At 41.7% G+C, this 144,179-nt stretch overlaps 4 protein-coding genes across 10 annotated transcripts; 2 read left to right on the top strand and 2 right to left on the bottom strand.

The window, feature by feature from the left end:
• Nucleotides 1-27,575: 27,575 nt before the first annotated feature.
• kcnj5 (potassium inwardly rectifying channel subfamily J member 5) lies at nt 27,576-48,617 on the bottom strand. Its single transcript, XM_079560492.1, has 4 exons — nt 48,278-48,617; nt 37,134-37,216; nt 33,542-34,415; nt 27,576-29,140 (listed from the first exon to the last, which is right to left on the bottom strand). The coding sequence occupies exons 2-4, from the start codon at nt 37,194-37,196 to the stop codon at nt 28,776-28,778; spliced, it is 1,302 nt and encodes a 433-aa protein (XP_079416618.1). The 5' UTR covers nt 37,197-37,216; nt 48,278-48,617; the 3' UTR covers nt 27,576-28,775.
• A 7,169-nt stretch (nt 48,618-55,786) lies between these two features.
• On the top strand, nt 55,787-58,189 carry LOC306975258 (ATP-sensitive inward rectifier potassium channel 1-like; the record flags this gene model as incomplete). The annotated part of the gene is made up of 2 exons (XM_079572753.1): nt 55,787-55,885; nt 57,060-58,189. Exon 2 carries the CDS (start codon nt 57,068-57,070, stop codon nt 58,187-58,189), a length of 1,122 nt encoding a protein of 373 aa, XP_079428879.1. The 5' UTR covers nt 55,787-55,885; nt 57,060-57,067.
• A 3,109-nt stretch (nt 58,190-61,298) lies between these two features.
• fli1 (Fli-1 proto-oncogene, ETS transcription factor) lies at nt 61,299-88,380 on the bottom strand. 5 transcript variants are annotated; one of them, XM_079553806.1, is made up of 10 exons: nt 88,222-88,380; nt 86,993-87,070; nt 79,758-79,969; nt 78,829-78,980; nt 77,471-77,674; nt 70,277-70,345; nt 63,450-63,509; nt 63,164-63,223; nt 62,446-62,493; nt 61,299-61,889 (listed from the first exon to the last, which is right to left on the bottom strand). In XM_079553806.1, exons 2-10 carry the CDS (start codon nt 87,029-87,031, stop codon nt 61,360-61,362), a joined length of 1,374 nt encoding a protein of 457 aa, XP_079409932.1. In that variant the 5' UTR covers nt 87,032-87,070; nt 88,222-88,380; the 3' UTR covers nt 61,299-61,359. The 5 variants fall into 5 exon arrangements, with proteins under 5 accessions (XP_079409932.1, XP_079409931.1, XP_079409933.1 ...); XM_079553805.1 differs by having other exon boundaries at nt 63,164-63,226; nt 88,222-88,378; XM_079553807.1 differs by lacking the exons at nt 86,993-87,070; nt 88,222-88,380 and adding an exon at nt 83,952-84,086 and having other exon boundaries at nt 63,164-63,226.
• A 12,774-nt stretch (nt 88,381-101,154) lies between these two features.
• Nucleotides 101,155-132,564, top strand: ets1 (v-ets avian erythroblastosis virus E26 oncogene homolog 1). Of its 3 annotated transcripts, none has more exons than XM_079577996.1 (10): nt 101,155-101,269; nt 102,762-102,860; nt 104,831-104,978; nt 121,044-121,163; nt 121,432-121,632; nt 121,893-121,970; nt 122,903-123,097; nt 125,582-125,842; nt 131,249-131,367; nt 132,328-132,564. In XM_079577996.1, the coding sequence occupies exons 2-10, from the start codon at nt 102,789-102,791 to the stop codon at nt 132,541-132,543; spliced, it is 1,410 nt and encodes a 469-aa protein (XP_079434122.1). In that variant the 5' UTR covers nt 101,155-101,269; nt 102,762-102,788; the 3' UTR covers nt 132,544-132,564. The 3 variants fall into 3 exon arrangements, with proteins under 3 accessions (XP_079434122.1, XP_079434121.1, XP_079434123.1); XM_079577995.1 differs by having other exon boundaries at nt 122,855-123,097; XM_079577997.1 differs by lacking the exons at nt 101,155-101,269; nt 102,762-102,860; nt 104,831-104,978 and adding an exon at nt 113,314-113,713 and having other exon boundaries at nt 122,855-123,097.
• Nucleotides 132,565-144,179: the final 11,615 nt, after the last annotated feature.

Here is a 144,179-nt window from a genome sequence, read left to right as displayed (position 1 = left end):
CAGGTCAGCTCTTTTTTTGAGGGGGATATGTGTTATACTGTAAGCACACGTTTGAACCCCCAGCCAGAGTGCGAAGTGAGGCACAAGGGCTAAAGAAGAGCATAATAAACAGTTTACCCTATAAACCAAATGCAACGTTTCATCTTTCATCATGAGTCATACTTAGAAACCAATGGGAAAAACTTATGATAATATATGATCTATCATACACAAACCAAAAACAAGTCATAAATATAAGGTTATATCTATAAAACACAATTAACTGAACTGGAAAAGTCCCCTCTGAGGCTGGGACTCCCCTGTAAAATAGAGAAAATAAATAAAAATAAATGAATGGATTGCAGCTCAGTCACGAACACAAAGGGTGGTGGTTTGATCCCTGCTTTCATTGTGTCCTTGAGCAAAACGCTTTGTTTTCAAATCGATGAACGTGACAGTGATGGAGAAGGGTCAAAAGGCAGCGATGCGACTGAAAATGTCTTTATTCTTTATTCGTCTTTCTTTATTAGGATCCCCATTAGCGCCCAAAAGTGGTTGCTAGTCTTCCTGGGGTCCTGACACAATATAAATTACAAAACAATTAAAATAGAATACATGAATGTTACACATTTCATATAATCATACAACCTTATAGGAAACATATAAAACACGGTGACTATGCTCATGTCTTGTTCCAACAATGATATAATGTAATATGCCGGCACAATACTTCCACGTACCAACAATTAACGCTGCAAGTGGAATCTACTTCTTTCAAAAAGCCGTGATTGATTTCTGTAGAGCAAAGTTCAGCTTATATGCAGTACATTATATGCAACTGCACACTCAAGCCCTGTTCAACACCATGGGATAAGGTACAGTGCAGTAAACGGATATATTTTTAACACACGTGACCCCCGTGAGTGGTCGCCTCCTGACCCTAATGTGACGGTGCACCAACTGAGCCTGATCAAGCCATCCGTGCATGTCGTGGCCGACCAAATGAGACCAAATGCTGTGTGTGACGATGGGTCTAATTTGAAATGCATAGCTTTGAACTCTTAGGAAGACCCCCTTTTACGGAGGTGACTCCAAAAGCCACTAGGACTATAGGGTTTCTCCATTGCAGCAGTCCCACAGATAAGAAAAAAAAAAAAAAGAAAAGCATGATCCGTGATGATTTGTGGCTCTGTTAGCGCGGCGGCCTCATGCAGGCAGAAGCTGTGGCACTTTGATTGTTATTACAGAATATCTCATTACGCCATCTGCCGCTCTGCGCTGAGCTCCCAGGGCTGCCAGGGCCAAAGTCTTACCCATGCGATCGCTTTCTCCTCTTTCTTCTCAACTAACACATAATTGGTGCATTGCATTATCCATAATTACCGCATGGGACGGTAACGTTATGGGAGATAGCAAATGAAACGGTGTCATTTGCTACAATTTACAGGAAATTCCTTCCTTTCCCGGTTCCAGCAAATCACCTATTTGAATTTCCAATCTCAATAATCCGGGATTGTGATTGGAAAGAAGTAACCCGGAGGGAGACACTATACTGTATATAGGGTGACCAGATTTTCCTACTTAAAAACTGGGACACAATTCGGGACTATGCCACAGGGGTTCCAAATCTTGACCGCCTTTTGACACACTGAACGGTAAAAACTATAAACGTCTCATGATATGCACGATGCGCATAGAAGAGATGGTAGGATTTAGATTTTTATGGGTTTACACTTGGTCATTGATACTCACATGGGCTAAAAAACATTCATTTTCAAGTGAAGTTGGTTTTCTATTGGCCAAACAACCGGTAAAACTGGGACAAATCAATGGTTTTGGAAAAATCTATTGGGACTTGGGACAAAGGACTCAAAACTGGGACATCTGGTCACCCTAATTATGTAGGCTATAGTTTACATAAATAAGTAGATAGATTAGATAGATGCATGCAAGATCAATATATATTACTGCAAAGGAGTCCATATAATTATCCATGGTGCAACAATTTTCATGATCGCTATGTAAGTCAATAGTTCATCCATCTCAGCAGCATTGAGCCTTATGGAGGAAACACTCTATCACACTCACATTCTGGATTTGCAAAAAAAAAGAAATAAAAGTGCTCTGTTATCATTTAGAAATTGTTTTTAGAAGTGTCCATGCAACCACCCCGGTGATTCAAGCACTCCCTAATCCAAACTATTAAAAATATTGGAAATGTTAGTAGTCCAGTGGACAGTTTGTGTGGGAAGCGGCAGAGGACACACAGAGTATAGCCCGCTCCTGGAGAGAGGGCATCTGGCCTGGCTTACTGTTCACTCCCCCACAACCACAGCCTGAAGAGCAGCGTGAGTCAGGTGCTCAGGCTAACACACCGCGCCATGGGAACCCGCCAGGATAAGGAGCAAATACATAGGAGCGCGGAGAGAGAGAAAAACATAAGCTGCTTTACGCAAGAGTTGATTTTATTTATTTCTTTTTTTGCCAGCTCTGCTTCTCCCTCAGTTTGATGTGGCCTTGCTTCATCTGTTGTGAAACGTGCGCCCATCTTTTCCCCCAGTCGAGGTAAAAAAACAAATCAAAGCATAAAATGGTGAAGTATAGGCAAGAGGTTTAAAAAGGGGACGAGTAGACAAACTCACACCAGTAAACGCTAAATAATCCTTGTGTTTGTTGTGCTGCTGGAAAAGGTCAGCCAACTCAGCTAATTTAAAGGCTAACAGACCATCATCCTCTGGCCAGTGATATAAAAAGATATGTTATGAGTACACAGTTCTGCATCATTGTCTGGCCAGTGATAGAAAAGACATGTTATGAATACACAGTTTTGCATCTGTGGCATGCCATTGGTAGTCATTTTCCTAAAGAGAACAATTAGTAAATTTTCTTGCTTAGTTGTGCTTCATAGACAATCAAAGATGACCGACGTATAATAATAATAAAAATAATAATATAAGAGAAGTGAAGTGAACATATACAACACAATTATGACTTCTAATGGTAGCGCGGTTGAGAAATTGCACAATCAAACTCCTAGGTTCTGCAGAGTTAACTTTTGTCAAAGGCGGGATAGATGAACCACAGAGTTTTCACTCCCCAAACTTTACTGGGGACAACTTTTGAAATCAGTTTTTATATCTTACTATTGCAAACTGACACTTAAAGATTACACTGTCACATCTCTGAAAAATAACATGAAGTACAATCCGCAGCCGCCAGCCGAACTGTTTTTGTTGTTGGATAAAATAAAGCCTTTGATTGTTTGCACTGTATCGTTCTTTGCAGATTTCAGTGCTGCAATAGCACAAGCTGCACCCTGTACACGGTAGGTTGTGTCCTTCATTTGGTCGAAAAGGTAAACGGCTACTGCGGGCACCATGCTGTCTGTCAGCCTATGTTTCTATTACTGTGTCTATACATCCTCTATGCTGCTGCGACAACACTAGACCCACTATTTTGCTCTTCTGTGTCACTGACTGCGGCAATATATACTGAAGTACAAATGCAGCAGCTGAGTACAGAACATACTGGCACAATACTGTGACCATTTCAGTTCAGATATGGTATGGATTAGCATATTGTCTTTACCTGTTTAGACTAAACATTGTACAACTCCATAAAAGAAAAATATTTACATGTGGATATAAGCAAAAGGAAAGAAGAGAGTTAGAGATTTGTTGGACAGCATCATTTTGTTCTTCTTTCTTTTATTGTGTTGTGTTTGGCATAATCCTGCCTCGTTTCTGGATCCTGTGACTATACACACTATAGCGCAAGTTAAATTGTACCTACAGACCCTTGTGACGGACAGTATTATAGCAGCAGCGCACAATGACAGTCCCATATTTGGTATATAGGGCAGGGCAATGTCTATTTGTTCTTCTTCAATAAAACTGTTTGGTGACACATGCGAGGAGAGCTTGACTCATCAGGCTGTGTTGACTGTAAATCTAGACACTAAATATGAGACAAGCCTTGAATCATCAAGGCTTATTATATTGTCATATAAAGCAATAACAGCATAATTGTGTTATTAACGGATCTAAATCATGCTATTTTAGTCATTCCAAAGTAAACTATAGCAATTTATATGATATATTGCACCTCTACCACTATGAAGTACTTATTTTTGTGAGAAATATTAGTATTTTCTGGATATATTTTTCCTACCCGGAAGACAAGACAATCCCATCAAGAAATTCCAACTTCTGGCGAGTGGACTCATCTTTAAGAGGGTTGAGTAAAGTCCCGTCCTCTCGCAGCCAAACGCACATTTTCGTCATGACGTTATCGGTAGGTAAGAAAAAACTATTTTTTACAGTCTATGAAAATAACAGGTGTCCAGAGTAGGTTAGAAAGAGCTCCTTCTACACAACTTTCAGGGCAAACATTACATCTGTCGGGACACTTAGGGGTGTTTTTATTTTTTTATTTTTGATCATTTATTTCTTACGACAGAAATAATGAAAAAGCTGTTTTACCAATGAAAATCAGGCCGTAAGGCATTACATTACAAACGTCAAGGACTTCCTGGTGTTCCAATTTGACGCCAGAGTGTCACAAGTCAGTTGTGTACCAGGAGAGGGCGGAGCAGCTGCTCAGAGAGCAGGAGGGAACCAAAAAACACTCTGGGGGTGTTTTTGAGAAGGAAATAGTATAATAGCATGGTTAAAAGCACATGATATAGGACCTTTAAGGCTTTTTATACCCACATAAAAAAATCCTGTATGAGGCAGAAATGTGTTGAAATGTGTCTTTATAATTACATGACATTAGGTTTTTCTGTCTAAAATATCTGTTTTTACACATTGTTTCAAAATATCAAGTTGACTTACTTTAGCAGAAGCTTTTGTACCTGCCAACCTGCTCTGACTGGTGCCCACCCACATTACCAAGAGGTCATCCTCTCACTCTCCAGCTCTGTCTGTCTGCTGTGGTTTGGAATATTAACTATGCAGACAATAAAATACAGCCAGTAGTGGGTGGTTTTATAACTATTTCCAGTTTTAATTATATTCATAGATAAAGTGGTCTGTGAGAGACCCACATGTGCATGTTTTTCTACTTCAGTTTAATACTGTCATCACTTTTTCTGATGCTGCATACAAACAAAAATGGTATTTACAATATTTACACATTAACCAAAACAGCCTAAGTCGCTGAAACTAAGAAAACCAAAATGTGCAAAACCAAGTTAAATGGAAAATAAGATAAACAAAGATTTCACTCTCAAAAGCCCCCCAGTGACAGACTGTAGGCCTATGAAAACAAACGAGACACACTACCTAAACTAAAACAAAACACGACAAGAGCAGGGCCACCTTAAGGTATCCACAGGCCCCGGGGCTGGAAGTTCTGACAGGCCCCTCTCACACGTGTTTTTATAGCCCCACATAAGCAACATAAGTGTCAATGCTACACCTGCCTATTTGGAACATGCGTGTACCTTTTTGATGACATCTCTGGGCTGTCTCTGCTCTAAACTGCAGTGTCTAACCTGAGAAGAACAGATGAATAAACACGTGAAGAAGCGAGTGAGTTACATGTTCTCTTGTTGATATTTTGCAGAAGGACCTCCTGTGTCCTGTTTCCTATAACTATTATGTTCGGAGCAGTTTTAATGCATTATTTCTTTGTATTACACTGAATAGACCACTGTGTGCGATCATGCCGTCCCTGTGGCTCTCCCAAACTGCAGATCAGCGCTTCCCCTAATAGTTGCTTCTGATTGGTAGCTGATAAGAGATGTCAGCAGTGGGAGTGTCATGTGGCTGCAGTAGAGTCAAAGAGAGGAGCACAAGGCCCCTGGGCAGAGGATCCAATCCCCAACTTCATGACACCCTTCTGCCAGATTGTGCTTGTTATTAATCAAACAGAAAGCATAATAAATTACAATGAAAATATACATAACACTGATTGCCATGTTGAGTTGACCCTTGGCAACATCTGTCATACTATTACTGATTGCATGAGCGCATAAAAATGTCTCGTGAATGCAACCAAGCAACTCATCTCGGTACCGAACACTGCTGGCCTGTTTAGTTGGGATATTGTAACATTTTGCTTGGCTGTGGCCTCAGCCTTTCATTTTCCCCTGTACTCCTGTCTCTGTGCTTCCACTTATTCCCAGAGTACAAGGCCCACAGTGTTCTTGAAGCTCCTTTTAGCCTTCCAGGGCCGACCTGAGACTGATCTAAGCCTGATTCTCCCTCAGTTCATAAATGACAGAGATGGATTATGCTGTCTATAGACACACACGCAGTGGAGCTCGTCTGTTTCTCCCAAATTGCAGATTTTTTTTTTTCTGAAATAAAGCTATCTGTTAAAGGCGGACTGTGTGAGTGTATTATGTAAGAGTGCATAATAGTAGCACACTTTTTCCTCCATACATTCCCATATCCCTAAGAACATTTCAAAAAGTATTGCGCGTGGTTTTGCAGTAACAATCACACTTATGGCTAGTCCAAAGCATGGATAAATTATTGTTTTCAGACAAGACACAATCGCAAAAAAGTGCAAGGTAAATACCATCTATACACGATTTGGCAGGCATTTTTGTCCTTTAGAGCTTCCAACAGACAGAATAAAAGGAGACTGTGTTTGACATCTTTGTATTTATTTTATTCAGTTGGAGCGGGACAAAAGTGCTTGGGTAAGCAGCAAAGGGACAGGGCTTTGATTAGCTGGCCCTGTGGCAATGAAAAGCCCTTCTGTAATAGATGGCTGCTGTGTGTTTTTATGTGAGTCTCTCCCTGTAACTGGAGGAGGCAGAGAAACAGTCCTATTGAGAAAGGCTCAAATTCAATATAAATGCTTAAGCCTGCATTGGTTAACATCTGTGTATCGTAGCCCTTGTAAGTAAAGTATCTTTAAGTTAATTATGGGCCAGCACAATGTTTTATCACATTGTGTTTTCTATAGTTCATATATTTCTAGAGCGAGATCATTTGAAGCATCAGCAAAATCTCACAATATGGGGTGACAGAGGCTCAGTGGTTAGAGCAGTTGGGTTCTTCAAGCACAGCCCAGTTCATGCTATAATTGTGCTTTTGGGCAAGACACTTCAACCACCTGTGCTACACATGAGGACATGTGTAACACAAGTCGTCAGTTATGTTTCTGTCAACTGATCCTGCCAACAATCATAGAGTGGTCTTTGAACTTGAACAATAATGTGCTTTGGGGTAAATCCTAAACCTCTTCAGTCCTTCTGGTTGGATTGAAACTCTTTACTCCGGTAATTATGGATTTTAATGCTGACTGTCTGAATGTATGCAAACCGTAAAGCCTCTGTTTTGGATAATTCCATCAGAAACCAAGTGAAAAGTGGCACAAAAACAAAAAATCAGGTTAGAAATCTAGGAGTAATCATGGACTCAGACCTGAACTTAAACAGCCACATCAAAGCAATAACATCAGCAGCTTTTTACCATCTGACTTAGACTTAGAGAGACTTATCCATGCATTTGTCTCCAGCAGGCTAGACTACTGTAACGGCCTACTCACTGCCTCTCTAAACGAGCTATCAGACAGCTACAGTACATCCAGAACGCTGCTGCTCGAGTCCTGACAAGAACCAGGAAATACGACCATATTAGTCCAGTGCTCCGGTCTCTGCACTGGCTTCCTGTCACTCAGAGAATAGACTTTAAAACAGCTCTGCTTGTCTACAAGTCTTTTCATGGTTTAGCACCAAAGTACATCTCTGACATGTTAGAGCCGTATGAACCATCTCGGGCCCTGAGAACTTCAGGGAGGGGCCTCCTGGTGGTTCCCAGAGTCAATAATAAACACGGTGAGGCTGCGTTTCAGTTTCATGCAGCTAAAATTTGGAACAGTCTTCATGAGGATGTGAGACAGGCCTCAACTCTGACAATGTTCAAATCCAGGCTGAAAACAGTTATTTTTACCGATGCATATGACTGAAAGTATTTTATCTGCATTCTCGCCTTTTACTGTAATTGATTAATTTTATGTTGATGTTTTTTATTGATTCTATTTGTTTTCTTGTATTTATGCAACTGTGAAGCACTTTGAATTGCCTTGTGTATGAATTGTGCTCTACAAATAAACTTGCCTTGCCTTGCCTTGCCTTCATATCAGGCATTCCAAGAAATAGAAAGCAAAACAAGGACATTTAAAGACTGAAATGCTCTTGAGATGTTTTTTTTTGCAATTTGCTACTAAAAAGGAAAAAGTTAACTCCGATAGAGTCAGGAACAGACTGGTCTTGCAGCTTCTAAATCTCCCAAAGAAGCTGAGGGCACTTTGCCAAGTTCAAAGCAGCGTACAATTAGCAGTTATCAGAAGATGAAAACACGCTGTCCGGCAAGGAGATTAACGGGAACAAAAACACCCCGTACAATACGACCTGAAGAACTTTTGGACTAAAGAGACTTGAAAGACTTGTAAACATGATGTAGAGATGCACATTTTTCTATTTCTTGTCATTTAAAGATGATTTGAGCCAAAGAAGAGGATCATGCCTGTAGTTTCTATAACCATTTGGATAATTGTGACAGTTTTCTGAGTCCTGAAATAGATAGGGAGACTTACTAATTTTTCATCAAATTAAAGCTTTATAGAAGGCCAACACTTGAAAAAGGGCCACAAGCAACCTGATTAAGAGTATTATTCAGGCGAGATGATGGCTGTAGGAGGCACAGACTCAGTGTAAGAGAACAGGGATATTCTGTTATTTTGTCCATTGAGAAACCATGGCGTTGTCCCAGGGCCTTTGTCTTAATTAAACCCTGACACCAAGTCGTTCTAAATGCCACTTTTGACGGCCCATCCTGTCTCGCCAAACACTATCTGTCTCAGCAACTCGGTCACCCCGTCCCATTGCTTGCCTTGGCCCCTCCTGACTTGTGTGTGTATTAAGCATTGATGATTGACTTCACACTGGGAAACAGAAGAGGGGTGGGGGTTTTGAATATTGCCTCTCCCTGGATCCCTGTCCCAGTTAATTAGCATAGCTCAGACACAGAAGATGTACTCTGAGAATTATGCCACCAATGTGTGTGAAGAGGAGCGCTATCTTTCATTTTAATAAGAGATGTGTGCGCTTATTTTTTTTTTTCTATTACCTAAATCTCACACACCCAAAGTTACAAAACCACCCAAACATCTTCTGGACTGAACATATATATACTCATGTGTTGAATTAGAAACTCATCTAGTGTCAAACTCTAAATATCATATATTACAATGTTACTATTGTACTGCAAAATGGATAATGTTTCATTAAAGGAACAGGCCACCGTTTTTTCATACTGAGATATGTTCTTCCCTGAGCTTAGACGAGTTGATGCGTACCTGTCTGGTCTTTACGCGTGCGCTCAGTCACGTAAAAAGATCAAAGATGTTGATAGCATTTAGCTTCTCCTCCTCTCCTTTATGGGGCGACCAAGCACGTTTTTGCCTATTTAAATATGGTTACGTGAGTAGTTACACGATCCAAGTATAGCTACACAAAAATAAACATGAACATTAAAATGGGTACTATATTGTAAGGCGTAATAACACCTTAGGAGCACTTGGAGGTCTGCGCAGTAATATCTTCACTTTACTTGTTTAAAGCCACGCCGCAAACAATTTTACCCAAAAAATGAAATTGAAATACAAGCTTTTATTTTATGACAGATATTTTCAGCATTGAAAAATACCTCAAACAAACATGTGGTTTTGCTGTGAGAGAGAAAAAAAGAGATGACATAACTTTACCGGGAGTGGGTATGTCTCCAGCTCGTTTCCATGGAGATGTTACTAAAGTCAGCAGAATTTGAGATTTAAACAGGTTAGGTTCCCATCCAAATCCATTCTTTGATTTCTCACTGCAGTGTTGAGCTGGTCAGTAGGAGCATGTTTTGTAACAGCATAGTCCAAAATGTTGCGCAGTGTACCTTTAAGTAAAGTGTTTCATTTTGTGTGACTACTCACGTAACCGTATTTTAAAAGGGGAAAGGTGGAAGAACTTCTAACTTCACCCCCATTTGGCCCAATAGAGGAGAGGAGAAGAGGCTAAATGCTTACAACATCTTTGGTCTATTTGCGTGACTGAGCACATGCACAAAGACCAGACAGGTACACATCAACTCGTCTAAGCTCAGGTTAGAACATATATGGAAAACGGTGGCCTGTTCCTTTAAGGGGTTTAAAGCCAGGACGTCTTTAAAGAGTTGTCAAAATGTTATACTTAGAACTTGTGCGTATGTGATAGTAGTCAATCACAGACTATTGATCTCTATGTGTAGTCGAAACTGGGTCAAGTCCCTTGTTACATAACCATATGTATAATTCCTCAAAGGCATCGTGGGACAGACCACAGCCTATAGCTACAGCAAAGCACATGTTCATTCTATATTATGCATTAACGTCTATAGCATGGCATGAAACAGTAGCGTAACTGCACTTCCCCATAGTGGTGAGCATATAACAGCTAGTGTCATATGTAATGTATGTTGCTATCTTTCCGGTGCAGATCAGCTCTGCATAAATCTACAATGTAAACATGCACACGGGTTTAAAGTGATTAGGAGTGATAGCCTTGAGGGATGACCTCGCAGGCCCGTGCTATCAGCATCAAAAAAGCTCGCTTCCTTTTTCTCTGTTCATTGATTTCATAGAAGCGCCTTGCATGCACTTGGCTACAGCCTCAGGTGTCTGACGGTCTGTGGTACAGCGCAGTTAGTAGGTTTTCCTCAGCTTCTTGGCACCCGCGCCGGTGCTTAAAGAGGAGATGATATATAGAGCAAACAGGGAGCAGAGATTTGTTTCATCTTTGATTCAAAAGTGAGGCAGGTTTTCTTTACAGGAAGGGATTTGAGTAAATATGAATTACATTTATATGCTTTGATAGAAGAAGACAAAATGCGGCTGTGCAAAACAAAGAAGACTTTAAAGAAGAAGCTCATTTCAATATATAACACATTTTTTAAAACAGACACATTATTACAGATGATCTTGCCCTAATTGTGGTATTATAGTAATATAAAACTGGGAACCACCACTGGAAATAAGTAACCAATTCAAAATATACCTTTATTACAAGTATGCAATGATAATTCATGACTGTACATTTAGAAGACTTCAATTTTGATCAAGTAATCAGTACATTACAGCAATAGCAAGCAGAAGATTTCTCTCCACATTACAGTATATTTCAGTGAATCCAGTCAACTGATTGTGATTCATGTGTCTCCTTTTTGGATTTGGACTCAAAATAAACTGCTTTTCTTCAGCCTCTTTCAAAATGATTGACCGTGGTCAGAAGAAATGCAAATGCAAATGTGCGAATGAGGCATTGTGGGTGTATAGAATAGCACTATTATCAGTTGGCCTGCAATGTTGCATGGCTAAAGAAGAAGCCCCTTAGCATCTACATCAGACCCGTATATGAAAACACTGGCCAATAAAAACCCAGCCTCAGGGACATATTACAATCACGCAAGCCTGCATCAAAGGGCTGCTGCCATCTGTGGCTGATTTATAGGCTAAGAAAGGAGCGACCATTATTAAAAACAGGGATATGCAGCCTACTGCTCGGCCAATTGACTTTTTCAATGGTAACATAGAGAAAAAAAAAAGTAAAAGCATTCAGCCAGGGAAGTGGACAAGCTGAAAAGTGCATCCACAGATAATGATGTTGTCATGCTGTGTTAATACGCTCAGAGCTGCAATCAATATGGACTAAAGCTGCTTTAATAAAGTAGTAGGAAATGCAATCTGATCTATTCACAAGAGAGCCACGATCATATTTGATTTGTCTCGTGTCACTGATAATGCTAATTTGTAAAAATACAAACAAGCGGCAGCAATAACACAGTGTAATGACCTGTGGTTCTCAAAATGTGGTACACGTACAACTAGTGGCTTCTTCTGCTGGGTCTAGAGCTGATGTAGACATCATTAATTTTAATTAGAGATTGTTTTCTTTACGCTGTAGTATTGCATCTTTTTTTCTCCCGTTTCAATCATGGAGGTTTAAGGAGCCGAGAAAGAAACCGAGGCATGTCAGTCTGACACACTGAGAGCAGACTGTGCAGTAGGAGATATGTTATCATATGGCAGAAATAGACATTTTAACAGCTATGTGCCAAGAGCAACATGTCACATTCTTTATACGTATGTCTTTAGAGCTCGGAACATAATGTTAAATTGAGCTTTTGTGGCTAACTAGCAAACATTGTCCATTAGCTAATAGCAATGTAAGAGTGGCAGCATGAAGATTAATGAGAGCAGGAGCTCTGCATCCACTACTCTACATTTCCTATCTTGCATTGCCCCGACCGACCGACCGACCAAACAAACAAACAAACAAACAAACAAACAAACAAACAAACAAACAAACAATGAATCAATGAATATATTTTATTAGCAGATTAAACACAACTGTTCTAATTGTCTAATGGCTTTTTGTGCATTTTTGTCAACCCAAATATGATATTATTCAAACAAATACAGTTTATTGAAGAAAAAACAACATACTATAATAAAAGTGTAATAAAATGTCTCTTTCTGTCTCTTCACATTAGCCTTGTAAATGTGAAGTGTAGTCACAAACACGAGCTCCTGATGTCACATGACAGTTCACTCTGCAGATGGCGGACAGGTCAGGACGTCAAGCCTGAGGGGAAATGCACTAACACATTATGTCTGCTTGTATATCTCTGTGTAGGGCTGAAGGGGATGAATTCATGACCGCAAAAGTGAAGATGACATGTGCGTGAGTGCTACAAACATGCAACCTTACAGAATCTGCTCTGCTGCTCACTGTGGAGCTCTGTGGGGCCAGGTGTGGTTCCCGGACAAGGCGTAACTGTGGGCTTATGATTATTTGGCACTATTGTTGCTTTGTGGCATCTATATAAAGATCCCTGAATATGAAATGGATGTAATTCAAGAGCAGGCTGTGTAGTATCTGAATGGAGTCCGTTTTCCTCTCCCCTGTTATTGTTGCTGGTCTGTCAGTGCGTTAATCATATGACTAACTAACCTCTGTCCACAGGCCCATAGTTGATGAGATAAGCCGTAATTAGCAATAGATGACTAATGTTTTTTGAGTGTGTTGCAGCCTCATACGTAGGTCATTGTTGAGAATGACAATTGGCTTCCAATTTATCCACCTAAAGTTTAAATTTTACTCAATGTCTACCATTATCAAAGAGCAATAGAGGGAGGAAGTTGAATGGAACTGAGCTGCGCTCCTAAACAGAAATAAATTTTTGAGTCCCAAGAGGAATTTTTTATTGTTCCAGACAAGAGAGAGAAGAAAACTTTAAGCTAGAAAGAAGAAAACATATTTACAGTTTGAAAATATATTATGTATACATATTTAAGGAAAACAGATGATCACTTAATTACTTAATTACCTAATGGAAATAAAAGTTTGTTTCCATTTAAATCTAGGATGAACACAGTCTATCAGGAAATATACCCTCTCATATAGTACACAGTATCCACAGCAAGGTAGGATGTGCAAAGTTCAGTTGTTTCAATGCAGAGTCCAGTAGTTTGATGGTGACAGGAAGGAAAGATTTCCTGTGCCTCTCAATAGAGCAGCGTCGCAGTAACAGTCAGTTGCTGAACGACAGTCCAGAATAGTCTTCATTTTAACAGGTTTATAACTCTTACAAATTCTTCTGCACATCCAGATTGTGTATGTACATGTATTTAAAGCAGTACTATGTAACTTGTTTAGCTTAATAAATCATTTCTGTAGTCCCTTTGGGGGTAATACAAGTGTTAATGGGATGATTCCCTCCCCCCGGTGTCTCTGGCCAGAAAACCATAATTGCAACTGCTGCCTACGGGTCGGAGCCACCAATACACACTAATGGAATCACGAAGAAGATGCTAACAAGCTATCGTGACAGGCTAACTGTGGGCTAGCGCCACTTAAACATTTTTTACAGCAAAGTTTGAGTGAAAAAAACTATCTCCATTGTGTAATTGGATGTATAATATCCCTCTCTCCCTTTGTCTTTTCTGTCAGCGTAGTATTTACTCTCACGGACAATTAATGAGTAAAAAAAACGTAACATGCTACCACACCTGCAGCGGCACTTATGGCCTCTAGGGGCATGAGTTAAATCAAAGTTTACCATTGGAACAACAACAACTGAGTTAAAATATATATAATATATATGTTTTGTAGCATCTAACTTAACTACTATAAGAAAAAAAAGTATGGTCCTGGACCTTTGAATAACACATAGGCAGGCAAGATAAAATAAAATATTTGAATGTTGCCTATATGTTGTCTCTTTTTAGATTAAAAATATAATAAAAAATGTAGAGATCACTTGTGGTTATACAAACAGAATGCTTAATTAAATCTTGGTGAAAAAGCAGGTCTCTTTCTAATTTAGGAGTCCCACAGGAGGTCTTCTTGGGTAATAGCTGTGAATACCCTCAATACTTGAAGCCATCCAATTCTAATTAAAAAGGCTTTGCAGCTGAGACCCCATATAAGAACTTTGTTTTTTTCTATTCGGGACACGCACACATAGAGAACTGGTTAGACACTTGATATGCACAGGGCGGGTCTGTCAAAAATAGACAGCTGCAAAATGTCCACTTTTCTATTCAAAATGTCATTAAGGCGTCAACATGAACACTTTTTTGGACCTTGAAGGCTTGGACTGCTGTCTTTAAGTACCTAGAAACCTAATGATGGGCCACTTATGTGCCCTGGTTAGATTGGCGTCTCGGGACTTGAGCTTGATTACACGGTGTGGAGTGAGCGCCACGAGGGGCAGTGTTTCTGTATTCAACAAATGTAAGCGCCCAACGCGACACGTGACAGCTTTTTTTTCCTTTCACAGACAAACTACACACTCCAGCCAATTGCAGGGAGCTAAATCTTTGTCCTAAAGTCTAAAATAAGATGGGGGAAAGTACCAATCTGTACAACCTATGTATAAATATATCAAAAGATTTGTTACTGCCAAGTTTATAAAGTTAGAACATTTTATGTGGATCAGTAGTAGAGCCATTTTTTCTCATTTACATATCAGATTTGAGTCCCCAATACTGAGCTATTATACGCAAATACAGATGCCTTATGATAATTATACTGAATCTTTTTATTCTGTTTTTTCTCGTTACGGTGAAGCTCTTTGAATTACCGTACTATGCAAGAGCAAGAGCAAACACACTGTATCTTTACATGATGTACAGCAGAAAGGCATCACAATGAGACAAAATATTCCAGTCCGTCACTTACAGCTGCAATGTGGGTGGTTACAACAGGAAGATCATTTCAAACCCTGACAAAAAAGACAAGTTCAATACATATTTAATAAAAGCACATTTCTTCACACACACACACACGCACGCACGCACGCACGCACGCACGCACACACACACACACACACACACACACACACACACACACACACACACACACACACATTTATGCGTGAGAAAACATTTGTGGATTGAGTTGTGTTGCTTGATGGAATACGCACCGACTACGCCATAGCGAGAATGACAAAGAATCATCAATGGAGCTTCTTTGTCTGCAGTGAAAGGTTAACCTGCTCATGGTTATTAAAGAAAACCTTTTGTAATGTGTGCATATGCTAGAATAATAGGCACTGATTTTTCTCAAAAATAAGAGTACGTGCTTAATCCTTTAAACCATGAACTGCACCATGAAATAACATGGGCACATAAAACTTAATCATGAAGCGACATAGTTAATTAAGACAAAGAAGTCATTATTAACCATTAAGTATTCATGCTCATGATGAATTCTGTTTTCAGAAGACATGGACAGCAGACAGAGACAAACTTGTGCAAATATTAACACATCATTATGAACTGGCCCCTTTTCACACTATTGATGAGGCATGTATTCATGTTCACTTGTTCTAAAATGTCTCACTAAAAGGATCAGCTTATATTGACTATTCTCATTTAAGCAATTGTACAAACATACAATGACCTCTTATTACTCCTCACTTTTCAGCTAATCTAATGCTGTCAGAGAATCAATGTCAGAGGTTTAAAGGCTCACCACAGAAAATAGCCTATTGATTCTAGTAGTACCATGAGCTGCTCTTAATTAGAACCAGTGAACTGGCACTTCGTCACTTGTTCCACGACAAGATCTTTTCCTAATGTTAAAATCCTCATTCCTCTGTTCAGGCCTCAAGAGGAGCCAGCAAAGCCTTTCTTGTGGAAAACTGCTCTCAAAATAAGGTTAAATATTTTTAGATGAAACAACGTGTCTCTGTTGTTAGAATACTCAGTTGTGAAGCGCTGTGAAATAGAGACTATTGCACATAATGACTCATCATTTGTGAGATGAATAGTTTGTTTGCTTTTAGGTTTACCAGTACCGACGATTTAAGGGGTAGGCAAGACAACAAAAAAAAGGTTTCTGAACCACTTTCTTCGAGGATTGGAGCTCAAATGGTTGCTTTAGGTTGCTTTATTTGTGTAGCACTTCTGAGATGAACCCGAAGCGCTTCAAGTTTCTATTAGTTGGTGGCAAATGACATAAAGCCACAGCTGCCCTAGGGTAGACTGACAGAAGCACAACTGCACACATGTACGCCAACGAACCCTCCAACCATGACTCACACGCTTGCTCACACGAGCTATCTGGTACAGTATTCCCTCAAGGTCTTCCTGCTTAGCTTAGCTTAGCTTTACTCGCTCTGATGGGATCAGCATACACAATGTGTTATGACCCTATAGGAAGATTGTTGTGGACTTTCTGCAGATCAGTTGTGTGGCCGTGGAGAGAGGGTGACCAGCACCATGTTCTTGGGTGCAAACAAAGAGCCTATTGTCCAAAAACAACTACAATACAACTCCCTCACTCCGCGCCAATGATTTTTAGAGTAATTCAATTTAGGTAATGTCAATTTATCTTTGAAGTGACAATAAAAATGATGCATTTAAAAAAAAAAGAAAAAGAATCAGAATTGTCTAATTGCCTACAGATCATTTTTTAGTCTAAGGGTAAAAACATCACATATCTGCCCACTCTAGTATTTTTGTTTGTTATGGTGCCCCCAGAGAAAAGGTGACTACCATTAGAATCTACTATAAATCCAAAACTGCCTTACCGACCACAGGGCTCAGTCTACGTCCCCCCACAGGCCTTGGGGTGAGGGGAATTCAAAGGTGTTGAATGTATTTGTGACACAGAGGAGTTTATTTACTGTATGTATTGGGCTGTAAAAGAACAGGATGCTGGAGGGACTGTTGCGCACTGATCAGAGCGTGACCCCATAAACTCTGCTTTCCAATCAATCAAAACACTATGATAATGTAGTTGTACTGTGTTGCCATCCCAAGAGGACACTATCACCTTGTTGATCCCCCCACCCACACTTCCACCTGTGACATCACACTCCATCTGTGGCCCGCTGATGAACCTTCCTCCCGTACTTCAGTGGACCCCTTGGTGTATGAGCGTTTCCTTTCTTCGGGTGCTCAGTCCGATCTTCTCTCGACTGATTCTGTTGTCTTTAGAAAATGTCCCGTCCCCCAAAAAAGAAAAGAAAACAAGAAAGCAAAAAATATAAAATTAATTTCCACCCTACAAAAATCAAGTTGAAAATTATAACATAATTCTCCATCAACAAAGGCAAATTGAGTAAAGTTGTTTTGTTACTGGAATGTATTTAACACAAACAACATAGCAGTAACAGAAACACAAATCCTTTCGTAAGAATGTTTGGCTAATCACGTTATACAAGTATTGAAGAAAGATTATAAAAGGGCGAGCGAAAACAGTAGATGAAAAGGAGGATTCGGGTTAAAGATTATAGACTTTGCAGAGTGAGTAGGAAGCCTGTCAGATATGCTTTCCAATAGCTAGGTGCACATTAGCATACTGCATTGGTCTAAATATAGTTGTAATCCCACAGCTGACGGCCAAACAAACAAAACCCACTGTGAAGGGACATACTATTGAGTCACAACCCTTCACATCACGACAAACAGAACACATTTGGGATCAGACATGTGGAATCTCTGCCGTGGAGGCATGACGTTAGCTTTTGGAAGCGTGTGCCATGCTGCTTGAGACAGTTCACGCAGAGAATGGCTGTAGGCTGCTCCACGTCAGGGGAATCGGCGAAAGGTCACTGGCAAAACACTGGAGTTTGGGCTGGAGGGTGACAGGCAGTGACAGGGAGGCGCGGGTGGCACATGCACTGGGAGGTCGGGAAGTTGTCGTATTATAAAGAGCTACCTTTGGATCTACGTATCTTTTGATCCTGATCAACTCTATGCAAAGGAGATGTGTAAGACACTGTGTGAGGCAAATGTTGGTCACCCTAGATTGACACACTTTTTTTATCCCTCCAATTAAGCAAAACTGAACATTTCAGATTGGCCTTTTATTGTGGCCAGCCTGAGACACACCTGTGTAATATTCATGTGGTCTAACGGGTATCTATGCCACACCTGTGAGTTGGGATGGATTATCTCTGCAAAGTGCTCACTAACACAGATTTAAGATGATTTGTGAACAATATATGAGAGAAATGGGTCTTTTGTCCATATAGAAAATGTTTTAGGCCCTGTCCATACGAAGTCAAGCTGTGGACCAAACGCAAAGATATTTTAGCAATCCAGTGAATCGTCCATACGAGCCCAGCGTTTTGGGGGTCTGTAAACGAACATTTTCCAAACCAGAGTGGAAAGATCTCAAAACGCTGTTTACGCGGCACCGTTGTTACAACATCTCCGTGACTTTTACTAAAACGATGACATCACATCGCCAGAGTGGTGTCTGTTATCCATAATCTACTGACCCTATAATGACTTTTACTCATGGACCCACAGGTGACAAGAAGAAAAACACGACATAGTGAGTCTGTGTTTTTGGACTGACAGTCAAAGTCCGGTCACTGACAGGTTTTTCTCCTTTAGTCCCGTTACGTCTGAAGAATAAACTCGCCGCCTCATCTCTTCTGTAGATCGTAAATCCTTGAATCATTTTCACTGTTTACATTCCACAAAAGTTTACTGCGCATGCGCCCTCTACAGCTTGTTCTATTATCTGTGTTAGCGTCACAGCGCCACACACAGGCCTGGCTGATGAATTGCGCCGTTTTCACAGACTTGAGTCAACCCATGTGGACGCACACATTTACTAAGCTGGCTTCATGCTTTCAAGAACGTTTCTGAAATATAAGCGTTTTGTCTTCGCGTGGATATAGCCTAAGGGATTGACCTAAAAGCTGCTCATTGTCCGCTTAAATGCAGAGCAGCCCTGCGCAGTGGTCAGTTGTGTTAGTCCTTGTTTGGAATTACTTTGTCATAATAATAAAAAAAAAAAGATAAGTTGTACTGTTGGCATTATCAAACCATCACGTTGTAAACCCCCTGGTGTTCATTTCTTGCACAGTAATATATCTTACAGGACAGGTTACCTCGGTACGGTGTGGCAGACAGTTTAAATATTGGCATACAAAGGAGAGGTCATGCTGAGGCTAAAAACTCCACCCGAACAAAGCTTTTGCGGTAAGTGAGCAGCCAGACAAAACACCACCTCCATTTGCAGTCAGTGTGTGGAAATATTGATTTATCTGCTCCATTGATGTAGGATCTTCACATCTCAATCCTGTCTTCTACTGTACATTCAGAGTGGAATTACATGGAGTTCAACTCAGCCTCTTGCATCAGCCTCTATGTATTTACCCTACTGTTAGTATGGTGTGAACAAAATAGTTTTAGGCTATAATTAGCACAACTAAAAATGTGTCAGGCAGTGGGGGGATGGAATAAAAGATTTTCAAAGGAGACTTTCAGAGAGGCAAGTTTCCAATTGGTAAAACTGACTGCTTTTTGTTTGTGATAAATGTGCCCATTACATTTTCGTTCCCAGATGATCAGCTGTAGCCATATAAATGCTGCTTGAAAAAATCTAATTTGATCATGTGTGCGCAAATAGAAGCAAGTAAATGACAAAAATATGAGGTGGCAAAGTTGTCAAAGTAATCATAAAGAATTACCAATGAGTAGCAATAGTGATTGTTATTCGCGCTGGTCTATGTTGCATGAAGAAAATCTATTTCGCCATTGCAGCATTGTGTTTATTTGTATTGTGTATATTTAACAGTGCACTTAACTATCTCACATCAATGACTTCTGATGGTGCCATTTCAATGCAGTAGTGGTAATTCTTACATTGCATGATTACATAATCTTTACCTAGTACCACAGTGGCAATGGTGTGGGTGGTTCCACTAATCCTTCACACTTGAACAATTACACTGAGTCTTACTGCAGTCGACATTTGTCACAGACATGGAAAACACATGGATAATATTGCACATTAATAACTGCTGTTTACTCAGCACATTTGACATAGACAGTCAGAGACAGGGGTTTCGGAATAATGATTCAATATTACCATTTTCTCAGAGTAAGCACAACTCCGACAATCTTTCATAACACAAGGAGACACACACCACCTTTTTCTGTCCGCCTGCTTCCCTGACAAATACTCGGCGTGCAGCGTGTGGCACAGTGCAGTGATGAGTCAGTAAGCGGCTCTCGTCATGTGGATTACAAACTCTCTCCCCCTCACACAGAAGCCCTACATTTAGTTCATCTTTAACAAGAATACAGAAATGAACTGCCTGGATATGACACAAGAAGGTCAGTCCTAATTAAGCCAGCCCTACGCTCTGCTGCCTTGTGGATTCTAAGAGGGCTGTGTGATAAGACAGAGCCTCACTACTGCATTTTTAATCTGTCATTAAAAGAAGCCTATTATCCATCGCCATTATGGGGCTATTTTTATATCACCTGAGGACAGAGATTATACAACTAATAGAACCTTGAATGTAGTTGCATTTTGATAGTATAGGCTTGTGGGATGTAGAGCAGTAACGATTCTTTTTGTATCAGAGTACACATTTAAAGTATTTCTTGCACCACTGCTGTGTTGTAACTAAGCCCCCACAGAGTCAAGAGCTCAATAGAAAGGTTCTTCAAAGGTTGTCATCATCCCAACACATCAAAGTCCAGATCACAGAGTCCAAAGAACTCCCAAACCCCCCGAAAACTCTCTATAGACCAGTTTGTTTATTTCTGTCCAAACTCAGTGAGACTTTCTTCCGCAGTCTGACAAGAACAGCAAAGTCCCTGGATAAATGACTTTCTCTTGCACAAGTCTGTAGGAGGATGTAGTTTCTCTGCCCAGACCATTTGGCTGAAGACTGCTGCAGATGCTTTCTGATGGGAGTCGTCTTATTCCTGGCGGTATTTTTGTTTGTCCCACAAATTGAAAGTCACCATAGCTGGAAATAAGACTTGTATTTGTTGAAAACATTTTGCAATATTGTATATGATATATACCGAGATTGGTAAAGATTGATAAAAGGTTTACTTATTTTTCTCAGTCACTCTGTCTCCATAACTGGTATAATATTGCAATATTGCTTAAGTATACAGCAGTGGTTTCCAATTTCAATCTCTCTGTGACTTATCAGCGAACCAAACATTCTTCTCCAACCTGACAAAATTTATATATTCATTTATTTTTTACCTTTGGCTTTATGAAAGCACAGGGTAAAGAGCGGGGAGAAGCTTACAGCGAATTGCTGGAGATGGGACTCTAACCCACGATGCTGGAGACAGAGCAGTGTTCTGTCATAATTGCAGCAACCTTATTGGCTGCACAAACTTGTATTTTAAGGAAAACTTCTCTCATTTCAATTAATTTCAAAGAAATTCCACAGTAATAATCTATACAAAACCTGCCGTTATCCCTTCTTTATAATTATATCCACCTGGTTTAGAGCTGTTTTCTCAGAAGCTCTGGGGGCCAGATTGGAATTTTCAGGGCTTGAACCCCAGATTAGAAATCACGGTTTTATAGAATTGAACAAATGACTTTGCTGAGTAATGATCAAATCACAAAGCCTTAAATTTGTGGGCACCCCTGGACGCTCGGAGTGTAGTGGTTCAGCTATGTATCTCACGATTCAGTGTGGTTCACGGGGCAGGACCCACAGTTTGGTGCATCACTGTGCAAGCACAATATAAAAACAAAACTGTGAGTTGGTTTTGAAATAAAATAGCCATAATGTTTATTATTAGGCAGTATTTATAATCTCAGAATAAAACTGGCAATGCTTTCTAACTTTTCAACACTACTTTAAAATACAAAATAGAAAACAAAAAGAGGAATGAAAATGCAGCCAGTGTAGGCCATGTGCTCGTTAAGTGGTACATTTTGGTTTCGCTTTAGACGGAAGCTAAAACACGCACAGAGCAGAGTGTTTGATTTGAGGCTCGTGTTTGGGCTGCCGGTACTTTTTTGGAAACAAAGCTTTTGAGGCGGATTATGAACAGGATTGGATCTTGTGCACTTGTGTGCACCCCGGACGATGCGCGGTGCTCCTGATCTATAATTCTCTGCAGCCTGGTCATCAGCAGGAAAGACCTTCACAAAGCCACGCAGGTTTCATGTGTTTTGAAGGATGTAACGTTGCAGGTCTCCTTCAGTTTATCCGTAACATCCTTCAGTTTAGCGGTAAGTGGTAATGACACACATGTGCTATGTATGGGGGATAGGGTTAGGGTTAGGGTTAGGGATATGTCACGATTTTTGACATAGGGCCTCATTTCCTAGTTATCCATGTTGTTGATTTCTGGAGATTTTTATAGATATTTTAATTCATGCAGTCCTTATATTTGCAGAGTTTAGTGGAGCTAGGCTAGTGCTAGGCTAGCGCATGTCTATGGTAACTAGTAGCCTGCATTAAAAACCTCTTCAAAATCATCGGGTAGTACTCCAAACGTTGCCATATCTGATTTGTAGAAAACTCCTTTGTGAATTCCACGGGTAGTAAATGCAAAATGGTTATATTTCAAAAATGATTCAGTCAACACAGACATTTATAGTGATAGTCTGGTGTTATAAGTGATTTTCCTCAGGTGCACTGTGATTGGGTCAGACTGTTTTTAAAGGGCCTATAATATCATGCAAAATCGACTTTTTATGTCCATATCATAAACACCCCTGGAATGTTTTTTGACTTTATACACGCAGTTCTCAGCATTTCTCTCCTGTATTCGGCAACTATCAGCCAAAATAGTGTTTTTCTGTGACTGTCTCTTGATGGATGCTTGGTGAGCCTTCACCAGAATCAAAGTGGATTAACATTTATAACCAACGAGTCCCGTATTGTAAACACCTGATGATGGAGCAGCCAGGACAGAGCGGTGAGTCAATCTAAACGCGTGCTTGCTTGTGTGTTAGCCATTTACGAAGCTGTGTCGCAGATGTCAACTCATAACAGCATTGTGGACTAACCTCACTTTTTGCTGTGATATTTATATTTCTACTACGGCAAAGATTTATGAGCGGGGGGGGGGGGGGGGGGGGGGGGGGGGTTGTAAGAATACCCCCAGAAAATACTTATACAGTATTTATCACAAATTAGTGCTCCATAGTGGTAGTGGTGCAATATATCATATAAATGCCTATACTTTACTTTGGAAAGGCTAAAATAGCATGATACAGATCCTTTTATGCAGTCTACTGCAGTTACCATAGACATGCACTAGCCTAGCACAACCAAACTCTTCAATTATAAGGACTGCATGAATTAAAAAAAATGAATAAAATAAAAATCAACAACAGAAATCAACAACACTCTGGATAACTAGGAAATGAGGCCCTATGTCCAAAATCCCGAAATGTACCATTAAATATTAAGAAATAAAGACTAAAACTTGGTGCATTGTTACACCCCTAAGGGATGAGGTTTCTTGTTTTAACCTGTTACCTGCCACCTTTGTAAGTAAGTAAGTAAGTAAGTAAGTAAGTAAGTAAGTAAGTAAGTAAGTAAGTAAGTAAGTAAGTAAGTAAGTCCTTTATTGTCATTGTACCAGTGTATAAGGACAGCCCTGGCCAATGAAAAAGAAAAAGTGTAAAATGTTTCAATAATATATCTAATTTGTAATTTATTTATATAATGTACTGTTGAGTTGCTTATATTGGCTCCGCCTCAGGGCCTGCTCCGCAGATACCCCTGTGTTGTCAGGCCGCACTCATGATTGATACTCAGCATGACTGACAGAATTATCAGCCAATCAAAATTCGACGAACAATGGCAGTGTGTCCCCAGGCCCTGCTGCGTCTCTGTAGCTTCCCCTTCGCTTTCCTCGCCTGGGAAACCGCTTGTAACTGCGCATGGGCAAGATGTTCCAAAACATTGGAACAAGTGCAGCTCAACCCAACCGGATAAACAAAACATTTCTCTTGTAAAATGTCAGAACGAGGCAAAATTAAGTGGATTTATTAATTGCAGATATTTGGCGGCGCTTCCTCATGAAGAGCTTCGATGGCAGCAGGACATAGACGCTTGGCTCCCCGGACAGGAGAGGAGCGCTAAAAAGGCATCCCTGGGCATCTCACATAGCTCCAATCTGTAAGTCTAGTATCTTTTTGTCACTTTGGATTTTGCGTTTGGGTTGATTTCTGGCTCTGGATGTCTCGCATCTCCGCCTGTCATGTGTCACGTGTTTCCGTATACTAGTACGAGTGTTCCCGAAAGTTCTTGTTATTGTTTGGGGGCAGAGGCAATGCTGCTTTGGTTTGCGTTGTTGATTTTCTATTCTCAATCAGTTTATATGCGTTTGAGTGAGTGAACCAGGCTGCTACGGAAGGCGCTGACCGAGACCCCACGGCACGCCACTGCGAAATAGTGTTCAGGTTCCCGTCCTTAGGTTAGGTTAGGTTTAGGGTTATCAATTGTGCATCTGTACATTGACTTGAGACCCTACAGCCTATACGCCAGTGTGATACCTCATTTGAAAGACAAGACCTTCTATTTTCTAAAACTATGCATAAGATCTGTGTGAGTGAAACACAACTTACATCACATTTGCCGTTCCTAACTATAATCATAACCCTAACCCCAGCCTCCTGATCAGGGAGGACAGCAAGTAACAGATCAAAGGAATTTTCCGGTTGAAATCAACTTGACTTGTAGCTATTTGTGTAAAGTTTGAAGAATGTATTGGTGGGTTGTTAATTCTGTCTTGGTTGAATTAATATGTTAATAGACAATTAGCAGTCCAGAACAGTTATTCCTGATGATTATCCTCCTTCCATGTAATTATTTGTGGACTTTCCTGGACATTATATCACACACTGACTGCACATGCAAATGAGCAGCTTATTATATTCATACTCCGATTACTAAAGAGGGCCTCAGTAGATGTAGAAGAAGCATTAAATGGTCAACTAAGGAAAATGCTGAAAGTAAAAAAGAGACGGTTGCTTGAAAAAGAAAGCTTAGTACTAATCTTGAATAATTTAAAAGGCAAAGAATCATTATCAACAAACCCGAAAAAAATTGCTCTTTGCTGCAGTGCCATTTATCAGGCGTTGCAGCCCCATTGTTCTGTGCTCCCTCCTCTCTCCACTCTCTCCAGCTTTGTAGAGGTCGCGTAACTAAACGCTTTAACATTTATTACATGAATTTGTGGGTTCCATTGTGTCCATGAGCGCTATTGGCCTGAGGTTGAGATGACTAATTGTGTCTCGGTGGCCCATTCACGTGCACACATATGCAAACACGCTGTCACGCACCTGCCCGGGATGCCTATTTCAAAGCACCATTCACTGGACGCATTATATTCATCTTCGTGCATAATTCAGATTTGAATCAAGGACTGTCAGCTCGCACATCCAGACTCACGGATTTAATATTGTGGCCGAGAATAGCTGTGACAGGACTTTTTGGTGAGATCTAGTGACTTTGGTGACGGATATGTAACGGCGCGTTCTCTCTGCTGTCAAAGGCTGAGTCAGTAGCTCCACACTGTTGACTGTCTCACCATGCGCCGTACTTAATAGCCAAGGTGGCCTTCCTAATCAGAGCACCAGCTGTTTCCTGTCTTTGTGTCAGCCCATGCATGTCCATCTGGGCTGTGCAATGTGTGCTCGGGGGTCCTGTGACAGAAAGTGTACTCAAGCGCCTGCTGGAGGTCCATGTAATGCATCAGTGGGAATGCTGGGGAAAAGTTTTATTCTTCAATCTCTTGTGAAGAATGCTTGCAAGACGGACTGATTTTCAGCTTAAAGTGAAAGGAAAGCGCCCATGTTTTTTAATTACAACTAGCAGAATGCAGATAAACCACAAGCTCCCTAAAGGAAAGCATGTAATATATTTGATGATAATCTTTAGTAATGTTACCAGGAGCCTGCTAATCTAAAGCCACAACACAACATGTCTGCTTCAGTATTTCAACTCAACACTTCAGAGAAAATCTGACAAGGTGCACTTTTAAGAATTTGGGAACTTTGGAAACTGCTCATTTACATTAGCTTATTTAAATTCACTAAAAGTGCAGTATGTTCTTGATCTATAAGACCTTGTGTTTTTTCTCCTCAGCATCAATAATGTGGTTCGTGCCTGTGTAGATGTGTAGGGGCCTGTCTAAATTTTATTAAAATGGTGCATTGAAATTAATGACATGCATTAAATCTTCCTTAAAAACTGTTCCTTGGTTAAAAGCAATAGAATAACAACAGTTATGTCACATGATGGCGTCTCGTTTTTACTGCAAGCCTTCATTGTTGCTCAGGTTTGAGCATTTTTTTTCTCTTACTTCTTTCGATTCTAATTAGATTTTCCTTTATGGCCTGAGAACTATTTTATTATTTCAGTGCTGCTGTCTCAGACTTGAACTAAATGTCTCCATCCGTGCATAGATTTACTCATTACTCATGCATACACGCATTATTTAATAAGTACATGTTGTTCTTGGACATATTATGTTTAATCCCATGAGAACACACAAAAACAGAATTACATAAGCAATGGTAAAAAGTAATTTCTTTCTCACATTGTTTTGATGCATAGTGAAACTATTACATTGGTCAAGCATCTTTAAAAAGAAAAAAAAAAGAAAAAAAGAAATAACTGGGAGAGTTTAAATGTTTAATCCTTATAATAAGTAATCATTATACATTAATATTTGCATGCCTAAAAATACCCTGTTCTTCTTAATGTTTATGTTGTTTTAAACCTTTAAGCGATTGGGGCATTAAGGGTTCATGCACATTTGTGTAATAAAAAAAATTCAAGCATCATTTTTGACAGTGGTTGGACTCAAAAAGATTTTGATAAAAAATAATCAAATGCTGTAATGCATTAAGTATCTGAGTAAAATAGTCATGGCAACAGACACTGCCATTGTTTGTCGTCTGCTTTAAAATCAACTTGTTTTATTCTTCTGAAATATTCATTTGAGCAATGTAGAAAAACTAAGATTTCAAGTACTTTTCTATAAAATATCAATATTTGCATTAAATGTCATTCACAAGAGAACGGACATGCATCAGACCACTGGATCTGTTGGAGTGGGTAAAGGAAAGTGTGCTTTAAGTGCCAGGTCTAGGCAGTACACACTTATTGTTTTTGTATTAGCTGCTGTTGCGTAGAAACATGATGATTTTAATAAACAGCCCTAGGGATGAACAAGGTGTGTATGATTGAGCTTAACCAAAATATTGAGACTAGAATTTGCAGATTACTGGGATAGGGATTCAAGTTCTATTGTCATTACTTTGTTCCAAGTGTTTTTTACGAACGACCAAAATATTATCTGCAAAATATATTCAAGATGATGAAGAACAGTAATCCCACAGCAACCCATGTTGCAAAGCTGCAAAATGAACCTTTTTGAGGGACTTGTGGAAGACTATGCTAACATTTAAAAACAAAAGTTAAGGTGAAAGCACTTGCCTCGTTGGGCAAATTGTAAGGGACACAACAGACAAATCATTTAAGATATTCATGTGAATGAAATCACACTTGACAAATGCCATTATTTGCTGCTTTTGTAACCATGATATAAAACTTACAGCAGCTAAAATGGAATGGACTGGATGTTGACAGATATGATAATCAACATTTTTTTGTTCACCACGGAAAGGATGAGTTCATACAAGTTGAGGGACAAGAGATGCGAGCCTGGCTCGCTGTCTTACTCACTCTGTGTGTTCTTTAGGCCTCGAGTACTGCTCCATAAAGACTGGCTGATGAAATGAACCAACCAATCAGAGAAATGTGAGTGTAAGTGCAGTGCTGTAGATTAAACTGCTGTAGATTAAATTAGGTCCAAATTCAGTTTTCTTTTTTCTTTCAAAAACTTGCAAAAATGATCAGGTACGATACCCATCTTGGCTATTTAGTTTGAGATAACTTCTGATTTACAGCAGCTCATACAGCAGTGCTGTGATTGTTTCTGCCACAATTGTCCTAAGGGAAATCCACTCTCTATGGAGCAGTACCAAACTGTCTTCCTCTGTAAAGAACACATAGAATGAGTCATACTTTTAGCCAGGCTCAACAAACTCTGGCCCCTATTGAAATTTAGACAAAATCATAAGTTTCCAAAATCAACAAACCAAACACATAGATAGGACAATATTGATAATAGTACGTCCGTATAGTACTCAGATATGGCTACTAGTGTCCTCTCAAGTTTACATAATAAAACTTGGAGTGATTATAGCAGTAAGTGGTCTTTGCAATTATAAAAATCAATCTGAAACAGCAGTCTTTCTGTGTACAGTACATAGATATCTAGTCATGTGCAAATGTGTGTGTGTGTTTGTGCGTAAGCAATCTACAGAAGCCTATAGATTGGGCTAGTTGTGGGGTATTGCATGGGGTTGAACAAAGATGTCTCCCAAAGCACTGCGATGAAACAAGCTGATTAAATTAAGGAGTATACTGCCCCATATCCCTTTGTCCTCCGTCATTCAGTCTTTTTAACCAATGCGCCCATCACTAGTGCAGTCCATCTGGCAGGATTGACACTTGCTCCAAAGCTGTAGCGGATCCATTGCTATCCCCTCTGTCCTCCCCGACCTCTCTCTCGTCCTCGTCCTGATTGGCCAGTAGATTCAAGGGGTCAAATGTATGTGTTTTGGGTTCAGGGCTGAGGAGAGACAGCTGAGGTAATAGCGGGGCATCTCGTAGCTTGGCGGCCATCTCCTTTGCGCTGCATGCGGGGGTGTTTGTTTCGTACACGTCATGGAAGTTGTTGTAGTCCACCTCGTAGAAGCCATTCTCCAGTGACAGGACGGGGGTAAAGCGGTAACCCCAAAGCACTTCAGTGTCCAAGTAAGAGCTGCGGGCCTGACAGGTCATGCCTGAACCAGGAGCAAATGGACATGCAAAAGACAGAGAAAGAAGAAAAAAACATATTAGGAATTATGCTTGGAAGAAAAAACGAAAACAAAATGACTACACGCACACGTTTTCAGCTTTTGTTTTCTATCTGCAATTAAAGATATGAGTAATAGGCTGAATACCACTGACTTTGCCATAATTACATTTTTTAGAGATTCATCATTTATAGAAGCAAAGTAGGAGAAAAGTCTTAAAACTGCCTGAAGAAACAGAATTGGAATTTGTTTAAAAGATATGCAGAAAAACATGGCTGTTGGTCAGCTCCATTTGAAGATGATGAAACATTTGTGTATATCACAATAAGAATAACACACTGACACTTTTTTCTGCCCACTTCAGTTTCAACTCAGAATGAATATTTTACAGACTTCAAAGTCCACAAGCTACCGCAGTTTCTCTCATGTCCAAAAACAACACTTTGTCAAGACATTTAGAATTAGATGAAAAGATTAGAGTGTGAGAAGTTGTCTGTCAACTCATTTGCCAGCAATAACACCGCTGGCCATTTGGTGCCGTCTCACCCTGATGTAGACGTGCAGAAATGTGTTATCAATGCAATGCAGTATAATCCTACTACTCAAAGTACAAATACAGGAGAAAATCATTTACTTGAGTAAAAATTCTACTTAAGCAAAAGGATGAACAGATCCTCTTTCAAATGTACTAAAGTAAAGTACAAGAGTACAATTATTTGACACAGATTTGAGAAGCTTCTCAAAAGGTTGCAGTGCTAGTAGCCTATGTCGTTTTCACACAGGCTCTCGTTAGGTCGACTTAAAGGTGCTTTTGTCCTGAGATTGGCGCTTTTGGGTCAGTGTGAATCCAACAGCAGCACTTTAGGCCGGTCTAAACAGTTGCTCTGAGACTCCACTCGCACTCTGGGGCAGAGCGGATGTGGTGTGAACGACTCTCACTTTCATTCCTCTTTTTTTGCATGTAGAAATAACTTATTTTTAATCAATACATGCATGACAGGATGTTTGGATTAGGCTACTACTCTGATGAGGCAAAATGGATCAATTTTATATCATCAAGGTGTGTCACTCTTCTGCCCCTTTCCCTTCCTGCTATGCAGTAAAGCTCCGTGTGATAATGAAGTGCATTTCTCCTTGCCTTGCGTACCAGTATTTGACCACGAGAGAGAGATGACCGCCATGTAACATCAGGGAAGTGCAGACGTGCGTGACATTGACAGGTTGATGCCGTTCGTTCAGGAGACAGCTGATCGTTGTTATGTGGCGGATGTCAACACGAACTGAACTAACTTTGTAGTAAATACAGTTGAATTTAGGGTGAAACATGTGTGAAGACAATATGGCAAGATATGCTTTGTAATTAAAGTAATTTGAGCACTGAAATGATCAGTCCGATGAAGCTGTGGGGACTCTGTTTCCAGTACATCTTCTGCCTGATTTGTATTACAATGGATATAATGCTTTTATAACCACAACCTTAGCACTGCCATCTTCACAAGAAACATCTGACTCACCACCGGACAGTCTGTCCAGCTGTTCCATTATATAACAAGGCTTCATTTGAATGCACAACTAACTAACGATTTAAGGCATGCAACTTAAAATAGACTCGGGCACTAAATACATATGGAGATGCATTGTGAAGGAAGTCAAATCTGCATCTCTTCTACAGCTTTTGAGACTGCCCTAGTTTCCGCATTTAGCTTGCAAAGTGTTTATTTTAGTAACTATATAGATCCCTGATGACAAGAATGGAATTTTGTATAGTTCTAGCATTATGCTATTGTCAAGAGTGCACCAAATGTATTAGCAAGAAAATGTATTGAAATAGTTCCCTCTTCTAAAGCATTGTTCCTCCCAGAAGCAAGAATTGGCTTTTTCTCCCATTGTATTGGAAAAGCGAGCTGTTGTGCAAGCTGTAAAGTCTGCTGCAGGCTGCTGTGTAAGACTCTTGGCTGGTGATGTGTTTTTGAGCTATGAGACACTCCATGACAAACACTTGCTTTTTGGAAACAGGCAGTAATACCTACATTTGAGACCCTTTTAATCTCTCACAAATATTTATGCAAACTCTGCTTTATTGTCTGTACACATTTCAGAGCTCACATGTTGTAATACACAGATCCTGTTGATCTGTTCCATCTGTCACAATGAGTACGGTACACTTTGGTGAAGCTGACACAAATGGAAAATGTAATTGTATTTACTGTTCGTGTTTGAAGCCAAATGTCAGAGTCTTCCTACAGGGCTATTTGTTTTTCTTTTGCTACCATTCTCACCCTCTCAGCAGTCACCTGGTATGACTCATCAGGCTTCTGCGCCAGTATTGTTACTGCTCTGTGGGTCAGTTCATAGTTGTTGCCTGCTTTTGGTGCTGTAGGTTATTGTTAATATGTGTTCAAATGTTAATCTTTGAGTCTAGCAGAGTGAAAGCAGGTTGTCGTGCCCATATTTTCAAAACGATTTTTTGCCTTGTTTTGATGTTCCTGTTTTAAGTTGACACTAAACAGTCATGCTCTCTGTCAAATGAGCCGCATGCGTGTGTCTGTCACACTGAAATCCGAGCGTCCTCAAGAAAAATATAGAACCTTCCAGGAAACATTTTATGGATTCTGAGAAGTGGTATGGAATATATATATTTGATGCATTTTCCATTTCACATACAAATCAAATACCATATCTTTGCTAAAGCTGAAAGAGGGATCATTGTGCAGCTCAAAGTTTCAAGAATCAAAAATATTCAGTGAAGTCAGGGAATAAAGCCATGTCTTTTATTACAAAATGTTTGACTTGATTCATTGTAATGCGTAGGGCTCATGCAGGATCCACTGTGGGAGTTATAATATTTCAGAAATTCTCCGCATGATATATCTTTGTTCTTTTGCACGAGAAAATGAAGTCGCTTTTTTTTCAAAGGTCTGTGTCTTATTCCTCTTCCACCCTTATAAATCACACGGACCACAAAACGGCTTGTTGTATGAAAATGGATGAAACCATTTATTTGAACTTCCACCCTTTTCCCCTGGCCTATTCAAGTCTTAGGGAATTGGGTGAAGATTGGTCGTATTGGTTCACAGGAGATTGGCCAAGGACAATGACGCCATAACACCAGTGTGACTCCATTGACTGTGCTGTGAAGCCAACTGTGATTTAATATCTGAGTGGAGAATCCAGCAGCGTGAGCAGGAAACGTGATGGCTACAGTAGAAAGAGAATCCAAATGAAATAGAGCAGAAATGTCCGGATACATGCAAAAGAGTCATGCCTGGTTACATTAGTCAAGGTTGGTTTGTTATGAACAATTATGTCATATACAGTAGTATTGAACAACAAATTTGCACTTCACAATCTTCAATTTAGGAGTGTGCTTAATGTTGAATTCGTATTTCTGTTTTTTTTGTCGCCAAGACTCCTGTACACTCCAGTTTGTAAAAGGTTTCTGTACATTTCCAGAAGCAATCATTGTCCATCATTACAAAATAAATGTAACCAGCCTTGAGCACTTTTCTGGACCATCTGTCATGTGCCCAAAACACAGATGATTCATTTTGAAATAAACAATTTCAAAGACATAACCTTGCAGTGGCAACAGAGCATATGTGGGCTGCATGCGTGCAGGGAACCACTCCCAGCGTAGCAGTGACAGCCTTCCCTTCAGTTGTGGAGGCAGTGCATACAGGAATGTAGAAATGAATGTCAAAAAGCCATAAGTATTAATGTAAAATAAATCAAAAGGTCATTATTAATTGACTCTACCATTACAATAACATGAGGAGCAATTCTAGACCACCTTGGAATACCTACACCTAGTTCTTAAGTATATGTTTTTTCAGTAAGACCTTCCTGCCTAAGTACTTACCAATCCACTCAGCTCATTTCCTGTTTGTTGACTGATACATGTTTACCACTCATTATTTCCTTCCAAGAAAATGACATTTATTTGGCACTACATTACGTTGTGATTTAGCGATGTTCCATGTGATCTACGTAGACATATTTCTCAACCTGCAATGTAATAATCAATACACCTAAACACTTGAACTAGATAAGTGATAAGCCAAGTTTCTAAATGAGCATGCATTCTGACTTCATTGCTGAATTGTATAATGTGTTACATAATGTATTATGCCACTCCAACAATTCATGGAACCACTAGAAGCAGCAGAAGTAGCAGTTGGCAGCAGAAGTATTTGCAGCCTGCTGTAGATGTGTGTTCCCAAGTGCCCATTTATTTAGTTTTGGACATACATAGAGTGAAAGGGGTGAAGAGTGTGGAAAGACATTCGGCAAAGCTTTTATTTTTCAGTGTTTTTTCCACACGCCTTCTGAGTCGTATCAGACATGCACCAATTCCACAATGTGACATATAAATAATATTGCACGTACCTGTAGCCTCCACCATGCCCTCCAGGATAACCACGATCTCAAACTCCTCCTTCTCAATCTGCGCCATGGACATCTCCCAAAAGGGGCTCTTCTCGTTGATCTCGTGGGAGATGATGAGCGGCGACACCAGGAAGAGCCGGTCGTCCCCTGTGTCAAATCCAATGTTTATATCTGTCTGGTTCAGCGGGATAAACTCTCCTTCTTTAGTCTGCTGTGATCGGATCAGCTTTGCCCGGATCGATGCCTCCACGATATGGGAATTCCTCAGGTCTCCCACCCGAAACATCAGGCACATCTTATTGTCCCGTACGGAGATAACAGCATTGTGCGAGAACATCAGAGTTTCTGCGCGGTTCTTTGGCTGGGATATTTTGACGAACATGCAGCCCACCATCATGGCGTTCACGATGGACCCCAAAATGGCCTGCACCAGAAGCAAAACAATACCCTCTGGGCATTTTTCCGTGATTACCCGATACCCGTACCCAATGGTCGTCTCTGTCTCAATTGAGAACAAGAACGCTGAGACAAAGCTGTTGAGATGCTCCACGCAAGGGGTCCAGCCCTCCTCGTCGGCATGCAGCAAGTCCCCGCGAATGAGTGCGATAAGCCACCACAGGAAGCCAAAGAAAAGCCAGTTGACCACATAGACTAAGGTAAAAATGAAGAAACTAAGGCGCCAACGTAAGTCCACAAGCGTCGTGAAGAGGTCGCTGAGGTACCGGTAAGTCTCTTGGACATTTCCATGGTGAACATTGCACTTGCCGTCTTTTTGCACGTAGCGCTGTCGCGGCTTTTTGGCTGGGTCGGTAATCAGGTGAGTGCGGTCTGTTGGGATCTGAGCCTCCCGTAAGTGTTTGGGGAGTTTCTTTACCTGTGTCAGGAAGGGGGGAAAAAGAAAAAAATTATATGAGTGAACTTACCAAATTGACTGGATTGGCCCCTGGATAGTTTTTCAGATTTCAAAAGAACCCAGTATGAAAAATGCAGTTCTTACATTAAAATTATACCTGGAGTTGTATTTTTTTTTTTGAATGGCATGCTAACAAATCAAAGGTGCCCTGATAAAAGCCGTTTGAGTTTGCATAACATTGTCCCCCTTGATAAGCCCAAACAATCCACAAAGTAGGACTTCTAAACATTTTCCCCATGACTACTATGTTATTATTGATCAAGTTTCCGCACATATGAACCAATCAGTGAACCAATAACAATTGAAACCAGTAACTCAAATAGCCAGAAGAGTAGCAAAACCATACACTGTTGTGTGTTTGTGTACAGACACAAGGACATGACACAAGGGCAGCAGGTCTTGTCAATACTGGCCATGCTCCAGTGAGGCACTCCGGCTCCGCAGCTGTGCCCCGTCCCCCTGTGTTTCCCTCTCAGTCCTCCCGATAGCGCGTGGCTTTGGCAACTCTAGCCCTCATCCATCCCCCCTCATAGACGACTAAATCAATCACTAAATTAAGTCTGAGCAATCCGGTTAAACTTTTGTCTGAAAAACGTAACCGAATTTCCTCTAAATTACCGCGCCGTGACTTGGTTCCTGAGTTGTCCTTCTTTCCGCGGCGCAAGGGCGTGGGGAAGGACAGACTTGCTGAGGCAACCAAGGACGCGTTGTCAGCGCATTGTCGCCCTGCAATTGGAGGCGATGATTGAAGCGCATTGTGTTAAAGTGCGAAAACACATGATTTAACCCCATCATTATCCTGCTAATACGACACCTGTCCACTGTTAGTCTCATGCGCACTGTATCCCAAGAAACCACCCCATTGTGCCCTGACAAATGTTGTGCCGTATCATATAGACAGTGAAGGACAACAAGCCATGTCCTTAAAGCGACTGCAGCAGCTGGTAAGATCAATGACACTGGCTTGTTGTTCCACGGCTAGTGTGCTTTATATGTTTCAATCAAATGTCAACGATATTTTCGAGTGCTCACAAGTAGCGAGGCTTTCCTGTATTGATATGACGACGCCTTTTAGCCCCATAAGAATAATTGAAAGACGATATATTGATTGGAAACACAATTAAGGACATGATGAAGAAGGAACTAAAACTAACGAATTCAAGGTATCAAATGACAGGGAGACATAGTGTTGCTTTGGAATTGCTGGTAATTAGCGAGCAGAGACAATGCAAGGACACCAAAGCGCGCACGCCATCCATTCCTGCGCATTTGCGTCGCACTAATTGAGTGATAGATGAAGCCGTCACGAGTAGTGTCGCCAGCCTTTGGCCCGCACATAGTGATACATACATCCCCCAGGGGCAGCAGACCATAAACAAATTCATTAGTCCCCTCCACATGACAACAGAGGTAAGTGGTGGGCGCTCTTCTCCGTCTTAGTTGCGCTCGAACAGACAGTGTAAGCTCCAATCAGCCCGCAGGTCCAGACAGATATCGGTTTCAGTCGGGCACCATCCTTAAATGGCTGCTCCCCCCCACTTATCAAGGCAAAGTGAGATAAAAGACTATAGTTTGTCCTCTTCGCTTGTCTGGCAAAAAGGACGCGACGGACTTTGGATCATTTGTGTATCAGCATGTGAGGAATGTGCTCCTGTAGCCTTATTAGATCATTAACATTTGGAGAATTTGAGATGCACTCATATCAAGACTTCAATGAACACTGCAGTGATTATGTTTGAGCAGGAAATAAAAGTGGACAAGCCTGTTTGGGAAAGAGTGTTGATTTTGTGTTTCAACCATTTGAAATGCTCTAGAAATACCTTCTAAATATAGTGAGTGTAACTAAATTAGAGAAGGACTAATCTGGACCCATTGAACATGTAGTGTGAGTCATTTGACCTTGCATTAGGTGAAAAAGACTTTAATGTAGGTACAGTATAGGCTCTACATAATACATCAGACAGTAGCCTCCATGGAATGTTGATGAGCAGCACAAATACTCCTTGTGAATTCATGTAGATGCCTAGAAGACTGCATCCTAGTGAAGATGTTTGTTTAGTAATGCTTCTTTCTGTAATGTTTTACAGATTGATAAAAACATGTTTGCTCTCATTCCTAGTATATATAGCATATTTATATTTTTGTAAGCATTGCCACATTTTGACCAGAGTATTTTATGATTCATCTTATTAGTCAGGTTCACTATGTCCACTGTTGTGGGATTTTTGTGGAGAGTATGAAAGCTATATATTTTTGGAAACCTTATGGTATAAGCAATGAGAAAAGCAATGTTTCCATTTGCCCTTGTCATTTTGTAAAATTGTGCAATTAAACAATTTTTCCATTAGAGTAAATGGGGAGTTCTGGTCATCGCTGCGGCAACACCGTGAAAAATATGACAAGGGTTTCATTGACCACAAGGAATTTGCTGCCAAATTTTGTTAATTTCCGGCAAACTACGTTTTTTACTCCCCATATAAATGTTTTTTTTTCTCACTATTGTCGCACCTTTTTCTTTTTACATATCAGAGCAAATGGAAGCATTGTTTTTCTGAGTGCTTAGTTTATAAAGTTTTCAAAAATGTATAGTTTTAATACTCTCCACAAAAATCCGGCGAAATTACATTGTGAACCGGACTATATGTTTGACTGATTAGTCCAGAGTTGTGTCAAATTTACCTGCGCAGGTGTGACTCCTATCTCCATGTTGTGGTCCATGAGGACTCGGGAATCTCCTGCCATCCTCAGCCCCTGCTCATCCCCTGGAATCAGAGAAAACAAAAGTACAAAAATACATGAACAAATCATGGGCACATTATTACAAATTGACCCGCCTTGTGCATCATTTATATACATGTTTACCCTCCAGACGATTATAGTGTATTACGTCGGGCCCTTTCCCATTTGGTAAAATGTCAATATTGGGCAGCTGGTGTAATTAGCACCTGCCGACACACGGCGTTTGAACCGTGTGTGGGAAAAGGGCAGTCCATTTGCGCTGGCTGTGAAAGAGCTAAGCAAAGAGCTAAATCTTATAATGTGGAATGTCAAAGCAATCATTCCATTCAATCTATAGCTTATAATCATATATTTATCATCCCATATTTCATGTCCTGTTCATTTCAAAGCTAGTGGTGCATTTTCATTCCCCAAAGACCTGAGAGACATAGTGCACATAATCCGTGTTTTTGCTGTTTCCTTGTTGTTGTTTTGTTCCTATTGTACTATGTTCCTTTTGTACCATTGTGAAATGTACTTTTTTTGATTGAGTTTGGGGGTTGGCGCTCATGAGCTTATTGCTTCAGCCCACTCCTTTTGAGCAGAATGTATTGTGTTCAGTGTCATTTTTTGTTTTTTTGCAAGTGACCAAAATTCTATAGTGACAGCATCATCTCCTTTTGGTCAAAGAGAAAATGTTCACTTTATCCAGAAAAACAGCTCTGCGGGAAACTGACTCGCGAGATCAATTCTCTATATGACCTTAAAATCTTGTGACAGTTGTTCGTCATCTGAGTTTGAAGCGGCTGCAGCCCACGTCTCAAATCAGAGCCACACAGGACTGTAGTGTTGACAGTGATGGTCGAAAAGCAAAGGGCAGACTGACGTGACACGCATCGAGTGTTTCGGAGCAGAAGAAAGAACACAAAAACCTCAGCTTAGGTGAAGTGCACGCGGCGAATATATTACACGGAGTTAGCAAGGTCTCGCTTTCTGTTTGGGTCTTCATGAATTAAAGATAGCTACCGACCGCAGGATTTGCAAACTCCAGAGGTTTTGAGTGCTTTTTAGGAACACTAGCCAGCCACGAAAACGCGAGGTGCTTCAGGGCTGATACAGAAACTGTTGGGGGATGCTTTATCTTGGCGCTTTAAGAGGGTAACAAGCATTTATCTTGTTACCGGGAGAGTGACAGAATGCCCGGGCTGAATTGTGACGATCCTGATAACAACAGCACTCATCTGTTCCTCTTAAAGTGACAGGAGTTTTTTTGCTGGGAAAGTGGGAGACAAGCCACCTCAGGGATATGCTAAGTACATATCGTTTTCTGTATTTGCTGACGCTGCAGGCAGTAAACAATCATCGCTAGACAAAAGTGCAAACTGTATCTGCTCTTTGTCTTTGAATCTCCCCGAGGCTTGAAGTCAGAGAATAGCTTTGGGGAAAACAACCGCAATACTTATCTCTTGAGTGTGGCAACCATTCTTTATTGGATGGTATAAAGAATGGCTGGACAGTGAAATTGCTCAGTTTCACCGTGTGAAACATCACTTTTACGGGCCAGTGAGCCATCAGGCGAAACTTAGAGTCATGAAACATCACGTGTAGATTCTGCATGGTGGCAAAGGTCAGCTTCCTTGTCTCACAGCTGAGTTTCTTCTCTTGTGTCTGGGTGGGTTTTTCCTCCACAGTCACCCGTTTCCTCCCATTAACCAAAAACGTACAGTTGTGCTCCAAAGTTTACATACCCTGGCAGAATTTCAGATTTTTTTTTACTATTTTTAAAATAATATATTTTTAAATCATAATGAAAAATAAAGTACCAAAATGACCCTGTGCAAAAGCGGCCTGATGGTACTCATCATAGATCATCATAGACCCTCATAGGCCTTGTTGACAACAAAAAAAGTACACCATACCTACTGTGAAATATGGAGGTGGTTCGCTGATGCCACTGGCACCAGCAGAATAAAGTGAAGGTCCCGTTAGTGCCATCTCAGTCTCCTGACCTTAATATCATTGAACCACTGTGGGGAGAGCTCAAACGTGCATTACATGCAAGACAGCCCAGGAACTTGCAGGAACTGGAGGCTTTTTGCCAAGAAGAATGGGCCGCTTTACTATCCAAAAAAATAAAAAACCTCATCCACAACTACCACAAAAGACTCCAATCTGTCACTGATGTTAAAGAGGGCACAGTATTAAAGGCCGTATACCTGATTTTTTTTTATTGCAAACAATGAAAGTGGTAGCCACTATATTAAAATGTTAGTTGTGGTCCAAACTCATTCCCAACTTTCCTAATATATTTGTAGCATCCAAATTCTTTACAGGGACAAGTTTATAGGCACATTTCACAACTTGCAGGGTCACTTTTCACGGTCACGTTCACAAAAATAATAGAAAAATTGCCTGAAAGTTCATAAAATTGATACACTTGATCCATGCTGTTTTCCCCACAAACGTTTGAGTTTACCATATTCACCTTATTCCGGTAATTCGCGTGGGCGCCGCCATGAATTGTGCCCGCCCATTTTCTCCTATCTGTTAACATGGGGCTGGAGAAGTCCAAATAATATCAGTCACTACACGAAAACAAAGCCGTTTTTCGGTGCAGTGTTGACATGTTGGTGCAAATGAACATTGGCCATTTTACACAAATCAATCTACTAAACATCAGCTAAGAATATTATAGGCTTTGCGCTCGACCGGAAGTGTCTGTACAACGGAAGTGCCGAGACAGAGCAAAAAGTGGCAAAAGTGGGCGGGGCGGAGTAAGGTGAATACAAAAGGTAAAGTAAAATCAGGTATAGCTCCTTTAAGAACTTGGGTATGTACACTTTCATTAGGGTCATTTTGGTCCTTTCTTTTTTCATTATGGTTTAAGAATAGCAAACCCAGTTGTTTCACTTCACACAACCATTAACTATAAATAGTCAAAGAAATCTAAAATTCTGCCATGGCATGTAAACTTTTGAACACATCTGTATAATTGACAGATTCCCTGCTTAATACTCTGGACCAAGATTGTGGCTGAAAAAGTCATGGCTTCTGACACCTTTCCCCAATGACATGAGACTTGGGTAAATACAGAGAACATATTCTTCCCAGGACAACAGTGAAATATTGACAACAAAGATATAATGCTTTTCATTCAGAATTGTGCCCCTTCTAAATTAAGCATTTTCCTATTTCCCCTGGTCTATACGCACATTAGGAAACTGTAACCTAATGGACTAGAAATACTTTAACATGAATTATACTATTTGCCTTATTCAATCACCAATAATTTGCTGATATAGCGTAATAATATTCTTCAAATGCTTCCATAATAGATAATTGAGATGTCTGTGCACAACAGTGACCTTTGGAAAGCTGAGGCAATCCCCGGCCAACTCTTCCTATATAATTCATGTATTTTCTGCTGCGGTTGAGCGTGACTGTGTTAGATATGGCCGCAGACATGGCCCATTCAGCAGTATCTCACGGTTTACAATACAAATTAGACAATTATAGAGCACTGATCCATAGATTTTAAGGTCATGGGTTGCAGTTTTTCCTGTCAGTTCATCAAATGTAGCCCAAATGCTGACAACAGACAACGCAGCAGGGTTAGAAGACTGCATTAACCTATGTAAAAAAAGAAAAAGATTAAGAAGCTGTGATGGAAGAAGGAAACAAAATACTGTATATTGTGCTGAATAAAGTCCACAATTGCTGAAGACTGTGCCACTACTACTACTACTACTACTACTACTACTACTACTACTACTGCTACAACATCATTATTTTTCCCAGCTTATTATGTGACAGGAGCTATTCAAACACTTAAAGTTAAGTAATGGTTTTTATGATCTTAACGCTGCATTAACCTTATCCTTTTTTAAAGACGTGAATGTCAGAAAGAGTCGAGCATAAAGTGTTAGCTGCTGCTCTAAATGGTTTCGAGCAGTCACAATCTGACAGCCTTGTCAGATGACTTTGTGAATCAGGGCAGTACGGCATATATTGCACGTGAATTAAAACTGAACTATATTTAGGTACAACACATGTGGTCTTTCCCATAAATTGCTGAACTCTACAAAGTCAATCAATTACTTACTTGAGCTTCAACTACAATAAATCAATGATTATACAAAATACGATACACAATACGATTTGACCATTTGGTGTTTGTTGCCATATTTGTTTTGCTTTTGGTCTCGAGTGAGAGCGAAAGGCCGTGGTGACTGGACATGCCTCAATTAAGTCCCGGGCTGCGACTGACCCGTAAAAAAAAGCATGGACTCCAAACCCTTTGGCTTCTCACTCACGACACTTTGAGGTCGGGCGGGTCAAATGACTAAAAACATTGTCACTGAGTTTGGCTCGGGGCCCGGCACGCACACATTTATACTAGCCCCTTTCTCCGCCATGGCCGATAGTGAGCTGAGTGTATCCAGTGATGTCCTTCTCTTGGATAACCTTCTCCAGAGCGACACTGCAGCACTAAGACTTGCACTCCCACTCCACTAATGATATGCCTCTTTCTGCGTCCTTGTGTCCTACGCCGTAATTTCAGTCAGTCTACTCTCGCTGCTTTTAGTAACACTATCCCTAAATGAGCTTGGGAAGTTAATAAGTACCTGATAAATTATTTCCATCTCTTTTTAAATTTCATCTCTATAGTTCCCTACGTGATTTTAAGCAATGCATGATTTATCACAGGATTCTGGGGCCTCTACTGCACTGTACCCTTTGGTAAAGCAGTAGCCTCCACTCACATTCTTTTATCTAGACAAACTCTTAACATCAATTTGAGATTTCTCAGTTAATGTACAAGCACCAAGCACCGAAAGTGCGATCACTTGAGTAAGGGCCTAATGCCAAAAAAATGCACAAATAATAAACTCTGAGAGAGATGGAAAAGAAGGAAGCAGCCAAAAGAAAGGAAGATATCAGATCGTTTGTGCTAAACACACAAGTGGATGAAGGATGGCATGTTCCGCTGCTGTTGAGTGTTAGGGATTAAAACCCAACACCTACAGGCAGCCAAGTAACACCCTCTTCAAAGTGAGCTGGCATGAAACAAAAAAAAAGATGCCAGAAGGAAGGGGAAGAGAGAGGGTTAAAAAAAAAGAGGAGAGGAAAGAGAGAAGTGGGGGAAAGAACACAGTGAAAGAAAAGAGGAAACGCAGCGAGAGTGTGTAGGAGCAGGGAAAGAAGAGTGGAGAGAGGGGAGAGTGCTCTCCGACACGTCCTCCTCCTATCAGCCGTCACTGTCCGCCTGTGATTTACAGCCCCGATCTCACCAACTTCTTCATCTTAACAGCTATAAAAAGTGCAGGAAGAGGAAGCTCAAAGTTCTTCCTCTTCTGATCTGGTCAATGCCTAGCAACATACAGATAGCATGGAATTTTCGAAGGGAACTTTATCAGTGATTGCGAGGCATTGCAGGGGGCCCAGAACGGTTTCCAACACATTGCGGTAGAGGTTTTATTGCTGAGGTTTTCCCTGTGGAATGTTTGGATCTTATAAGAGGGCTGTGACGTTCTAGACTTTGGCAGTAGCTAATATCTATCTTTTCTACAAATTAATAAATATTAAAATCTATCTAGCGTCATAAAAAACAGTCAACATTTTACTATGTTGTGTTATTCAATGATGTATGCATTGAAAACTGCCAGGAAAAAAAAAAGGGAAGTCATATTTCATGCTTGTTTAAAATCAAAATACGATAAGAGAAGTGGGCTGCACCAGTGTTGTTAATACATAAGAACACATTCATACAGTATGAGGCTGATCAAGTGCTAACGGAAGTGCTTAGTGTATCAATGTTTATTTACAATGAGATGACGAGAAACTGGAAATTACTTTTATTAACTGTTGCAAAAGTCAGCAATATAACGATTGAAACTGCACACAAATATGTTTCACTGTGTGCACATGGGATGTTAACAAATCCAGTATAAAACACAAACATAAGGATCCAACAGAATTCCAATAACAGAAGTGCATACAGTAGTGTTTTAGTGGTTCTTAACTGGTGGGTTGGGACCTCAATTTCCATGGTTTGGGCTCATTGTCAAAAATCAAAATATGTTTTAAGTTGAAATTCATATGTTCTTGTCATCAAGGTGCACGGATTCCAAAGGACCAGTTTAGACTCTAGAGCTGAAGTTCACCTCATCATGTACATGACCGTGATCATGGAGGATGTGTTGCAGGATGGGGGCGGGGCTGCAGAGAGGAGCTGTATGCGTAACACAATACAGTGGAGCCAAAGGTCAAATGCATTTGATTGGAATTCAGGACATGCTTCCCTGTGTCCTCATACTCTGCTCCAGAGAGCTCCTGCTGGAGTCAGCATATATGAGGTCAATATTATATTAGATTAAAGGCTTGGGGTTGTTTACGGATTGATGAGGTTATTAGGACTCTGCTGTGCAATATCTGGCTATATTATTTTCACAATTGTGAGACATTGTGACAAGGGTATTTGTACCCCTCACTCACTTTACATTTCTACAAGATAATGAGCTGCAGATATACCAGACCGTGATTCCCATGGGTGATGTATTGGCTTCATGCATGAAAAGTGAAAGCTTAAAACATCTCTCTGATCCAAACATATTATTGCTCAAAAGGTCAAAGATGCTATTCGTCTTGCTGCACTAATTATTTATGTGAGAAATTCTGAAGTAAGGGGTAAGAATATTTACTCAGATTTATGCAAATATTATTCTAATAATGATGTGAATATGAAAACGGTCACTGATAAATGGACCTGCTCTTTTGAAACAGGAGGGAATCATTTGTAATATGCAGCTCTGTGACCACATGGCTCCATCTATAATAAAACAGTAGTGGTTACACCTTCACCTCCTGTGATATGAGCAAACCACTTAACAGACTTGATTAATCTCATTTCATCAAGCTTCATTTTTCTCCTCTCTCTCCTCACAGCTCCACTGGCAAATGAACTAAGACCTTCCTAAATGATATGGGCTATTCATGCAATGAATTGTGTGATGCCCTTTATGATATTCTTATTCATATAGCGGGCTGTGTCCGGAAGGACATTTAGTGTAAGACCAGTGCATGATTATGAAACAAATTATTGGTGATACTCCTCAAATGAAAATAGATGTTGTTACTACACAAACATAAAGCAGTGAGACATTTGCATGTCTGAAAAGTGGATTCATCTTGCACTTTCTACAATATCTACAATAAAACATTTTCCAAATGAACATATATGTTATATTAAGACAAAGAATAATGATAAAAATAAGAAGTTTCTCTTCTGATCTTGGAACTAAGCAATGAAGGGTTATAGGATGAGAGAGCATCCTTCCATACAGACCGTCCTGCTGTGAGGTTGGGGAATCAAGCTCCATACTGTGTCCTGAGGCTAGTGATTCACCCACCTCACCTGTATATGAATATGGTGTGTGATTGGTGGTGGATTGTTGGTGCAAATTGGCTGCCACACCTAGTCAGTCTGCCCCAGGGCAATTGAGGCGGGTGGAGAAAGTTTAAAAACATCAAAAAGTACATTTGTGACCATGTCTGTTTAATTAGCACTATGGAAATAATCCCTATACTATGGCCAAGTCACCTTGTGAGTGCAGATGAGTCTGGTTTCAGAAGCTCAGCAGGTTGAGGATGGTCAGTCTATCCCAGCTGTGCTTACATACATCTTGCTCCTACTCATTGTACATAAGATAGCTCCTTTTTACTATTTATCTGTTTGCACATTTCCTGTCTATTTTGCACACCCTGAGTGATCTTATTACGTGCCGAATGTAACAAGTGAATTTCTCGATTGTGAGATGAATAAAGGATTGTCTTATCTCATCTTATTGAGTACATGGTTTTTAGTGTGGGTGACTTTTAGTCATGTAAAAAGTGCTATACAAATACGTTTGCCTTCTTCTCAATTACTATGAATAAAACTCCAAGAAAACTTATGCAGTGAGGAGAGGTAGATCTGTATAACCACCTCATGAATAAATGAACGCTGGCTAACAAAGGGATCCTCACAGTAAAAAAGATTCTCTTCTATTGAAAGAAGTTCTCATGAAGGCAGCTCCAGCCCCAGAGGCTAAGCCAGGAGCAAGAACCTCTGTACAACTTTAATTTCACATGCACTAAGCTGCTGCAGACAGATAAGGATACAGGCCACAGGCCATTGTGAAGATCCTCATACTCCTTCACCCAAAGCCACTAAACCTGCACACAGGGTTTATATTGGGAAATCTCTCACTTGTCTGACTGGAATCTGCTGTCAATACAATACTAGTGATATTCAAACTGTGGTAAAGGAATCTCCAGTGTATATCCTCCGGTTTGCCCTAGTTTTGACCAGATTAAGACATTGTTTATTCCATTTTAGTCCCAATTAAGTTTATGTAAGCATTTTTGTTTATGTGTTTTGCATGGATAATTTGATAATAATGTAATAATGTTTTTTTTCCTGGTTAAACCTTCTTCTGAGTTTTCAATGATGGTAGATTTGAATGCTTTTATGTCTGTTAAGTTAATATCATAATATAAGATTGCACATGGAGTGAAAAATTAAGAACCTATAATTGCTTTGTACAGTTGAAAGCTAAAAATATATGATTCCAAAGGTTTTCTTGGGTAACAGTCTTTATTTGCACAATCAAATCCATTGTTACAGCTGATCCTAAAGTGTGCAACAAACTGCATTGTTCTCACACATAAGACAACAGAGGATATGAGCCGTATTGTCCCCCTCTTTATCTTGTATTCAGGATGGCTCATGTTGGATGTTTGCGAGCGCCAGTGGGCTTTCATGTTTTGTGCCAGCATAGGTGCAGTGGGCAAACAAAGAACAAAGAGGTCAGATTTAAAAGACTGGTCTATGGCAAACACAGGCTGCCGTGCTGTGCTGTATGTTTGGATCAACATAATACGGCTCTATACAGGTTTATGTGCAACAGGACAGCAGCAAGGCAATATGGGCATAGCGTATATTGTCACGTGAATCTGACTTTCATTTTGGAAAACAGTTCACACATGGATGGGATTAAACGGCGCTATTGATTTACAAAAGGAAAAACTGCAAGAGTTTCCTAATAGTGTAATAATATCATGTAGCAAATTGTATTCTTCCCATGTCTTTGATGCAAATGCAAAGGAGAGTTGCAATTATATTCATATATGTAGCTCCCGGAGAGCAAGGCTGTTGAATTATAAAAAAGGTATTAGTGGAGTGCACTGTACAGCGAGATAAGTTTCTCAGTAGTGTTGCATATGTAAGTCAGCCGCATTGGTCGATCAGCTGTTTTACAAACATTGTATTTTCCCCTGGTACCTGACAAACACACCCATTCTCCAGAGCAATAAACATGGTGAGGGGGGGATATCTGTGCGCTTGGCTTAGCTTTTTGACACAAATGCGGCAGAACAGGATGCAGATAGGTTTGAAAATGGGAACTTTGCGAACATCCCCCGGAGACATGCGCTCCTGACTAAATAAACACATCCAATTAATTATTTGCAGAGTGTCTTCTTTAGAGAGGCTCCTGAGATGCCGCTGAGCTCTACATCTGCCCTTTGCCCCGGCTACAGGACACTTGTTAGGAAGACGATGGCAAGTGCGCAGGACATTTGTTTAAGTGTATGCCGCATCTATGGCATCATGGATATGGTCAGAAGGCAAATCTATCAAAAGGCATGGCATCGCAGTGTTCTGCTACAAAGACATAAGCTCATCCACAACCACAACTAAAACAGAACTGTGCCAGACCACCTTTTGATTGTCAAGAGTCAAAAAAGCTGAGCTAAAAAGCCGCTTGTGGCTGTAAATCAATGCAGATGTTTGCATTATACACAACTTATAAAGTACAAAGATCAGATGTAGAGTTTGAGTTGTCAAATATCGAATTAGCAGAGATATGTTTGTTTTCCTCCGACACACAGGAGGTAAGCCCAATTCTCAAGGTCTGAGGTACACAAGGATTCATATTGTTCAGCTCAGGCTGATTTGTTTGAACCCACACCACTGGTGGTTTTAGCCAGTTGTGTGTTGTGAGGTTTTGTCGTGGCACTTACTGCAAGCTCTTTGACGGCGTGAAAACACAAGTTGTACTGCCACACACTCAAAAACTGAAATAGTAATTGTCAAAACCAAATATTTGATATATTTACTATTGTTGTAGTTTGTTGTTTTGAAGCTTGGCTGTGATTGGCTAAAATGAGGCATGCTCGTTCCAATCAGCGGCAAATGCTCTGCTAAAAGTTTGCCCTCTTCTCGAACGATTTAAATGTTCTATTCCAGATTGATGTCACTGATGAAGACATCTGTTATCTGTTCTCAAAAGTATATTTTACAGTAATACCTTGACAGTCCCCCAGAACTCCAGAGGAGAACAGGGACCATCAGAAAACATTTGACATGGCCAGTGAAAGCCCACTATATCGTCATCAAAGTTTAAAACCAACTCCTCTTAACATGCTGCAGTGTGCAATGGACCGGAGCTGCTACCACTAACACTACTATACTGTACATCAGGCAGTAAACCAAGCAGACCTAATCCTCACCCAGAGGAGACTGTTTCAGGGGAATCAATATAAATGATTTTCTCTCAATGCTTGGTATGTCCTGCAATATTCATGAAACAAATGGCTAAAACATACAGCATCTTCTGCCTTTGTTGGCTGTCGAAAGATGAATGTGCCCCTTCCCTGTGATATACTTGTCACACTCAGATATCCGCACGCGCATTGACTTTACCCGTGCTGCTGCGCTTGTGCAAAACTCCTGCATTGGCGTGAGAACTAAAGCGCGCCACATGGCATAAACACCAGCATGTTGTCAGGCTTTGCAATACCTTGGATGGAAATAATTGACCCCCAGTAACACTCTGCAAGACGATGCGCGTATCTGCAGCAATATCAACCTGACAGGAACTATGAATTTCAATGTTTTCATTTTACCTATGGTTGTGCAAAGTCTAGATGGAAATCGCATGATAAAAACACGCATGCATTACCCAGCCGTGCAAGCAGCATTGAGATCTACGCATCAGCAGCTCACCGTACACCCCCTTTTATATCCCCACCATCCATCTCTATCTCCTCTCCGCGCTGCCTACCTTCAGTTCAGTGTAGCCGGCGGGCTCCCTCCGAGGCATTGCCCAGGACTGCGCACTCTTTTCCCCCGCGTGGTTCGCTCAACGACAGCCCGCCTCCTCCAGCTCGCCTCGCTTCTCTTATGCCACCCAGCGTCTTCTTCTGCCGCTACTGCTGCTATAGTCACCAGCACCACTCGCGATGCACTCCTGCAAGAGGGGGGTCTGCCAGTGCATGTGTGTCTGAGGAGGAGGAGGAGGAGAGAGAGGATAGGACAGAGAAAGAGAGGGAAAGAGAGAGAGGATGTAAATTTGCATCTGCTGTCTCCTGAAGGTTTCTCTCTTCTAAAGCCTGCATAAGGGCTCTTGAATTCAAGCATTGGCCTATTAAGATAGAACAAAGCCTTTATATCTGCGCAAGCTATCAGTGTGAGAATATGCAAGTGCGTACTCAACATCTAACCACATGGCTTGCTTTACTATGCAGCAAAAAAAAAAAAAAAATCTTCTACTGTAGGAGTAATGTCCAACGGGCCAATGAGAGGCAGGAAAGGAAATGGCACAGGTGATTTATGCCATGGGTGTAAAACAGGGGGGAAGAGAGAATGCGCGGTGCACTGTACTACAATCAATTGCACTAAAACTGCAGTTGAAGAGAGAAAAGCCTTGAGGTGTGAAACAAAGATGGCAGGATAAGGCAAAGGGGAAAAGGGACAGCAAGGCAAAACAAAGACACAACAAAGTGGGTGTATAAAAGATGCACACGCGATAAGAGCAGGAACACGGAATATAGCTGCAGGCGATGGAGACATCTTGACCTTGCGTTCTACTTGAGCAAATTGGGAAAGAGTCAAAAGCTTCTCCACAGTATGTGAGATTATTTATTGTAATAAGGGTTGACAGTCTTTTGGTTATGTAACGCAAAAATGATTATGAACAGACACAAATAAGTACAATAAGTGCGAGTTTAATTGCAAATAGAGATATCTCCCTCCTGAAACATTTGTAATAAGATTTTCTTATTTTTGTTATTTGATCACAAAGGATAAAGGAAAAACTGACCATTGCAAAAGGGAAAACCACACTGGACTGGGATGGAGCTGAAATAATTGAGACAGAGGACAACAAACTCTGTCGTTGGATAAAGGAGGCAGTTGGTAAGTATGGTAAGACAGCAAACTGGGATGAGGGGGCTTTTTGCCTTTTGCGCGCTCTGAAGAAGTCGGACTGCAGATGGGGCTGTCGTCCTATACGTCCACAGCACCGAAACATGTGTAAATCCGCCAGAAAAAACAATTCACTGCACAATATTATGTGACCAAACTGAGGAAGACGGCCAGAAGTGAACAGCTGAAATGGCCATGTATGAAAGCCACACTGGATTGATAAAAAAAAAAAAAAGAGATACTATTATACTATATAGAATACACTGTTCTCTTAAAACAGCCTCCTATGTTTACAGTCCAGAATCCCTTCTCCTCAGTCACAGCCAGCGATTAGTGTGAGATCAATGCTGCTGATAAGTGCTCTTACACAAGTGGACAAAGGAGGCGATGACGAGCGGCTTCTTCTTCTTCTTGACTTTGTGATGTTATCTGCACGGCTGAGAGGAATCGACTGGAGACTCCTTATGAGGGAGGGGTCATGAGAGAAGGCACATGACAGAGAGTGATGAGTGCAATGATAAGAGGGGAGAGAATAGCTTCAGATCTGCTCCGCTGTGTGGCCAAGTTACGTCTTCATCATGTACTATACTGTGCTACTAGCATTCAGATCACTTCCTCTTATAACTAACTCTCAAACTATTCATCACCCCTCTCTTGTTAAGAGTGCAATGGTTAAAATGAGCACAAAACTGAAAATACATAAACTAACAAACGTGAGAGTCATATTTTATCATAATTACACCCTATGTGGAGAAGGGGGGTACATCCTAGGAGACTTGGAAGGGCAGAGCGAGGCCTCGTGTTGTCCAGACATGTGACAGCACATTATGAAGCATCAAGTTCCCAGGCTACAATAATGAGGAGCAGGGGATTTGACCAGGAGAAGTATGAATTTTGAGGCACAATCCCAGGACACCGGCTGATCCCAGCTCATGGTCCTGACAGGATGGTGATGTTAATTATATATATATTTTAAAAAATCCAGTGCACTATGTAGTGTACAGCAGCTTATTCCTTCAGCGGTTGTAGTATTGATCAAAGAAATGTTCCAATATGGAGCGGTGCGTGCAGTTCTCCAATTGATTTGACAGGGCATTGGATCTTAATCATACAACAATAACATAGCATTTGTGTCCCTGGGCAAATCCTTTCATGAAAGAAGTGAAAGGAATAAAGCAGCCATAGTATCTGAAATAACAACAAAAACAATTGTAAGTATGAGCATCCCAGCCCCCACCACCTTCAAGAGAAAGCAAAAGGATTTACAAAAAGGTGAACACATCTAAACAGCACAAAACATGAATCCTAATCTGTTCTTGATTCCAGTATGGCTGATGCAAAGACATGCTTGGAGGATGATTTATTATTCAACACTGCAGGCATTTCCATATGAAATACCGAGCGCTGTATGTTCCCCTCACATCGTGTTCTTCTTCACATAAACAGATATAGTCTACCACATATAGGCAATCCTCTGGATTTCAGGCGCCCAGATTATGCACAATCGATTTTCTGAGCATCAAACCATAACATAACGTTTCCTCACTGAAAACATACCCGGTGCTGTGCCTTTGTCACGCACCTTTAATCATGCATATTCAACATTCATTATTTATCATGACAGAGCTCAAAACTCATGACCGTCGCCGTTATGTATCAAACTTATCACAGCTCGAATTGTCAGTCAACTTTCAGCTTTTTTTAATTTCTTTTTTTATTGCATCTCTTGACTGGTTTGTAGCTGTAGGGGTAATGAGAACAGACCTGCAAAGTTGTGGTTGTGTGGAGCATCCTGCGGTCAGTGTAGTGGAGCATGACCGCCTCAGAGGCTGGCGATGAATGAAGCAGGAGCAAGTCTTCCAAGGGTGAAGGGCAACTAGTATTTTTGTATTAATACCAGTTGGTGCTGTAGTGTCCTCGGTGGAAGATAATGATACAAGGTCCCAGTACGGGTTTTGGAACTGGCTCCCACAATGACCTTTGGTTTGTCTTTGCATAATAATAATCTTAACAATCAAAATACAAACTCAATGATAAAACTGCCTGAAAACCAGTTGTGGAGTTTAAGTGGTTGGTTCTAAAGTTGGTTCATTTCCTGCATTCTGAGTCATTTTAGCACCTGGAGAGTGACAACCTTTAACAAAAGAGACTGATGGACAAAACCATAAACAATAAATAATAAACTTAACAAGAGGTTAATTTAAATCAAGCCCTTTTTGTTCCAAACAGGGCTTTAAGTCAGAAAAGAACAGTTTCAATAAGATCATTTATAGACTAATATAAGGGCATAATTTGAAAATAACGTTGGGTGGGAGGTGTTGTCCATGATGGAGGGTATTAGCCAAGCTCCTCACCACCACAGAGTCCAGGGGGCAGCCCAGGACGGAGCTGGCCCTCCTGAACAGCTTACTCAGTCTGTTCTTGGCCCGCTCTGTGCTGCGCGGGGCCCTGCACACAGCAGCGTCCTGAGCAGAGGCCTGCTCACTCCGAAGGACCTCAGTCTCCTCAGAAGGTGGCTTTGGCCCTTCTTGTACAGGGCGTTGGTGTTGTGGGACCAGTCCAGTTTATTGTCGAGGTGAACACCCAGGTACTTGAAACTGTAAATGTTTTATGACGTTTTAATATCTTATTTTGTTTCATTGTTTTCTAATTTGAAACAAAATAAGCACTAATTTGTGTTTAAATAAAAAAAAGTGACAAAAATCAGCACAAACAACAAAACCTTACAAAAAGAACAATGTCTCTTTGTCTTGTTAAACGGCAAAGTTGTTCTGCCAGGTGTAGGTATCAGCTATGCCCATGTTTGCACTGAATTAGCATGTGCTTGTTACCCTTCTGGCTATTGTTCTGACCTGGGCCGTGTGTCTGTCCCATTTGCATGATAGAGCCCTTACCTCCTGCATGAACTAGACACCATTCCTTCTGCATTCAGAAAAAAATGTATTCTTTATCCCTAAATAAAATGAATGTATTGTACAGATGAGGAACACATCTGAATATTGAGGGCAAAATATTATTTGACCAAAAAAAAAGTGTTATTTTGAGTACAAAGAAACCCTATATTATATTTTGAATTATAGATTGCAAGAGTGTGAAAATCAACTGTGCAGTCCCAGCCTGGCTATGTGTGAATACATAATTTAGGGCCACAATTCCACGTTTTTCTTCCTTTGCACTCAAATGTCAAAGGAAATCCCAGTATGTATGGCGGCCATTAAATATGTGCTATGATTAAATATTGACAATACACTACCGCAGGATGAGCATGTATATAAATGCATGTGAGGTTGAATAAACTTCACACATTTCGAAGTAAAATAGTATCGACTTTTCCCCTGACAAAACAAAGGCACAGGGCGAATCCCGTCATTGCGGCTTTGTGTGAAACCCCACATTTTGAGCTTCACTAATTGAACGCAATGAATTATTGTCAAGTTTCACAAATGTATGCTTTGTATACGATTTAGTCATTGTTTTAACCCGTGACCTTTAACACGTAGCTTGGGAGCAAACAGCTCTTCTGCCTTGTCAAAATAGCTCCCCAAAGACTTATATAATCCTTTGAAGAGTGACATTTAAGATGCATTTTCTGCTGTCTCTGAACATGTTGAACACAAGCTGCACACGCTGAGGTAAATATAGCACAGTATCAAGAGAAAACTTCATACTTAATGTGTTGAAATATCATCTTGCTTGAATAGCTCGGGTGAACCGCTAAGTTGCAGAGTTGCTTTCGAAGCAGTTGTAGCGCTCTGCCATTTTTGTTAGTTGCCTCACGGGTTGGAGACCCCTGGTTTATTAGCACAAAGCACTTGTGAACTCATTCAACCATGTTTAAGGCATTGCTGTTTCACTCAAAGCCATACTGTCGGTCACAGACGGTTCTACCTAGGTCCGTGTTAATATTTATATGTACTATGTACTTTGTGCTTCTGAGTGAATATAGACATGGGGCAACTGCTGGTCTGGCTTCATAATAAAAATGTCCCACGAAAAATATAATGTCCAGCACAAAAACATCACACCCCCTGGTTCTTAAACTATAATCCTACAGGCACGACAATAGTGGTACTCTCTGGAGGATTATAGCACTGAGTGTAGGTTTACCTTTGAGTTTGTTCAGTAAAGAAAGCCTATATAATGACCAACACTGACCCATGACTCAAGTTACTCTGCGTTAAGTTTCTGGTAAATAGTCTAATAATAGCAAATACAACAGTGTTTAATGATAAATGTGGCTTATACTGTATTTTGTCTCACACACACTGGCTTGGTGTCAACGGCTGCTATTTTTGGTGACCCCGACTAGAGGTGAAATGTTGATTGGAAGTGGAATTTCCCCATGATTTCTAGTTAGCTCCAGCCCTGTGTTCTCAGGATTCCCTCATCCCTCTCTACACACACATGTATTGATATGCACACAGCACACAAAGGCATCCGAATTGGATTTGTGATGTTCAGGTATCTTCATCCATATGTTAGGTGTAAACCTAAAGCCTCTCGTAATTTTCCATCAGCCCTGGAGCACATGCTACTTGTCAGGCTGCATTATCCAGGGATCTCTTCTAGCCTTTCTGTCCTCCGTATTTCCTGCTTGTTGCCGCTCACACAGGGTTATTGCCGTACAAGCATGTTTGCAGAGGCTGGCATTTCGAACATTGCCATTTTCACACCCAGAGTGATGGATATAGAATATGAATGATGGCAGACAGGATGACCCAGCAGAACAGGCAAAGGCTGACGGCACATCGTGTCAGGCACAAAACATCCACAACAGACATAAATACATCAGCAGACATAAATATATCCATATTTACAGTCATTTGGCATTTTAAATAATAGTACCATGACAGAATGATTCAAAGCTTTGTTTTTCACAATCTTTCTTTGAGGTAATAAGTTAGTCCCCTTGTTAGTCTGTATTAAAGTACATTTGTATGAATTGCAATACAAAAGTTAACTGATTTCTGCTCAAATGAGTGTGGACGGTGTTGGTCATGATTAATCTCCACAGAAACTGGGTGTGAAACCTCTGAATTTGAATGGGGTCCTCTCATTCTGAAGGAAATGCCTTTGTCTGGTGAATGTGGTGTGTGAGTGAGGTATGGTGGTCGGAGGGGCCTACAGCGCAGATTGGCAGCCTCGCCTCCGTCAGTCTACCTATCCCAGGGCAGCTGTGGCTACTTACGTTGCTTACCATCACCAAGTTTGGTGTGAATGAATAGTGTGCAAAGTTGTAAAGCAACTTTGAGCATCTGGAAAAGCGCAAATGCATTATAATTATTGACTTGAAAGAATTAGTATTAGTCAGACCTGATGCCCCGGATTTGAACTTTTTTTTTTTTTTCACCATTTCTCTGACCTTTGACCTGACCCAGCAGTTTTCCAGTAAGGATCATTTAAAACATGTAATTTCAAAATTCAATACACTGTCCTGTCTTTCCATCAGGTTTTGTTGCAATCCTATAACACAGAAACACAATGCATCCATCCTGTATCAATTTGGCACTCTTTGTATAATTTAGTGATGTCAGACTACATTATCTTCATTGCATTGGATCAATATTGTGTGCGAGTGTAATATAATATGAAACAGGGAGCAAGTTTATGTACTGCAGAAGAGCCACATACTCTGCAATTCAACGCACATATATATGTTGCGTGTCAGCACTTTGCGGTCATAGTAAAAACGTACACTATGAAAGAGATAAACTGTAACATAATACCTCTGCTTTTTATAGAAATTGACAAAGGGTTTGAAAAACAACTCGGCACCACATCGTTTCTTGTTCTGCATTCTCCAGCTCGTGAACTGATCATGTTACTGTTGTGGCATATCTTTATGAATGGAGAACATCGTCTCCCATGTACTTTGTAGCACCCCGAATGCATACACCCGTAATGCACAATGGGGAGTAGCCCTTTTGACAAGCGACTGTAAATAAAATGTTTGTATTGCTTAAAAACAAGAAGACTTTGTGTATTTTTGATTTTATTGTAAATGTATCGTGATGTACAATGTTTGTCACAGAGACGCACATAGGACTCTATTTTAAACACATTCCCTGGCCATGGCAACCTTTGTAAACTATAGCAGCAGGTGTATAGTCAAAATAGTGAATCTAAAGGAATGTCCGAAGGTGCTGGTGCGGCTGGCTGCGGGCCGGACAGGGGTCAGCTCGACCTCTGGTGCCAGGCGTGTGTGGGGTAAACACACATCGGTATCGGGGGGGAGGGGGAAGACGTGTGGGGCGTGGGGCACTTGCCGTCTCTGTGGGTGTAAACATCACCTGGATGATTCTGGCACATGACAACCACAGCATATATAAGCACAGAAGTGTCTCCGAGCGTCCATAAAGGATCGGGACACACCTAAAAACCTCCCATTCGTAGCACGGACGACACAGGATACTAACCTTGCCCTGGATTATTCTCTTGGAGACTTGTCAACACTTGAAATAAACTGGTGAGTCTGAAATATTTGTATGTGTGAATGTTTGTGTGTAATCGTAGAGTTTTTGATGTCGTTTTACTGAACATACGTTTCAAGTTTGCGTTTCCAGCAAAATGATGAAAATGAGTAATAAGTGACTCAGCATCAAGCTAAACTCTGCACCTTTGATTACTACATGTATCTCATTACACATGAGCACTTGCTGACATGTAAGCTTGGGATGTGAGTCTTAACCTTGAGAATTATTAAAGGTTTTAACCCTCAGGGCCACCATAGAAAAAGGAAAGAAAAAAAAATATAAGTGTTAAAGCCCTTTTTTCCCATGGGGTTCTATATCTAAATAATAAACATAAAGAACAAAGTGTTGTTTCTTTATCCTCTGCCCTCATCAGAGGTGCCGAATGTTTATTATCCTATGTTCAACCCTTCAATGGACCCTTTGTCAAAAATGTTACATACTTGAAAAAGTTGTAATTTCCATATTATGGACGCAAAGTTTTTTAGATACAGGTAATACCTGCCCCAGACAGGTCATTGATGAGACCTAGAATGTTTTTGATTAAACATTTCTTGGATTTTTAAAACAAAAATAAATACTGTCTCTTAAAGCTTTTTTTTTCTTTTTTTTTTTTTTAATTTACATGAAATTGCCTACTGCATTTGCCATTAGATTCTGTGGGAATTTAGTGTCTCAAAATCCCCCTCGGATGAAACAAGTAAATAGTGCAAATCATAACCGCTTTCAGGATTCTGAATTGCAAATTTTACCTTTTTTTTTTTGACCAACATTACACTTTCTGCATTGAAATGGCAACTGAGTGATGGTTGTCATTGGGGCAAAATTAAAAAGCTTTAAGAGGAAGAATGTGAATTTATCCCACTGTCATACGGGTTTGACCAGCTCCTGAAATGACCAAATGAAAACAAAACTATGCAGCTGAAGGCCCTAAAATGGCTTTTCAATTCCTATAATTTACATTTACATATATACGCTTACAAATTGTACCATCTGTTATATTACTCATAAAAAAAATCTGCCTTCATTTGTTTTTGTTTTTAATTAACAACTGAATTGAGTATAGCAATCGTGTTCCTGTATTCTCTTGTTAACCATGCATATAGTTAGAGACTGTTGAAATTGCTCTGAAACAATGCATGCTAATCTGCTCCATGTGAATGGTTTCAGGAGTGAAGATGTGTGGCTCCCTGCACCAGCGTATCCAGGACTACCTGTCCCGGCGCAGAATCTGCAGAACCAGATTAGTAACTAAAGACGGTCGCTGCAACATTGAATATGGAAACATCAAATACACCAAACATTTGTCCTACATGGCGGATTTTTGGACCACTCTTGTTGAGATCAGGTGGCGTTTTGTTCTGTTTTTCTTCATCGCCTCCTTCACCTTGAGTTGGTTCATTTTTGGCCTGATCTGGTACTGGATTGCTCGTGATAACGGAGACTTGAGCTGGCAGAGCCCCCCTGACAACCACGGCCCCTGTGTGGACAATGTGGTAGGACTTACTACAGCCTTCCTCTACTCTCTGGAAACACAGACTACTATTGGATATGGTGGCCGTGCCCTCACTCCCACCTGCCCTGGTGCAGTGGCTGTCCTCATCATTCAGTCCCTGGTTGGAGCCATTATCAACTGTTTTATGTGTGGAGTCATTCTGTCCAAGATCTCCCTACCCAAAAAGAGGGCGAAGACCATCACCTTCAGTGAGATGGCAGTGATTAGCCCTAGAAACGGCGCTCTGTGCCTGTCTATTCGAGTGGCCAACCTGCGTAAGTCCCTGATGATCGGGAGCCAGGTCTATGGCAAACTGCTGCGCACCACAATCACTGCAGAGGGGGAGACGATCATCATGGACCAAATCAACATAGACTTCATAGTGGACGCAGGAAAAGACAACTTGTTCTTTGTGTGTCCTCTGACTCTGTACCACACTATAGATAAGAGCAGTCCCTTCTTTGAGATGGCAGTGGACACATTGCACAACCAGGAATTTGAGCTGGTGGTTTTCCTGGATGGGACAGCCGAGTCAACGAGCTCGGCCTGTCAGGTGCGCACCTCCTTCATTCCTCAAGAGATTATGTGGGGCTATAACTTCCTGCCCATCATCTCTAGGAGCAAAGACAGCAAGTACAGAGTGGACTTCTCCAACTTTTCCAAAGTAGTGCCTGTTGCCACAGCACATTGTGCCTATTGCTTTCACAACATCAAGGGCCACCATCACTTTTCCAAACACGGACAGGACAACCCAGGCTTTGAGGTGATAGATATCACTGACCCCCCAAGTGTCACCAAAATGTGAGCAGACTCAGACACAAAGATTTGAACTCAAACAGAGCTCCACTCTTTTAAAGGAAGGAACAGCACAGAAACAGGTCAGATCTTATGATCTTATCTGATCTGATCTTATGCAGAATTTAAATGCATGGATACTCTTTTGTGTTTACAGGCTGTGGGTCAGTCAGTCTTTGTGAACTCCACCATGTAAAACCACGCCTGCCACTGTTAGATGAACAAGGACCTGTTTTTCAAAGGGGCCATGCAAGATGTATAATAAGTTCACTAATATGGAAACTTAATTCGACAAATTGATTCTGTGTATCTCTTAATGGGCCAGTGATGGGCCATGCTCAAACCATGTCTAAAGGGAAGATAAAGTGCCTTCTTAATAATGTATGATTGCATGTAGCACAGCGAGAGATACTTGGGCATGAACCAGGACAGTACTGTACTATTCAGTCTCAGAGGCACAGGCAGAAGGTTGGCTCAGGGAACGGCCTCTGGCTGTACATAACTCGATGAAGATACTTTGTGAGCAGAAATGCTTCACTTTATGAATAAAGTTTGTATGTTTTGTATGTGTTCTCAGGGGTAAAAATAAAGTATTTATAATAGAATATGGCTGTGTGTCACGATGTACATCATAGTCTGATCTCAAGGTCAAAGCATCATTGTGACGGGTGCTGGCCAATATACATGTTTTAATTTTTTTCTCTGTAAACATCTGTGGCTGTCACACCAAACAGATCCCAGATAAGGCAAAGCAGAGCAGCGGCACACTGCCCTATGTTTACTAAACACTCCGAACATGAAACCAGAACTGTCCTTTAACACGTGGGCCTGGTACAGGTTGACCTCCCCGTGTGACCTCTGCTGTGGTGCTCTGGCAGTGTATAACAAACTAATTCAGTAAAGAATATCTGAAAAAACAGAGCCATGCATACTGTTAGAGGTAAAAACATTTATTTTGTCACATTTTTTCTATACAAAAGTCCCTTTTTCAAAAGGTATTACTTCATACATTTCAGGAATGACAATAATAATTATCCATGGTTAATTGTAAATTATACACATATAGATTTACATATATACTTTAATATCCAAATTACATTGCATATACGAAGTAGCACAAGTCCCTTTTAATTACTGTATGTGAAAAAGGAGGTTTTTAGGCACATCTCTCCTTAATGCTACAAAATACATTTACTTTACAGAGTATTTAAAGTTATACCAAAATCCGAAGCTTGTTGTGAATATTCATTGATTGTGTTTCATAACATACCTGATCATGCCAAAGGCCACCAGGTCAAAAGCCATGGGCTGGAAAGTGACTTTATGATCACATTCATAAAGTCTTCAGCATCTGAGATGTATGGAGTATACTAGTAAATATCTTGTGCTCTTAAATGCACTAGGTGTAATAACTTGAATTCCAGAAAAAATAATATTAGAAGAAGAAAAGAATGTAACATCAAGTCGCCCAAATGTACAGATATAAAATGCATAAAATGTTTAAAAAACTTAGCAAAAATGGACTCATTTTTGACCGAGGTCAACTCGTAATAATTTTCATGACTTTTAATACTGTGTCACATATGAAAATAACTCTGCATAATTTATACAGTAAGTTGCTTTAATGCCTAGATGACTGATGATCATAAAATAATAAAAATACTGACAAACGCACAGCGTTTGCGAATCTGATAATGTTTCACCACTTACTTCATGGATGCGTGCTGATAAACTACTTTGCCCAAAGTCATATTTTTTCAAGTGTCTACTTGTGTGCTTTGAAATACTTTAGACACACAACAGCTCTGAGCACCTGAACATGGATATGCTTCTAATACTGATACATGGTCGATCCTTCAGATTCATGTGCATTTAGTGGGCTCCAGATCAGTGAAAAACTAACATTCAAACACAAGCTGGGAGCCAGCCCTATAGTAACGATGTCACCTTGGTAAAACGGCAAACCTCACTGTCCGACACTGAAAAAGGCACTGACAAAGACTCCTAGTGCACTTCTAAATCAGAAATAGTCAGATCAACATTAAGGCACATGTTAGTGTAATAAGCATATTGCTAATTCTTAATGCATGGAGCATGCACCTTGGCCCTATTCCCTGTATATGGCACTTATAAAACATGAATGAACTGGCATTGTAAGGCACTTAACCGTCTGCATCACCAGAGAACACAGAGCATTTAGTTCAACTGTGTGTCCATAAAGCGATCTCCTTCATATGAAAACATCTGACAAGTTTTGATTTGACTGCAGGGTACACCTTGCCACGTGTTTCACAAACCAGAAGACATTCACATTAATACTGACATGGCTGAGCAAACAAACATCTGGAAACGGCATGTCTGAAAGGCAACACAGCAAAATGTGTAACAGCCTCGTGTGTGGCCCCTGAAAATATCAAAGCTGGGTCGAATTATTGTTGCAAATGACTTCAATTACACCTTGACTTTGCTTTTACTGCACCAGAGTCAACTGTACACAGCCATCCCAGCTAAACACAGCAGGATGTCTCTGCAGCTCATCCAGACCCACGACACATACAGCGCTTTCTCGTCTGCCGTTTGACTCTCTATAGCTTTCCAGTTTTGAGGATATATTAACTATAAAGAATGGCATATTCCAGTTGCCAATTTCAAAAAATTCAGTGCTGAGAAAAGTCCACGACATTGACAACACAAATTTGTCCATGAAATTTCAGAATTCACACAAAACAAAAAACAGATGGATAGACCTCGAAGGGGAAAGAGTCAGAGCGCTTTGACGGGAAGAGGATCCAGGACGACCTCAGTGGAGAAACAGTAATGCAGTACTAAGCATAATGTACACAGTAATGGGGGAATGTATTAAGACCCATAAAGTACAGGCCTATGTCTGACAGCGAGACCAATGCTGCAGCTTGAGATTTAGCTTGTAGGTGCAGTAGGTTTTAAGGAAAAGGCACAGAGAACATGGCGAATCAGTCTTTAAAAAAGTAAGTAGTATTCCATTTTGGACTGCTGCATCCAGTTATAAGTTTTTTTTTTTTTACAAGTAAAAACAGCAACGTCAAAATCCTTCATTTCAGAGTAACATTAGGAGGACACAACTCCCCCTATTAAGTTAATTTCTTTCTTTTTTTTGGCATCATCTGGAGTGCAGGTCGACACAAATCAAAGTGGTGCGGTCTAATAGTAAGTGCCCAGGTGGGACGGCACGTGGGTGTTGGGGTGGCGCGGGACATTGGGGTTGGGGTATAAGCCGGCGGTGGGCGAGCTCCAGTACGGGGCAGTGGGTCCGAAGAAGTTAGACGAAGTGACGGGCATGGACGGGGGGTGCGGGGACACGAAGTTGACCTTTTGCTGGTGCGCGTGGTAGCTCGGCACGTAGGCCAGGTCCGACGGGTACTTGTACATGGAGGACTCGGTGGGGTGCGGCTGGAGCGCCTGGGCGATGCCGTGAAAGTCAAACTTGTAGGCGTAGCGCTTTCCGTGCACCTTGGTCATGATGTTCTTGTCGTAGTAGTAGCGCAGCGCACGGCTCAGCTTGTCGTAGTTCATGTTGGGCTTGCTCTTTCGCTCCCCCCAGCGCCGCGCCACCTCGTCCGGGTCGGTCATCTTGAACTCGCCGTTGGTGCCCTCCCACGTGATGCAGCCCGCGTTGGCGCTGTCCGAAAGGAGCTCCAGCAAGAACTGCCACAACTGGATCTGACCTGAGCCTGTAGTGTAGACGAAAATACACCGGACAGTTAACGGAGGATGAAAAGCGGGTGAGTAAAGGCTGTAAGATTTTTAAATAGAAATGGCCATTTGCAATTGTTCTGTCAAGGATTGCTATGTATGTGTATTCAGATCATGGTGCACATTTTAAACATGTCTAGGAGGTTTAAAGGTGCATTATGCAACTTTTATGTGCGAAAAAAAAAGTTGATATTTGTGCGTATTTGTCCCATCGGCTCTATGAGTGGTCAGCATGGCGCCTTTACTTTCCATCATAGTGGTCTCTAGGACACGCCAGGACCAATTGTTTGGAAGGTTTTCTCTGCGGACTGACCTCTCACCAGAAAACCTACAAAACAATTGATCCTGGAGCGTTGTAGAGACCAAATATCAACTTTTTTTTTTAACATAAAAAGTTGCATAATGCCCCTTTAACATTTGAGAGAAGATTTCAGAACATGTTTAAAAAATAACACGGTTAGTTTGTTTTATAATATGACCCCATGGAAATATGATTACCTGCATTTTTGCATGGAGTTTGGTGCATTTGTTTACCTGGATTTGCGAGACGACTACTGGTGGGGCCAAGAATCTGGTACGGATCTGAGAAAATAAGGGGAAAACTTAGATTGTAACTCAAAATGGCATTATTATGTTGCAATAAATGCTCTGCTGCTATGGATATGGTATTTAAAACCTATATTTGGTAGAATCTCATTAATGGTGAATAATACACACTTTACATCATTGGGTACAGAATGATTTCTGAAATCAATAACATAAACTGCTGAAATGAAGTGAGGAGGTGAATGTATCGATAGATGAATGCTTAAGTCGGAGCTGTCAAAGACAAGGTCTATACTGATCTATATTATTCGATATGGCGAAGGAGAAAGCATATATGAGCCAATGTGTGGTCTTTTTAAATGAATTCACAAAAAGTGATACTAAATTAGGACCACTGCATCACACAATGCCATCATTGGCAGGCCGTTTGAGTGAGAGACCCCTGCATTCCTGTAAATTGATATTGAAACCACAGCTGTTAATATCGAGATAAATGATTTTGAAATTGTTGTTTGTGTTATTGACAGTAAAACAAAAAAACACCTTAATGAGCATGTTGAAATTGACCTCTTGACTTAGTGTTATGATAAAACTTTTGATTATACTTGGAGGAGAAGTATGTTACCTGCATAATAAACACAGTGAGCAGAAATGACAGTTGCATATTATAAAAGGAAAGACACAATTGTGCTAATGGCGTGAGTACCTGGCTGAGCTCGGGGCTGCTCTGTGGACTTGGTCACATTCTGGGGCACCACTGGAGAGCCTGCTGCACACACAGATTAAAGGAACGTTAGCAGCAGGTGGGTGTAGCTGTGGTAGAGATGCTTTGGTCTGCGATGGATAAAACATTGCAGCTGAGCTATCCATCAGGTCCATGCATGTGCTGCTGTGTTGTTGATAATCTACTTTGTGACAGTGTTTTTCAGCTGGTGTGTTTTGAAGAGGAGAGTATAGATTGTTTTTTATCTTTTTTTAAATGATCGTCTCACCTTTGCCACTGTGCATGTTGTTTGACCAGCCCGTCCTCCGAACTGCATCGTACGAAGAATCTGTAGAAAGAGATATTGAAATTTACATTGCGCGGTCATTATGGCATATGACGATTGACACTCCAAAGACTCATTCTTTTTATCAATGTTGCATAATTGGACCTTTGGGGCCAAGTCATGGCTGTCAGCCGATCTTAAAGCATTGTTTTGTTGATTTTCCAAAACCTCTTACGTTGGGTTTGCGTGAAAGAAAGAAACAAAAAAAGATCAACATTTTATTACCATATTTTCTGCGCACTGGATGCATCAATTGGAGCAAGAAATACAACAGCTTTGTTTTTTTGTTCCACAGGATATCTGCTGTGGTTTGGAACACTGTCAGTGTCGTTGCAAAGACGGCCAAATCTCCGACAAACTGTGCAGTCGTTTTCAGCATCTGGTAACAGTGTGACCACAAATAATGAGCCCGGATGCAAATCAAACAGCATCATCCCGGAGACAAGAGAGAGGCACCTGAAATCCACGCTCACTTTGTTTCCCCCCACAGAAACAGCTTTTGTGCAAACCTTGAAAAGCAGCCAATCCTGATGCGCGAGCATGAGGTCTGCCTTCTGTTCGCCCTTGTACCTAACCCGGATGAGTGAGAACTTGGACAGCTCCCAGTGACAATCAATCACACTGACACATGCAAGATAGAAGATGTCCATTCTTCTGCCTCTGTCTCTAAAACGCCTGTCTAGTACATCCACAATGCGCTTGGCCCGGTCCCCTGATGGTTCGCGTTATTGCGGGTTAAAAAGAGTTCACAAATCTGGAATAAAGGGAAACGTGATATTGTTGACCAGGTAGGTCGTCGGTTTATGTTATCGTGCAACACACAGATCTACTTTCTCACAAATGAAACGGCCTCTGTGGGAGCGGGAGGAGGTCATGAGGGAATCCTGTGATGGGCAAGTCGTCACCTCAATTCCCTAAATGTGACACAGGGCAGGTTGTGCAAAAGCAGATCATCAATTTGTGATCTGCTTCGTTTACCACACCTCACAGACAGTGGTAAACGAAAAGGACATAGAGGTTCTTAAGTATACTTCTCAATTGTTAGTACTGCGTGTGTGGGTCAGACTAATCACTTAAGTCAAACTTTTATTTTCTCTGGTGACAGTAGAATAAATGATGTCAGTTTGTCCTCAATCGCCCAATGACCAGAGTGCTGCATGTGTCTTGCTTTTAATAGCTGACTGAGCATCTTATATGTGGACTGGAACTTCTAACGTGTCTGATTGAAACCAAGGGCTTTTTCCACCACGGTACAATCCTGCCCCCTGGTGGACATGCACGGTAGCATATAGCTCTTAAATAAAACGTCTCCACAATCTGCGACAACTTCAGCTAATACAAAGACTTCAACCACTCTTTAAGAAAACAAAAACCACATTTACAACCTCCTCCTCCACTTCTCATTATCCAGACGCAGTGATCACGGTCCATGAGTATTGAACTTTCATTCACAAAAGTCAGCCTTAAACATCAAACCAAACTGTATAGTAATAAAAAAAAAGTGGGGAGCAGAGGTGTGTGCTTTGGAGGCGCTGTCGTGGCTCAGTGGTGCTGTCGGGTCCAATCTGGAGCGGGCTGGCGGGACGTCCCGGCAGCAGTGAGTGACTGGGGTTAGGGGGGGGGGGGGGGGGGGGGGGGGGGGGGGGCTCCTGAGAGACCTAACGTTTCCTGCCTGCCCCGCTGCAGACAACCTCTCTTTGTTTTACTGAACCTTTTTTCCCCTCGACTCAACCATTCACCCCCTCCGAGTCTGCGCGCACGCACCACCCCCAAAAAACACAACGGGCCCGACCGCCTTCAAGCTCCGCCGATGGTTAAGAAGCAGCAGAGAATTTTTCTTTTTTTTTTTTTCTTGCCTGAGGGTTTTGAATAATCTAAATGCAAAGAAGTTAAAAGAAGTCGATGAGGGGAAAGGGGAAGAAAACAAACGTGGAAATATCTGCTACTGTTTGTGGAGAGACTTCCACTAACTTACTTAGTGGATTCCCGAATTGTAGCATTCTTTCAGTTTTCCCTTTAGAGTTTCGTCACACTTTATGTCAGTTACACATTCTGAGAAACAGTCTCAAGTAGGGTGTGATTTCCCTTCTCCTGTCTCCTAAATTTGACTGGATGGACTAACATTGTGACAATAATATCACTTCATGAGATCTGTATTAGTTTAGCCATCAGGATAAACATCACTGTAGAGATTCCTTTTAGGGAATTCCTCACTGTTTTGAAGACACTAACTCAGACATTAGCTCCTCATAACATATTTGGCCTTCCAAGTACCACCAGGCTTAGACTAAGATCGAAACCGACAACCGAAAGGTATTGAAAACGCCCAAAAAAGAACAACAATCATGTTGAAACGGGGTGAAAAGGCCTCAACCAGGAACACTTCAAACCTAAATGCATTTCAAAAACATGTAGCCCCTTAACCAAGACCTGCAAATAAAGATCAGGTACAGTAAATGTTTATCAGCATTTACACATCTTTTATTGTTCACCCATAAACATAGCCAAGCCCTCTGTAGTCAGACTGAACGAGACGACATTTAAACTGCCCCAGAAGCTCATGGTAGGGGGTATGCGGCCCAGACACAGACCCGACCCCAGAATCTGCACACACAGCGGACACTTTTCCCAGTCCCGCCCACCCTCTCCTCTCCTCCGCTTCATTTTTCCAGGCCCTCTCCGACTGACTCCGCGACTGCGACTTGAGCCAGTTTCCACTCTTGGTCTGGGGTGTGGTGCGTGCTCCTGGGAGACTTGGGCTGCGAGACCAGTTAGTCAAAACAAGGCTCGAATGCTAGACGGGACTAAGAGAGGGAGAGAGAGAGAGAGAGAGAGAGAGAGAAGGCGGGAAGGAGGGGAAGGAAAGTAAGACAGATGAGGAGTGAGAGTTCGTCACCCACAGCCAGGGCCAAGCGCAGAAATGCAGACAGGGTAAACTTTTTAATACCCATAATGCAGGTGCTCTAAAAACCAGCTGTCTGAGAAAATTCGATAGAGCGGGCTGCTGTAGTGGTTACAGTCAGCGGAGAAAAGGAATGATTTTCAATAATGACTATAAAAGCCTAACAAGTGGCCACAAAAAACAGCCCCTTATTGCTTAGACAGGCAAATAAAACTGCAGAGTACAAATGTATTTAATTTACACTTCATCTAACCAGGAAACATCTTCCACGTAGGCCTGTCACGATAACAAATTTGAAATCCGATATATTGAGGCAGAAAGGTATCGCGATAAACGATATTGACTCTAACGATACTAGATGCTGTCAACTCTCAGGCATTAAACGGACAGTAAGACTTTGTTCTAAAAGTGCAGCATCACATCCTAAAATACCACATAAGCTGCAAAAAACATGAAATACAATGTAACCAATTTGCTTCAGTTAAAAGTCAGAGTTTTACAAAGAAAAGATATGGGGGGGATGGTGTACAGACGATACTGTTATTTATTGGTCAATATAGTAATTATCAGGATAGCCCTACTCACACGGATTAAAAAGCTCTTTTTCAAGGGCGTCCTGCCCAAGAGGCAGCAGCGGAAGTTGATATCAGTTTCGGATATAGCTACATACTGTACACCACAATGTGTAGATTATATCACATTTCTACAAATATTCAATGTCAAAACACGCTAACAGGCAGAACATCTTAAGAATTTTCCAGTTGAACATACAAAACATTAAAACAAGAGGAAGCCTTATAACAAATATATCAGATAAATATCGTTGAACACAACCGTATCTTGATTCTTTACCATTGCACAGTTGAGCCGGTGCCCTGGCAGAGCCCTGAGAAGCTAAGACTTTTGCACACTAAGCTTGAAAATCACACATGCTAACTGTGGGCGCAGGCTGCAGAACTACTCAGACACACAAACCACACATATAGGAGCTCACAGTCAGATCGACACTGGTCCATCGCTGACGCATTCCATGTTTTATATGCTCTCTTTTATTCATAACATTGCATTTTACACCACGCAGTCTGGAGCAGATTAAGGGTCGTCTCCTGCTGTATGCTCCATGCTTACTCTACCCCAAACAGTCTGTATGGTATTTGACCGTACTGTTCTCAAGGGGCAAAATGAAATTGAACATCTGGCAACGCTGATCTGCTCTCCTCCAGCTAGACTTCTTTTATGGGAAACCTAATTTACTGCTATCTTTGTCAAGTTCATAATTTCAACCGAAAAAACAAAGATGCAATTTCACAACAGTGGATCAGACTCGGGTTTTGTCTGCGCAATTGAATAAGGAAGTCAGTCTTAGCAGCATCATCCAACTTACTTTTATGCTGAAACTTTCTGCTATTGCTCTGAAACAAGACTTTTCCGACATACATTTCCAATAAAAGCTATCAGCATTGTTTGAAAGCCCTGAAGTATGAATGGCGAGATACAATGAATGACAATTTGGCCCTTCCCCGGTCACTCGCGTCGTAATAGAAATCCCCATATGTGCGAAAGGGAAATGCTGTTGAAGGGAGTGACCCTCTATCCCTTGCCAGTGCAAATACCTGCTGCTGAGAACCAGGAAGAGCGGGTCAAGGGGTGATCGAGCAGAATCTTATCTGCGCTGCCCATTGGACTAGTGGTATTGTAGCGGGGGGGCAAAGGAGAGAGAGAGAGTGCAGGGGCAGATAGACAGGGCCGAGGGGGGTGCATTTTCAGAAACTTATCGGACTCGCCGCTTCCTCTCCTCTCGCCTCGATAGGAACACTCATCCTGTGTGCGAGGCTATCATTGTTTTCGCAGGCTCTTTCTCCAGTCTGCAGTGGTGACACCTTATAGCCAATGCAAAGGATGTGTATTTTGTTTTGCAGATATGGCAGCGCTGCCGAAAGGACTGGGCTGGTGTGGTGTCAGCACAAAATAATGTTTGGAGGGTTAAAGGTAACTGGGAAAGAGATACCCGTAGAAATGCTGTCATACTGATGTTTTGCAAAGACTTAAAACAAACTATTTACCGTATTATCCGGGCAATAAGTCACACTTTTTTTCATTGTTTGGCAGGAGGTACGTCTTACACTCTGGAGTGAATAATATGTGATTTATTTTCTAATTTAAAGAGGGGGTTTTATGCTTTTTTCAATCACATAGCACCAGTCTATAGCACAGTACAATGATGACGAAACCTTCTGTTGATCTATAAATGAAGTAAATTAGAATAACTGCCTTGTATAAAATTGCTCTCTCAAAATGGCTGTAGCGAATGTCTTGAAATAGGCCTCTGTCTCTTTAAGAACCTCTGACCCTTTCCGACACGCCCCCTCCACATGCTGTCTGTGGCATCAGTGGGGAGGGGGCTCTGCTGAGGAGCAGTGGTTGGTTACTCGGCTCGGAGGCGTCTCCAGGAGGTGGGGGCGTTCCTAGGAGGACTCAGGCAAACCTATCCCTAAAATGGCTGCCATCAGAGTTTTTACAGATTACTCAAAAATACGTGAATGTGCCAAGGCAACACTTCAGGCATGTTTTTAATGAGGGAATGAAATAATAACATGATGTAAAGCTTTAAAAAATTGATTTTGCATAATACCCTCCATTTAAATATATAATTTCACATGCCGCTAGAGGGCACTGCAGGCTAATCGAGCAGCAGAGAGAAAGTTTGGAGTGAGCAAGAAGCAGAAGTTACTCTTAGAGAAGAAAACAAACCAAAGCTAATCACGTAAATCACGGGTAAAAGCTTGATGGCCACAGCTAGAGGAAGAAGTTTGCACATGAGAGCTTGAAAAATGTGCTGCCGGGAGAGGCTTGTCAACGGTGCAGTTATGCCTCTGTGCCCAGGTTGTTGCCAAGGATGAACATTTCAATGGATTTAGTGCTTTGGAGTGAGATGGAGAGTTGGTATGTTCTTTATGCTATAGTTATCTGAACCAATTATGTGACGTTAACATACCAGACACCTATTTAGTTTGTTGTTTATGCTTTATGTAGCTAACCATCAACGTGGCACGTTAGCATACCGTACGCCTATTCAGCCTGTTTTTTAATTCATTAGGCAGTTTTTGGCTAGTTCGTCTCGGGACCGACTTATAGTCCGGAAAATACGGTACTCTTTATTTTCTGGTATACCAATATAATATAATCAGCCACCTTGCATAATAAGTCATGTTTTAATTTAGAGTAAAACAAAGAAAATGTGTTCGTAGGCCTTGGACTATAAGACATGCCATGCCCTGACACCCATATTATCTAATACTACTGTGGTTATGAATGTAAGTCGTCAGATATATTCCAAAATATTTAGTCATATTAAGAGTTTGTGCCATTTAGTCTCACGAAACCCATACTCATCTCGACACCTGCTCCAAAGCTGCTTTTCAATCTATCCCGAGTCTCACAATATTGCTCTTCTGAATCACGCAGCTTTCTTTCTGCAATCTCTCCATCTCAGTCGGTACTTTCCACTGTAGCTGCCTGTGAGCTGTGGACAGACATTCTTTGTGTTGTTAATGCGGTGCGGGCTGCGAGCTGAGATCTGCTGCCGTACGCGCCCAACTATATCAGACCCGACATCAAACCACAAAAGAGACACCTGTCTGCCGCTTGCTTTGTCATTTGCATTCAGAGCAGTTGTTTGCCCACTCCATATCCTCGGTGTTTGTCTGTGTAAATGCTTGTTTGGACGCCGCGATGCGATAATTCGGGGCCTCATTTGTAATGACAGACCGTCACCCATTCATCTTCTCTTCTATTTATATAGTTTCACAACTTTCAGGTTCAAAAAACAGAGGTTGGGGGGGGAACAAGGTGAAAGTTTTTTTCTTACCGTCTTTGGGGGCGAGGCGCGGAGAAGGGTCAGTGTGAGATGGAGCGTTGTAGGATAATGATGAGCTGCCTATAATGACAACACAAAAGAATCGGAATCAGAAATGTATTCAGGAGATGCTAAAGATGGAGCACATTATCACAAACATTAAGCATGTAAAAAGAAAGTCATAAATAGCACAGGCATTTGCAAATACATTAACCATATAAAGCTCTTTGACTTGTGGCCACATGCTACAAACCAGTACAATGTCATTCTGTGTTTTACAAGGCCTCCAGCAGGTGGCAGCAGATGGTACAAGCTCAATTAAGCAAATCCGAATGAAGCTCTTTTCATGTTATAATTTTCTTTTGAGTTGTGTTACTGTTTTGTCTTGAGTGAAAGGGGGGAAAAAAATCATCTCGCAACCGCAGCACAAAGCAGCGGTTGGAGCACAGCACACACTTTCAGCGTTTCGACCCCGACTCAAGACCGGCGAATAAGAAAGTCAAAAAGTCACAGAGTGTGTGCATATGGCCGCCTATTCATTTCACCTTATGGGGCAGAACTCGGCGCTGCATTCCTGCACTTACACAGGCACCCTGGGCGGCACCAAAATGCTCTCTTAATTTTAGCTGCCCCCAGGCATAAATCAGTGAGTGGAAAAACAGACCCAAAAATGCAAAGAGAAAACACAAGGGCTCATGCTACACCAGGAGTGCAGATTAAACAGTGAGATGGATACAGACAAGTGGGAAAATGCATCTGACCAGACGACAAAACGTGATCATATTTAGCACGTTAACGTTGTTTTCTTATGCATCCAAATAACAGAGATATTTCGTTTCATTTGCAGAAAGAAAAACAAAACTGACTCTTTTGCAACACTACATTCAACATGAGGAGGAAGTGTTCCTGCACATACACCAAACACCAGTCTGACAGTGGCCCAGGTGGTAGAGTGGGCCGCCCCATTGGCCAGAGGGTTGATGGTCACTGACAGTCATTGTATCCTTTTGTGAATGCACTGATTTATTTTAAGCACCAACAAAAAAAAAGACACCATAATAACAAGTGATATGGGAGCTTTAAATGCTCCTCAAAAGTGGGTTGTAGGTGAAAATGGCGTGCCGGCGAGGGAGATGAAGGGGCCCACGGTGACAGACTAGGGGTCTGTTTTTTTAGGGGGTGTCCCGGGGAGAAGGGGGCGCTCCAAACACCTCACCCCACCCCTCCCCACCCTCCCCCCCACATTACCTACTCCAACGGCACCCCCAAGGCTCTGGGTCGAGTTTAGAAACCAGGGGCCCGAGAGAACAGGGGAGCCATTGTATGACGGGCCCGGGTCCCTGCTCTGCAATCAAACGCAGCTCTCCCCCCCCGTACAAAAATAATTCCCCCCCCAGCACACCGAGCGTAGAAGCACACACGACGACGACGACGAGGCACCGGCACCATCAAAGCCCCCGACGTCTGAGGAACCAGCAGAAGTGTGGAGGAGATGAAGAAGCTCGGAGGCAAGCGGAGGAGGAGAGGACGCTGTTAACCCTTATCCTACTGTGGGCCACATGTGGGCTGACCCAGACAGGCAAACAGGCCGCGCTGCTGAGAAAAACCTCAAACCAGCCCACAGAGAAACTAAGAACGAAAGAGAGAGAGAGAGAGGGAGTGAGTGAGTGAGAGTGAGGCGGCTACAGCACCACTACAGCTGACAGCTTAGGAGTCCTGTCTGTACGGCCTATTTATTTGGATGGCCTCTTCCTCCCACAGAAAACAAACTGATCTTGTTAATCTGACAGCGCAGTGGGGGAGACTGGCCTGTGTTCCCCCCTTTCCTCTCACTCGCATCTGTTCGTAGTGTGTTAGATTACATAACATTAACAAACTATTTTCTTTCCAGTGTTTTCTCCGTGACTGACAGCTCGTTCTTTCTGAGATACCGCGGTCCCAGCCTGCATTTCTGGAAGACCTTTCAGGGGCCGATTTAACACAGCGACAGACTTCTCCCTGGGCCTCCGGTGTTTATGCGCTTGAGCCATATGATACTGTTGCTTTAAACATGTGGACTTTGTCAACAAACGCTGGATCCCGAGTCCCCGAATTTTTAGGCAACATGCCACCAGAGAGTGAGAGCACTTCATTCCAGTGTCGGGATGCTGCTGAGTATATAGTCGAACTGCGTCATGGCTTTTGTGGAGCAGCTGTCACTTTTGGTTTCTTTTTTTTATTATTTTACACATATTGTTCAGAGTACAGGTTGATTTTCCAATTCAAAACAAAACACTTTTGTAATGTTATTTTTTCCCCCCCAATCATAAGTGTGTGGGAATTGTTAAAAGTCAATGTCGTGTTAAGAGTATTCTGACAAACACTTAAGAAAGGACTGACTTACTAAGGGTCAAATATTAAAGGCTCCCGGAGACCCACTTAAAGAGTCTCAGAGTTTGAGAGTCGCTGACCTAACTCCATCAGTTCCTTTTAAAAAGGAGAGGTGCTCATAGCGAGAAGGCAGCAAGAAGTCTCATTTTTGCAAATTGCTTGGGAAATGCAACAGTATCTTGTCAACTTATGATAATGTGCAGTATTATGCAGTATTATGCAGTACTTAATCTGATCCAGAACGTATCCCCCATCTCTCAGTTTTTCAGGGTAAAGGATCTGGGAACTCTTTTGGAGGATCTGGCAAAGATTTGAGATGATACAGCGGTGTTTAATGGGCGTGTTCCGGTACATGTTTTGGCCTATTGCCTGAATTCATCCCATCAATCCAAAAGTGTTTCTGAAATGACTCATTTAGAAATCAAGCACTGGTTTTATGATCTGAATTTGTGAACACAGACAACACATGACTAGTAACTTCTGACAATGACAAATCTATACAGAGTGTTTTATGATTCAACTTGTTTAATTCCCCTTAATTTACATTTCATTTTGTCTATAGCATGCCTTTAACCTGAATCCAGTTGTTTAATAACTTCTGGACACTCACTATGCCACATGAAGTAGCCTTTTCTCTCCAGTGCAGTGAACCTCTCAGACGGCACAGTAATGGTCTCTCAGAGCTGCACAGCTAACAGTCCAGGGACGGGAGCCAGGTGCCTGAGCCACTGTGCACCAGTGATAATCTGCCAATAGAAAGAACTAATGCAAGGGGAGCTCAATAAAAATGTTGTGAGAAGAGAAGTCATGCCTCTCTCCAGAACTCCTTTCTCCCCACTCAGCCTTCAAGCCCAGATGTTTATGGTCTGTATAAACTATTGAGAATGTCCCCCCACTCCGGAGCAGCGCAGCCACAGTGCAGAGCGGGAGCCCAGACTTATCACTCTCTTGGACACAAACCCTCCCACCGTAAATCCATCCAGACGCAGCAGAGCGGGCGACAGCTGCAAAACACAACCACCGCCATTCTCCAACAGCACTGGCTCATAACCACCTCCAAAGTATCGTACATGCGCTTCACAAAAGGGCTGCTGAACCCTGAGATATCATTCACCTTTTTACAGCTTCTTCCAGTAACTGAGTCTCTGGCTGCTACAAGTTTCCTTCTCTTACACCTTGCACCTTGTATTGGACATTATGGTACAATGACAGGTTCCCTCAGACAGACTGATACAGACACAGCCATCTCCAGTTCTCTGCCACTGTGTTTTAGGATATACAGTTTCCTAAGGTTCCTCCTGCCTCTCTTTCTCCAACACATGTGGCATCAAACAGACCTACATGGGTGCGATAAAGCAAACAGTCCACGGTCCCTCCCTGACAGACTAATTTGCAACAAATTCTCAAATTGCAGCCCCAAATTGAAAGCACATTGGGGTGCGGGCGGCCATCACTTATAAAAATCCGGATAAGTGACCAACAATGAAGCCAGAAAAATGCACGGGCAACTTCCCCTGTTACTGCACGCAGCTGGGCCGGCAGACAGATGCTGGAAGATTAGGGCGGTTATTTAGTCCCTGGTTTAGTTCTAGTTTTGACATGCTTGTTTATGCTTTAGGTTCATGGTTGATCATAGACAAAACCACCGAGTATGAAGTGTTAGGAGCCTGGATCAAACCTCCAGGCTGCTGGTTTTAACCTCTTAACCCCCACCTTAACCAAGGCCATTTTCTCCAGTTCAGCTTTACCCCAAAACACTCATCTGAACAGATCACTTTCCTCACGTTGTTGGCGCATTGTTGTCACTTTTTTAACTTCTTCTTTTTCACATTGCTTTTCTAATGCATTTTCGTCACTTTTTGTCACTTTCCTGTTACTCTTTGGTTGTGTTTTCGTCACACATTTTTGTTAACTTTTTGTCACTTATAAATCACTTTTTTGTTGGATTTCCCTCTCTCATTTTTGTCGATTTTTTTGTCACATTTTTATCACTTTTTTGTCACTTTTCCGTCTCTCTTTTTTTGCATTTTCATCCTCGTTTTCGTCTCATTCTTGTTGCTATTTTGACACTTTTTTCAAGAGGAAGCTTTTTAGATTTGGGGAAAGCTAAACAGCAAGAAAATGTGCTCAGTTCAGGTGGGGGTTAAAGCAACAGGCCACCGATTTTACATACTGAGATATGTTCTTAGACGAGTTGATGCGTACCTGTCTGGTCTTTGTGCGTGCCCTCAGTCACGCAAAAAGACTTAAGATGTGGTTAGCGTTTGGCCTCTCCCAGCATATTCCTATAGCTCCAAACGGGGGTGAAGTTGGAAGCTACCACGCTGTTCCACGGGCACGCACAAAGACCAGCCAGGTACTTATAAACTCGTCTAAGCTCAGGGAAGAACATATCTAAAAACGGTGGCCTGTTCCTTTAAGAAGTTAAGACGCATCACCACCTGTGCCACCCCAGTTCAGTCTTTCCCTTTTATGCTTTTTTGTTTTGTTTGTCCTGCCTTGGACCACACTCAATCCTGTTTTAAACCCCTTTCCAATTCTAGAAAAGTATGAAAACAAACAGGTTGCAGTGTCTACCTATCGATTGAGTGACCTGGCAGTGATTGTGTGCGAGTGTGTGTGTATGTGTGTGTTGCTTCGGGGCGGGGAACTGCGTGTCCCTGCCCCATGCTGCGTGCACATACAGCGCTTAATGACTCCGCGGAATGTTAATCAGAGGCTCAATAAACAATACACCCATGGGATAAACACATGTGTATAAAATGATTGGGGACGTGATCTGGTTTCTCGATGGAGCGTGACCAGCCGGGGGAAAAAGCGGAAGACATCACATGACCTGCAATCACTAATACTTCCAACCTATCCCCTCCCTCTCCTCTCTCTCCCCCCGCTGTTTTTTTGGAAGTTTCAGGCTGACTCCAACGGTGAGTGAAGCCAGGAGTCTATTTTCTGTATTCCCGGCCATGATTGTGTTTGTTTGTGCTTCGGGGGGGAAAAAAGGCGAGCAGCTCGAGCTTCACTCTCCAAATCATCACCGCTAGAGGCTAAGTATAAAGCCTCATAGCACTACCCTTTTTCCCCCCGCATTCTGCACCTCCTTTAGAAGTTTATTTCTACGTAGATAGCTTTTCGTGCCCGTAGGCTGCAAGTGTCAATATCGCAGTGTTCGAACAGTGTACAGTCCAAAAAAGCAAACGCATTCATCTCGCTTTTTTTTGTTTTGTTGAGGGGATCGTCGGGAAGCGATCCAAAGCAATTTTAACTGGCAAGTGGAGAGGATTCCCGAGACATCTCTTCTGTCTCCAAAACACACAAAGGCTAAATCAGAAAGAGGGGGCAGAGTCCTAAATATCATGGCCGTAATGAAAACGGCTATTGCGGAGCGTGCCCAATAGCGGTTAGACATATCCTGCGCTGCACAATGAGGCTGTTATACTTCGCGACAAGCATCTCTCCCGGCTGCCCAGACGCGGCGCACGAGAAAAACTGTTGACACCCACAGAATACAGTTCCCATTACATCACGCTCGGCCCGTCTCGCAATTTTTTTGGGGGGAGAAACGTTTAAATTTAGTCCAAGGGCCATCATTCACTCCACCCAGCAGTGTCACGATACTTTGTAGCCACAGCAATGCAAGTTCTTACAGGGATTATATGGTGTCTTTAGACTCGGTTTGGTGCTGGTTTGGCTGTTTGAATCCTTTCAGAAAGCAATCCTTAAATTGTAACAAAAACTAACATATTGACATGAGTGTCCAGACCCTTTACAAATCCGGACCCGTTCCATCTCATGCTCTCACTAACCTTTGGGAAAATAAAGTTAGCTAAAACAAAGCATTTCTATGGTTGTTTTAGAATCTCTTTGAACCTTCTGTTTGGTTCAACTGGATCTGGTTTTGCTCTGGTTTAAACCTAGGATCGTTCAGCTATGCGTTGCTCTACTCTGCAGTCAAAGCACTGCAAGTGAAGACAGTCATCATTATAGTGACAATAATTGCTACCAAGATACCTAAACATTCAAAACATGTATTTTCGCCAAGCCAGTCGATGGTCAAATTTGCATTCTGCTTCAAGGAACTGGCTATTTCCCAGCCAAAGATAAAGGGATAGCACTGAAATGTCTTCTTCTCCTTCATTGCGCTGTGACTTGAAAGTAGTTTCGGCATAGTTTGACGCGCAACGTACACTTGCTTGTGACTTTACTTGTGGCTAGATTGATGGCTGGCAGTTCCTAAATTACGTTGCCTTTATAGTAAATTGCAGATCATCTTTCTTTGCTGCCCCCAAACACAGAAACGTTCAGTGCTGGTCCTGGGGCGGTTCACCTGGCCTTCATCTCTGAGCGGACCATGTGGTGGAGGGGACCACTAAGTGTAGTGTGAGGAGATCGAGGCGATGGTTATCTCAAGAGAGCAAGAAGAAAAACCCAATAAGATTTCCACAGCTCTGTCTAGGACTAAAAACCACTCAAGCACCGTTCCTTTTCCAAGTACAGGAGTGACTTTTCTTTACTGATTTTCATGTTATGTTGATTGTACGTTGATCTAAATTGGATTTTTTTTTATATTTCTTAATTATGGAAATTCTTTTCATTTGACTTTCCTCAGCAAGAGACATTGCAGTCAATAACCAGATCCTAGTTTATGACCTTTAGTATTCTTTCTATGCATTTATCCAGGTCAAGACAATGACAATTTTGTAGAAGCCACACTTTTGGTTTAGAATCAAAAATAAACAATGGGTGCGATTCCCAACACAATCGGTCCTGTAATAAATACTGTAATGTCCTTCACTACATAGTTGTGTGAGTAGAGTAATCTTAACAAACAGGACTTACTTTCCCTGAGGTAATTGAGATGAGACAGGAGCACTTCTGCGTTGTACATGGTGGTGAGGCGGAGGAAGTCGTCCTTGCTCATTTTGCAGAGCTCTTTGCCATCTGTGTTCTGAAACATGGTTGTGTCGATCTCTAATAAGCCGTACTCCTTTATAGCCCACTCCAGCCACTGGCGCACATGGTCCTGGGACCACAACAATGGGTCTGATATTGGAGGAGAGAACAGAAGGAAAGATTAAAATCGTGTTTCAGGGTCGAAAGACAACAAGCGCCACTGAAAACATGATATTTCAGTGGTAGGGAACAATTTGCGATAGTTTTCATATCTAGTCTACACATTAAAGTTCAAACGCTTGGTTCTTTTCATCAATTCAAATGATATGTGTAAAACCCTCTCCAAGAAGTGGTACAAATACAGTCCATTTGATCATTATATGTGATCGTAACGTGATCACATTATAGCTACAAACTGGGCCTACTTCTAACTGGAAGAGTTTCTAACACAATTATATTTATGACATTTTGGTGAGGATGAAGATTACTGTCTGGACCATTTTCACAGGGATGGAAAAGCAGCACCCTTAGTTTTACGTCTGAGGCGGGGGGGAAAAAATCACGTTCTTCTGGAAGTCAAGAACTCATTTCTACACGTCAGCAATCGGGCTCCCATGAGCAGCATAAAGTTCTACAATTCTTGACCCTGTGGACAAGCTCTATAAAATGTGTAAAACTTTTACAACAATGGTCATCTCAAAGCGAGACTGATCTTGCACCTGTACGCTTTATGTCAATGTGAATACAGTACATGTAATTGGAGCCAACTTGTAGGGAAGGCTCAAGCTGCCATCAATCTTTTGAAAGAAATAGGCTTATAATCAAATAATGAATTTGTAGGAAATAAAAGGGCAACAGAAATTCATCCCTAATTTCAGAGCGTACACAAATGTCTGTGCTCATCCTCGACTGGCACAGACGGGAGTGCAATGGTTTACAAAAGGCAACCGCTGCTAGCTATTAGCAACGCAAACTTTGTCGTGGATGCAATTTGCGCGCTGAAACAATCAGGACTTTACAAACACTGACGGGCATCACTACATGACATCAGCACGTGGAGGCCGTTTGTTTAGAGCACATAGTACGACTGAACATGACGGATTACTCAAACAGGCATAAATGGCCTCAATTTACAAACTTTTCCACCTGGGCACTCAAAGAGCTTTTCCATCAAGGAAGCCATCTCCAATTCACACACACGCACATCCATACAGCAGTGCAGGCCTGGACGCTGGAGGCAGGCTTCGTTAACTCTTTAGCCCAAGGACACAAAAGCTCAACAACAAAGGAAAAAGCGTGTTTACCTGCAGGTACGATGACTCTCCTCTCGTTGGTGGTCATGTTTGGGGGAGGGGCGCTCTTCTCATCCATATAGTTTCCATAGTTCATCTGTGCCGTGTCGCTACCCCCCACCATCTTATTACATTTACCCACGCTGCAGTCCACCGGAGACTCCCTGCAACGGACACACAAGTTAGTCAGGAAGCAATGGCGTAGATTTAGTTCTTATTTTCCGCTCATGTCTTAAGCGTAAATACAACCTCTATTCCACAAAATAGTTGGAACACTGTGTAGCGATCTGCATGTATTACTTTAATTCAACAGATCCTGTTCACAAAGAATCTGGCGAGATTTGAGAGTTTGTGCTGCCCCAACGAAACTAAATGTCATCCGATCTAGGGCCGCACGATATTGAAGTACCTTGCGATATGCGATGCAGCGGTGCAGTATTGCAATATTTCACTAAACCATTCTAAAAGGACACGATCAATTCAAATCAAACACGAGTTTTTCAGCGAGCAGAAGTCATCAAAAAAACACAGGATCAAAACGAGGTTAATTGGACTAAAATAGGTGTTTTTACACAAAATTTTAAGTTCTGTTCATTGTTTGTTTTTAGCTGAAGTCAGTTGAAGACTTTAGTAATATCGTGATATATGGTTTCTTCCGATATGGATATTGCATCACCTAAAATCGCGATACAGTGTTTTATTGCGATATATTGTGCAGCCTTAATCCAACCCATTACCAACTACAGACTGCTTCATTAAAGCTCTTTATATAACTTCTTCCTGTTTAGTCAATCAGCATCACCAGTCCATCTCCAGCTGTGAAACTAATCTGGTCAAGTAAAAATGGTGTTCTAGGATGTATTGCTAAAAATCCGATTTCAATTGAGTGGGAAAATGTTATGTATGTAAACATAGGGGGTCGTCAGAGGACAGACAATGACCTGGATCCATTCATGTGCTCATATTCCCTCTTCACGTTGACCCGCACTGGCTGGCTGATCCACTCCTGCTGCGACGGTAGAGAGTTGATTTTGTGCGTCTGGCCGTAGTCCTGCGCGCCAGATGCCGTCATGTCTGTCTTGGGGAGGGGGGCGGCAGCGGCGTACGGAGGCTCGAATAAGGACTGGTCTTCACTCACCACTGATAACGCCTCCTGTCAACCCAAAAAGAGAAGAAGAAAAAAAAAGAGTCATCATTCGCTGCTTTTTACTGCTGCAGCATTCTGCCTCCTCACACAATGATCCCGGTGATTTTGACATGCTTTGTTTTACAACGTGCCCATCCTTCTTTGGAACAATGTCGGGTGAAGTTTTCCCCAATGTCATTATAATGTTATGTTTGTGGCCTTCTTGTATATTACTCACAGAGAATGACTTGGGAGTTGCTCTGCCCAGAGTCCTGTGACATCTGCAATGCCTCTTGTATATTTTTGTTTAGCGTGATTATGTGCACTTACGGCTCATATCAGAGCTGCCATCCTAAATAGATCTCTGTGTACACAACCCTACAATACAACGAACATTTCCTGTTGATTTTAGAAAATAACTTCATGCCACACAGTAGACGTCAAATTTGTACATGATGAATCACTGTATACCGTACATGGTATGATTGATAACTGAGAATGTAACAAGAAGTCAAGTGGACTGTCTTCTTTCAGTTTCCATTCTTAGATCACTCCCCTTTGATAAATATGTGCAATACTTCGACTGTGTTTCCATGTTTTTGCCCCTCTATCCGTAGTCTTTACCACCATTGATTCAATTCACAAGTAGCCAAGACTCCATCCTAAAATATGTTGTTTATATTAGTACATTCATGCATCGTACATTTGCTATCCTTTAGCTGGATTTCCTTTTTTGTTACAACCAACCTATACAGCTTTGTCTGTTCTCACAGCTGCGAATATACTTGAACGGCGTGCAGCGTCTGAATTAATGCATGTGTAATAAGCGTTTGCCTCTCCTCTCTGACGTGTCTGTTATGTCTGGGCCTGGGGCTTTCCCTGATCTCAGCATCAGACTCAACAGAAGCCCGCGGGTCACTGCTTAAACCAACCCTCTCCTGCTTTGTGTCGGCGCGAGCAATGTAACATTATTAAAGAAAAACAAACACCACAACTCGGCGAAGCGGCGGAGGCAGCGGTATGGCCTTTCGGCTTCGTCTCCCTCTTGACGCCACTCACTTTTATAATTGCGTACAATGAATGGGAGTTCATTCAAGATTCAAATCTGTGTTTGTGAGTGAATGACCACGGTTTTCTGCAAGAGTGTGGGATTTGAAAAAAGAAAGTAAAGAAAAGTGTGTGACCATTAAACAGAAAGGAAATAAGGGAAAGATGAAGGGACACCAGATCCTGGACAATATGGCGTCCCAAACAGTCTTCAACAGTTCCGAGCTGAACGCCACCTTTAAATACTAATACTGACCACGACAACCATTGAACTCATTTATTGCCAGACCTGTTATGTCTGCAGAATTCAAAACATGACTATCTACCTCATTACACACTGACTTTTGCTGAAATTTCTGAATATAAATCAACATTCATGAACGCTGCAGCCCCTTTTCACACCTAACTAAAGGTTTTCCACAGCACTTGACGGACAGAGAACTTATTCACTGAAGAGAAATACAAAAATAAAAACAATATGTCTTAATATGAAGTGAAATGATATGTTTCTGTGGCGGATTAGGCCTGAGTCGGCACACATCTGGATCTGATAGGATCATATGGCACAGCTTAGACTGAGAGCTGTCTAATCCACACAACTGAATTATTTCATTTCAGAATGCCACATTTCCGCTGCAGGCGACAGGCTACTTGATATTCACTGATCAATATTTCAAACGAGTCGTCCTTCTGCCATTCTTTAGGCTTATTGTTATTTTTGTTATGATTATTAGTATTTTTTTTTTTACATCAAATCCCCCCAGATCTGACTTTCACTGCAGGGCCATTCCTTTCAAATGCTTGCATGCAAGGGGAACAGCTTTCAATGGACTGTGTTGTCTCAATGAAAACGCAAGGGGGAAGAGGTTGGTTTGGGGAAAAGCATACTCAATTTGTTTTTGCAATAGTCTGAAATGTCTTAAATGTTTGTTGGAACAGAGAACAGTTCTTCTTTATGCCGGGTCTAAACTGATAATAATAGTTTGGCTGCTGAATATGTTTCAGAGCACACTGTATATAACTGTCAAGCCAAAAATAGTCCGTCTGGTGATTTGATGATCAGTTGTATCTTATTGGTAGCAGAAGTCACTATCGAGGCAGAACACAGCACTGAGTCTGGGAACGATAACATGTAAAAGAGTGAGAGAATGTCTCAATGTGGGCAGATAAGGCTGAGTCCACTATTCTGACTGTTACATTAACATATCAGGTTGCATTTTTGGACCAATGATTGGCAGTTTGTGGGCAATTATCGAGATGGATGTGACTGTGTACGATAATATAACACACAGCATTTTTAAACAGTGCGTTATTGGTTTCATAATAAGGATGGAAAAATTCAACATTTTTGTGATAATGCAAACTGTTGCTACCATGTGTGTATATAATAAAAAATATGACAATTGTTTTCTCAGTTGTTTGAAGCAGAATATTCAGTGCCTGGACCAAAAGAGAAATGTACACAGAGCACTATTGTGTGAGCGTGACACCTGCTAGGAGCCACTTTGGTTCTGTTTACATCAGCTACGTATGTCTATCTCTCCAAATGCGTCACGACGCACGGCAGGATCCAATGCGCAGCATCCAGACTACACGTGTGTCTGTTTGGTGTTCACACTGCGCAGCCACGACAGGAGCCACCCAGGGGGGGCACATTCCTGTCCTTTGTTTTAGGAGGAAAAGGAAACCTGTCAGGAAAAGATTGTGTCGAACAGGAAACTCTCATGGCTAGAGAGCCTTTCCTTTCTTTTGGAGCATGTGAATTGAGGCACAGCGGTCAGTCATCTATACCCGAGGACTCAATTATGATTACATTCTTACAGTTAGTTTGCAAACATAAAAGAACGGTGCATCTCTGCTAACACCGACCAACAGACTACAAAACACCGGTTCGCGAGGGCTGAATGGCAGGATTTTAAAACACGGTTCTCTATATACAGCCCCACATATTTGTCTGGCCAGCGTTTACACTCTTCCAAAACTCACACCACACCCAGCCGCCACAAACCCGCTACTTTAAAAGTCTCCAAAAGAAAACACGCTGCATTACTATTTAGCATCCACCAGAGTAAATGCAGATGCTGCTTTTCTTGGGGACAACACTTTGACATGACTTAGACCTTAGACACTGGAGCTGCTGGACCGGAGCTGCAGCTCATGGGCACTTGGCAGTCAACATCTGGTGGCTGCGGTGACCATAACGCATCTGGAATCTAACTGTAGACACAGCCTTGATAATATAGGCGCTTAACATTTCAACACCGTTGAGTAATTCTGAGAAGCGGCGTCTCACATTGTGCAGCCTTGTGGTTGAAGTGATGCAAACGAAGTTACAAAATGTCAGTTTAACTATAAACGGCACGCCACATCGGAGGGCACTACTGTGATCAATACCCCACATAAAGTAGCCTGCCTGTAGGCTGCATCAAGTGAAATCCTCTTTCTAACCAGACTGTCTGCGGAGAAAGCCGGGCGACGAGCCACGCCACTGTTGCGCAGCTCCACACATCTCATTCAGTGGCACGATCCGCTCGCGCTCACTGTTGCTCAACTCCAGCTGTCCGGACTAAACCGTTAAACTGAAGCTTTACTTACACCTTTATGAACGCACAGTCAACATGATGCCTCACACCAATCCTTTGTGCCTTCCCGCTCGCGCGTAATAGTAACAGCTTGTTCAGAATGGCTCCGCAAAGTCCAACATCCCGATTAGAATCCACGACTGTCCGCTTGGCCAGGAAGTTTATTGGGAATAAAGGAAAAAAGGCGATCGGGAAAAAAAGGAACTGTAGTAGTTCCTGAGACGCAGACCCCCCCCAAAAAAGCCGCTCGTCGAAGTCAGATCCGCGGTCCCACTCCTCACCGCCAAACACACGGGGAGCAAATCATCGCTTAAAAAAGGAGGCGCAACTCCGAAAAAGTTGTCTCCCACAAACTCAAACACCCCGCTCTCCACCCTTACCTTAATAGTTCCGTCCATTTTGCGCAAAATTCAGCAGAGCCCGACAATATCCCAAACATGACACGCTCCTGAATTAATTCCAGCCCCCGGTATGCGGCGCACAGAAAGAGACACTTTTACCGGATTGGCTTTTTTCTTTCCTCTAAATTTGGGAAGTGAAGTCACCGCTGTTGAGAAGGAAGCTGTGTGTCACCGAAAGCCCTGCCTTCAAAAAAGCAGGATACTGTCCCAGAGAGATAAGCAGGGAAAACAATTGAGTGTTCGCTCCGCTGTTATGTTTTTTTTTCTCCTCGGAAATATTTACAGGATGGCTGCCTGCGTTGCGCACAGACATGGCTGAGGACCGTTTTCAGAACGGTGTTGTGCTTTTCGTATAATGGCACAGATGGTGGAGGAGTTAATGATTCCATCAGTTATAACATCACCATCCAAACCTTTTTATTTTTGTATGGTTTTGACCTTTATGTACCTTTGTTTTGTTTATGCATTTTCTTGTATTTATTTATTGTTCTTCAAGGCAGTGATTCTCAAACGTGTCACACCACCACATACAATATCTGACCAATTGAAATAAGGCTCAAATCGGGACTAAATCTGAATTAAAAATGCCTAATGTGAGTGTGAACCTGATAAACAAATAACCTGCATTACTTAAGCATAAATGGAACAATGTTTGAATCGTCTAAAGGTCTAAAATTGCAGATGACCCGTACCAGCAGCGCGCCACCGTTTGTGAAACACTGCTCTATGGTCCCTGACAAGTTTCTCTCAGACACCTTTAATAATAATAATAATGCAAACAAAATAAAATAATAACACAAATCTGTTCTACCCACAGTTACGCTTTGGTCAATGCCCCTTCCATCTCTATGAAATGACCCTCATCAATCTTTGAATCAAACGCTTTAAAAAAAACAACAACCTGTATAATCACAATCAAGACCCAGTGTGGGAGCGAAGGAGCGCGGTCTCGCTTTCTCTTAGTATGAAATATAGAAGCCCGTTATGTGGAATAGCTATACCCAGAGCATTAAGCCCAGGGGAGAGCCAAACCCACAGCGCGCAGCAGCGACTGACAGCGGGGTCGGCCGTCTGCTCTCAACTTGGGGGTCTGCGCGGGCTGAGGGCCCCCACCCTTGGGACCATCACATCTGGATCCTGCTATGGGTCAAGGCTTCTCCTGCCTGAGGCCAGTTCAGCCTCGTGTAATTAAGGGAGACACCTTGTTTAACTCTTTACTGGCTGCTCTTGTGCGCTTTTTTGTTTTTCTACGCATTCCAATGTCTGAATGTTTCTCCGCTGGCACTTTCATTTTGTTCTGTAAGGGGAATAACTGCCCCACAGACAACCCTCAATGTATTTACGATCACGCACGCATTTCTTTACCAGTGCATTCATTCACTCACTCATTTCTTCTTTTTTTTGTCCTTCTCTATCCTATTCCTCCCCACATTAGGATACAGGAGGCGGGGTACAGGACCTACCAAGACCATAATGAATACAGTGGTAACAAACATTTTGGAAGACCAATAAACAGATGCTGGTGGGTTTACACAGTGAACCACAAAACATCTGGCTTGACGTTGGAACTAGACAGCCAGACATTTCTTCGATGCACCACGAGCCAGTAGCTCCTCTGTCTCCGCATCAGGGCAGCAGGCCAGAGGTGGGCGGACACTGCGTGAAGTTTATGTTCTGTAGGATTTTCTGTTGTTACGCCCACTCTCTACACGTTTTAGTCGGTCGTAGATGACTTGCTAATTGCATCCACAGCATCTCTCTCTATTTGATTTTATTTATTATTACTAAATTACAACTATTAGCCTAATATTATCATCATTATTATTATTTTGTTGTTGTTGTTCCAGTTGGGATTATTCCCGTAACCCAGACTTCTCTTCAAATCATTTCTGCTCTCAGGCTGGAAGGCAGGCCGGTCCTAATAACGAGGGCAAAAAGTCTGCCGCATGAGCATATAGGGAGGACTGTCTGGCCCCTCGCTCTAGGCCATAGAGTAATTAATTTGAGATTTATTTTTATTGGAAAGTTCTGGTCTCGCCTGGCCTTGACCAAACAAAACCAAATGCAGGGCCGATCCGCCTCAGTAAGAATATTCTTTGAACATTGTGTATTGAAACGTGCCACATTCTGCCACTGCGCAGGGATACAGTGGTGTGATGACATTTAAGGAATGTGGGCAAACAACAATTATCAGAGGAAAAAAAAATAGCTCTCACAAATATAGCTTCCTAAAATTATTGAAAGCTTGAAATTAAAGCTTCTTACTCGATTGACTTTTCTCCGCCCTCTTGTTTGAATAGTCTTCACAAAGAATATTTTGAAGTAAAACATGTAGAACAAAACACTAATTGTTCATAGCCTTGACGCGCGCCAGGCTCCTTTTCCTGGATGAAAAGGCCTCTTATTCAAAAAGGAAATCACTTTGCAAAACATTAACACGTTGCCCCGGCCCTGACCATGAAGATCAGCTTAAACTCTTCAATGCACAGTATCCATGATTATTATAACGCACAAGTACGGGAGCCACGAGGCACGAAAGTAACTTTATCCACTGTTAGTAAACACACCTGGAACCAGTCAGAGCGCGCGCGCGCCACGCAGGGCCACAGTGTTTTGAATCAAACAATATACGGAGCTGCATATACAGTGGCTCGGTTGTGGCCGTCACAGGTAAAGTGCTGCACCATGCGCAACATTGAAATGTGAAAAACAGATGTGCGCTGCTGCGTGGGTCATGTTGAGCAGAGAAGGATGAAGAAAAAATGCTCGTTTGACGGCGTTTGAATAAATGCAGCATTGAACCATTATCACCACAAAGAGCATCCTTAATGGAATGACAAATAGGCTATTGTAATAGGACACATACAGAACATTTTTACAGATCTTATGGAAACAATACACTTCTTTCACCCCAAGTGAAAAAAAATACAACAAAACACAGACTATTTTGTTTTATTAATTATGGTACACTGCAATGACATTCTAAATAAATAATGTATCAGGATGAAGGGTTGGCATACCTTGACGTAAGACGACGTGTCAGGGACAGTCTGAAACATGTCTACTTGAGAGACAGCCAAATGTGTCACCAATTGGACCTAAGAAGAAAGAAGATAATACGTTCAACTTTGTTTATTCCTCAAAAGGTGCATTGCTCCAATCCTTGTGTGTTTTGCACGGTGCAGTGTAGAGATGACACTTGTCAACCCCTAAGACAATTGCACTACCTGTGCAGTACTTTTGAGGACATCATTCAAAAGGTAGAAAATAACAAGAGGTAAGCTATGTAGCTTTGTGCCTGTGAATGGCTGATTCAGGCCTACATTGTGACCCAAAGAGTTTGGCAGCACAGAAAAAGATGAGGGCCCCATCCCAACCCCCATCACGTTTCGCCTAAAGCCTACCACATATTGAAACACTTTTCGCTTTAATAAGTGCAGCTTACAAAGTCTAGGGTGAAAGGGCACTTAGAGGACGGTGTATTTAGCCCTTCCCTCTCTGAGCAATTATTAGGGAGGCCGTGGCCATCGTGCAAACACTGGCAAATGACAAACAAGGTAAACTGTGCTCATAGATTTTCTGAGCTATTTGGAAAACTTGTAACCTCTCAGTCATAATTCTTCTCATATATTTATACCATTCTTACAGTAGATTTCATCATAATTACGCGTCGGTGGTTTGCTGGCACGCATGTGTCTCATTCCACTAATCTAATGTTCAATTAAACAGAGAGTCTAATATGAACGTGGCACTGACCGAGGAGGCGACCAGGCTTTTCTTTGCCCATTCCTGCAGGCCAATGCAGAGCTCGCCTCATAAAGTCCCCCAAATGCATCCAATTTCTACACGGTAAAAAGCGCATGGGATACGCCATCTGCAGCCAATTAGGCAGAGGCGGACTGGTGAATAACGGCGTGAACCTTCCTTCGAGACAGCCCAGTGGGCCGGGACCCCTCTTGTGTTACATTTTAAGCATCTTACCTTGCGGTTATCCATCATAAAAGGAGAGCCAACTGATTTTAGCCAATGTTTAGCCCATTTCTTGTTCTTAGGAACAGGCAGAAGCTGCAGTGCAAATGCGCCTTTATTGGAATGCACTAAACAAATATAGGCAAGCTTTACGAATTAATTATAATCACATGTATACACAATAAGAGAAATTAAGCTAACTGTTTTCCGGTCACAACGCAAAGGTATGTACTCAAAAATAAACACTGCACGCGTCAGACGTATATGTCACGTCACTCACCTGTCGTTACGCGCAGCTCGTCTGATCCCAGTTGCGCTTTGACGGTCGGCTCCTCCTCGGATGTCGCAATAATTAGTCCCGTGCAACCAAAGCCGTTTCCAGACGGTGATGAAGATGATGATGACAGTGAGTTATTTTTTGAAGGAGCGAAAGGCGCAGAGCCGTCTGTATGAATGGGAATGCTGCAGCGATGGGGAAGAGGCGACCAATGAGCGGAGAGAAAAAAACCTCCCCTCGCTTTGCCTTGTGAGGCCACTGAACCATGAAATAAGGGGGACGCAGACAGAGAAAGAACGTCATAAATCTGGTTTATAATGTATTAAGTGAGGAAAATGCCAGTCAAAGTGGAGAAAATATTTGCATTGGTTTGTGGCTGCGGATGGACACGTTGGTATTTTGTGTATATTCTGTAAAATAACTCTAAACAAAAGGAAATACTTTGGTTGTTCCTCAGTAAATAAGTGTGCTCTGTGATTTTATGTGATAAAGGGGAAGGAAATCCTGGAAATACTACAATACAGAACTCATAAACAACCTTTATTCAAACCCATTATTTTAACTGCCGGCAGCCTTACAATTAATAAACCAATAATACATTTACGCACGCATGTCATGTTCTGAAAGGCAAAATCCCGCAGGAATGAAATGGCAGCACGAGTTCCTCTGTTGCTCCTTTTCCTGCTCGGGTGACCCCCATTCACTTCACTAACTTCATTTCCTTTACATTGCCCTCTTCATAAACCAGGAGTCCCCTAAAGGATGTGGGGCAATACGCGTTGAGGAGAGTCGCCCATGCGTGAAGCTTTAAACCCTCATCAATGTCGTAATGTCACGCTCGTAATTACACTTAAAGTTCTAGCGTTAATTTACAGATGAAGCACAGTATGATAAGCTTTTCACTAAATCTGACACACAATCCAGCCTTTTACATCCCATGCACCTTGGCGTAATTTGCGGTCAATAGATTTACGACGCAAGGGGTCATCTGGTAAAATGTTTGCCTTTCATCGCTCTGGACGGACTGTTTGTTGCGCGTTTTTTTTTTTCCAAATGCAATGATTAAGAACAACAACACTGATAATAGTGTTCCCAGCGCCAAACAATGGACGGATATTGTAACATCCGTTTTGCTGAAAAATGGCATTCATGCGCATGCTGTTTTGCCTTCTACCGGATACAGTGGAAGAGGGTTTCTAACACTTCTATGCTGCAGAAATTCAAACACAATCTGAAGGAGTTGTGTCCTATGAATATGAACTTCATATCCCAGGCACCGAATGAGGCATAATCAGGGTAGGATTGCAGATCAGATTCATTGGAGGATTTTTTTTGGGTATACAATCAGGTATTGGCTTGTATTGTCCCAGTAACGAAATCTTTACAAATGATTATTCAAATATTTGGTAGAATTTGCTCTCAGTACAGTGTTTTAGATAGAGTCAATGCAAACACTACATTTGCTTATGGGCAATCAAACAATATAGGGTATTTTCATTGCTTTTGAGCATCATGGTAAAGTCTGTATATGGATAAAGTGACCATGATTTTCGATGATTTGATCTGCGCTTTTGTCCTCAGCGTATATTCCAATTAAAAGCAAACATAATGTGGCCTCCCGCGCAGAATGAGCGCGGACACATTCTCAGCCTTGATGTCTCTGCTAAGGCTAAGGCTAATCTACCATCAGCAGTAATATATGCAGTCCAGTGTGTCCTTACTTCTGAACACTGTCTCAAGAGATTCAACCCAAAACACACACATTTTGCGATGCTGCGGACCAACCTACAGACATCTTTGATTGCATCGCCCTGAGTAAATGAAGCTCCCTACTCTGAACTGTAATGACTTATTTATTTAGTTAAATGGGGGCTATACCCAAGATGATCTGGAGATGGAGATTGAGCCCATTCCAGCCCTCTCTCCGCTCCATGGGGACGAGGAAAATGGCAGAGTGGCACCAGAGAAGGCAGGGCGCAACATCAAATCTCTCCACGCAAACTTCAAACCAGTCATGGCAACAGCTCATGTTCAAAGGCCAGTCATAGGGACAAGTACAGGATATGTTTATAAGAACATAATACCACTTTGGATAAAAGTGTGTTGTTTTTGGTTTGTCTTCATATTGCAGTAAGGGTAGTTTCTTAAGCACACGAGAGGCCTGTTGGTTCAAAGATACAGCTCATATACTGGTAAGTTACAGTATGAATCACCATCCTGTCGCCCTCCTGGGCCAAACTGTAGCCGCAATTGGTATAGGATTTTCCATGAACAATACAAAATTCTTCTGTTTTTGTCAGATCCACAGTGATTGGCACTGAAAAGTTATCTCTGCATGGGACTGACTCAAAGAGTGGAATGTCTTGACTTGATTACTCCCTTATGTTTATAGTACATTGTAAACACACTTTGTAAAGACCGATATAGCCAGAAATGTGTATGTGTGAACTCTGTTTTTCAGAGGAATACAATCTTGTGTGTTGTGTTTCTTTGTGGCTAACCAAAGAGAACCTTTTGGTCTTCTTCATGTCTTCATATAAATGAATGTCATTGCAAGCTGGACTTTTAGATCCAGTCATTTCAGATTTGCCCACTGTGTGACCTCGCCCAATCATCCTCATGGTATTCTTGCCTCGGGGGCCAATACAGAGATGGGCTTCTGGATCATGGATGTTTGAGGGACAACATGTGGTGTCGAGACAAAACGCATGTCACTGTACAATTCACTGTGGTATGCACTGCATCTTGCACATTACAGACACAAAGGGCCACAGTTGTATTTAATGGTGATGCACACATGGACTTCTTTCATCTGTTTCTGTGGACACACCCTGACTCCACGCTGGCATGGAGAAGCAAGGTGCTTGCTGTCCTGACTTCAAATGAGTTTATACTGCCCAGCAGCAGTCATCCCAACATGAGGCAGAAATGAATCCTCTAGAAATGGCTGCTTCTGTGGAAAAATACAAGGTAAGTGAGAGCAAAAGGAAAGCAATGCATCCAAAAAAAGTTTAAATCACTCCCTGCTCTATAAATCCACTGACCGCTCATCATTCAGCAGCATTTTAAAAAGCTCTTAAAGCAAAACACTGGCCGAAATTAATATGCTGTCACTTCTCATTTGGCTCTGCCCACCAGCCCCATAAGAAAAGTGTTGTTCCCTGAAAGACGGCTATAGCTCGAGATCTCAGGTTTAGGGTTTACCCCCGTCCCACATTCTCCAGGCTTTTACTTTGAGGCCCGTGTCTCTCGTACCTCCCCCACGTCCCCCCAGACATGTCTGACAGGCTGAACTCGATGTGGGCCGCTCAGCAGACTACAAAAATCATTCATCTGTGCCTTCAGACGGTCAAATCTGGATCTAATAAAGGGGCTCGCCTATTGATCCCATTCATAAGGAGTGATGTTGCGTTGCGTGGCCACTGGGGGGCCCTCTGGCTTAACATTGCAGCCTGTCTGAGTTATGCTTGTCCACGTTTTTTTTATATATATATTCTTATGGATAACATTTGAACTCTTTTGCAAACTGTGTATTAGAATGAGTATTCTCTCTTAAACTACCCAGCTTCTTTCCCAATATTCCCAACTTTGCCCTGTCTCTGAAGATATGGACTGGGATATGAAGAAGCAAAAAAGAATAGCAGGTGATGATTGTGTTTTTTGCTTTGTTTTGGTTTTCTTCATCCAATGAAACAAACAAAGGCTTAGCAGTGGAGCTTTGAAATCAGCGCCCATAATGCGCCGAGAGAGAGAGAGGGAGAGCGAAATGGAGAGTGATTCAGAATGACTTTAAGGTTTGTGTTTATGTGTGGGTGAGGGCACTACCCCAAACGCCTGGGCAAACCACAACATTCCACTGGGCTCTTAAAGAGACAGAGCGACGCTGTCATCGTGCGTATTTGGGAAGTAAAGTGTTAACATATGGTTACGGCTATTTGAGACGCACGGCGAGACACACGCACAGAAGCCAGGAGGTGGTCGTGCCAACTTTCTAATAGGCCACATGGAAGTCTCCGCGCATGTTGTAACGGCCTAGACCCCCACCCCCCTTTTTGTTGTTGTTCTTTTCCATATGATAACACGCAAATGTGGCGGCCATGAGTATTATTATAGAATGACAATATCTCAGGTCAATACGAGCGGGGGAAGAAAAGGCCCATGTGAGGTGATGTATTTACCACATTGGCTGATAGAGGGCACAATTGAGCTACGAACGAATGTGACACCGACTGGGATCCGTTGCTTTTGAAGTTGTGTCAAAGTCCTTTTTGAAGCTGATATTCAGGGAAATAATGTTGTATGCATCATTGTGCTTAGTTACATGCACCACTTGAGTAACTTTTTGAAGTAACCGTCGACTACTTCTCAGAGTAGTTTTATCAAGCGGTACTTTTTACTTTTTACGTTTAGTATCATCATGCATGCTCTTATTTGAGAAAAACAAAACAATGTCATGTTCCACTGTGGGTCTTTAAGTGGCAAAAGAAGCACAAAATAGATTCAGTTTGTGTTTTGTTTACCCTATTCTTCAGAATTATTTCTTTTTGTAATATTTATGGTGTTTTCTTTGGAAATAGCCTGTGAGGATTTTCACATTATGTTAGGTTTTGTTTGTCATTCGGCCACGTCACAACTGAAACATAAACCAGACTTTTCAAACAGTTTCTCTTTACTCATTGTAACTTTTTTTCCAAATACTGTAATAATTTTATGGGCCACTACTTATACTTAGCAACATTACTCTGACTTGAGTAAATATTTTAGCTACTCTACCCACATGAACCCACATGAACATGAACATGAACATATAAAGTTATAAATTGGTATACTGTTTCTGTTTAGTTTCCATACATGTACACATCTCATACATTACATTCTTTTGCACATGAATTTGGTACTAATAAGAGAGTCTATTCATCATAATATGTGACTAAAACACACTCTTTCACTGGGCTTTGAAAAAGATCTTAATAAAGAAGTAGCATGTCGAAACAGAAAAATGAAATTGGTTGTTAATGCACTGACCCTCTGGTGTGTATGTGAGAATCCTCTTACCATTGTAATCATGTTGCACAAGTGTCAGGCCCATGGAGCCAAAGCGCTGTGGTGGGGGTGCGTGGGTGGAGGAGTGAGGAGACCTTGCTGGTGTTCTTCAGTTTGGGGTTAGGGCTCGGAGGAAAGAGAAAGTATTTTACAGAAACACAGTTTAGGACAGACGGCTTTCTGAAACGGAAAGTGGGGATGTAGTGCATAGGAAATGAAATGGATGTAAGGGGGGCACAAAGAGGAAAATGACTATTTCCTGATTGAGGGGGGGGGGGGGATCGGTGGCAAAATATCCTTGAATGTGAGTCTAAAAATAACTGTGGAGGGACAGGGGAGGAAGAGGGGGCAGCTGGAAGTCAGGAATCAGGATAACAGCAAAAAGTTGGAACTTTAGATGCATCCAGACAGATAAAAGAGAAAAAAACAACAGCAACAATACAAAACATACATGCTCAATATAAAAGTGTGTAAAAGTTTTAGCCATGATGATATGATACAACTAAATGAATATACATTTATTTAAAAATCAAATGTTTCTAGCCTCTTTATAGTAAATTATATTATATAATGATACGCTAAATATAGTCTAAAACTCTGCCACAGTATTGATATTGAGCCACTGTTCCTAAAATACATTTTATTGCGTCTAAAAATGAAAGTTGGCAGAATGAAAAGGAAACCAGATGCAGGACAGAATACAGACTGAGCATAAACTGACAGCAGCTTCTCTTCTCTTTCAACACTGTGATAAGAACTAGTGCCTGTGCCACACTTTACCAAAGACCACAGGCCGACGACTCTGCCAGTGCTCCTGTGGTTTTGGGATAATAACAGCGGTTTAATGACACCTGTTCTTCCCATTCATTATAGATCTATTGCGTATCTTTTAAAATTGGATCTAGATAAAGCAATTCCCTTTGTGTGTCTCTTGTGCTATATGTGCTTGTGAGTGGCACAACGGTTAGTACTCGTGCCTCACAGCAAGAAGGTCCTCGGTCATTCCCTGGCGGGGCCTTTATGTGTGGAGTTTGGGCCGATGGTGAAGATTAGCAGTCTTGTGTCCGTCAGTCTACCTGGTACTGCTGTGGCTATACCATAGGAGTTTACCGCTGCCCAGCTGCAGTATGGCGTAAATGAATGAGGTCAACAGTGTGGCACTTTAAGAAACTTGGGTGCAGAGCGCAATACAAGTGTAAGCCATTATCAATATTATTGTTATCCCCCTCTTCACTGCACCAGAACCATTAGCCATCTCAGCCTCTCCATCTTGACCTTTTCACCATCATCATCATTCAGGCCCCAAGGGGAAATATTTTCTCTAACAATTACAACTTTGCTGATGTTTCAACAGGTTACAGAATATTATATAGCAATCTAAACTTATTTTAGATTGCTGAGTAGAGCATGCGGTGGAGTAATGTGGTGTGGATGTATGACCAGATTCTTTGTCACTTTACCTCTCTCATGAATAAAACAGTCTGTTGGCCAATACTAATACACACAATATACAGAAAATTGCCAGTTATCAGTGATAAAGGATGTACCCAAATCCTTAATATCAAAGCTGTCTGCAAGCAAACAAATACACAAATATGTAGCAATAATTGAAATTGAATAGAAAAACCTGTACCTTTTTTCTCATAGAATGAAATTTGTTTTGTATGTTATACAATTTGTAGGGAGAAAAGGGTCACTTAAATTAAAGCCTATTGTGCTCCAACAGGCAAGTTGTTCTTGCTAGCTTTGCCCTGAGGGGGGAAAAGAATCCTCTTCACTCCCTTTAAGTTGTTAAAGTCATTTATAAACTCATCTTCATCATTAGGAAAACTGGAAATTCATTTGGACTACAACTAACAATTCGTCTCAACTATTGAATCTCATGGAAATTCCGACATCATTTCAGGACCATTTACCTGACACTCTAGGTCAAGCTGTAACATTTTTTCCTTTGGCCTGTTTACCACAGTTTGTCATATCTGTGCCAATGATTGCTCTTTCAGTTTGTAGTTCCCAGCCCTGTGTCTCCTCCTCTCGTCCATCTCACTCCAGCATTCTCCCACTTTAATGAGAGCATGTTCCACCAGTGCTCACAAAACCTTCTTGGCTAATTACATGACAAGCGTCTTGTTCAGGTCGCTAATGAAGAGGAATAGAGCGAGCTGACGCCACTGGAGAGCTGTACTGGTGTCTATGTGTGTGTGTGTACGTGTGTATGGGAGGTCAGATAGCCAGTGGGCGGGTGTTTGTGTGTAGTTTGTGCGTTGTGGGACTGGAGGAGGGAGGATACTGGCGCCGGGCCAGCAGCATATCAACCAGGGCACGTTGGACTCAGCATCTTGTACTCTCCCTTCCTCCTCAGCCCCGTCTCCTCTGAACACACACTCAACTTGTCCTTACCAGAGGGAAACTTAATTTGTCAACTGTACAACTTTTTTTCTTTTTGGTTACGTTTAAAAATAGCAAAACATTGTGCATACAGCTTCTGTCATCAAGGTTTTTTTTGTACAATGCTAAAATCTCCAGTCAGGCTGATTACGTCATTCACAAATAAAGAAATACAATCAAAAATCAAATTCAAGTTTGCTGCGCTTAAGGAAATTAAGTCCTGCTCATCTTGTGTAAGATTGCAAGTGATACAATTCAAAGTGGCCCATAGGGCGCACTATAGCAAAACCAGATTAGCAAAGATATACCCAAGCGCTGCAGACATATGTGATAGATGTTCTCAAACTCCCTGTAATCATACACATATGTTTTGGTCTTGTCCTAGGCTACAACACTACTGGAAATCATACTTTAGAACAATTTCGGACATATTGGGATACAATTTTGAACCGTGCCCTCTCATTGCAATATTTGGTATACCTAAACCAGGGATAAAATTGTCATCAAAACAAAAAAATATTGTCTCATTCACTTCGCTCATAGCCCGGCGCAAAATATTACTTCTGTGGAAGAACCCTGTACCGCCCTCTGCAACATCCTGGTTACGGGACACAATGTCCTTCTTAAAGTTAGAAAAAATCAAATTCTCTTTGAGGAGCAGTACGGACACCTTTTATCAAAACTGGAACCCTTTACTTCAGTATTTTAAGGAAATGACTTCTTTTTCTGTTGACTGACATGCAAGCTTGTATGGATATGCTTTGTCATTGGATTCCCTTTTTTTTCTTTTCTTTTTTTTTTTTTTTAAAGTGATGTTGTATTGGTACAATCATAAGCCTAAACAACACAATTGTGCTCAGCTTGGGGATTGTGTGTGTGTGTGTGTGTGTGTGGGGGGGGGGGGGGGGGGGGGGGGTGTTCCTGTCATCTAAAAGTTCAGAAATGACATTTTGTAAAATGTAAAATACAAAAATGTTCAATACATTTTGTTGAAAAAAAAAAAAAAAAATCAAAATATCAAATATCAAAATCAAATATCAAAATCAAATATCAAATATCAAATATCAAATATCAAAATCCAAAACAAAAATCCAAATTATTGTTTTTCATAGCTTTAGCAGAACTAGATCAAATCTTTGACATTAGTTGGCTTTATCTCTCAGAATCATAGCAGGTTAGCAGAATGCAAATGTGCTTTTTCACATGTCTTTGTGCACTGCATGAGGAAAGTTCATGAAAGAAAAGGGAGAGCAACCTGGGCATCAGTCCAGCGGCCCACCATGTGACTCGGAGGAGCTCGTTCTGTCAAGAGGCACACTCAAACAGAGGATCGCTGTCCCATACCATCCCAAGTGAAAGGCTTGAGAAACACAAACCATCTGGAGGCTATAGTGTGCACTCTCAACCCATCAAATATGGAGGATGTTTGTCTGATTTCCAGGGCCTATTCCAGGCTGTTTGGACAACTCAGCTGAGGGATTGGTGCTTTAATTAAAGATAATATCAAGAGCTAATGTGGCCCCCAAAACCCCCTGCTTCATGGTCAACAGAACAACAAAGTCACAGTTCTCTGGGTATGGATGAATGACTTAGCACTAAATGAATGTAGCCATTTTTTTGAAAAACAGCCAGTGAATTAATGTGAGAATCAACGGTGTTCTGTCAGTGTTGGTTTGTTCATTAACCCTGGGTCATACTAGCAACAAATCCTGGTCTAACCTGCCCCAGGCCCATAGTTGCTGTGCTATGCTCCAACCTTTGCATGCCATCAGTGGAATAGTTTTAGGAACTGAAGTACAATAATCAAAAATACACTTTGTCTAGCTTGTGTACATTTAAGATTTAACATAACTGTTTAAATTGTCTGAATTGTGTCAGTCTCTGAGTTTTGCAATATTATAAGTAACTGGATGAAAAGATCACACAACCTTTTGAATAGAGTGGATACTGGTGGGAGGACATGAGGTTGAAGGAGCTGTGGTGCTCTTGAATGAATGAATGAATGAATGGATGGATTCATATTTTTGATTAATATCATACATGTTCACACATTCTGTAAGAAGAAGATGATCATCATGGATACAGATTTACATTTTCTACCAATATTTATTATATGCCAATTTTTCAGCTGCAATGTCCATGAATTGTGAACTTATGTTTCCACACAAACTGTTTCATTTTTAACAACCAACCCAGCATATTACCTTCTGCAAGCCAAAATAGGGCTTTTATACTGACTTTCTCAGAACAGAACAGTTCTTTGGTCATTGTGCTATGGTCATTACAACATAAAATTAAATTTGTCTACGACATACGTAGGTCACGCACAGTACATAATCTTCGACCTAAGGGCTAAAATATGCTCAAGTGTCCCACAACCTTTCCCAGGAATACTAAATGCTCTAAATGTGAGAGAGAACATTTTTTTAGTCAGTGTGTCAGCCTTCAGATGAGTATTTTGACTGAGGACCATATTGTGGGATACATTCCAACATCACTCTATCTTCAGAAGTCACCTTTCAAAAGTTATAAACATGTTTAAACAGCTCTGGATGAATAAAGTAAGGGATGAAACAGAGGTCATTTCAATGTGCATGATTTTACAGTGGTGATCTTTTAGCTTGTGCCAACATCAATGTGGACTATCGGACCCTCCACTGTTAAGCCCTATTGATACTGTCATAAATTGTTATGTGTTCATTTCATTCATAATCGCAAGGCTTTAATCTAAAAATATGATGGGCAGAGAATAAGACAAAGTTTTCAACAGCAGCGAGATTAGGCTTGCACTCGTCTTACTCAGCGCCACATCTCGGAAACACGGGGTCCCAAAATAGAAGTTCTTCTCATAAAGGGCTCCTTCTTTGTAGTCGACGTACAGCAACAACATCTGCGGGGCAGTTTGTATGGGAGGAAGAGATTCGGGCAGGCTATCAAAGAGAGAGGCGATCTCCTGAGAAGTGGTGGGCGGAGGACTTCCATATTATATCCCATTCCATCTTTTTTTTCTCTCCTCTGTCTTCAGCACTCGCTCTTCCAAAAAGTCTCCAGCAATCAGGATGATGCTAATAAAAGGTCATTAATATCACCTGTCAGGGCTATCTTTGGAGGGTCCAAATTGAGACAATGAGGGGAAAAAAAGGGTTCATAGTTGGAAAGAGGGGCGACCAAAAAGCAGGCGCCACCTAGAGACAGTTCAATGGGTATGAGGATATTTTAATCGGTGGCTTGTAGTCAGCATTTTGTTACTGCGTAACGTTTATAAGACAACTGTGAAACATCAACAAAAAGACACCCTGAGTTCCATCGATATCCTACCATTAAGTGTGTACAGACATTGTTTTCTTTGTAAACAGAACACTCATTGGTCTGGATCAAGTGGCAATCACACAGCAACATATTTACGACTCAAATAACTCAGATTTTTCCACTTGCTGCAGAATGTTTAGACATCATGTGCATATCTATACGGTCTATACGGTATGGTTAGAATAGCCAAACACCTTTTTCTAAAGAAACGTCTCTTGATTTCCACAAAGAGACCCCTTGCACGCCATGCTCCATCTATAATTTTCATCATATATAACATAGTATACAAAAAAAACATACTGGTTTATGGGGCATGGCGAGGTGCACTCTCTCTCTAATGCACTGTTTATGGTCAAACTGAAAAAGGTGGCACCGCTGTAGAGAGGTGAGAGCAGAGGGTCAGAGTGATGATAGTAGCTTCATGTGGTGCATGGGGTGCATCAGGGCCTCGCCTTTGAACCGCTGATCCACTTAATTGAAACAGCATTGCCAGGGCAACGGCTGCAGATCTGGATCCCATTTATCCCGCTTTTATTCAATTCGGTCTCTCCACATGGCCATAAGTCACAGCCTTCAGACCCTCTGCCCCTTGCCCCGGGACGCGTTGCCTTGCCCACGTGTGCCCCCCGGGGGCCGTGCCGCTCACTGGGACGTGGACCAGGATTTGGGAAACAGCTGTCCTCCCTCCATATATACCTCTGGGCCCCTGATGGTTCTTCTTCTTCACGCCTCTCACCTTGGACTTGACCCTCCCTTACATATGCACACTGTCACTCTCGCACACAGGCGCGCACATACATACGCACGCCCTCGCCCCGCTGGCTTGGAGATTTACTGTTTGGAGCAGTGGCTGACAGGTAGTTTGAACCGTGCACTTTCTAATTCAAACAAATGGGTCAGAGCATTATCATGGAGCCACAAGGTGTTTCAGATGACTCACAAGTGTTGAGAGCTGATACGAGGGAGGCACATGCTGCTCGTTCTGCTGTAACACGGTATATTCAGAACTATGGGGGAACAAGTGTAGAGGTAAAGAGTCATAAAGGGCTACTGGCCTGTTTGAATTTCAATTGAGTTTTGTTTGCGATGTTATTATGTGCAGGGATAGAGAGTTCCAGAGTTGTTACTAAAAGCTCTGTGGCTCATGGTCACACGAGCAGGCGGACTGAGGTGTAGTGGAGGTGTAGTGAGAGTCTGAGGTCTTTGTAAGTGAGTGAAAATACTTAAACCTTGTAGGTCTATGCAACATTTTTAACAAGGGGACAACATGAGCCTGCATGTTCTTTTCTTACGCATGGCCAAAACAAATGCATGGTTTTCTGTAAAAAACGTATTATTATTATGTCATTTTCAGAAACATAATGACAAATCACACGTTGAGTTAGCGACAGCATCGCCATGTGCCAATCTCCTTTTGGTGCACAACTATATTGCAGTGCCAAAGCAAAGTTTGTGACTTATCCGTAAGGCAATAAACAAATACAGCACATAGTGTAAGCAAATGAACAGATAAACTCCGGGACGGCTATCACCGACATCTTGTAGATCTGCTGCTGAACTTCTCATTTCGCAGAAGAATGGCCAGCCTTAATCGCTGCTCCGCATGCACCAGCTCACAGTCGGATTTAGGCTTTTGGAGGTAGCGTGATATGATAGCCGACAAGGTAAAAGGTAAATAAATATTCAGCAGTCTCTGGTGTGCATTCTTGTAAGACATGAGACAAATTGATTTTGATGCTAACAGCTGCTATAGGTTACTTTAAGCCTGTCCTAGCTAGATTGCAATGCTCCACCGCCTGGACAGTGAGTATAGGAGATACAAGCAGCCAATATAAAACATATGACTCAAAGTGCATACAAACAAAATGAATGTTAGGTGAAATGAAAAAGATATAAAACATAAAGATACAAGAATAAAAGCATAGACATTTGGAATAGGACTTGGGGCATAATATATAGAAATAGGCAATATTCCCAAATGATCACATGCTTTGACATCCATGACCATTTCCCCCCCTGATGAAAACAAAACAGTGACCGAAAAGCTAACAATAACTTTACACCTGCAGTAGCCAAGAAAGTGCACTCGTGTTAAATCTCAAAGACAACACACATGGGGAAAGAGGGATTTCGAGAGGATCACCGTATGATCGAGGGAGGGACTAAAAAGTGTGCATAATAATTCCTTCCTTTGTGGGACTCGCTTGCGAGCAGGTAGGCGCATCTCAGCACTCGCTCCGCTCCTCAGCTGTCACACTCCCCCCTGCGCTCCCAGCTCACTCCAAACTTCGCAACCCACCACGTCCACTCGGTAAGTCCGAAGTTTTTTGAGCGTGAACGTGCATGGACAAGATAGAGAGGGGTAATGTGAGCGAAACTTTTTTGGTGCGCGTGCGTGTGTGTGTGTGTGTGTGTGTGTGGCAAATAGATGAGCAGAAAGTGGATGTAAAGTTTTGGCTTCTGCCTTCCGTTTGGGATTGTGGAAGTGTGAAGAGCGCGTTTTAGTCCTCGTGCGCTTCTCATCGCGCATCTCATGGTTGGAAGAGGCGCACATTTGGACGCTTAAATACGCATTCACTGATATTCTCCAATTAATAAAATGTACAGCACGACCCACCGCGAGACTGGTTAAAAAAAAAAAAAAAAAGGTTCTCATCATATTCCCATTTGGCGCTTTTCCCGACACGCGGAATTTTACAGCCATTAACTCGCATTTAGACGTGTAGCAGCGTGCGTGTGAATGATCATACTGATTTGCACATTATTCCCGTTGTATGCCAGGGCTTTTCGGAGCAGCGAGAGCTTTTTTTTTTTTTTTTTTTTTCTGAGAAGCTGAACATCTGCACGCATTGAGGCACTGGCGTATCATTTCTGCAGCCTGACTGTCAGCAGCTGCCTCTAACCAGACGCTCCAAAAAGACTTTACATATGAATGGGCAAGGAGGAGGAGGGACTGTGCGACAGGGAGCATGGCACTGCCCATAGACGAGCATGTACAGGGGTTCACGTGCATCAGGGAGAGGTTGGTCGTGGGAGGGGGGGTGAAAGTGGGAATTTATTTTGAGGGGAAGAAAATAAAGGATTTCATAAATATAATAGTAAAAGTGAAAATAGCGCATTAGTGCGTACTGTTGTTGTGTCCTTGGGCAAGATGCGTCACCTGCCCGAGCTCCGGCATCTGTGCAGTATAAATAAGAGCATGAAGGAGAGTGTGTTTGTGAGTGCAACAAATGGATGTGAGTCACTACAACCCAGCGTTTACCTACAAGCGAGTCCGAGTAAGCGATAGACTAGTACAGGAAGTCCAAAATGTGGAAAAAAATGACAAATTTGGTCGAAATGGAACAAAATACAATAAATGATATAACATATTTCAGTTACTTTGTACTTTGCTCCTTCTGCGTCATTACCCAGCTCATTTCTTATGCACAGACTCACTGCCAGTGGAGCTCTGCATCTTCTCTCTGACTACAGATACAAAAACTAGAAAAATAAATACATAGAATTGTTATTACATGTAAAAGATCTTTCAGATTGAACCCTATATCAGTCTGTCACAAACTCCAATTGAGAATAAGTGTTTGAATGAAATGAATGAATACATGAGATTGACATTAGGAAAGCAAAAGCAATATAAGCTGTATGTATACTATAAATATGCTTTCCTTGGACATCAGTTTGTCTGTATCTTTAATCACCTGTATATATAGACCATGTGTGCACTGACTGTTGCTGTAAGTATAAATCGAGTGATTGATGGTTTTAAAGCGACTTGACTTGTTGTGTGTTGATCCCTTGGCCAGGCGCGGCTCCTCCTGTCCACAGTGTCCATGATGAGTTACTACATGGATCCAGTTTCTTCCTACCCGGCCCTTCACCCCTGTGACCGCCTGGGCGCACTGGTAAGACCCCCCTCGTAAATTATCTCCATCTTAACACTGACTGGGCTACCTACCACAGGGCTAAAGCTCTTTAGCCACATGTGCAACAATGTTTGCACTTCTGTGCGCATGTTTTAGCTTCTGGCTTCTGTCACTGACGTCTGGACAGTTAAGATCCTCCTCCTGCTTATTCATTCCCATCATGCATCTTTGGTTAACTGTTAGCGCTGAATTAAAATGTAAGAAATACTCTTACTTCATACTTTATTTGTCATGGGTTGGGCATATTACTGTATCCCATTGCATTGCGATGAAAAACCGATGATACAATGACTCTGACCGTGCTCAAACTGATAACCTTCTGATTCCCAGACAAATGCTTTACCAGTCCTTCTAGCTTAACATGGGGATAAAACAAAAACATAATTGAGCACTACTAGAACATGTACCCATACAAAAGTTTGAAACCTGTTAAGCCCCTTAAGGCAACTATTTTGACAGCACGGCTAGATGAATCTGATTGCACTATGACCAGTAATAGTGTCCCTGTACAACATGTTCCTCATTCTAACGTCCGCGCAAGTGAAGAAATATAAAATGATGAAAACCGGCCTATTGAACTTTTCTTTGTTACACAACCACTAACTTCCCCTTTGCCCAAGTCAATGTAAACACTAGGAACATTTAGTAATACATCGTGTCCCTTACAAATCCCAGACTTTCTCTAGTGAATACTTCTCACCGCCCTGCCACCTGCACTGTGCTTTGCCTCTGCAGAAGCCAGTTTTCATGAGCACTATAAGGCTAGTTAAATACTTTCAAATGAAGCGATTGAATAGAGAGTCACTGGTAGCTGGGAGCATTGGGATTCCTGTCAGGTGAGCATTCAAAAGGTGAAGGCCAAGAAGCGGCAAAATAAATGCCTCCATTTGTATGCAGAGCTGAGGCACATTAGGATAAGAGACTGGGGTTATATGCAAATGGCAACCCCACCCCGGCCTGCTCGAACAACACGGAAAGATCTGGCACCAAGGCTCCTAATTGGCTCAGGTGGCGGGGCTTGGCTTTGAAATTGAGACTACAATGTACCGCCGCTGCATCGGTCAGAGGTGAACTTGGTTTGCTCGGTCGCGCCGCTCCCTTTGAATTTACACGCGTTATCTTTAAAAAACACGGGGGTCTATGTGTGTTTTATGCATTGGTAATCGCCTCATGAAAGCGAATGGAAGAAGTCAGGCTCTTCAAGCAATCAGTGAAGTCAAATCTTTCGCCGCTCATGCAAAAAAAAAAAAAAGCAACGCTAAAGCAATATGTGTCCATGTACAGGCTGTCCCGGGCTCCTCCTACAATAACATTAGGCTTTCCCCATTCACATTCGACAATATCCATCGAATGTTCTGTTGCTTTGGCTATTGTGCTATTGTTATGCAGTAGATATGCTATAACTGGTCTTGGCGCTATCATTTTTACACAGTATCTCTGCGATCCACATACAAATTCATATCTGTCCTGTCGAGTGCTGACTTCAGACTTCCCCCTCTGTGACCTGTAATGTGGCCAATCGCGCGATAAGCAAAATGAAAACACTGTAAGATAAAGTCAGTGCGTCAATTGTAGCCTCCGGGGGTTATCTGTTTGACAGTGAAATACAGTCAAAGCAAGAGCAAATATAAGGACACTGTCTATTATTAGTGTTGGATGAATGGAATGCGTGTGTTCTTCAGGCCTCAAAGTTGTTGTAGTTATTTGCTATATATTTGTCTATACGGTTTGGTTTGTTCGGTATGTGCCCAAGTCAGCACCACATATCTCATAATATACAGAAAGAGCATTAAGTCATGCATCTATGGCATTCTGCTATTTGTCCATGTCATGTATTCATAAGCAACACGTCCTACTGCTACAAAACACAATCTGTCTGCTGTAAAAAACAAAACAAAAAAAACTGTATGCTGAAATGTTAAGAGAAACCTCTGTATGATTGATTTCAGCGGCAGAGCGGTGGAGTGGCAGCAGGACCCCAGACCCAGATGCCAGGAGTGGTGCACCCTCAACAACAGTGCTACCCCTCACAGCCCATCTACCCCCAGGACATCTCATCACAGGAGGTGCCCAACGGACATGACCTGTGCACTACAGGTAAAGAAGCCGGGCCAATGACGGTACTGTTTGTGACTTGGACCCAACGTGAGTGGAGAATGAGTATCTCGTACTTCAATAGAGTTGGCGGGGAAATCTTTGAATGTGGTCATTTTTCTAATGTGTGTGCGTGTGTCTATGGTTTCTGTGTATTTAGCTTTAATCAGAATTTGTTGGCTTCTTAGAAGGCTGGCAACAAAAGCCAACAGAAAAGTCCAGTTTATTATGACTTAGAGCATGAGTAATAAGCACAATAGAGATGTTTACTGGAACACTCAATGGATTATTAGTCATGCACGAGCTCTAACCAGCTAGTTTCCTCTTTTGACCCTCTTAAATTCCCTTCGTCTAAACCATCATTTTGTGTCTTCTGCATGGGGGCTGCTGCAGCTGACCCCAAGGCCAATGTCTTTACCAGACCTTTACTCCCTTCTTTCTGCCTGTGTCTTCATCTTGGGACATCACACATTCTTGCCCTTCCAGTTGTCTTTTACATTTTTTAATCTGTGACATTGCTTGCAGTGCATTTGCCTGCGTTTGTCTTCAGTATAGTGTTTCTTGCAAGACCCGTGTAGACATCATAGGAAGTCTGTTTGTGTGGAGTGATAGGGAGCAAAAAAATTTCTTCCGACACCTCCCCAAGTTGGATGCAAAGGGCAGCCATCTTTTTCCCAAGCTTCTGGTTTGGTCCCTGGAGAGATAGAGGGGGCCTAAATTTGTTTTATGTACGTGTGTGTGTGTGTGTGTGTGTGTGGGTCTGTGTGTGTTTGTGTGCGTGTGTGAGGGAGTGGGGATTTGATGAGATTTGCTCATGTTTGTTGCCACGGACACACTCCTTTGGAAACTCGCTTCACTGCTCCCAGCGCAAAACTGTCGACATAAACATAGCTTCAAGTGGAAAAAAACGACCCAATGTTGACCCGTTTTCTCAGCCTACTCACTTTTGCGCAAACTTGTAGATTTAAATGCACCCAGTTTGGGGATAAGTATAGTAAGTGAATTGCTGAAGTGAAGGTGTATGATAAATCTACCGACAAATAAAATAAAAACAACAGAACAACGAAAAAAATCACCTTTGTCACTGTGCAACGCTTCATTCCCATTTTAAATCGGCATTGTAATCGACAAGCCTGAATCAAGCGACGCGGTCTGGCTGCAGACGTCTAAACTTTCACTCTCAGGTACTGCACGGTCAGTTCATCCACCCACACATGCCTACTGTGTTTCATAATGTTACTCAAGTAAAACTGCTAGAAGCCATCTATTTAAGGTTTGTAAAGCCGGATGACCTTTCAGAAATATTTATTTTTTAGAAAGAAGCGAAGAGATTCACTGATCCAGCTTCTTTGCTACCGACACCGATGGGAGTGGGAAGAAGACAAGCTTATTAACTCCCTTTAAGGATGACTTTTCTACACTAAATATCCTTGGGTTTATGGCAGGCTTTAGGTTGCATTACACTGCGTTCCAAATTATTATGCAAATGACATTTTTCTAAGATTTTCTAAATTGTCAACTCAAAATTCCTAGTGATAACAGTATTTTTTTCAAAAATAAATATAGTAAAAACCTCAAAATCCACTGTTCCAAATTATTATGCAACTCATCGTTTCAATACATTGTAAAGCTTGTAATTAACTGAAAATGGTCATTTGTTGAATTTGTAGCATTAGGAGGTCATATTTACTGAAATCAAAAGCTATTTCAATCAAAAAAATATTAACAGGTCAAGTTATATTTTACCATAGGAGCCCTTATGTGATAGCAGCTTCAAAATTCTTAAATCCATTAAACTTGTGAGTTTTTGGACAGTTTCTGCTTGGATTTCTTGGCAGGATATTAGAATAGCCTCCCAGAGCTGCTGTTTGGATGAAAACTGCCTCCCACCCTCATAGACGTTTTTTTTGTTGAGGCTCCAAAGGTTCTCAATAGGGTTGAAGTCAGGGAAGGATGGGGTCCACATCATGAATTTCTCTCCTTTTATGCCCATAGCAGCCGGTGATGCAGAGGTATTCTTTACAGCAGGACATGGTGCGTTGTCATGCATGAAGAGGATTTTGTTAGGGAAAGCACGGCTCTTCATTTTGTAGCATAGAAGAAAGTGGTCAGTCAGAAACACATATTTTTCAGAGGTCATTTTCACACCTACAGGGAGCCTAAAAGGGCCTAAAGGGGCCGACCAGCTCTCTCACCATGATTTTGATCCAAAACATGACTCCGCCACCTCCTTGTTGACGTCACAGCCTTGTTGGGACATTGTGGCCATTCACCAACCATCCACTACTCCATTGATTTGACCATCCAGGGCTACATGGCGCTCATCAGTGAGCAAGACTGTTTGAAAATGAGTCCTCATGTATTCCTGAGCTGGTTGCAGCCGTTTCTGTTCATGAACATTCAATTAACAGTCTAGGGGAGGCCCGGATAGAAGGTTTATGCACAACTGCAGCCTCTGGATGGTCCTACATCTTGATGTTCGGGAGACTCCAGAGGCACCAGCAGCTTCAAATACCTGTATGCTGCTTTGTAGCATCTGTTCTAATAATCTGATGTGTTTGTCTGGCAGAAACCTTCCATATTGTGCCTTTATCTGCACAAACCGGAGTGTGCTCTGAATCATCCACAAATCTCTTATCAGTATGATGATTACGCTTAATCTTTCATGCAATATCGAAGGTTTTCATACCTAGACCAAGGCATTCAACTATTTCATGCTTTTCGTCAGCAGAAAGACCCTTTTTCTTTACCATATTGCTTGAAAATGATGATCTGCATAATAAAGTGGAACACCCTTTTTTTAGTAGTTTTTCCCTTAACTGGGCTTAACCTGAAAACGAATCATCCCAGGTCTCTGAGATTAATGTCAGTGATTCATAGAGCCCGAGACATGATACCATCCATGAGTTTCATTATTATTGTTTTTTTTTTTACCTTTTTGACACAAAAATCCAATTTGCATAATAATTTGGAACGCAGTGTAATAGGCTATTAACAACTCACATAAAGTGATCTGATTATTACAAATATGTTTGATCAGTTATTTCTTGAACTAAAATGGAAATGATAAATGAATGAAAAATGAACACTTGGCTTCAGCTTTGGTTGAATTTTTTTTTTTTGGCTACTTTAAGTATTTCCATCATAGTTTCTGATCCAGTCTTGACTAGTTTTTGTTAGCATTAGCATGCTCCCGCTAGCTTTAGCATGCTATTGCTAACCACAATTTTTTTCCACGGCGATCAAACATACATTTGCGAGGGTTAAACTAACTCAGCGATTGAATTCTCCAGGTTGTTAGCTTACAGCAGGGGTGGGCAATTCATTTTCATAAGGGGCCACATGAGGAGCCTGAATTGAGTCGGAGGGCCGCACCAACAATAACTCAAACTTATATCGGGATATAAGTATAATATATCGGGAGTGTATCGCCGGGGGCCAAGAACAAAAGCTCCAAAATAAAAAAAAATGTTTTGATTGGGAAAATACATTGAGGACTTTTTTTCAATAAATCTATAATGATGAGCCTGGCAGGACTGTAGCCTCATAAAAACGGCTTACACTTTACAAGCCTGTGTCACAAGTCTCTGCTACATTGTAGTCAATATTCATTCACTCCGCACTCCGTGGTAGTAAGCTACTATTGTAGCCACAGCTGCCCAGGGGCAGACTGTCCATTTCCCACTTGCAAGTCACACAATGTGTTGTTTATATCCTTGTATCTTATTATGCCAGTGCCCTTTGCTGGACACCTGTGGAATTCTTTACTTTTATTCTTATTTAATCTGCCCCCTAGTGGCTGGAGTGAGCATTCTGGTAATAAAAATAAAAAATCACAACTCCGCACAGGAATGAGCTAGAGACTTACTTTTTTTTTTGACATGCTTATGAATTTATGCCCTACAAGTTATGGGCCGGACTGAATCATCTCGCGGGCCGGATGTGGCCCGCGGGCCGTACTTTGCCCAGGTCTGGCTTACAGCATACCCATATTCACTTAAATTTAGGGGGTAAAAGTTGTGTTTTTAAGCGTTGAGAGCCAAAACTAGTATCGGTTCAGAATCGGATATTTGTTGCCGATACCTTATATCGTATTTTTTCCAGTATTGGCTCCGATATCCGATACCAGTATCGAATTGGTGCATCCCTACATCAAAGGCAGTAATAGCTGCTGTGATCACTTAACAAATTCAATACTAGTCTGAAACCATTGAAACCATCTCTGCTCTGGTCAGCTTTCCCAGGCTTATTCGACTTTAAATTTCCCTAAATATCAGGCAGATGTTGCTTATCCCAGTATTTGTTTATCCCTGTATTCATTGGCACATGTTGTCTGGGCCAGTTGTCTTATAGGTTCCAAATGCTGTTCATGGTCCAAACAATGAAGCTAACATTATTTGAATAGTGAAAAAAAAAAAAAAAAAAACAGTTGAGAAATAAGCTAATCCCCGAATGAGTCATGTGGGAACAGAAGTGTGCTGATGAGGCACGACCTGACCATGGGGAAAGCTGATCAGTGGAGGTCCTCTTGAATCCAGAAGGATATAAAGTCAATACACATTTAGTAAATTTTATCCCAGTGCAATGTCACATTAAACTACGCTGGCCGTGATGTGTTTTTATTTCAAAATACTCTACAGTCACACAAAACTTTCAATGTGGTTCACTTCGGATTAAGACGTTCAGTTGTTTAAAAATCCACTTCATGGTGTGAGAAGAAAGAGCACAGCTGTGACATAGACATTTCAGATATGTTAGGCTGTTGCATGTTTGGCTCTGAGCCCAATGTCACACACAGCTTCCTGACAACAGCCATGCCTCGGTCATGTTTACACTAACCCTGATTTTCGCAGTATACGTCTCCAACTGTAAATCCCACTGTAAACGTCTCTTGACAGTGAAAGTTGTCTGAGATAGCACAGCCCCTGGTGGACATGGTGAGGAAGTGTGCAAACTCATTCACTAAATTCACACCCTTGACTCCGAGGCGTATTGTGTTACCGCATCCTCCCATTCACTCTGGCAGACCTGCTCCCGAGCACTCATAAGTTCACTGTACATTTAAAAAATCCCATTTACGGACACAGCTGCAATCCGGCACTCAGGGACCATTGGTTTTATTTGATGTGATTCGACAGCTGGACAGTGAGGAGAGAAGGGCCGTACAGTGGGCGGGCGTTTACAGTTTTGAGGATGGATAAGGAACAGGACAGGAGCGGGACAGACTTGCGGAGGAGGATCCCGAACCCGGCAGCCTTGAAGGGGGGACACAGGCAGGGGGTTTGGGCTCTGATGAGGGGCACGTCCTCACGGGTGCAGGCCCATTTTTTATTTCTAAAAGTAAACAGGCGGCCTGCGGGGGTCTGTGGGGTTATGGGAAAGGAGGAAACAGTGATGCTAATCAGGCCACTGCACACTTCCCCCTCAAACAATAAAACAAAACAAGAGTGGAAACATGGCGAAGATGGACAACTGTGAAGGAATAAGCTGCAGCATAACCAGGGTCCAGATAATAAAATCTGTTCTTAGTGTAATTTTGACTTTTTGCTTCAATTTCCCCCTTTTCTCTATCCTATTTTAAACTTGAGTCAACCTCTCCATAAACATCTCTAAGTAGCACTTAGTTTCTAGGAAGTGTTACTGTGGTAAGTTCCTCCTGATAGTGCAGTGACTAATTACAGACACTCGAGCTGGAGAACGGGCAGAAACATATGCAATCAGTGACGGACAGTGATGCAACACTGCATGTGTTCATCAGGAAAGGTGGAGCTTAACGAGTCCTCTGAGGGTCTCCTATTGTTTTAAAGTTTATGTTGTGGGATTCAAAGGCTTTTACAAGGATGACTGTACAGTGGTAATGAAGAAATCATTTGCTCATAATATATACAAGACCAGTTTGACAGAATGTGTCTTTCCAATGTTCAATATATTCAGTAACTGCTCCTTCTTCGCTCCACTCACTCGGACTAGACTCTCCATGTGGCTACAGTAGTGTTATCAGTGAGTGCTAACAGACTGCGACTGATCCACGCAGGGCAGGACGGGCAGAGGGAAGTCTAAAGGCTGAGTGGCTCTGAGGGGGGTGGGGATAATTGAATTATCTGCACAATGGAGTGATGGGGGGCACGTGGTGCCGCTAATGGAGGAAGAGATGTCCCTTTTAGCAAAGCTAATTGTTCAGAAAAGAGCTGCGCCTTTGTTCGGGAGGCCCTGCTATTTTCCCATTGCACTCACACACACACGATCAAAAATCATGCACATATACACACATGCACGTAGGTCGGCTTCAAGTTAGTCAGCATGTAAAGTGCATTTATATTGTTCAACAGTCAGAGGCAGAACACTGAGTTACTACTGTTCTGAAGCGTCTTTAATCTCAGCAGGAGGGATCCAGCCTGTGGCACCTTCTCAGAGCATCAGCTGCAGACATGACACAAGGAGCCCACTGTTTTATTGCAACTGTTCAGCTCTGTCTAAGACTGGCCTCAAAACTCGCTCTTCTGCTGGTTTACTTTTGCACTGTATTAAATGTAGAACCTAAACATTGCATTGGCATAGGCTCACATGCACAAACAGAGATGTACCTCGACAGCTTTGAGACAGACTCTAAATGGGCTAACCTTTTGGGTTAACTCAGTGAAAAGTAGCAGGTGTGATAGTGACATTTAAAGATTGTAGACAGGCAGGCAGCACAGATGTGGCAGCCAGAGAGAGCGGGGGGAGAGCGTGTGGAGAGAAGCACGCAAATGAGAGAAACCAACAACACCATGGCAACAACAACGAAAAAAAATAGCCTCTGAAACCAATATGTGTCTTTGATCTGGGACAAGTGTGAAAAACACTTGTGCATAAGGTTTGACTCTAAGCAACTCTTATAATTGTTTTGTTCTGGTTTCCGTATAAATATTTTCACTTATTTATCCAACATTTAGATGTGGCATTGAGCAAGAGTTATTTCTTGAATGACAGTGTAAACATTTATTCATGCATTTGTTTATGTTTTATGTGCATTACTTAATTGTGAATGGGGGGTGTTATACATGGAAAGAAGAAGGGCCATATTGACGCCAGTGCTCATTTCTTGGTCAGCAATGCCATTAAGACCAGTGGTTACCCTGAGGCTCCTCCACTCTGACGACTTAGGACTGGTCCTTGTAAAACAGAGCCGAGAGAGGGGTGACTTCATTAACAGACAACAACAACACCAACAAAAGACTGAGAGTGAGGGAGAGACTGACAGAGCTCAAGTGAGAAGTGCCTTTGTCCATTCTTCCATCTCTTGAGTTTCTCCCACCGCTGAACCACCGCCAGCAGCAGCAGCAGTTCAAAATGAGGAGGCTCCGATCAGGCCAGTGTGTAACCTGATCCTGGGCCAGCTAATGGATGCAGTGATGTACCACAGTTAAAAAAAAATCCATGAGCAATCAATATCTCTGGCTCCCCGACCTCCTCCTGCCAGATTATCACATTTAGACGTACATACAGTAGGCGGAGGAGCAGCTCTTGACAGTTAGAACAAAACTAAATAACAAATAACACATCCAAGTTGTTGTAGACTCCAGTGTAAGCGACCCCAGATGGGAGCGTGCTGTATCACCGTCATATATTTGGTGGGCAATTGGGAATGTATAAAATATGATGTGGTTGTTAGGAGGCACAAGCATGGATCTGATGTAAAACTTGGGTGCTCCTTGTACTCGTGTCTTGGTCATAAACGATTAGGGGGGTAAAAAAAAGAAGGAATGCAGGGCCTTTCAGCTTTTTCAGTGATGGTCCATTGACAGCAGTGTTTATGCAATTTTACCCACTTTGTAACATTTGTTGTTCAGTTGTAGCACTGGCTTGTTTTTATTGATGAGGTGAACAGGAAATACTCTGAGGTGTTTATGAGGTTGAGTTGCAAGTTATGAGGGCGCCTGCATGTGCAGAATATAGGGCACATACCTCTCATACACCTTTGAGCAAAGTTGTGCCCTTATAATTATAGCATCCTTCCCCAACAGTGCTCTTTTTCGAGACATATAAAGTCAATACAAAGCCTATACTGCAATAATAGAACACAGGATGCATAAACAATATTAATCAGTGCATACAATTTAACAAAGTCAGGCCATCCATTGCAGTTTGGCCGAAGTGAGGTTTTTGGTTGGCAACTCTCCGGTGCTGTGAGCCTCTTTGAGCCATTTAACTGCTTTCTCATCTCTGTAAAACCGTGGCAATTTGCGGGAACATGCGGACCTCTGACTGCGTAATGACGCTCAGAGAAGGGCGCCGACTGGGACCTCACAGCGCTAGTGTTGTTGTAGCGCAGTTTGGTGTGGGAAGAGCGCGCCGGGGCTGGAGCCTTAATTGAATTGTGAATCAACGGGCAGAGTCAACCCCTCAAACCCCGCCCCTTTCAGATGTCGTCGCGCCTCGGTCTCGGCACACGCAACGCCCATAAGCCCCAGTGATACGGCGAGAGTGAGTGAGTTTATGAGTGAGAACGAAAGAACGAGGAAAAGACGCGGCGTTGAGAGAGCAAAGGCAAAGATAAGTTACTTGTGACGAGCCGAGAAAGAAACGAGAAGACACGCGCAACGTGGGAAGTCGTTTTTTTTTTTCTATTTCGGTGTTTGTGTAGCTGTTAGAATAAACGAGGGACGCGGAGGTGATCGCTCACGTTGATCTGATGATCATGACGGCAGCTGTCGATATGAAGCCGACGTTAACCATTATAAAGGCTGAGAAGATGGACGGTGAGTATCCTTTGAACAAACTCTCCTCGCAGCGTTTGATCTGAACACTGTCGCGTTCCGTGCGTCTCATAGTGAGTGTTTTACGTCAGTCCTGACCGCCACAGCTTTCGGCAATTATTTTGACAGCACATAGCGTTCTGAACATGTTACACTGTGAAGGTGGATCTTACTCAATAATGGACAATACGCAACACTCATGGAAATCACGCCTCAGGTTACAGTACCGCAATGTGCCATTTACATGCCCTGGGCCATATTCTTATCAGAAGCGAATGAATCAGACTGTAACTATGTCGCTGATAAAAAAGTTGGGTGCAGTAATCGACATTGCTACTACACACATGTACACATTCTTAGACTTCATTGAACCTAATCCTCTCCAGGTGCCATCTCTGCCCTATATGACCTACATTGCAAACTCTCTTCTCTCCATCTCTTGGTCCCTGGTCTGGTCTCCCTCCCATGTGTCTCAGAGGGCAGGCGGGGCGGGCTGGGGTGATGATGAATCTGCACTGCTGAGGCTTGCCTCTCTGACAGAGCAGCCCGAAGCTCTAGGGTTAGCCAGGACAGGGAACCCCCAAAACAAAACATGTGTCCCTCACTTTGTTGCTGTTTCACTCTTTGTGCGTTTGTGTGTGCAGTTCCTTAGCCATCCCCAGTTTAAATGGAGTTGAAGCTTTTTTAGTAAACAATACATATCAAGTAAAGGCTAATAAGAGGCTGTGATTTCACCACCTTGTCTTTTTCTTGTAAGCAGTATTCTGCATACGTTTAAGAAAAGTGCTGACTGCCGCAGTTCACATGTGGAGCACTATCTTGCAAAAGCATTTCGCAAGCCTTGCTCACACTTTCATGCTCTCCAGTGCACTTAGGAGGTCAAGCTGAGGCTGCCAAGGAGCAGTTCATACAGCAAACAAATCCAGTATCCTGATGCATGCAGTCAATCTGGGACACCGTTTTTGACACTGTTTATTTATTGACCTCTGTGTACTGAAGTCTAGGTGCCAAGTGATCAGATAAGTTATGTCTGCCTCGACATTAACATATTTTTAAATCCTTACCACGAACAGTTTAGATACTATTACTACTATTATTATTATTATTATTATTATTATTATTATTATTATTATTATTATTATTGTCTATACTCACTGTACCTTACATATGTGCCTTTAGGCTAAAATATGTGAGATTGTTTTATGTTTTTATTGTGAAAGAGGAATTTTATAAAAGATACTAAATGTCCTTTTAGACTGATGAAAGTCACAATTGGTTGCAGTGTTTTGGAACGTGGAACAGTTAATCACAGTGACATGACACTCATTTATGAAGTGGTTGAAAGCAGATTGAGAGCTCTCTTACCATGCACCTCTTGTGTTGTCCTGGGCCTGCAGGTCAGGGTTCACTTACTGACTGGAATGTTTGTGAGCATGTCCTACTGAGTGGCATGCATGGAGGCATAAAGAAGCAGGAGGGAGGTACACTTTTATCTGATCAGAACAGCGCTGTTTGTTATAACAAGCATGCCTGATGCTCGTAAAAGGGCCCTTATATGGCGTCCTACTCTCTGCCCACTCATGCACAGGCGGCAGGGTGATGACTCTGAGGTTTGTTTTTTCTCTCCTGAGGTGCCTCCCATGTTGGCCTGGCAGAGGAGCTGGTGTCAGGACCTGGCATGTTACATAAGAGTCAGGTCTTTGCTTTGGTGTGTTCTTGTCAAACCCATCAGTAGCGCTGTATAATATATGCGAGTGTGTTCCAGTGTGGCTGCTTGGCAGCTGTGCAAACAGTGTTTGGGTGATCTGGCCTACTCTTGATGTGGTATGTCAATGAAATAGACCAAACAGCACAAACAGGTCAATTTTTCATCTTGTGTTTAGTGTGTAAGGATCATAGGTTTTACCTGATCAGAATGTGATCACCAATGATCAGTGTACCACAATGAAGTGACTGACCAGTGTGCCATGTAGGCATTATCAATATCATTATTCCACTTAATGAGAGATCTGGCAATTATGGACCTTGTCAAGGCTTCATCATCCATCATGGTGTAGACCACAAAACCTTTGTGGTTCCTCTCCCGCTGCTGCCCTGGTGACTACACGCCTTAATCTTTGCTTATAAAACTTAGTCATAAAGCAAGGCGTGTTAGTACCAGATACTGCAGTCGGCTAAATAGTAAGCATATGTCAGGTTGGGGGGGGCGTAAGAAAGAAAGAGGACCAAGGTGTGGCCCAAATGATGGCTAAAAAAGTTCCTCATTCTATGTTTTACTGAAATGTCAAAATGCTTCTCTTCAACCACCAACTAGCCTGGCAATATTGAAAAGAACGCCCTTAGACAAGTTAGTTTCTCTGAACTGGTGTGTCACCACGGATGTTCAGCTGTCCACAATGAGGACATATTGCTCTGTTAAATGTCCCAGATTGCCTCTCTGAATCTTCATGCTCACAGTACCTGCTTTTGAAATCAAGCATTTCTAAAGGCTGACTTAAAAGTCACTGTGGAAAAAACTGTGGACACATTTTCTTGACAGAGACATGAATATAGTTTTAAATTCTGGCAGTTATTGTATGTTCAGTTCAGTGTATTTACTATTTTTAGGAGTAATGAAAACAAAACAAAAATTAAAACATTTTGGACAAGAAGAAGTCAAGTTATGGTTTCATGTAGTTTGCACATATCCAGCTGCTTTAGAGCCGTGCTTCTCAACTAGTGGGTGAGGACCCAAAAGCGGGTCACAGGACACTTTTTGTTGGCTTCTGTTTAAGCAAAAATGCCTTTTGTTTGATGTGTGACGTAAAAGCCAGTCTGCTTCACACGATATGGTCAGTTCATTCATGGTGCACAGTCATATTTGTGGAATGGAGAAGCCCAATTCTCAAATGTCCAGTCATTCTCTGAGTTAGTGACTCACTGCGGTGCTTGAGTTTCATGGAGGAACTTAGTGGTGTTTGGATGCCAACTTATACACGTTTTGGTAATCACTTTCAAATCCTTTAGTGAGCTAGGTTTCATTCCAGTTGACGTTGAGCTGTTGAATTCAGCTACAAGTAAAGTCTGTGATAGTGCTATTCAACTACCACCAGTCTTTCCCCTAAACTGAATCCTTCTTTTTTTCTTTTTCTTTTTTTTACCACCCCAGACCTCAGCACATTTTTGGTCGCATTAATGGAAAGCAAGAAACTTGTAAGAAGCACATTAGTGACTGTAAAAACGACGGTGGAATGTGAAGCATGTAACTTCAAAACAATGCGGTCTGCTGGGAATTTATTTATCAAGAATCCATCTGCTGGCCATAGCGTGCGTTAACACAAGCGAGTCCCTCTTATACACGCGTAATGTATAATTGGATGCAGCCTATTGAAGTTGCCGAGCTGACTGATATAATTGTACCGGTATGCTCAGTCTAAATGGTACCTCTTTATCACCACGTGGGAATGTATGAGATTCCTGTATCTGAGCTGAGACGGTACAAGCACCGTGTTTTGGGGAATAAAATTCAACAGCGAGAGTAAATTGTTTGTCAGAAATGTCATGTGTTTGGTTTAGCGGTCAAACAGTTCCCTAGAGCATCCCCTGTCTGTTTACGCCAAGGATGGAGCAGGGAGGCCGGCAAAAATGCACAGTTTGGCTGGAAACACCTGCACTGTACTGTATGAGATGACAGTTAGTGTGACTGATGTCCCACATGCTGTTGCTTTAGTAACAATGATAAAGTTTGCATTTTGGTTTAGTTTTCCTTTTTACTTCAAGCTTGCTTAAAAAAAAAAAGGGATAAATGCTCATCTAATGTCTTGTCGGGGTTTGATCCACTGACATAAATAGTGAAGTTATGGATGTTCACATCTCAGGCTAACATGATTATGGAGATGGAGTCTGTGGAAGAGAGAAAGACAACAAGACTGTTCTGAGGGGCATTAGTCTCACTTACTGTCTGCTCCTTAGCCATGGAGTCTGTGCTACTTATGATCCTGCACTGCTCCAGTTTTGTGAGTCTGATACCAGAAGCAGAAGCAGTTACAGTAGTACTTGTATTTGGTTTGTCGAGTACAGCTGCTCAATACCACAGGCTTGTGCCCCGTGAGGCCATCCAGGAGTCAGCGGTGGAGCCCTCAGAATAAAAGTCGTGTCTCAGCAGTGATGTTGGAAGGATTGGTCTGTGGATCTCTGTACTTTGACACTGTTGTGTTTTGGTGCAGTACTGGACCCGTTCTGGTCTGGCTTTTGTGGTTTGGCTTCATCTGAAACCACACTTTCTGGTGTGCCCTTGAAGTGAGATGGAAATCTAAACAGTCCAACAGCTGGCTGAACAAGCAGTCCTGTGAAAGCCCACTGCCACCCAGCCTCTCCCTGCTGCAGTCCTCAGACACACTTTATCACCTCCCTGGTCTGAAGGACCTCCTTTATACTGAACTTTATGACCAGGGGAGCAGATACGGATCTCCATCAAAGGCTCCCCTCAAATATCACATCTCCTCTGCTCAGGGGTCTACAATCTGCTCCTGCTAAAAGCTCCAATCCCTCTGGCACAAATCCAAAAGCTTGTTTTTCCCGCTGCTTGTGGTGTCTTTTGATAGGTCAGTACAAGCAGCAATATTGTGGAAGACGATGATGCCTGTGGATTTGACCCTCACCTGAACCCACAGCTCACCTTGGATCGCACAGGATGCTTCAACTTAGCCACAGGAAACTAACTTTGACAGACTTCAAAACGTTCTCGAGTGACAGAAAGGCCTGGACACATATATCAAACATTAAGATGCCGCTTGGATGTTGTCTCTTCTTTCATTGACTTCCTCACAGCACCACACGCACAGACTGAGTAAACTATACAGCTATTTATAGACCCTCACATTATAAAAGGCACATTGTCCCTCATTTGTGAAGCCTGGTTGCTTGTTCTGCTCCTATCGTTGCATCATCTTGAGTGGAGGCGGCAGTCCCAGCTTTATGAATGAAGCGCTCTCTGCCAGAGGCTGGAGATGGCATCGATCCTGCAGTGATGTCAGACACAAGGCGCTCTGTGAGACCTCCCATTCACTGTTGTGTCTCTGTGTCTGCTAATGCCCTCCGCGGCTCTGGCCTGTGATGGGATCAGGTTACAGACAGTGACTCATCCCTCCGCTCTGCCCCCCTCACCCCTCTCAAGGTGCTCCCTGCTATCTGCTCCCACCCTGCTCATCCAATCCAACAGCTTTGGCGGAATAGCCTGCAAATATCTCAGTTTCTCACAGGTTATGCTGTTGTGTAAATTTGATTTGGATGTTTTTTTTGCGTTTGCCTGGTGCTTAAGTGGCCGGTTAGGGCACACCTCAGGGGCAGGACTGCAGAGGTGAAATGCCTGAGTCGAAACCCCCCAGGACACATATCGTCACTTTTAGCTGCCAGTCCATTACTCCAATCTCTGCTGGAGGGGAGTGGCCAATCAATAGCTTTTACTGTGCAACCAGACAAAACATTAGTCTCACTATATCAGGGATTTTAATGGACTTATTTTTCTCAACATAAAATGGAGCATTTTCATCAGAGGCTGTTTTATAGGTCGTGTTTTTCTGTGTTGTTGGTCAAATCAAAGTGGACAAACTTTATTCTATAATTCTATGGTGCATGTTTTTAGCCAGAGGCTTAACTGCACTTACTGAACAGACCATCACTGTTTAATGTGGAAAATGAACCTACTAATGCGGCATCATTCCATATTCTGACCATTGACCAACTAATGGGAGTCAAACACAGTCCTATCAGGACATCATCAGTTTGTCTTAGGCGCTCATGCATCATGCAGTGCAGTCAATACTCAGTGCAAGTTATACTGCTACTAGTACAGTACGTCTTTGCCCCAATTGTATTATTTTGTGTATTATTTGTGAGTGGCACATTTCGGTTCCCATGCTCAAGAGTGTTTTTGATGCAGGATTTCATGCTTAAGTGGATTCTTGTCTGTGTGGGCAAGTACAGTCTGGGTCTGGCTTGATAAAAGCAGTGGGGTGGTGGGGGTGACGGGGGTGGGGGTGGAGGGTAAATGGTTCGAAAGTGCAGACAAACTCCATTCGATCCAGCTTAAATAAACTGCCACATTTGCTTTTACCTCGGCTTCAAAGAGCAGACTGTCTGATCCCTGCTTCATCTGGGTTTCAGCCGTTTATGGCATGTCGATTTTGAACTCACACATGCTGATTATAGCTGTAATTGTCTCCGAATTTGAAGGACTCGCTCCTGTAGTTGCATTTCTGTGACTTTCAAATCTGTTGCCGGCTCTCTGATTTCTGAGACTTTACTTCACACTAAAATACAGGGGGAAAAATAGATGCAAAATAGCTCGTAAACCCAGTTTTGCAAATGGTCAGACAGTGGGTACATGGGTAAAAAGGGGACAGCTGTTGTGCATTCCAGACAAGGTCGAGACGTCAATAAGAGCTGCAAACAAGCATGAACTGTATGCTGCCTCAGAGCGCTGTGGCAGATGAAACCACTGCTGCAGTGGAAATGCCAGAACATCTGGGTTCAACAAATGCTGCTGACGGAGAAACCACACAACTTTGTCTGTGTACAAGACCTTTTATGTGCCTAATGCATTTAGTCTGTCTCATGATGATCCTAAACTTTATTCTTATTTAATTGGCCCTAAAAAACATTGCAAAGTTCTTTCAGACAGACTTAACAAAACTTTACTACTAACTTTACTAAACCTTTTAAATGGCATTCTCAACTGTACTGCCAGTTTTTGCTGTCCATCCTTGTTATTCCTTCTTTGGGGTCTTTCCCTAGGTCACTTTATGTCTCCCATGTTATGCCCTCAGCCCCTACCCAGCCTGGTCAATCTAATTAGCTGAGTGGGAGTCATTGGGTGCTGTTTAAAGTCATCAAAGGGTTCCCCGCTGGGTGCCCACTGGCAGGGAGCAGAGAACAGAAAGGCCTGTGTTTGATTGGGGACCCTGGAGATGGCCCACCCCTCGCCTCTGTTCACTGCCCGCCGGCAGCCCCAGTGACATCATCACCCTGTCCCCTGACCTTAGACCTTCTACACTTTCTGACCCTGCGCAGCCTAGTGACAGTGAATCCTCTGTGTGGAGCAGAGCCGTGGCAGGAGGGCTATCACAGGGTCGCAGTGTCACTTATGGCCACCAGACGCTGATTTAAAGGGGTTAATTTTCACTTTGGCGTTAAGTGTTCAAATGCTACACAAAAGAAATACACTTTATCCAGTGTTGGCCAATGATTCATTTGCTAGCGAGTAGTGTGATTTACATATCTTTCATTTTCTTTCTCCTGAAATAGACTTGAATTTAAATGGATAAACACTAATGAGGTGCCATTTTGTTTACAGATCCAGAGTGTGGGGATGTCCCACTTTTAACTCCTGGTAGTAAAGAGATGATGTCCCAGGCCCTGAAAGCAACATTTAGCGGCTTCACTAAGGAACAGCAACGACTTGGTATCCCCAAAGGTAAGGCTATTAATTGTTGTTCTTGTTGTTTAGATAGTTTCGTTGGGAACTTTTCATCATCAATTATCAATTAGAGTCACATGTTCACATAATACTAAGTAATGTCTTTTGATTGCATATCAAAAGAGGCAGACAGACTAATGACAGGCATACAGTAAAGGAATGATTTATTTATCTTCATAGAGAAAATCACGCACCACTTTTTATATCTGTGATTGTAGTTAAAGGTTCACTCTTGTAAACCATGTGCCATGTGTGTCCTCTGCAGATCCCAGACAGTGGACGGAAAACCATGTAGCAGAGTGGTTGACATGGACCATTAATGAATTTAGCCTTAAGAATGTGGACTTTGACAAATTCTGCATGAATGGGGCCAGCCTCTGTGCCATGGGAAAAGACCGCTTTCTCGACTTAGCCCCAGATTTTGTGGGGGATATCCTTTGGGAACATTTGGAGATGCTTCAAAAAGGTAATCAACATTACAAATTGTGCACAAGAAGCCCTTAAAAAGGCCATTATGTGTCTAAATGTATGGATAAGCATTATTTATAAATTACTGCATGCATTGTGTCATACCACCGTTGGCATTTGCCCCTGTAACAAGAGCTAAACAGGAAGACACGTTTTAGCTCGGGCCATTAATTTTTGATAATGCTGGATGCAGTTACATGATACATGAAATCAATGAGCAGGTCACTGACGCTCTGTCTCAATCTATTTTTCATGAAGAGGATACAAAGCATTACCCCATCAATGGACTGACCTCCAGCTTCCAGGAATCTCGTTATACCTCAGACTACTTTGTCAGTAAGTACTCATTACACTCACAGCCACTCTCGTCATTACAGGAGACATTCAGTATTCATTCAAGAGAGGGTATTATGCTTTTTTGCAGTTATTTGGTAATCATTTTCAGCACTTCTTGATCTTACATTTCTTAAAAAAAAAAAAAAGGCTTATTAAAATGATCTTTTGGCTTGGCTGTAAAATGTGCTTTAAAACACCTATCCCCCTTAGACCCCCCTAAGAGAAAGTAAGTATAAAACCACAGTATAAACCAACGAGAACATAGACAATCGATCAAAATGAATGTCAATATTTTAAGGACTTTCTCTATATTGATGATGAAGTGATATTTTGCAAACTACGTATATGAACATGCAAAAATGTGCTGGCAAACAACTACAGTTAGATAGCCTTTTTCTCTCAAAAAGATAGTTGCCTTGAACAAACTACAAAAGTGCAGAAAAAAAAAAAACGAGACCATGTTTTTATTGTTTAGGAGCAGTTTTTACAACTTTTTTGTTGGTTTCTTGACCTTGGAGATAAACTCGATATTGTAAATGTACATATCTTCCAAACAGCAATTGCGATATTATCTTGTAGACTACAGGTATATATTGAATCAACAGAAACTTCTAAAGCAAAGTACACTGATAACCAGTTTAAATTGGCCAAATACTGTAATGCTATGCTCCTCATGAAATCACAGAATGTTGGTGAGATTTGCATTTGATCGTTTACAGTTCTGTATATCGAGCAATAGATTAGATGCATATTTATGTACACAATGGGAGACTAATAGTAAGGTAAATGGCATTCGCAATGAAGATTAGCTGTGTTTAGCCTCTTAAATAAAGTCTTAAAAGGCTCAATGACCTCTTTATGCTGGTCTTTACTTGTGTCTCCAGGCTATGGTGTTGAGCATGCTCAGTGTGTCCCTCCTTCTGAATACTCAGAGCCCGGCTTCATCACTGAGTCCTACCAGACGCTGCATCCCATCACCTCAGAGGAACTGCTCACACTCAAGTACGAGAGCGAGTACCCCGCCATCCTCCGGGACACGCCCCTCAACCCACTCCAGGCCGACTACTTCTCCGTCAAACAGGAGGTGGTCTCTCCCGACAACATGTGTGTGGGACGCCTTAGCAGAGGTTAGATGGAACACACTTATTGCCTTGAAATTGCCTTGTACTAAAGTCATTTGGTTTTTGCTAATGTACCTAAAATCTGCAAACATAAAAACAATAAATAGGGTAACAATAAACTCTAAGCAATTGAATTTTAGATCTCCGTGGGTCTTTCCTTGTTAAATCGGTCAAATAAACACATCCACAGTTTTATTTGAATAATTATTCTGCTAAAAACTTAACTTGAAATTGAAAATCTACAATGAACAGTAGGGATGTAACGGTTCATCACACATCGATTTAAACTGCTTGAAATGTGAATCAATGTTAAAAATAAAATAATCGATGTCAAAGCCGCCCTCAGCGGCTAAAGTTAGCAGCTGCACAGTCAGAGATTAGCATTAGCGGCTAACGCAGTGTTTAGCATTATGACAGACGTTTACCAAAGATCGTAAACTGACAAACATCTGACCAACCTGCTCTGATTCTGCTGAAATCCTTATGCTGGAAAAATGTCCAAGCGCACATGTCAAAATGATTAGAGTTCATTTTCATGTCCTGTAATTGTTTTTTAATGTCTGTTGCAAGGACAAAAATGCAGATGCTAAAACAAAAGAAACATCTATTGGTTTGAATGAGTCCAAAAATCTGAAAAATCGGGAACTTAAAATCGGAAATCGAATCGAATTGGGGCTTGAGTGAATTTGTTACATCCCTAATGAACAGACCACCTAAAGGGACTATACGGAGTTTATGTTAAAACGATGTATTTTCCTCCCCCTACATGTTCCAGCAATGTCCTAAGGTGTAGAATGAGCCCAGACCTGCCTCTATAATCCTGCACTGTCACTCAAAAAGTTGTTACTTCGGGTCCGAATTGCCAACATGCACGAGCTTAATATATAAGGTGCAGTTACAAGTATGACCTGAGGTGGCAGTAGTGAGTATAAAATGGCCAACTTGCACCTAGCCCCTTTAACAATAGAAAAGCTTGTCTGACACAAACCCAATAAGACATGGCACCCATTGATGCGTTTCTTATTTGTTCTCTCATGTGCGCATATGTCTAATCAGTCATAGTAAATAACGAGAGTTTGTAGAAGTAGCAAGAAACTGCAAAATATAATGTTTTCGTTCTGTTTTGGAAGCCCCCACCTATACTAGGACACCATTGCTTCTCTTCGACTATAGCGACACGTGCTAATGCTGTTACTTTTACTGCCCACTGCTATGTTCATTATTAACACTAACTATTTAATATCAACCACAGCAATACATATCCATAGACAACTACTATGAGTCTCAATCACAGATGTCTCTTCAACAAAAAAACATTAAAAAAAAAAAAATCTTATGCCACCAATTTGTTTTTTGACTTATCTTGTGGCATCTATGAGATAATTGGAACATTGCAGGTCTTTTAGTTGTATGCAGGTTTATTTCAGTGTGAGCTGTCGGTGCCTTTTGCGGGTCTGTCTGTGCGTGTGACCGTGCCAAAGCCACACGTAGATGTCATGCCACATTGAAATGAATATTAGAAAGGAGAATAACTGCAAGCCTCTCTAGTTGGTTTTGTGGTTAGCGCAAACACGCCTCTCTCGCTCTAGTCTGGGCTAGGGAAGAAAAAAAAAAAGTCTTGTTTTTGTCAGAGTTACACAAACAAAAGCCGCAATGCCGTCTCTACGTGCTGCCTTGTCCTCTATGTAAATCCGTTAGGTGCTGTAACCTCCATGCACGGTTTTGTTTTTCGTGCGCCTCTCTGGCCTCTTTCTCTCAATTCACCCTGAGACTTCTGGGTAAAAAGACCGAGGTGTCATCTTCAGCCGACGATCACAGAGGGGGGTTTCTCATGCAACCGCTCGTTTTTTTTTGTTTTCACTGTGCGCAAAGGGCTTATTTTCTCTCCCTGCGATGGTTTACACAAGTATTAGTAGTGTTGTTTACATTCACAGTCATAAAGCAGGGGGACTTTCAAATCCGCAGCTGTATAAATGAATCTTGCATATCCTCCTCTCATTTGGTCTTAATCGTTTGCCTGCGAGCTCCTCTTAAACAGTGGACATGTGCGCATTGTGTTGTGGGAAAGTATTTTCTGCAGCTCTGCCACTATCCACATGTGGCTCCCATTTGAACCATTGAAGATTTCAGCATCAATCGAAGCGCTACATTATCTGTCATTTGTTAATGACGCGCCGTAGAAAGACTGCTCTTATCTCTCTGCGGACAAAAATAGTAAGGCAATTTGTGCAGGGCTCTTTATAATGTACAATCAAAACCAGTTGTTCTGCGTAAAAGGCCCATTTATTACAATATATCAAAAAGCATTGTGTTTTTAAGATAAGACAAGTAGATCTGTATACTTTTGGCAAGTGAGAGATGCCGGATACGTTACTTATTGTCTGAGAAAGTGCAGCCTTTACACTTGGACTGTCCAGTCTTGGAACCGTTTGGTCTTTCTCTTCATACCACAGTTTAAAACATACCATTTCCCCCCATTCTTCCTTCCAGGTAAACTCGGAGGCCAGGATTCGTTTGAGAGCATCGAGAGTTTTGAGAGCTGTGACCGGTTAACGCAGTCGTGGAGCAGCCAGTCCTCCTTCAGCAGTCTCCAGCGGGTGCCCTCGTACGACAGCTTCGACTCGGAGGACTATCCCGCGGCTTTGCACGGCCACAAACCCAAAGGCACGTTTAAGGACTATGTGAGGGAGCGCTCGGACCTCAGCAAAGACAAACCAGTCATCCCTGCAGCAGCACTGGCCGGTTACACTGGTGAGAAGATGTAGCTTTTACAGAATGAATGAATACATGTACAAACCTTACAAGTACTGCCAGGCTTAGATCAAAATCATATCAGAACTAAACCATTAGAGATGCACCGTTCCAGATTTTTTACTACCAATACCAACACTGGGGTTTGAGTGTCTGCCGATATCCGATATTTACCGATACCAAGAGACTTTCTTAAAAGTGGCTTTCTTCTGCTTTGTAAGATCAATAAAGTCATTTTTTTATTGTCATGTTACAGATCACTTATAAATTATATCTATTGATTAACTCTTGGATGAACATTTAAAAAGGATGGCTTTTCTACACTAAATATCCTTGGGTATATGACAGGCTTTAGGCTACATTAATATAAACAACTCACATTGTTCAGTAGTGACCTGATCATTACAAATATGTTACATCAGTTATTTCTTAAACTAAAACAGAAACACTTGGCTTCAGCAGTGGTTATTTTATTTTATTTTATTCTACTACTTTTTTCTATCGCAGCCTTGATTAGTTTTCAATAGCATTAGCATGCTCCCGCTAGCATTAGCATACTCCCGCTAGCATTAGCATGCTCCCGCTAGCTTTAGCATGCTATTGCCAGCTGCAGAATTGTGCACACCGTTTTTGGGTGAATCTGAATTCTCCATGTTCTTAGCTTTACAATGACATACAGCATGCCCATATTCACTAAGACTTAGGTGGTAAAAGTTGTGTTTTTAAGGCATTGAGAGCCAAAACTAGTATCGGTTGAGAATCGGATATTTGTAGCCGATACCCGATATTGTATTTTTTCCAGTGTTGGCTCCGATGAAGATACCAGTGTCGAATCGGTGCATCCCTACAAACCATATTTGATTAGATTAGATTGATTAGATTTGATTCCTTACTTAAATGCATTACAAAAGCACAAAATATTTAAGGAAAAAAAAGACCTTTTACTTTGAGTTACAAAAATCTGACTTGGTGTTTACATTTCACACATCCCATAAACTGCTCCCTTGATGTGAGTTTGTCTTAGTCTAGTACTGACTAACCCCAATAAAACACCATATGCTGAAAGTTATATGGGGATAAACAACATAACTGGGGATAAGGACATTTACAAAATTTAAGTAAAAAAAAAAGTCTTTGATTCTATCCCCCCCAAAAAGCAAACGTTACTCTGCGAAACCGATTAAATGGGTCTTTACTACAACACGTTTTTTTTGCTGATGGCTTGCAAAAGTCCCAGATGTGGCCGTGCCTTAAAGCTTTTGCTCAAGGTGAGAAAAAGCACACCTTTTTTTTTGAGCAGCCGAAGTCATGCACATTCCCGGAAACGCAAGCAAAAACTCTCCAGCCTCTTCTCGTGCTCTCTCTCTCGCTCTCTCTTTTGTTCTGTCGTTGCCTCTCATCTGCCTCCTTGTTATCTGCTGCCCGCATCTCAACCTGTTTTTTTTTTTTTTCCAGGTCGCCCTAGCAACGCTGCTAAAACAGAAATTACACTCGCGCTCCACAACGTAGCACCACAGTAAAATTATCCCTTTATCTTACGAGGCATCTCCTCATTGAACCTGCGAAAAGTAGCTATGAAAGCATGTTCAAGCAGATGTGGAGATAGCAGCTGCAGATGCACTATTTCTGCACATGTTTTTGCTTTTTTTTGCTTTTTTTCTCGACATTTTGCTCATTAGGGATGCGCAGTATGAGACAACGCGGTGTGTTGAGACTTTGCTCTGTAAGAAAATAAAGTGGACGGTTTATATGTTTACATAATGAGTTCAATAAATGTGAACCTGAATTTGTAAGTCTATGTTAGAAATATACAGTATGTCACAACAAAAACCAAAGGCCAGGAATAAACCAATCTACGGTACACATAATGGCCACCAAACCACATCTTTTTTTAACACTGTCGCGAACACACTACTATTTTAGGCCTGAACTTTTGAAATACATTTTTTTCTTATCTATATTGTCATTCCTTGTCACATATTTCGTCTCTGGTCATGATAAACCACAACCTTGGTGGCAGCAGAATATTGTATCTTACCAGAAAAGCAAACAAACAAGAATAAGATTGATTAAATTGTTAATCTGGAAATTAGATTGTGTTCTCACTGGGAGCTTATGGAGCTTGGGACTTTTTCCACCTCTGTGTAAATTGCAATCACAAGGCGCTGAGTTCTCCGGCATTGGAAAAAAAAAAAAAAAAAAAAGGGGGGAAATCCAGGGAAATGTTCTCAGTCACCAGCAATGTGAGCATCAGATTGAGTTAGGCTGTCCCAAAGTTGGTATGCTGCTGATGTTGACTGGTCAGCGACTGTACGTGCTACTTCGCGGTTTCAGAAGATATTACAGAACAAAGGGAGATTTATTCAATGGGCTGAGCTGGCTCTGGCCATGCACATAGACGCACATGCTTTTAAATTCCTTATAAAACGACAAATGGCATGATGTACTACTACGCTGTATTTGTCCATATACTTGAAAGCACTTCCTTTGGTGCTATGGTAACATGCATTAGTCTATAAATATGTGCACTTTGTCATATTTTATAATGTTTTATGTGTTCTTACAGAGAGAGACCATTGGACCCTGTAAAAAATATATATAAACATGATTTTACAGTGTAGTTCTCTTTGCAAATAGACTATTACAGTAGAAGTACAAGTAGTCATCACACTTTACCAGAATATGGGAATACACATCTTAACTAGGACTTAGCATCTTAGCAATCAAGCTGAGCATAAAGTACACAATATGATATTCCCAAAGAATTTCATAATTAACAAAGCACAAGAAACAAAACAAAAAAGTCCCGAATTACAGTATTCTTATTATAAGCGCTATTTGAAACGGATGTCAATAAATGAGACATTTAGTCACTTATCCCCTTTTATAATATTATTGTCTCTTCAAAACTTGATTTGTAGGAGCTGTGGCTGCTTGGATATAAAGGGGGTCATACTATACCAAGTGTTTGCTCATGTGCAAAGCGAGCAGCATGTGCAAAAGTGGATTTTTTTTTTTTTTTTACTCATTTAGCGTCGTCTTATTTTTACGTGTCAGATTTGGAGCCATATTACTGTAGTACAGGCAACATCAAATGGTTAATAAAGTGCAACATGCCAGCAAAATAGAATAGTTTATATATAACACTTGCCTTAATAAATGACCCCCAAAGTCTATGTGTTTAAAATCATATCCTTTTCCTGCCCTTCAGATTATTCTTAACTGGTGCAAAAGCAAAAAACCGAGGCACTTGAAAAGGTTGGAAAAGTCAACACGTTTCGGCTCGCAGGCCTTCCTCATGGCAAACTTTTTCCAACCTTGGAGTGCCTGCGTTCTTTTTTTTTTTTCACCAATACACATTTGAAGAAACAATCTTAAGCACAACTCAGCTCTATTAAAGAGTAAAACAACATGAACTCTAACTAGCTGTTGATGTGAAGCGGAGTGCACTGCAGAGTGCTGTGCTCAGCTTCCTGTCCCAGTGGCAGGTGACACTTGTAGCGAGGACAGCGGCCTGATAAGCCTGCTCTCAGATAAGTCAGGCTCTGGCTGTCAATTGTGTGGTTTCCTGTGACAAGTCTCAGTAGTTCACCTCTTTGTACACTGATACCAATCACTACACAGCAGGGTGGATGATGCTTATGATACCATCACCAAAACACCAAAACACCATCCCAAAAAGTTGCTAATGCGGGTGACTTTGACCTGCATATTATTGCTGTTCCAGTAATGACAAAACATCAGTTGAAAGAAAAAAAAACCCGACAACCTGATATTGAATAAATAATCTATGGTAAAAAATAGAGAAATGACTAAATGGTGAATAAGCGTCTACTCGTCAAACAGTTGGCTGCTCTCTGTATAATTCCCAGACTACTTGCGCTCCTTAAACAGTACAAACGAATGACCCCAACCCGCCTGCTATGTATAGTTTTTCAATGTGGCCCATTGTGCATGCAGGCTTGTAAAATATTTTTGGAAACTTATTCTTTGTTAAGGGTGGCTTCCATTCTGGCATGAGTGTGCGGGAGTCTGGTCAATGCCCAATGTGTGCTCGCCGTTACAGTAGCTATAGCCAACTGTTGGAATCCTTGCCGAAGCTGCTCGTCTGAATGAGATCTTGTGTTCAAGCGCTGCTCATTTTCCAAATTTGGGTTAGCTCTTGTCATGCACTTTTTCAGAGGCCTGCGACTCTGTAAGAAATGTCTCTCTCTTTTTTTTTTCTTTTTTTTTTCTCCCCCAAGTCTACAGCCCACGCGTTCACGTTTGTTTGCGCTGTGTAACATAAAGCTCTTTTAGGTTTCTAAAGCACTGAAGGTTTTTCGCTTAAGCTTCAGTTTTGCTTGGGCGGGTGTGCAGCATACACAGGTGTGATTTTGACATGTGAGATTCAAAAATGGGGTGGCTCAGTTTACCGAGAAACCACAACATCAAAGTGGAGTGCATTGAATTTAGATCACACCAAAAACCGACCTTCACTCCAAAACTGCCTCTACTTTAAAACACCGTGCATGCGAGTTGTTCCAAGTTCAGCTTAATTCTTTTTTTTTACTATGCGCATATCTCTTTATTTAGTCTGTTCCCACCCAGAGACTAGACGGCTTTATTCCCTGATACACACAAGCCCCTGTTCCACTCGCAAAAAATTGTAAAGTCTAAAAGTCGGTCGCATATTTTGAGCGGGTGATTTCATCGCTAAGGAACTTGTACTGATACAGACCCCGAGCCTCACACAACAGTGCTCTACTCTATAGCACATAGCAGTGTGATAAATGCGCGGGTATATTTAGGCAGACGCGTGGTTTCAGTGCTCAAATTCAAATAAAGGTTTTCGCTATTAATAAACTATTTGCATGCATTGGAGAAGTGTGAGCGGCATCAAGTGTTAGTATCTTTTTTCATTGTCAGATATATGGTTTTGTGAGTGTACAATCCGAAATGTGTCTCAAATACCGGTCTAAGCCTGCACCCTACTGTCTAATGCATACAGGTATTTAAAGGTGCATTTTGCAACTTTTTATGTGGAAAAAAAAGTTGACGTTTGTACGTATTTGACCTTGCAGTGACAAAGCCGTCGTATGAGTGGTCAGCATGGCGCATTTGCTTTCTATCACAGTGGTCTGTAAGACGCTCCAGGATCACTTGTTTGGAAGGTTTTCGCCGCTGACGGACCCCCTCACCAGAAAACCTACAAAACAATTGATCCTGGAGCGTTGTAGGAACCACTGTGATGAGCTACAAAGGCGCCATGCTGACCACTCATACGCCGGCTTTGTCACTACAAGTTAAACTACAAACAAAAATCTGCTTTTTTTCCCACATGGAAAGTTGCATAATGCACCTTTAACATGTCACACCGGTAATTCGATATCACAGTGTATCTTCTTTACCTTTCTATCTTTTTAGGCAGCGGACCCATCCAGTTGTGGCAGTTTCTCCTGGAGCTGCTGACCGACAAGTCGTGCCAGTCCTTCATCAGCTGGACGGGAGACGGCTGGGAATTCAAGCTCTCCGACCCTGACGAGGTGAGAGGCCACGACCCCGAGGGGTGATGGCACACGAACTGGGAGGTCTTGGGGAGTGTTTAGCCAGATGAAAAAGACATCACCTTATTTTGGGAGAAACCGAACGAGCGTGAACTCCCAGTGTCCCTAATACCGTGGTAGGAAACGGGGCAGTTGTATTTCGAGACTTCTTTAAATAGACTGCACCTTGAAAAGTCATAACTAGATACATGAGTTCAACAACTAATGTATTTATTATTGTTAATGTGCATAGTTATTCAAGTAACAGCGGCAAAGTGCATTTATAGCTATTTAGCTTTCAAGTGTTTTAGGAATTCTGATCACTCATCACTCATCAGTTCATTAAACAGTAATAATATTGTCACATTTCTATAAAAGTAAAAAACAAGTCAAGCGAAAGGGCCATAAAACAGCACCTTTAAGTGTTTAACATTTGCTGTAAAGAAATCAAAGTGCCATTTCTTATACTAACAAGGGTTAGGGTTATTATGGCTCAGAGTGGGCGTGGCTGGAGCGTTTGTTTGAGGCTGAACGCTAACATTAGCATCGAGAATGTCTCTGTTTGTCCAACATGTTTTGCATTGAGATGATATTTTAGACTTGAGTAACTACGGTGGAAGGAGAACTCTTTTATGCACAACCTGCACACAGCAGTACAGCTGTCTATCGTCCCATTAGGATGTTTTTTTTTTTTTTTTTTAACTAAACTGAGTCCCCAACGGGCCGAGTGAAGCGTCTCCGTCCATTGCTGTTGTGGGCGGATGTGCGTCAGATATACGGGCGTACCAGAAACGCGCAAATAGAAAGGTTCCAGCTTGAGGGGGAATCGGGGGGGAAAAAGGATTAATTGCGTTCAACAAATTAAAGTCCCACCCCTAACTAAAACACTGCCTTAGATTTACCTTGATTCCACATTTTATCCCATATGACTGACACGCTGTATTGCTGTATTGTGCCCAGGTTGCTCGGAGGTGGGGCAAGAGGAAAAACAAGCCCAAGATGAACTACGAGAAGCTCAGTCGCGGATTGCGCTATTACTACGACAAGAACATCATCCACAAGACGTCTGGGAAGCGCTACGTCTACCGCTTTGTGTGTGACTTAAAAAGCTTGCTTGGCTACACGCCTGAGGAGCTGCACGCGATGTTGGACGTGAAGCCGGATACAGATGAGTGAAAAAAAAAAAAAGAGAGAAAATGGAAAAAGAGACAAAGAGTCACGGAGCCAAGTGGACTGGGATCTCGTAAAGTGGTCTTAATAAACTGTTTTTAGGGACCAAAAAATGTTTTTATCAACTAACTTCGACTGTCCACTCTGAGCACTTGAATCTCGGAGCTTGTTTTAAAGGAGAAGGCACAAGCCGGATGTGTGTATGCATAACCCTGTTGCATTGGAGATGTGTGGTATACTGTAAACTGGTGATATTTCGCAGCTCAAAAAAAAAAAGGGGGACGGGTAGACTTCAGGTTCTGTTTTATCTTAGTAGCACAACAAGGCGCTGTGGGGACGACCTTTAGTGCAGAAGAGGGGGGAAAAAGAGCGCGTAGGACCAAAAGAATTGGACTCGAGGTTAGTAAGAAGCAAGAAAAGCAGGTTAACGTTTTGCCAAAATGTCTGAACAGAAGTGAAGAAGGAGTAATGTCATATTTATGTATACAGTGAAGCACAATTGTACGTTCGACAGAGAGAGAGTGTTTTCAAGCTCGGACCAAAAAGAAAAAAAAAAAAAAAAAGGTGTCAGTTATTGTCCTAGATTCGTGCCAGTATCACGTCGTCTCTATAAGTATAACGTTCGGCATATACTGGAAAGTGCGCTTTCTTTTTTTTCTTTTTTTTTTTTTTTTAATCATCATATCTACCTGTCGCTGAAGTACTTTTCAAACCAAACCGGGCGTAAAGCTCTGACGAAACGCCTCGAGCTAACAACGTGCGGAGAGGTTCACACAGCGCTATAGTGGCCGACGGCAGGCGTTATAAGACCGAGGCCACATTAGTCATAGCAGGAGAGTATCGATAGACAACTGAAAGTAGCCGTTGCTTTTGAAACTCTCACCACCCAAGTACACGCATTTTTTTCACCTTGTTAGGCGCGTACCGTGACTGAAACTTATGCAGTTTTTTTTTTTTTTTTTTTTTTGCATATACCATCAGTATTAGCAACCTATAGACAATCCAAGCGGGAAAAACTCAGAAGCCTTTGATAGGAGTTGTTTTTATCTGCAGAATGACTATATATTATTATTGTCACTTCACTGTCGATGTTAAGTTTTAGATGTTTTTTTTTTTTTTTTTTTCGATTTTGCCAGATGACTTAAGACCGGTTCAGTATGCAGTATTTATTTCTTAAAGGGGTTCGAGTATAGTGCGTAGTAGGACAGTAAGAAAGTTAGTGAATAGGTTTGGAGAAGAAGACTTGACGGAGATGTTTGGAGGCGATGGGCACGAGGCAGGTCGGGAACGCGTTGAAAGTTGGCATTAAATGAGTAACGATGAGTGGTTCTCAACTGGTGGGAAGAAAAACACCGAAACTAAAAGAAATAGACTGTTGAGAGATGATTGTGATGGTTTTTACTTTGTCAGTCACATGATCAATGCTTCAGAAACTCAGGAAACATGAAATCGTTTTTTTTCTTTCTCATATTTCATTGTGCAACGGAGTCAAACCACACGTTGTTGTTTTTTTCATAATGTAAAAAAAAAAGTAAGAATGGAGGTAACACTTTTAATTTGTCATCATGATTTGAGAGTCTGTCCGAATCTACACCCGTTGAGAACCACTGGATTAAATGACTGTTTTCTAAGTGGGATGTAGCTTTAATATCCAACAATAATGACAAGCGTTTTATTATGTTTGACTGTTGCCAGGAGACAATATTCATTCCAAACATAAAGGAAAAGCAGTATGGCTTGCTTTATGGGACTTTCCAAAGCCGAATAGTGTCCAGTGTGGTTGTTTGCCATGGCTGCCTGTTACCCGTATGGATCAAAATAGCTTGTGTGTTTGCTCAGACTGAATTTCACAAAGCTGTATTGAGACCAAGATAACACAAATAAGCAAGGCACAAAGCGGAATAATAACCAAAATTCTTGTGCGGTCTCGGGGAGGGGGAGAAAGTTGACATTTCGTTTTGAGTACTGTTAATCAAATCTATGAATGTTAGTAGAAATACTGTATAAGTAATGTTTGGCCATAATTATGAACTGAAATCCACCTTAACCGATGGCTTCACAATTGAAGCTTCATGAAAATACATGAGGCATCACTGTACTTGAGCGTATGCCAAACACTGTTCTTTTTTTTTTTTTTAATGTAAAGAGCTTTAGTGATATTTAAATGTTATTAATGCCATGGAGACAAACAGATTTCAGCACAAGGTCCTAATGGTTGTCTGGTTAGCCTCACTCAGTTCATGCTTACAGTGTTTAAGCAAACATTCTGTTACTGAAAATGTCTATTTTTATGTGTGGATTCATGGTCAGTGTCACAACGTACACTCCACTGCAGGTCCTGTGCATTTCTGGTAGTTTGTGGCATATGCATATCTCAGAATGGATTGTGAAGGAAGTTTTTTTTTTATTTTTTTTTATTTTTTAGATTTTATAGTGTTTTGTATTTTTGTTATGAGATCATTTTATTGTATTACTTTGCAAACATTTGAATATTTTCAATAATTTATATTTTATAAAAGACGAGATGCAGACAGCTGGTGCTTTCATGGGAATTTAAAAAAAGGTAGCGCAGGACAACCTAATGTAGCGATATTTTTGTTGTTTTGTATTTGTTTTTTTTATTATTTTTTTAAATAGTAAATCAACCTGTCTGCTAGAGGAAAGGCTGATGCTGGCCCATCAATGATTTCTGCTGGAAAGTTTTATAAACTGTAGCTTCTATTTCTAAAACGTACTTAATGTACTTCAAATGTTATGAAATATATGTGAACAAAGAGTTTTAACTTGTGTGTCTTTTTGTCTATTAATGCATCACAAAACACAAATTAATAGAAGTGGAAAAACAATGATATGACATTTTAAATGCACAATGAATCGTGGGCGGCACGGTAGCACAGCGGTTAGTGCTCGTGCTTCACAGCTCGAAGGTTTCGGGCTCCATTCCCACCTGGGTGGGTCCTTTCTGTGTTTATGTTCCGGGTACTCTGGTTTCCCTACCACTAAAAACATGTAGAATTGGTGATTCGTCCAGCTAAGTGATTTTGACTATTAGCCTGGCTCCACAACAGGAGATGGGTCCCCAGACGTGGTGCTGTTGCCGCCCACTGCTCCGTATGGTTGGTCCCACTGGCATCAAAGGACGGGTCAAATGCAGAGAACATATTTCAGGGACAATAAAGTAAACCTTAACTTAATACTGACTATTATGACAAGACTTAAGCCTCATTCAAATTTGAGACCTTTGAGTTCACTTTCTTTCCTCTTCTACATTGTCAGCTTGCTTTCTGTCCAGTTACATTTGAGTCAACTTATATTTAGGCCTGTTAAAGTTAAAGCTTTAACTCACGATTAATAAAAACAAAAAAAAATTGTCGCATCATATAATGTTTTGACCAAGCACGCTCCTGTATCTGAGCACACACATTTCCTGAAAGACAAAGCACTTGTATTAACTTCATATTGTAAGCCAGGTGTCTCCAACCTTTTACTGTACATGCTGAGGAACGTTTACGTAACAAAAGCAACAGAGAACTACTTATGCATTGTTTAATTATGCGAATGACTTTACTCTACTTTATACCTAAAATGTGACTCATCGAGCGTGTGTAGAAATGTTAAAAGCCTTGGCCGAGTGACTGAGAAAGGGCTGGAGATCTGCAGGTGGGAGATCCCCGTTATAAAGTGTTGGGCTTTTCCAATTATGAAAATGAATATTTTGTTAATGATATATGAGTGTATGAGACAAAATTCAAAATTGACTCCAATACTTGAACAGAAATACTGCCTACAAAGGCCACACTTTCCCAACAGGCATATATTGTTCGTTTTTTTTCTTTTTTCATCAAAAGTGTCTTGACTATCTTTGAAAGTTGCCGGCCGCGGTGTGTCCCAGTGACGAGGTGACGTCAGAGAAGAGCCAGCACACTGTGGCCCATTCATGTTCCACTAACCTCGGGCTCAATATAAATTCCATTGTAGATCGAAAACACACAGCGCTGTGGCGGGCTGCCCTGACGCCGCAGCTGTTTGGCTCTGAAGCTGCAACAGAGTCATATACACGTTTGAATACAGCCAAGTTCTTTGACATGAAACATATGAACATATGAAACATACACACCGTGCATACATGAGAACTTTTGCATTGTAGACCTTGCTGGTGTTAGGTACGGGGCAGATTGAGGTTACCCAGGTGGTTCTCTTCCTGTCCCACCTCGCCTGCTCTGGCCTTACTGCTGATCTTCTCCAGACCTGATCTCTGTGCTGCGTTTTTAAATACTTGCTCCAAAAGTCGAGGAAATCCAAACCATCAGTATACCACTCGTACCCGCGCTCTCTTCATCCAAACAAAGCCAGGCCTAGACTAGTAAATATATCTTTTTGGATTTAGTGATAAAAGACAGTAGACAGACCCAAAAGTAGCAAATGCGGATGAGCAGTAAATGAACACTGTAGGATAGTGGGGGAAGCTAAAAAGTTGTTGGGGGCAGTCCCCTGACACTTGAATGTGGCTCATTCAAACCTAAATATTTAACTAAAAGATCTTACTCGACCATGTCTGTCTTGTATATATGTAGTCTTAACACTGTGAGAGAGATGAAATGTTGCAGAGACCTGGGAAACGTTCAGCAAAATGTTAGTGTAATTTATATGTAAAATGTAAATTCGTTAATAATTAGAAGATGTCGTGAAAGAAATTAAACACAGGCGGGAAACTTTGGTATCACTTTATATTAACATGTTACTGCCGTCCTCCCTGATCGGGGGCTAGAGTCAGGGTTAGGTATAGGGTCAGGGTTAGGTTTAGGGTCAGGTCAGTGATTAGGGTTATGATTAGGGTTAGGAACGGCAAATGTGATGAGGGTTAGGGTTAGGGTTAGGTTTGGAGTTAGGGGTTAAGGGTTTTGGTTAGCTGGTTGTAGGTTACGTAGGCAAAGTGTTTTTTGAGGCAGTTCTAAATACAAAAAGTTGAGATACAGTTTGCCTTTAGCCTATTTTAGAAAGCGCAGTTGAAGCACCATCAGTGCACTGCAAGTTAAAATTTTCTAAGAAAATGTCGGCCAACATGTACACGTACTGTTATAATAGTGTGGTAAGAACTTAAAGGAACAGGCCACCAGTTTCCATACTGAGATATGTTTTTACCTGAGTTTAGACGAGTTGATGTGTACCTGAAAAATCGACATGTCTAATTTTGTGTAACTAAACTTGGATCGGGTAACTACAACCATATTTAAACAGTAGAAACATGGAAGAGGTTGGTCGCATCTAACTTCACTAGGGCTGCAACTAGCGATTATTTTGTAATCGATTCATCTATCGGTCATTTTTACGATTAATCGATTAATCACTTGGCTGTTAATGGTGTAGTAAAATTTTATTTTTTCAATTTTTTTATTCACATTATAGCTTAAGTCGCGCTGTTTAAGGAAGTGCTGATGGAGTTAACTAAAGGGAATTTTTTTTTGAAGGCTCTATTCATGAAATTTACATTGTACAAACCACTACAGACACTATATATACAATCAAAGTAGGTTTTCATCAAAAATGCTACATTTTTTTGGTCATTTTTGCTCCATTTTAGTAGTAGTTGTCGACTCTTTCAATAATCGATTAGTCGTCGATTAATGGATTAGTCGTTTCAGCCCTAAACTTCACACCCGTTTGGGTCCTTAGTCATGCTGGGAGAGGCGAAATGTTAACAGCATCTTTGGTCTTTTTGCGCATGCACAAAGACAAGACAGGTACGCATCAACTCGTCTAAGCTCAGCTAAGAACATATCTCAGTATGGAAAAACGGTGGCCCGTTCCTTTAAGAGGTAATACATTTGATTAGATTGATCTTTAAACCCATGTCTGTTCAGTCAAACTGAAGCGCCGTTTAGAGCCGCACTTCCCGGCCTGTCTATGCAGACTGTCCCGGGAAGTTAATAATAGTTATAACTAAATTGTATATTCTATGATACAATATATCTCAATCTTAAAGTGTTTATGTTTTTACCCTTGTGAAAATAAACAAATTTGAATCTATTATGATGATATATTGATTTGATTACAATCAAATACAAAATGCTAATGGCAGTATCGATGTTTAGCAATAAAAAAAGCCTAAATAAATAGATTGGGCTGGATATTAGCTCTACATTAAACATCACATTTCCATCCCATTTCAAACTCGGCTCCTCTGACGCACAAAAGCCAGCCCCTGGTTCCATTACGCAGATGAGTTGTGAAATATGACCACTTTGTCCCTGAAGACCCCGCTCAGCGCTGTCACCCAGGGATTCACACGGGCCCGAAGTTTCCTTTAGATAGAGAAGAGATGCTCTGAGTAAGTTCCAATGATATTCGTTATTTGTTATTCCTTGCTTTATTCTGTTGCGAAGAAAAAAGGACATTCTCAACTGAACATTTTTCCTCATATTCATATATTTATTTATTTTTTTCATTGATTTAGTTGCTTAGTAATGCTGGGAATAGTAGTGTACACTTTATAGCGTACAATAACTCAGCTGATGGTTTGTCATGACTTCATTACATCTGGATCCCTATTTTAAATAATATATATGGTAACATTTAAAACAGCAGCTCTTGAGATTTGCATGAGCCCTTTCCATTTCTCGATTCATTCCATTCATTATATGTGTGTGGCTCAGATGTGTCGCAGCACCTTTCGGCAGGTGCGTGCAGACTGTATTATCCCGGCTTATGAAGGGCAGACCCGGGCCGTCCCCTGCTTTGGCTTGTCATTTGCATTTTTATTGCTGTTGTCGTTCCTCCAGTTAATACACCATTGACTCCCTGTGCCACCCTTGGACCAAACTGGGTAACCTTGCCCCTCCCCCCACCCCCGAAACGCGACCGCCGGCGTGCCTCCCGGATCACCCCATTGGCTCGAGCCTTGGTACCGGCCCGACCTGGCATTCTGGGACAGGAAATGGACTGTGCTCTCATGTTAATGTGGACTTTCCATTAGGGGAGATGATTGATTTGTGCTGGTGCGACGTGATGAATAGGCGGAGGACGCGCACAATAGAAGGAGCCGAATGGAGATCTATGGGCAGGTGATGCGCCGAGTGAACCAGAGTGTGACTGGATCAAGTTGCTGATGATGAAAGGGGAGGAGAAAGGACAGAGGAGGGAGACGACGAGAAATGAGAGATGAAATGGGAGGTTGAGTACAAGTGGAGAGGTTAGGAGAGGTTTGGAGGAAGGGTTAGGAGCCCATTACGATGTTCTATGTGCAACAAGAGGAAAAGGGGTATGTTTGCAGATGTTGAGTATGCACCACAATATCTTTTGAGGGTTTGGTAAACATAATTTTGTTGGTCATGGTCACACAGTCAGTAAAGCATGTTATTCCATGCTGTTCCATCTGAACACTTTATAATCACTCATTGAAATACTGTACTTTCAAATAAATAATTTCAACTTAAGAGTGTTATTGGGGGGCATAACACAAGAAAGCATGAATAATGGGTGCATCGGGCATGTCCAAATATGGAAAAAACGAATTAACTTTGGGTTTAAGTGAACACGGCATATGATCAAATATGGTGCCTGCCTTTTTCATGCTGTAAATTAACATATTTCACTACGTCCTCCAAAACCAAAACAGTTATCCTCACTTATTAGCACAATTATTCACCAATAAAATGTGTGAGTTTCATCAACTTACCATGGTTAGTTTTCAAGTTATGTAAAGATGTATCATGAGTTTCGCCAGACTTGAGTCATTTTCAGACTTCAGAGAAACCAGGAAGTTGAGAGCGTGACCGGTTTCTGCTGATTGGTCAAATGCCACAGTAGTGGGATCTTTGATGTAGGGTGATCTGTTCAGATTGGCTGAGTGAGGACCACATGCTTCTTTACCTTACTGATGTGCAGCAGGGAGGCCACATGTTAAGTGTGCAGAAATGACCAAAAATAGTCACTTGCCCTATAAAGGGTCAACTTTCTCCATTTGTATTGTCCGATATGTATGCCCATAAATCCATCTGTTTCATTCACTTCTGATTTAGTCATTTCTGAAAGTGTATTGATAAAATATTTGAAAATGGTGTATATTACAGATCAGAAAATGCTTCAGGTCACCACACTGCACCCATAAAGACTGTATTGTGTGAAGAATAGGTGGGACACTCTAAAAAGAACAAGTATGGGGGGAGGGAGTTGGACTTAAACTAATTTTGGGCAGCGTCCCGTTGAACAAGCAAATGTTTCTGCTTTCATTGTACAGTGAGTCGAGTGGGACACAGCAACTTTCCCAGGACATCTGCTCCCCCAACACCCACGTTTCAAATGTTTTCGCCCAATCAGAGCGCCTCATCCACTATTGGGGTTAGGGCCGTTCTGGGCTCTGATTGGACGCTGCAGACAGAGCCCTGAAAGTTGAAGGCTGAACCCTGAGAATTTTCCGAAACATTTTCTTCCCTGTCCTGACTTTGGACGGCATCTGTTTCCAATCAGCGTCAGTGAAAAGACTGCTTCTTTTTTCTACGGCGCACACGCACACACACGCACACACACACAGGCAGCTAAGTTGTAACTGTCAAGTGATTTTGCACTGTGGTGTGTACATTATTTTAAAGCCATTCAGGCCAAGTTAAAGTTCCTCTCTGAAGTGCATGGATTTGCCAGTATCTTTTTATGTATACATTTTTTTAATGTATTTATTTATTTTAATCTAGAAACACCAAAAACACACACTACACCAGAAAAGTAGATCTGGCCTTCAATGACAGTCATAAAATGGCATGTCATTTGTACTTTATATGCAGTCTGTGGCTGTGCTAGTTTCAAGTGTGTGGATTTGGAGGACCAGCCGCTATACCCTGTACTCAGGGAGAGGCCTGTCAACCCACAGAGAAAAGTCATTGTGACTATACTCACATTCTGTGTATTTGACCCAAAACTCACCATGGATGAACTGGACAGCTTTGCCTGTCAGCATAATGCCTACTTTGCCACGACAGACCTGTAGAACATCATAGATTCTGCTCCAACTGGACCTTGAGATACTGTTCGAGGCAAGTGCATTCTCTACTGACTAACAAGGGGAGAATATATCAAACTTGACCTACAGATCCAAGTCAAAATTTCCAGACCGTAGATCATATTCTTATTTGCTTTCGTAGTTTTCATCCGCAGACCAGGCCCTCATGTGTGGCCATTATCCTTCCTCAATCACACAACTTTGATTTCACCATGTCAACAAACTGCATAAAACCCTTGCTTATTATAGAAGGTACTTTCCACACATATTCAGAAATAACCTCTGATTCAGTGGAGGCTAAAAGAAAACACACTATGTAGGCAACACTATATCGCCCTGTAGCTGTAGCTCACTGGTATCAGTAAAGCTGAGTCTGTTGTTTCTACCAGAGAACTGCGTAATAGATTCCGGACACTCGGCACAGCAGAAGAAATAACATGAAATTTATGATGTGGGTGTTGTAAAAATGAACAAAGACTGAGCCAAAGTTATTATAGTATCCCCAATAAACGTAGTGAGGGGTTTTTGGTATAGAAACCATAGTGTTGCATAGTTCCAGTGTCATGCCTCTATAAGTATGAGCATCTATCCACAATCAACATGTAAATATGATAAGATGACCTCCAGCAACTGGCAGAAGCGAAAATCAGCTGCAAAACGACCCAATTGTTGGAGGAGAGGAGATAAAGATGTAACGAGCGTCTGTCTGATTTTTTGGTTTCCTTTCCGCTGACCTTTGACATGCGGCACCATTGGTTTTTGCAGCACTGCTCCTGCTGCGCATAGCCTGATTTACAACGCAGTAGTGCGGAAGGGTTTTCTGAACTAATCCTAGGTCAGGCCAAGCTAATAAATCTATAAGGCGATGCTTAAGAAGAGGTCATGTTCAACTTAAGTCTTAAACCACACCTCTTGCTCAAACACATTTTTATGATGCCCCCAGTTTGACAGAAACTAAGACGGAACTAGGTGGTGTATTTTGATAATAATTAGAATAAAACATGTTATTTCTATGTGGCCTTTTACGTGCATTTTTCTCAATCATTCTGGTCTTTTTTGGATAAATATTGCTCTTCTTAAACATATATAAACATTTTTTTTATACAAATGATGAGACAAAGCTGTTGTGGGAAAGGACATAAGGAGACAGAGTTCATGTCTAAGTATGATACATAAAATATAAATGAGCTCTTGCAATAACACTAACACACATGTTTGTCCTCTTCTGAGCATGTGTGCTTGAGCAGAAGAGTGGACAGGTCAGCTCCCCTGCCACCGAATGACAGTCTTACTGTAAATGGCCACACATTTGTTATAGATGTTAGAACCGGTTTGATTCTTGACCACACAACAACATCTCTTCTGTATTCTAACTGTATAAATAAACAGCACACAGTCATTTTGTCTGTCAGATTTCAGAAAATGTCAGGTCTCAATGTAATCATGTGGATACTGTGACTTTGCAACTGTGATACTCACCAACACTGACAAAGCAGAATGTGGGATGCTAGTGCTAAGGGCAGCACAGTGGCGCGGTGGTTAGTGGTTGTGCCTCACAGCAAGAATATCACAGGTTTGATTCCTGGGCCATGGAACTATAAGAGGGGCCTTTCTGTTTGCATGTCCTCCCCTATGCTTATGATTCCTCCAGGTGCTCTGACTTCCCTTACAAAATAACAAGAACATATGAAAACAGACATTCAGATACAGATATTCATGCACTTATGATGGCAGTTGCAATTCCGCCTCACAGCAAACAAGCACATTCTCTTCATGTCTGATTTCCTTTAGGCTCCTTTACACAAATCAACCCAAAGTACACAATGTCCTGCAGTTACCAAGACACTGGCTCAAAGGCTGAAGATGGATGTATGATATGTGAAATATAAAAATGGGTCAAATGCAGAGGACTACTTGTATACTTACATACATACATACTTGTAACTGCTGTGGATGGATTTTTAGTAAAGATATGGTTTAATGTCAAACAGGGACTTGACTTTGTTGACATCAGTCTGCCCAGGGACTACAGGCAAGGCAAGGCAAGGCAACTTTATTTATACCGCGCATTTCGTACACAAGGCAACTCAATGCGCCTACAGGTGGATATTAGCACAAGTGCTATAACCTGGTACAATGCATCTCTCCCTTTGAGGTTAATGTATATTGTACACTGTCAAATAAATAAATAAACTAAACTAAACTAAACTAAACTAGGGACACACTTTTTTTCCCCACCTTTTTTGTGCCTGCTCTTAGTCATACTAACTACTCCAACACAGTTTTATTGTCTCCTGTGAGGTGTTTGTAGAGGCTGCTCCAGTGTGGATGTGAACAAATCCAGCACCGTGCTTGCTTTAGGGTTTGACACTGAGCAGAATCTGCCGGACAGTAACAAGGCCTATCTGAGAGATTACTGACTAAGCCACCATTCGTCCCTTTCAAGAACCACATGTTCCTCAGTAATCTGTGAACTTCACTTTGGAGGCATGCAGCTGGCCAGGCCTCATTACATTTAAATAGTGCTGTAATGCTCAAATCCAGGGAAAGAAACATACTTTTGTGGATTGAGACCTCTGAGAAAGTACTGTCAATACTAGAAGCCAACTCGTAAATGTTTCTGGCATGTTGGTCATCCAAACAATACTGT

Source organism: Gobius niger (assembly GCF_951799975.1).
Source record: "Gobius niger genome assembly, chromosome: 1".
Lineage (NCBI taxonomy): Eukaryota > Metazoa > Chordata > Actinopteri > Gobiiformes > Gobiidae > Gobius > Gobius niger.
Note: the sequence above shows the minus strand (reverse complement) of the source record. Positions and strands in the feature narration are given on the sequence as shown.

Bases quoted from the DNA above. Each gene is read 5' to 3' on its own strand.
- kcnj5 (XM_079560492.1), bottom strand. From the start codon at position 37,196: ATGGCAGGAGATTCCCGAGTCCTCATGGACCACAACATGGAGATAGGA. The intron at 34,416-37,133 runs GTAAATTTGACA...TTCCTGACACAG, and splicing joins TAGGAGTCACACCTGCGCAG to GTAAAGAAACTCCCCAAACA. The intron at 29,141-33,541 runs GTACGTGCAATA...CTCCTGGTTCAG, and splicing joins GGGCATGGTGGAGGCTACAG to GCATGACCTGTCAGGCCCGC.
- fli1 (XM_079553805.1), bottom strand. From the start codon at position 87,031: ATGTTTCAGACTGTCCCTGACACGTCGTCTTACGTCAAG. The intron at 70,346-77,470 runs GTAAGTCCTGTT...TTGTCATTATAG, and splicing joins TCTCAATTACCTCAGGGAAA to GCAGCTCATCATTATCCTAC. The intron at 63,510-70,276 runs GTAAGAAAAAAA...CTCTTTCTACAG, and splicing joins GCGCCTCGCCCCCAAAGACG to ATTCTTCGTACGATGCAGTT.
- ets1 (XM_079577995.1), top strand. From the start codon at position 102,789: ATGATGAGTTACTACATGGATCCAGTTTCTTCCTACCCGGCCCTTCAC. The intron at 102,861-104,830 runs GTAAGACCCCCC...GATTGATTTCAG, and splicing joins GTGACCGCCTGGGCGCACTG to CGGCAGAGCGGTGGAGTGGC. The intron at 104,979-121,043 runs GTAAAGAAGCCG...TTTTGTTTACAG, and splicing joins ACATGACCTGTGCACTACAG to ATCCAGAGTGTGGGGATGTC.